The sequence below is a fragment of the Ovis aries genome, chromosome 25, assembly GCF_016772045.2.
Source record: "Ovis aries strain OAR_USU_Benz2616 breed Rambouillet chromosome 25, ARS-UI_Ramb_v3.0, whole genome shotgun sequence".
NCBI classification, from domain to species: domain Eukaryota; kingdom Metazoa; phylum Chordata; class Mammalia; order Artiodactyla; family Bovidae; genus Ovis; species Ovis aries.
Genome location: NC_056078.1, coordinates 33,146,719 through 33,290,897, shown reverse-complemented (window position 1 = coordinate 33,290,897; position 144,179 = coordinate 33,146,719). Strand labels below are relative to the sequence as shown.

At 49.1% G+C, this 144,179-nt stretch overlaps 2 long non-coding RNA genes across 2 annotated transcripts; one reads left to right on the top strand and one right to left on the bottom strand.

The window, feature by feature from the left end:
- Positions 1 to 27,037: 27,037 nt before the first annotated feature.
- LOC121817961 (uncharacterized) lies at positions 27,038 to 79,937 on the bottom strand. Its single transcript, XR_006058049.2, has 3 exons — positions 79,825 to 79,937; positions 79,422 to 79,641; positions 27,038 to 29,344 (listed from the first exon to the last, which is right to left on the bottom strand). It is a non-coding gene; the product is annotated as an uncharacterized LOC121817961 (long non-coding RNA).
- LOC121817962 (uncharacterized) lies at positions 50,479 to 58,961 on the top strand. Its single transcript, XR_006058050.2, has 3 exons — positions 50,479 to 50,588; positions 53,112 to 53,361; positions 54,281 to 58,961. It is a non-coding gene; the product is annotated as an uncharacterized LOC121817962 (long non-coding RNA).
- Positions 79,938 to 144,179: the final 64,242 nt, after the last annotated feature.

The following is a 144,179-nucleotide window of genomic DNA, read 5'->3' as shown; positions in this document are numbered from 1 at the left end:
GCCCAGGTCATGTGAAAAGCTAGAACCCCCTCTTCTCCATTCTCTGTTCATTTTCCCTGGGCCCTGGAGACACCAGAAGCAGAGAGATAGGAGTATTCATTTCTCAGAGCTGCTATGACAAAATACCACAAACTAGGTGGCTCAAAAAGCCAGAAATCTATTGTCTCACAGCTCTGGAGGCTAGAAGGCCAAAATCAAGGCAAGGCTATGCTCCCTCTGATGGCTCAGGGTATTGGGGCGGGGACGGGGGGCTCCTTCCTTCCCTCTTCCAGCTTCTGGTGGTGACTGGCAGTCCTTGGCGTTTCTTGTCTTGCAAATACATCACTCCAGTCACAGAGTCATAGCCTCCCTGTGTACCCTCAGGTCCTCATCCCTCTTTGTATATGCGTCTGTGTCCAAATTGTCCTGTTTTATAAGGAAACCAGTCACACTGGATTAAGGCCCATCCTAATGACCTCATTTTAACTTGGTTATCTCTGTAAAGACTCCATCTTCATATAAGGTCACACTCTGAGGAAGTGGGTGTTAGGGCTTCAACTTATTCTTCGGTGGCGGGTCGGGGGGCTGGGGAGGAGGCCACAGCAAATGAGGAAGAGGAGAGAAAGAACCCAAAACCCATCCCCGGGCCACCGCAGGGCTCTGTCTGTCCACGTGGTCATGCCTGAGCTGCAGGAGGGAGAAACTAAGAGCTGGGTGGAGAGGGAGGCTGTGCACGGGCTGGGCTAGACCTTTTTAAATATGTGAGAGTAAAATGTGTTCTGTGCCTGAAAATGATTGGGATTCTCTCGCATATGCCTGCCATATTGTCAAGGGGATGGAAAAGAGATCCAGCCTGGCATGCTGGAAAGCGCTGAAGGGGGAAAAATAACGCCATTTCCTGTTCGCACCCCATCGAGTTCAGCCCATTCAATATATGGTTATATATACAAGAGGCAACTAGGGACCAAGGCAGCACAATATCGCATCAAGTGAATTAAATCAAGTGTGGATTTAAAAAAAAATGCACAGAAAGTACTAAGATATGGAGGAGAGACTCAGCGTGGGTCTCTGCAAGAGACGAGTCTGGATGGTCCTTCAATGATGGGACAGAGAGACAGGTGAGGGCAGGACCTGCATGAGCAGAAGCCCAGGAGCCAGCCCCTGTGCCAGAGATGGAGATGGTCTGGCCATCCCAGGAGGTCCACGGCCCTCTTAAAGAACTTTTATGTCCCCCATCCTGGGTGGCGGATGCAGATTTTATGTGTCTGCAGGAGGCTAAAACTGTCTTCAAACACAAAATTATAATGATCAGATGTCTGTCTCGAGGATGGGAGCATTTCCTTGAGCTGAAAGAGGGCGCAGACACTGCCAGAAGCAGATTATAAATAACCCGCTACCACCCCGTTCCTTCCTATTGCCGAGGCTCCCGGCCCTGAGTCCCATTCTCCCACTTGGCGAGAGCCCAGATTGGTTTTAATTAACAGTTTTGCTTTCTCAGCTGCATCCAGGTTTTTTCGGATCGAAAAGATGTGTTTCTGCTTCCTCTTGTCTCCTGGCTTTCGAGCAAAAGCAGAGGCTCTTTGGAGTCTGAGGATGTCAGAGAGAATAGAAGGAGTATTTAGAGGCAGCTGCCCTACAAAGCGGAGGTCCAGAGCCTGAGGTTTTGCAGAGAGGTTCTTGGTCAGGCGCTCACCTTCATATCTGAACCCAGTGAGTCAAAGGAAATCAGTAGCAAGGTGCCTCTAAATGGATGCCCCACACTTAAGTCCCCAAATTCTGTTGTGATCAGACCCAAGCTGGAAGAACTGATCTAGCCCCTTTTCCAACCCAATGCATCTGTCTCCATTTTAGGCCTGCTAGGCAGCTTCAGCCAGATGGGCTGTGTCTTTTTCACACCCACTGCCCCCGAAGGCCCCGCTCTCCCCAGTTGGTACAGGCTTTTTGCAAGACCTTCTCCCACTCAGGTCCCCACTTCCAAGAATAAGCCTCCCTCAAGCCCAGGATTCACACAGCCAAGGAGCTGCCTCCCTGGATCCAAGACCCCATCTCCCATGCAAACCCAGCATCTTTATCTGTTGTCCTTTGGAGGGGTTCTTTTCTATCAGCCATCAGAGCCTTGTTTCTCTAAAGGGGTACTGCTGCAGACCCGAAATGCCCTTTGCACTGCAGAGGGGAGGAGGTCAGGAGGAAATCATATGGAGAACCCAGATTCTACAGCCCCCTGGGGATAGTAACCAAACACAAAGCATATTGAAGACTCTGAAGGTCCTTGCATAAGAAACACACTGAACCCCATTTGAGTCAGTATTTCCCAGGCTCTTCGACCATAGAAACCTCTGTTCCCATAACATCTACTAACAGCCCCCAGGCATGGCATGTAGTACGTCAGAGACTCAACTTTTGGAACAGCCCCATGAGGGTCTGTGGGGCAGCATAGCCCACCCTTCCTTAGCGGGACTGTGAGGAGGGGACAAGGGTGAATCACACCTGTGTTTGACTGGCCTCTCCCCTGACACTGTGCCCTGCACCCATGAGGCAGGCAGATGCAGGGAGATGTTAGCTTGGGGGCAAGGTGCAAAGCAGGCCTGGGCTCCCCGGCCTTCTAAGCCCACTCCCCAGTACCTCGCCACGGGTCCCCATCCCGTCTCCACAATCAAAAGGACACTGAACTTCACCAGAAGGTAGTCAGTTTTAGTAACCACACAAAACTTCCCGGATGATGAGGCTGCAGATGGTGACCGCAGCCTTGAAATTAAAAGATGCTTGGTCCTTGGAAGAAAAGCTGACAGCTGACAAACCTAGACAGTGTATTAAAAAGTAGAGACATCACTTTGCCAACAAAGATCCAGTAGTACAGTCAAAGCTATGGTTTTTCCATTAGTCATGTATGGCTGTGAGAACTGGACAATAAAAAAGGCTGAGCACCGAAGAATTGATGCCTTTGAACTATAGTGCTGGATAAGACTCTTGAGAGTCCCTTGGACAGCAAGGAGATCAAACCAGTCAGTCCTAAACGAAATCAACCCTGAATATTCACTGGAAGGACTGATGGTGGAGCTGAAGCACCAATACTTTGGCCACCATCTCACTGGAAAAGACCCTGATGCTGGGTTGAAAGCAGGAGGAGAAGGGGGTGACAGAGGATGAGATGCTTGGATGGCATCACTGACCAATGGACATGAGTTTGAACAAAGTCTGGGAGATGGTGAAGGACAGAGGAGCCTGGAGTGCTGTAGCCCATGGGGTCGCAGAGTCAGACATGACTTAGCAACTGAACAACAATAGTGGGGAAACCGTGGGCACTGGGGCCAAACAGACCAGGTCCTGCTCTTTGTACCTGGGCAGATTACTTCCCCCCTCTGGGCCGCAGTTTCCTGATCTGTGAAAGAACCGTGTGACACCAGCCGCACAAGGTCGGCGTGAGGTCTACTAAGATGCTCTGAGGCGGGCACACGCCCCAGCTCTGACACAGGCTGGAGGTGGGGCCCACAACATGCTGTGAGTCTGGATCCTGTCTGGGCCAGGTTTCCATGTGCTGACACCCAGGGGGTACACGTGGGGCTTCAATGCTCCCCTTAGAGTCTCACTTAAATCAGTAACAGATTTGGTGACTTGGGGCCCTGTAGCAGGGCCTGGTGACTTTCTGTGGCACTCCTTCCATTTGCCAGGCCTGCTAGAAAGGAACGGATCAGCGTTGCCATGGGAGCACGTTGGCGCACTGGCTGAGCAGGACGCGGCCCGGGATGGAGATCTGGAGATTCTGGTTCTGCAGCTCCGTCTCCATGGGCCTGCCATGGTTCCTTCCTCAGACCTCTGCCTCTGTCTATATACGCAGTGGTCTCCAGCTAGAAGTTTTTTGCCTAAGTCCTGGAGGTCTGTCTAACTGCCTCTGGGAGAGGAGGGAGCTGGAGGAAACAGAGAGACTGGACAGCTCTTTCTAGTGCGGAACCCAGAGAGCCATCCCGCTGGGAAGCCAGAAGGGCTGATGGTCTCTGATAAAGGCTTTGGGGAAGGATACACAGTGAGTTTCCAGCTCCTCTGCCTGGGTCTCCCTGGACACAGAGGGGAAGGGGGACTGAAGAATGACATCGTCACTGGGTCCCAGACAGATGAGCCCGGCACACTCCCATCCCCCACCAGGAAGGCCGCAAAATTCCCACAGAGATTCATGGGATCCAGAAGACGAAAGCCTGGGCTCCAGGGCCCAGGAAGAACTGGGGAGGAGGAAAGGTCTGGAAAATGTGGCTGTAGGGCATGAATAGGCAGATGGGGCCTCAAGCAGCTTCACAGGTTTTCACGCCCCAGTGGATATCAGAAGCAGCACACTGGTAATGTGAGTGCCCGAGCTTAGTGGGGAAGTGGCTGAGGACACTGCCAGGCTGCAGGCAGCTTACAGGTTGTCCCGCCACATCTCAGTGCCACCCATGGGGAACACACCTGAGGCCCTGTGGCCTGAAGGACATATCCAGGAAGCCAGATGTCCCACCCAGCCCGTCACCCGTGTAACAACTCAAATATCCGAGGAAGGGAAGGACCACAAATGCACAGAGCCCTATGTGTATCCCCTCAATGGAATGAGAATCAGAAAATAGAAACTCACTTGTTACAGGAAATTCCATCTCTGGCACACCTGAGCATCTGACTGAGGTTCCCAGCCCACTGAACCTCACTCCAGTTTCAGAACCATCCCCCACGACTGCCAGAGACACGCAGATCCAGAAGGGCACATGCTGGGGATGAGATGGGAACCCGGAGCATTCCCTCCATCACCATCTCCCTCCTGGGGACCTAGAGGAGAGCAGCACCTAGTGTCTTCAGGGCACTGCAATCTCACTCCACCTCCCAACTCCCTGAGCCTGGGACTTTGTCCCCATTGGGTCCCACGTGCTGTGGATGAAGCGAGATGCAGTGTGATGCCAAGTCCTTAGTGCCGTGCCTGGTGCAGGTGAAGCGACCCTTGGCGAGTGGTGCCTACTGTCCTTACGGTCACAGAAAGCACCCCTGTGCCTCTCCCTCTCCTGGGCATTTTGCCCCCCTCCCCACCTCACCCCATCGTCCCAGAATGGGCCACCACTAGTCAGTTCAACTTGTGCTTGGCAGGCGATTGCTAGCACTTCTCTCCTGGTGACATTTTCTACTGAGGACAAGTCATGGCCACCGCAGCCCCCATCCACAGCAAGGAGGGAGAGGGGACCCGAGTGGATGTGGAAGTGAGCCCCAGTTGGCCCATTTTGGGGCAGAACCAGCTGTCTCTGGTCCCAGTGTCACCTGTTGGAGGGCAGGACCTAGAAGGACGCTGGAGGGATGGGACTCACACTGGTTCTACTGATATGAAGGCTGTGGAAGGAGGCAGGGCATGCCCCTGGCCACACTGGGAGCAAAAGCAGAGGCCAGGCTAGAAGCTAGAGCTGCCAGCCCAGTCCCCCGCCTCTCACCCAGGCTCACGGAGGTGGGGGAGGGAAAGACTGCCGACACCTCACATCTAATGACGGTATCGCTCACTTCCTTGGATCCAGTCCCAAAGGGGTGGTCTTGGGAAGTCAGGAGGCTGCAAAGCAGCCAGATAATCCCCCTGCCTGCTCTCCAGAGATCAGCACAGAACTAATGGGCTCAATGCTGCTTCCTTCTGCACACCCTGCGGAGCTACAGCCCAGACCCTGCAGCAGCCTGGCAGCCAGTAGGACCTGGCGGTCCCAGGAGGCCCCACCAGGTGGGCAAGTGGGAGGGACACGGTCCCTTCCTGGTCTGCAGGTCATGAAATTCCCCCTGGGAGGGATGTCACGTGTTTTCATGGACACCGTCCACCAGCCTGCCAGGCATGGAAGGGCTAAAAGGGAAGGAGAGGGGGGCCTGCTTGCGTGACCCCCACCAGGAGCCCCCGTTTCTGGAGCTGACGCACCTCGGCCACCCCATTTCCAGTTCTTCTCTTTGCTTTCCCATCATCTGTCCAGGCACAGGTTCTAACCATCTGACTTCTTCAGTGTCCTGCAGCCATCTACACTCCGGGCCACAGTACCTTGTGCCTGTGGGCGAGAGCCCACCTCGTCCTCCACCCTACTCATCCTGTCCCGCATACACCTGTCTTTACTAGGTGGCCGGAAGTCTGACATCCAAGTGATGTCTTCCCCTGCACAATCGCGGAGCCCTAGCCACCCACCTCTATGGCGGTGCTGGAGCCCAGACCAGCTTATTCCAGACCTAAGGGCAGCCATGTTCTTCTCCAACCCTCTGCTCCACTCTCCACCCACCATGGGTGTTGTTAATCTGGTTTTAGTGTATCAGGCTCATGCTTCTGGCCTTTGTCTCCTCCCTCTAACAGTTTTGCTGCCCGTGATAGATCATGCTCAGGCCTCCTGTAAGCCTGAGGATGTAGTCAGAGGTAAGAGGCAGAAGAATACATCTACAGACCAGCAAGGCATTGCCGTACAGGTGACAGGTAGACCGTGGGCCACTGACATCAGCCTAAGCCCTAAATGACAGTGACATACAAGGGGGCACCAACAACAGTGGGAAGGAGCCGAGTACAACCAGACCCAACAACTGAGTTACAGCCCCCAGTTTCACACTGAGACAGAAGCCAGAAATGAAGGAGCACCGAGGTCCTGGGAGGCTGGACGCACTCTGTTTCTGGATCCCAGAACTGGCTACATGGATGCATTCACTCCGAGATCCCATCGAGGGGGACACTGGCTATTCATGACCTTTTCTGGAAGTATTTTGTACTCGAGTAGTGAGTCTGTAGAAAAGGCAGTGAGCCTGCAGCTCTGGGCTCCTCAGGCCTGGCAGATTCCCCCAGGACGTGCTGAGTTGTGTGTTTCAGGCACACTTCCAAAGTGAGGACGCACAGGGACCCATGCTCACCCCTGCTTCCTGCTCTGGGTCCAGCCTCAGCACTGCTCACTTCCTGTCCAGCAGCAAACCCAGGTGAGAGCATCCACAGACAGGATCCAAGTGATTCTCACCAATCCTTTCGACTAGAGCCGGCAGTTGGGCTTAATCCACCAAGAGACCAAGCTCAAAATCTCCGAGGCAGGGCTACTTCCTGTGTAGGAGGACAAAAGTCATGCCACACAGCTCCCCTGTAGCCATCAAACCAATTAACCATATTAACCTTCCAGTATCTCGTGCCCAGGTGGCTCAGAGGTAAAGAAGCCGCCTGCCAATGCAGGAGATGCAGGTTCAATCCCTGGGTTGGGAAGATGCCCTGGAGAAGGAAATGGCAACCCACTCCAGTATTCCTGCCTGGGAAATCCCATGGACAGAGATGCTGTTGCGCTACAGTCCATGGGGTCACAAACAGTTGGTCGTAACTGAGTGACTAGACACCACTGCCGCCACCAACAACTCTTGTCCACTCTTGAATAAAATACGATTTGTCCAAATTCCTTCCCTTTTACTGGTGGCGAAACGGAGGTCCAAAGAAGGAGGAAGGAGCTTGCCCAAGGTCATCCTGTAACTCCCCTGCAGCCATGCCCAGGTTCCTCCTCAAGGGCTCAGACTGGGTCTTTCCCCAGCGGCCCACACATGCCCCACACATGATTGCCCTGCAGTGGCTGGGAGCAGGATTATTTACAGGCTTCCTTCTTTTAAAAGAAGACTTCTTAGAGGACAAGTCTTAAGCCACATGGCAATCCTCCCCAGTGGATTCTGAGCATCCCAGAGATAGTGGTGGGGAAAGGGTATTTCTGGGGCACACAAGGGGGCCCACAGCAAGGAAGCAGCCTTCATCCCTCTCTGCAGGGTGCAGGCACAGATGTCATCAGCCTCAGACTATGATTTGCAAGGTTGTTCAACGCTGTGTGCTGGCATCAGAGAGAAGGAAGGGCAATCCGTCTCTGCCCTGTGCTCCAGCCCTGGAAAGGATGCTTTTGCAACGGCCACCCAAGGGGCCAGTCAGTGAGATTTTCAGGATAAATGCAGCCGGACTGGAAGTGGTTAAGGGGAAGAAAAGGGGAGAAACTTTGCTTGCTGCCCTTCCAAAGCAAATGAGACCCAATGCCCTCCCTCCTCTGCTTCTCCATTCTCACTTCTGCCCATCCACTCACCTCTCACCCACTCTGGGCTCCATCTTTCAGGCCACACATCCATATTCATTCATTCAGTCAGTCACTGGCTCACACACTCCTTCATTTCTCCTTTCACTCGATTGCCTCTCTCCTCATTCTCCCGTCCCTCCCTTCAGTCACTCCACTGACCCATCTCTTCTTTCCATCCCTCTTCTTCATATCCTATGACGGGCATTGCCACGTTCAGATACACCCAGCTCTCCCCTTTCCAGAGTGTAGTTCCCTGCCTGGCTCCCTCCTAGACATTGATGTTTGAGAAAGAGCTGTGGACTCGCTATCAACCTGGCCAGCTGGTGCATCACAGTTCTATGACCTTGAGAAAGTGACCCCACTTCTTTGAATCTCTATTTCTCCATCTCTAAGGTGAAAATAAAGACACTAACCAACTCACAGAGTGGTTGTGAGCAAGATAAACAGTATATAGGATCCTGTGTTGGTCTGCATTTAAGTATGCATGTCCATAGTCACAGGAAATGGTCTGGAAGAATATATACCACAGCACGAACATTGGCTGTCTCTGGGCAGGTGAGATTTATGGGGATCATTTCTGCCTTTGTTTTCCTTCGCTGAGGTTTCGGTATATATCTTTTAAATAATAAGCATGAACTGCTTTCATAATGAGAAAAATATAAAAGAAATATATTTCAGGAGGGAAAATGAGTAAGTGAACGTGCCTGGTTTGCAGCAGGTTACCTGCCTGCAGGAAGGCTGTGGGCTCATCTTCCTGTCTGTGCATCCTCAGCTCCTCCCCCCGTGGATGGTACCTAGAGGGCACCAATGGACACATCAGACCTGGCTCCCTCATTTAGAAGATGGGGAGTCTGAGATCCATTGAGGGAAGAGATCTCCCCAAGCCCCATATGAAGTGATTCTCAGTGGAGGAGCTGAACCTTAGACCTTAAGTCCCCCAGCCATGCTCTTCGCCCACTGACAGAGACCAGGCAGAGTGGGGTGCCCGATAGAAGGCACCAGCTCCTCTCCTCCTAGGCCACCTGCTCTCCAGCTGGGTCCTGGCCCAGATTGGTACTGGTTCTAGAATGACTGCAGCCCATGTCCTGAATCTGACATTAGATCATAAGACCCACCAGCGTGTCGGAGCACATCCAGGGGGGCAAAACCACTGAGACACACTGGGGCTCCTGTCAGGACTGAAGATCCCAGAGGAGACAAAGCCACCACATCGCAGGGCAGAACAAAAGGGAATCCAGCCCAGAGACCCAGCACGGCCTGGTCCTGCCTCCATGGCTTCCTCCCCTTCCCCTCCTCCTCCTCGTCCTTCTCTTTCTCTTCTTCCTCATTGTTAGATTAACATCAGGAAGACCCATTTAAAAATAAAGGCCAGTTTCACAAAGTTCACATAAACACCCATACTTGAAAGTGTTAGTTGCTCAGCCATGTCCTATTCTTTGTGATTCCCTGGACTGTAGCCCACCAGGCTCCACTGTCCATGGAATTCTCCAGGCAAGAACACTGCAATGAGTTGCTACTCCCTTCTAGGGGATCTTCCCAACCTAGGAACAGAACCCAGGTCTCCTGCATTATAGGCGGATTCTTTACCATCTGAGCCACCAGGGAAGCCCTTGAAAGTAACACTAACTTTTCAAGGGCAGCAGAGCAGCTCTCTCCCGTGACCCTGAAACAGGCGTGGCTAGGGGTCCTCGCCCTGTGTTTCCATTTCCCCTTTCATGATAAAATCCTAGTTAAAACATCAAGGATTCCCAGCATTCAGGGGACTAAGACTTGTTTGGATCCTCTTCTTTTCAACCCTAAGGAAACAGAGTCACTTTAATATCAAGACCCCTCCAACCATCTACCCCAATGGCTAGGATGGGGTGGACACTGGAGCGGCTGAGGAGGGCTTCTATAATATCAGGGTCTTGTTGAGGGAGAGAAAGCCCATGTAAGTGGACACTGAGCATTCATGACCATCTCCCAGTAATCCAGCATTCCAACACTGCACACCATGAGTGGAGTTGGACCAAATCCTGGCATCCAATGGTAGAGGAAGAACCAGAGTCCACCCTATGGCACCTATGTGCCCTCTGTACCCCTTCAAGCAGCTTCAACCCACCCAGAGTCCAGCGCTGGAGAGCCCCGGGACCCACAGCCTGCAGAGAGAACCGGCGACAAGGAAGGGCTCCACGTGACAGCAGATGTCTCTTAAGCAGGGCGTGTTTTACCGAGAGCCCTTCTCTTTTCTGACAAAGACCAAATATATATTTATTTTAAACTATAATATCACATAGATCAAATGTATAAAAATAAAATATAACGAAAATGTTAAAGGTGATCCAACATGTAGGGAAAAAACAGTACAAAAGCCAACGCCACACTCACATCAAAGGAAACCACCCCGTTGGTCACTTGTGGGTGGTTTGCATCTCTCCCTCTAAATTCTGAGAACCCTTCTGTTTATGAAAGAGAGTAAGAGCAAGGAAAGGAGGGACAGAGGGAGAGAGGTGGCAGGGAAGGAAGGAAGGCAGGCCGTAGCAAGGAAGAGAGCATGAGCGCAAGTGAGAAGACTGTTGAGGACTGACTGGGTTCCCCCTTACATTTGGTTTTCTTGCCTGGAGAATCCCCATAGACAGAGGAGCCTGGAGGGCCACAGTCCTTGGGGTCACAAAGAGTCGGGCACAGCTGAGCACATTTAGAGTTGAAGTCCTAATCCCCAGTACTTCATAAGGGACCATGTTTGCAGATGGATCTTTAAAGAGGTAAATTAGCTAAAATGTGGTCATCACGGTGGGCCCCAGTCCTAACCAGAATAACTGATGTCCTTATAAGAAGAGATGACAAGGACAGAGAGGCCACAGGGAAGGCCACGTGAGGACGCAGGGAGGAGAAGGCGGCCATCTGCAGGCCAGGGAGAGAGGCTTTGTAAGGAACCCACTGTGCCGACACCTTGAGGTCAGACTCCCAGCTTCCCAAAGTGGGAGGAAAGAGATTCCTGTCACTTAAGCCACCCAGTCCGCGGTATCTGCACTGCGTGTTTTGGCCACTTTAGCAACTAGTGCAGGATCTGAAGGCCACTCTCACTCACCCAGGGACATACCGTGATTTCATGATAACTTATTTCTCCTTGTAGGCCCCTTCCTATGGAAATATATATCTCTATATTTATATACACAATAAATGTATTAATCTTAATTATATTTGTTATTGTTGTTTAGTTGCTAAGTCATGTCTGACTCTCTTGCAACCCCATGGAGCCATTCCCTTCTCCAGGGGATCTTACCAACCCAGGGATTGAAATTGTGTTGCCTGCAATGGCAGGCAGATTCTTTACCACTGAGCCACAAGGGAAGCTCATTAATTACATATGCTTGTATGTAATTAGTATTAATATATTAATAATAGATGTTTATATTAGACTATTTTACAATGCATTGATACAAATATATCATATATCAATACGATATACTAAAAGATTTTCTTCAACCTTAAAGTTTTTCTTTTCTTCTGATTTTAAAAGAAACTTGAGCATTTTTATGAGTGCATGAGAGTACCGAGGGTCCCGAGCACTGTGCCCACCACACCTGTTGGAGCAGTGGTCCTGCACAGCCCTCTCTGAAGTGCCCAGTGCTAAACCCATACCAACGGCCAGGCAGAGACCCAGCTTGGGCAGCTAGGAGGAGCGAGAGCCGAGCTCTTGTGCAAAGGTGCCTTGCCCAGGGTGGGTGGCTGAAGCGGCTCTGCACTTGGCAGAGCAGACAGAGCACACTGCCCATGCCAGGCAGGCTGCCTGCCTCCTGGTTCCTCAACAATGACCCAACCCAGAGTTGGAGAAGCACGCTTTGTATGGCTCCTGGCCGCATCGCTGACTATTTCGAGGACGTTTTCTCCTGGGTCACAGCAGGCAAAGCCAACAGGGAGAATGAACCACAGCCCCTGGGCAGGCTGTTCCGCACTCCCCCTGCGTGACTCAGCCCCTTCCACTCTGGTCTGGTTCTCTCTCCAGGGATCCCAGAGCAGTGCTGGGAGGAGAGGCCCCAGTCCCCTCCTCTGCAGAATGTAGGGCTGGAAAACATCAGCACTTTCAGACTTTTTTTTTCCTGCCACAAAGCCTTTCTCCCAGTGAACTCCTACATGGGAACCCAGTGGACCAAAAAGCTAAATAGAGAGCTGTTCTGCTTGAATCAGGGGCACACTCCCTAGGGGGTTCCCTCTGAACCCCAAAGGTCCCAGGGGATGCTTTTTAAAAACCACTGCACTGGATCATCTCTGGGCCCCAGAGTGGGGAGGGAATGGCCTGAGCCCCACACCTAGTGGTCAGCAGAGTCCTCCTACTGCTGGGCCAGGGGCCCCAGAGGGCTGAGCAGGGGGAATGAGAGCAAGAGTGGGACCTTGTTGTTGGGGGGAGGGCCAGAGGATCTGACTATGTACACAGCAATCATGGGCACAGAAGACGTAGAGCAGTCACAGCCCCTGTGATTATGGGCAAGGGTACAGGGGTCATGGGACAGCAGTCACGGCCCCAGTGGTCACGCACACAGTGCCAACAGACACCGTGGTCACAGACACCGTCCTCATGCACACAGCAGTCACAGACACAGACGGCACGCCTACAGAGGTCGGGGGCACAGCGGTCCGGCGAACGGCAGTCACAGACACGGCACTCATACACCAGCAGTCATGCACAGTCCACGGGGGCATTTCTGCTGAATACATTAGACTGGCGGCGAGTCCCCACCCCTCCTTGGGAGCTTCCTGGCAAACTAATCCCCGCATAGCTAGGACGTGAAGTCACTGCTGCTTCGGCCTGTGGGCTGCCCAGGTACATCTGGCTTCATTTAGCCTCCCTCATTGAACAGAAAACACATGTGGGTCCTGGCTGCCTCTCAGGTGGGAGTCTGTGTGTAAGGGCTTCCGGGATGGGCGGGGCTGTGAGGCTATAAGGAGGGGTCTGAGGCATTCCTTTGAAAAGTGTGTTTCTTGGCACACAAGTGTCCTACAAACGGAAATTAGGTATATGGGGGGGAAGTGTCCTCGGTCAAGTAAAGCTGGCAAACTCTATGCTGAACAAAAGTAAGCAGAGAATCGTGGGATTTATCAGACACTGATAAGTGACCCCAAGCAGAGGGGAGAAAGGACAGTGTTTTCCAAGCATCTTCCACTGGGTATCAGGAAGGAAGCTTTCTGGCTGCAGGTGATAGGATATCCAATTGTAAACAGGTTAAACTCTCTGGGAAGGTAATCGCTCATGCACTAGGCTACCCAGAAGTGGGCGCCAAGCAATGTCCCAAAGCCAGAGCCCCTCCATCTTCCCCCTCCACCATCCTCAGAGTGTTCTCTTTGGGGTAGCTCCCCTCACAGGACCAAGAGGACAGGTGCAAGTCCAGAACTCCCAGGCGGCAGACACTACAGCCGCCAGCAGCGGAGGGAGATGTTTCCTTCCAAGTGTGTTTATGAGAAAGGTAAGCTTTTCCCTGGAGAAGGCAATGGCACCCCACTCCAGTACTCTTGCCTGGAAAATCCCATAGACAGAGGAGCCTGGTAGGCTGCAGTCCATGGGGTCGCTAAGAGTCAGACATGACTGAGTGTTTTCACTTTCACTTTTTACTTTCATGCATTGGAGAAGGCAATGGCACCCCACTCCAGTACTCTTGCCTAGAGAATCCCAGGGACGGGGGAGCCTGGTGGGCTGCCGTCTATGGGGTCGGACAGAGTTGGACACGACTGAAGCAACTAAGTAGCAGGAGCAGCAGCAGCAGCAGTAAACCTTTCCCACAAACCTGCCAAGACCTTCCTTCTCCTTTCGTTGGCCAGAGTCGTGACACGTGCTCCTGCCCAAACCAATGGCTGGTTGCTTTAGAGCCACTGTTCCCAAACTGCGGGCTGCGGCACCGCAGAACACTTTAAAAAAAAAATTCCGGGGTGCTGCAGGATATTTTAAATTTTTAAGGGAAACACAGTGATACTGGCCACCACATGAGCCACCAGTTCAAATACTTCATAGTTTCCACATGAACACACACTGCATTCCACTGGTGAAGGTACAGCCTTGAGAAGCAGTTTTTGGTGGTTGCTATGATAACATTCAAGCCCTGAATGAAAACAACATGGCATGGAAAAGGAGGATGGTGATATCCAAGCCAGATTCAAAGTTAGAGACGTTGTACAGTGCCCAACAGGTGCACCTATCCCCCCAGCACCTAACTTTGGTCATTTAAAAATAAATTTACGTGATTAATTTTTCTTTTCTTGCATGTATATTGGTTTTGGTGCCTCCCAGATGGTGTATTGGTTTAAAAAAAAAAAATTCCACCTGCCAGTGGAGGAGACGCGGGTTTGCTCTCTGGATCAGGAAGATCTCCTGGAGAAGGGTATGGCAACCCACTGCAATATTCTTGCCTGGAAAATCCCATGGACAGAGGAGCCTGGTGGGCTATAGTCCATGGGGGTCACAAAGAGTCGGACACAACTGAGCGACTAAGCACACACAGACTGTTTGTGCGTTTGGCTAATCTGTTCCAGCATAAATATAATATTGAGTTGTTTGAGCCAAGCTAAGCAGGGACACTGTGAAAAAGAAAATCACCGAGACAAAGGGCATGTGAACAAAGTTTGCGAACTTGTAGCTTAGACTTCGGAGAAGGCAATGGCACCCCACTCCAGTACTCTTGCCTGGAAAATCCTATGGATGGAGGAGCCCGGTAGGCTGCAGTCCATGGGGTCACTAAGAGTCGGATACGACTGAGCGACTTCCCTTTCAGTTTTCACTTTCATGCATTGGAGAAGTAAATGGCAACCCACTCCAGTTCTCTTGCCTGGAGAATCCCAGGGACGGGGGAGCCTGGTGGGCTGCCATATATGGGGTCGCACAGAGTTGGACATGACTGAAATGACTTAGCAGCAGCAGCTTAGACTTATTATGGCTTACTCCTTGTGACAGAGGCTGAGGCTTGAACCTGCCCCATCCGAAACCCATAAAAGGTTTATATTTGTGCAAACCCTGATAAGGCCCTCCCAAGTGGGTCAGTGGTAAAGAATCCACCTGCCAAGCAGGAGATACAGGTTCAATCCCTGGGTCGGGAAGATCCCCTAGGGAAGAAAATGGCAACCTGCTCCTGTATTCTTGCCTGGGAAATCCCACAGAGGAACCTGGCAGACTACAATCCACAGGGTTACAAAGAGTTGGGCACAACTTAGGGACTACCCAGCAGCAGCAGCAAACCCTGATAAAGAAAGGGGGGGGATGTGTTAGGAAGGCTATATCAGTGGTTGCTCAGCTAGGTCATGGCTGTTGCCCCATGTAGGCAATGGGTGCTCAGCGGAGCAGACTTTCAGAACTGCTGATTCAAACAAGCAGCTCTGTTCTGTAGGTTTCTCTCTTCCCTTTGCAATGTCACCTCCTGGGACATGGTGGTCCCCCTACCCCCAGAACGCCTGTTGTGTCCAAGGAGCTCCAAGAAAAGCTGACTGCAACAATTCTCCTCCCCTATAGTTGAGCCCCACCAGCTCTGCTCTATCCTCCCTAATCCCTCCCTCCATCCACCAGAAGCAGACTGAGACCTTTCAGGCCCCCAGAAACGCTCAACCAGAAGCTCCCATCTTCCCTCCAGGCCTAGACTGGACCTCTGTGCTCTGAGAGAGGCCACATGCCAGCCTGTGCAGTCAGACTCCTACCTGGGCTTGCCAGGTGTGAGTCACACGTGAAGGCCCCCCCTTAGTGTCCTTGGTGTCAGATCCGGCCTGAGCACCTTTGAGCACACACTGCTGGCCGGGCCAGCTCAGCCCTCACACCCCGCTACTTCTCCACCCCATCCCTCTCTCCTCCCACAGGACACCAGCTGCTGGCCTCACTCCTGCCTCAGGACCTTGGTGCCTGCAGATTCCAAGGATGCACTGTATACCCCTGCTTCCCACATCCCCAAAGGGCTCCTACCCCACCCCATGCAATCCACCGGTGCTGACACTGCTCTGTTGTACCATGCTCTCGACGCGAGCAGGTCCTGTTTATTCCTCTTTTGCTTGTATTTTGGCTGCCTACTCCATGAGAGAGGGGGCTTCCTGAGGACAGAGGAAGCAGATCCTCAGCCGATCACACCCGCTCCCCTTTCTGGAGCAGCATTTGGCACTAGACGACACCTCTCCAACCTATTCAATGAATGATCGATTCACACAACAGACCTAGGAGGTCGAAGCCATGCCCCCATTTCACAGATGAGGCAGGTAAAGCCCAGGAAGTAATGACACCTGAGCCATGCCACAAACTAGATAGACAGAGCTGGGTTTCTGCCTCCTCTCCCAGGTGTCCAGGAGACCCCTGGGAGCCCCCTCTCTGATGTCCGGCTGACCCCAGCGCTCTGGTCAGTATTATAGGGAAATGCAGAGGGCAGACCAAGGAGGCAAAGCATTCTGGACCCCTATGGCCATCCCCAGGCCTAGCACTCTCACAGGCAGAGTCCAGGAAATGCACTGGTCAGGCCCGACTCGGCCACTTCCCCTTCTGTAGCCTTGGGCGTAGACATATACCACCCCTCCCCAACACTGAGGGCCTCGGCTTTCCCAGCTTAGATGACTTAGCACATACTGGCTTTCCCTCCTAATACAAGACCCCCAAGTTCAAGAGAACACATGGATTGGCAACAGGAGGAAATAAGAGGAATCTGCTCCCAGAAGCCCCCCAGGGCTGATCCTTCACTCTGCCTGGGATCCAAGAACCAGCCATGCTATGTCCCTACTAGACCTCCTTGAGGACAAATTCACACGTGACCAGCCCCATTTACCAGCAAGGCCCTCAAGGTCCAGGGGGGGTGCCAAGCTCTCCTAAGGTCACTCGGCAGTAGGTGGTCAGCACCCAGGAGCTACCAAGCCCTAGGTACCCTGCATCCTACACACCACACTGCCCTCTGAGCTGCTCCGGATGCCAAACTGCTTGACGTATGGACCATTTTCTCTGTAGGTGGTAAGTATCAGACGGAAATGTTTCCCAGCAAGTTATTTCTAGAGCTTCTCGCAAAGGCAGAGCTCTGAAGGGTTTCCTTAAAAAAAAAAAAGAAAGAAAGAAAGAAATAGTACTTCCACGAGGGGCTGCGATGATGAAAGAGGACGTGGATCTCACAGGACCACGTGCCTCACTTGAACCCAGGGGAGACAGCCGGCCCCTCCCGCAGGTGCCTCTGCCAGTCCCCAGGCCACCAGGCCAGATTGATACAACTTTGGAAACACTTCTGACAATTCAGACGGTTCCCACATCTGCTGCACTGAGTGATCCAGGCTTCCTCTGGGCGGGGGGATTGCGGAGCTGTATCTGCTTTTTCTCTCCTTCTCAGACAAGCTCTGTTTGGCTGCGGGGCCTTCAGGGGCTGCCGTAAGCAGATTTCCATATTCACTTTAGGCCCCTGCCAGGTGGACAAAGGCCCAGAGAAGGCCCAGTGGTCAAGGGGCGACTTCTGTGTTTTCAACCAGGACAGCCCACAATGGACACAGCGCTAAGTCATCAATCACATCCGCCATGGGCCCTTTCCCGGCCTGATGAGCCAGCTGGTCACCACTGAGGTTCTTGGGGAAGGAAATCCAGGGTCAGAGGTCAGAGTCTGGGTTTCTAAGGCTGGCTTGATCACCAAGTGCTGTGTGACAAGTTACTTGAACACTCTGTGTCTCCAAGATCACTTCCTGGTTTTCCTGGAAAGGAAATAAATGTGTCTTCCTACTCTAAAAAATAGAGTCACTCCCGTAGTCTGGGAATGGGGAAGTGGGGTCAGGGAAATGACACTGACTGTGAGTTTCCTCCTGGGCTGGGCAATCCTGGGGCATGGCTGGACTTCAGCACAGGTCTGCCACCAAGGAATGGGGCCCTTTGTCATGTACCAAGTCCTGGAAGAGAAGCTAGAGACAGGTAAGGAGATGGGGAGAGGCATGTACGACCCTTTTAAAGGGCCATCAGGGAGCAGGGCAGCAGGACTGGGGCAGGAAGAATGCTGGGCCTGATTTCAAACCCCTAGTGGCCCTTCCCCAAGCAGAGGGGCCCATGAGCCAAAGGCAAGATAAAAGTGCCAAAGCTAAAAGGAGACAGATGCTCTGCTCGACGGAAGGCAGACCTTCTCCGCCTGCACAGTGAGGAGCTGGGGGAGTGAACTCGGGGTTTGTGCCCCCGCACCACCCCATCCCTCGTGTGTGCAGGCAGCAGCTGGACGTGCTAGCACATACGAGGTCCACAGCAAATCGTCCAACACGTGGCAGCTGCCGTGGCAGAGGCTGTGGCTGAGGCTGACGTCACCGCAGGACACTGCAGAGCAGAACAAGTCACGCTGAAGTTTCTCCCTGAGACCAGAGGCTTCATGTGTGCCTGGTCCGGGTTGACAGGGCTGCACCTCCTGCCCCAGCTGCTAAGCGAGCACTGAGGCCCAGGCAAGCGAGCCACAGATGCTCGGAACTAAACACCCCCACCCCCACGGCTCAGGAGCCCTTGCCGGGCCACAGGCCCCACCCAGAGCCTCAGAAGACATTCAGCAACACCAGCCTGTGCTGCCGCTTGGGTTCTAGATTCCGGGCTTTGTCAGGAGTGAGAGGGACCCTATGCCTGTCCGGAGAAGCTTCCCTGGCTTGGGGGCATGGACAGTCACAGGTGGGGTGGGGACTCCATCCCACAGGGGCAAAGAAGCAAAGTAGGTGAAGTCAGAGTCAGCAGTGCCTACACCCAGCCTAGTGAACCCTTTGATGCTGTGTGGCGAGGGTGGGCACTGAGGCTAGTGGGCTCCTCACTCCATGTCCCCAGCTGATACATACAGAAACCACCCCCAAGCCCCAGGCTGTCAGATTCCAAAGCCTTCCACTGGCCAGGCCACCTCGTGTCAGGGACAAAGCCCCACTGACTGTGGGCTGAACAAGGAGAGGAGAGGGGGTAGATGGACATACGTTTCACCCATCACCTGGGGACAGGTAACTCCCAGACTTTCTCTACAGGGGACCTCTGAGTCTCCCCTCTGGGGCTGGAAAGGGATTCCTTGCCCCATCTCCTACATGTTCAACACCCTCCCCCCAAACATACACACACATACCATCTCCATGGAGCAGGCTTTTCCTGGGCAGCAGCTTGTCCCACAGGAAGCAAGGATTTGCCTCCTGGCTCTGTCGGTCATTCAAGGCTTACCCAGCCTGACCTCCACCTCGGCCTCCCATTCAAGATACAAAAGCGCAAAAACCCACATGGACAACTAAAGGCCTTCAGGAGGGTCCAGCCATACCAAGGATCCTCCCAGAACCCAGTACACGTTACATGCACAACAAACACACACTCACATGCTCCCAGTCACCTGTCCAGTGACAGGGATCTCACCCCATTTACAGGGCTGCCCTTCCAACTTTTCACCTGATTCTGAAGATAGTGACATCATCTGAGCGTAGAAAGAGGCCCCTCTTTACCATCTTTGGCACGGCATACACTCCTTAAGGACAGTCTTTCCCCTTTGCCCCAAGATGGCCCTGCAAAGGTGCCAAGATGAAACGGGGCTTGGCTCCCCCTGTAGCCACTCCCCCACCATTGCCTTAGGCTAAATGCCTCTGGATCCCACCATCCACCTTCAGAGCATGTGGTTCTAGGACCCACACCAGCCTGAACACCTTCTTTTGGACTTACTATCACACGCTCCCTGCTCCACCTTGCACCCCAATGTCAGTGAGGCTCTCATCCTTAATCCCCTCCCACCCCATTCTACTCACAGGGCAGGGTTACCCCAAGCAAGACTAGGGAGACCATCCCGGGGGAGCTGGAGGACCCCGCTGCAGCCCTAGCTTGCCGTAAAGAGGGACTCTGCGTCTGTCCTGACAACCTGCACACGCTCCCCAATCTGGAGCCAGGGCCCCCCATCTTCCTGAGAAGTCAGATATCTGCTGCCTGCGCTTCATCAGAATTCAGCAAAAGGGACATAAATAAATAAAGGAAGCTCTGCTAGGCTCCTTCCGCCTAACGATCACCAACAGGCAGACGCTTAAAGAGACATTTTTCCAAGGGAACAATGGGTGAAAACCATCCAGACTGGGGAAGAATTTGCTGTCAGATATTATTGTTGGTTGCATTAAAAAATAAATAAATAAAGCCAAAGCAGGAGCCTGGGATGGGGCAGACATCGCTGAGCTTTCCGTCAGACCCAGGAGGCTTCCTGCATTTCAACTTTTGTTTATTTGTTTGTTTTTGTCAATAACACACGCACTAGCAGCTAGAAAAATTCCCCAATCGGAAGGCAGTGTTTGAAAATAGTCTTTTTAATTTCTTTCAGCTGGGCCTCTATCGCTGGATCTTTGGTTAATGTGGACTCTTTATTCATGATCTTTCCGCCTCCTCATCTCTGTGCAGCTAATCAGCCGTTGGACATATGGAATTGTTCATGCTCAAAGCGGTTAGCAACGCTCCAGGCCAGACGGGCTTCAGACAAATGTGTCACTCACCTTTTGGGCAGAGCCCCCCAGACCCTGTTAGGCCTTCTTGGGCAGAAGCCCTGCAGCCACAAAGATAACATGCTCAGGCTGTGCCAGGCCAGGAGCGTGTTTTCCCAGGCTGCTTAGGGCAGTGTGTCAGGCGGCGGGAGGGCTTCCTCTGGCTCCCCAATGCATGCTGTGTGGCCACGGCGGTCCTCTTTCCCTCTCTGGCCTCCTTCTGCAGCAGTTAAGTGCAGAGTTGGACTAGAATCAGGAAAAACACTGAGCGAGGCACACAGTCCAGGACCTCTCTGTAGCAGAACCTCTGAGGATCGGGGACTCTCCCTATGTGGGCTGTCTCATGTAATGACAGCCCATGGTTTGCTCAGCTCGCCTAGTGCATCAGGGTGAGATGAAAACGGGGGTTCCGCTAGAGCAGGTCTGACTCATCAAACATCTAGACTTTTGTCCATAGACTCTGAAGGCATCCATCCTGCCCGTTAGGCAGCATTGGACCAAGGGCAGAGCCTGCCCTCCTTGGAGGTGGGGCGTCCTCGGCTCTCACTGCTCCACCCCCTTTACCTTCATGGTGCTGAAGAAGCAACATATGCCTGGAGAGGATCTACCACTCCCTTGCCCAGACCACAGGATTGCCAGACGAAACACAGGGTGCCCAGTTAAGTCTTAATTTCAGACAAGGAACAAGTAATAATTTAGTACATGTCTGCCCCAAATATTGCAAGGAACAAACTCATCCTAAATAATTTTTGCTGCTTGTCTGACAGATACATTTACTTGGCAGTCCCATTTTTGTTTTCCATTTTTCTTTATGTTAAATCTGACAACCATGCCAGGACACAGTGTATAAGGCACCGGATCCAAGCCCAGAACTCTGGCCCCACCCCAAGCTCTTACCTCCTTCCTAGCACTTCTTACCTGCCTCCCTTCCTGTATCCTCTGACCTCAAACCTCTGCAGGTCACTATAATGATGCCTGAGAGTAAGCATCCCCATCCTCCCCAGTAGTCAGTTCTTAAAACTCTAGAACCATACGTTGGTTCTAAACAAATCCAACGGCTTTTTATCCATCTTGAATTAGTGATAGGGGTCCTGCCAGGGCCTAGAACAGGTTCTAGCATGCTGTAAACATCAGAAAAGGCTTATGGAATAAATGAGGTAATGGATGGATGGATGGGCTGAATTGCAGTCCCCCTGACTGGCTCTTGGCAGTGGTATTTATGGAACCATGCCGGATGCTCACAGGAGTAAGTTTTCCCACTAGGAACAGCATCACAGCATACCCCCATCCTGTGACCCTGCTGCCTCCCAGGCCTCAGGACTGGGGCAGCACAGACACGGGTTCTCTTCAAAGAGAGTCTAATCATGGTGAGGGTGGAGAGCTCCGCTATGGGTCAATCCTGTACGTAAGCCCTCTGCTCGTCACCCCACTGCCTCTCCATCCTTGTCCAGCACTCCTTTCAGAGTCCATGGAGCCAGTGAAGCAGAGAAGGAAGGGAGGAGACGGTTGGGAGTGAGCACTGGGCCGTGTCCTAAAGTGCCAGCCAGATGGCCATCTGTGCAGCGTGGCCTCCCTAGGCCTGCAGGGGAAGGAAGTATGAAAGCAGAGCCAGGCAAGGGTGGGGATCCAGCCAAGCGCTGCTCCGCAGGCTCCTCCAAGCACATGCCACTTCCTCACCCAGCAGACACGCGCATGCACGCTTGCGCACACTCCACCTAGTCATCTACCCGGTTGATCCTGACGGGTCTCGAGGGGGAAGGGCGGCTGCTCTTTCCAACCCACCTGAGATCACAGTCCACCTGCAGAAGCACAGGGGATGCTCAGAGGACTTTCCTAAGCATCTCCTGAGCCTTAGGCACTGCTCACCACGGATGCAGTCAGATGTGGGAGAACAGGCCTCAAAGACAGGATGGTACCATGAGATAGGCTGAGAATGGGAAAGCCTGATTCCTCCTGGAATCATCTGAGCTCCCCAGATAAACCGCAACCCTCTTCTGAGGCCTCAGTTGCAGCATCTGTATAATGGAGATCCCCCACCCCCTGTGCTGTTCACCTCGTTAAAAAAGAAACTCCTCGTAGATGAGAAAGGACCAGCAGAGCCCACAACCTCTGCTTTCTGCATGTGCTTCCAGGACTGAAAGGAGGCTCATCTGTTTTCGCTGGATGTGCTTTGTCTCCATACAGCCCAGGGTCTGGCGCTTGTGCAGATACTAAGGGCCAGAAGAGCTCAGATAGCAAAGTTGCTAGAGGCTGGTCTCGTGCGGCACACGGGCCTGTCACCTCCCTCCTTCTGCCCACTGGACCTCTGTTAATGCAGCCCTTGACTCACAGAATGTACTGTCAGCCCCAGGCCTATGCCTGTTTCCCACGCTCTGTGGCCAGCCCTCCAGCCCTGCCCTGGCTGGGCCTGGGGCTGCAAGTTGCCCTGTTCCCAAGCCTGCACAAATCCTCTCTGAGGGCACCTCCAGCGAGTGAGCAGGCCTGGCTGAACCATGTTCCTGAGCCAGGAGGGGATTAGAGGCCCCCACTGAGCCCGGAGCTGGGGATTTGGCACCAAAACTCCTCCCTTTCAGCTGGGCAGAAAGAAGAGGGAGCAGAGCCAACAGCCCCAGGGCTTCCTGGAGAGACTGTGCACCAGAAGCCTCCTGTTTCCTGAGCTTCTGCTGATGAAGCCCACTCCCCCCCGCCCCCCGCCAGCCCGTGGTTGCCCAGTTCCTGAAACAGGCTGCCCTGCACCTGGCACTGCATGCGGGCCTGAGGGCCAGGCTGGGATGCCAGGGACATGGGGCTCAGGCCACCCCTCCCACCCCACCCACCCGGCTTGCACGCCACTCAGCAGCCTCTTCCCTTCCCGAAGCCTTCATTTGCTCAGCTCTAGAATGAAGCAGGGATATAGCGCTGCCCACTGAATTTCCAGAATTGAATGGGTCTTAGGAAAGCAGATTCTGTGTGGGGAAGGGGTGTCAAGCACCACCATCTCCTCCTTCACTTCTACTCCCCTTCAAGGTGCTCCTTCCCAGAGCCCGGCTTTCGCTGCCTCAAGGGGAACTCTGGGCTTTCATAAACCCTGCCCACAGATCCAAAGGACAGAAGAAACGACTTGCAAGGGCCAAGGCGGGGACACTGTGAGCAATCAAAGTAAAAAATGAGAATATCAAATTAAAACTCACTTATCAAGTAAATATCCACAAGGTTATAAATAAATTACTAAATAAATAAGGAAATGGAGGCAGCTGTTTCTGATGGAAGAATTTCAATTAATAAATGTAGACTGGATGAGGGAAATTTACATTTTCACCTTTACAACACCACAGTAGTAATTATTATAGATAAGATGCTAAAATTCACAGATAAAAATTTGAGGAGAAATAGAATGTTTGAATTGCCTCAAAGTACCCCCTTCCAAGATGTTTATCAATACAAAGGGCAAAACACACGCAGTAATCTGCAGTGGGGAAACCCAGCCAATCCCACCATCACCGTGTGATAATAAAGGGACATATTGACACTGTGTGGTCCCTGATATGATGCATTAAGAAAGGTGCATCACATATGTGGTATTCTTGCCCAGAAAATGTATAACCTCAACCTAATCTTGAGGGGGAAAATCAGACAAATACAAATTGAGGCCCATCCTACAAAATAACTGCTCATTACCCTTCTGGAAGGTCAAGATCATGAACAGCAAGGCAAACTAAAGCACAGCCACAGATTGGAAGGGACTAAGGAGATGTGACAACTAACACGACACGAGATCCTGGATGGAATCCTGGAACAGAGGAAGCACATGAACGAAGGAACAGTGACATCCGAGGGAAGTCTACGGTCCAGTACTGCTGCTGCTGCTGCTGCTGCTGAGTCGCATCAGTCGTGTCCGACTCTGTGCGACCCCATAGACGGCCTCCTACCAGGCTCCTCTGTCCCTGGGATTCTCCAGGCAAGAACACCGGAGTGGGTTGCCATTTCCTTCTCCATGCATGAAAGTGAAAACTGAAAGGGAAGCCGCTCAGCCGTGTCCGACTCTTAGCGACCCCACTGACTGCAGCCCACCAGGCTCCTCCATCCATGGGATTTTCCAGGCAAGAGTACTGGAGTGGGGTGCCATTGCCTTCTCTGATGCTAGCATTAGGAAAAGCTAGAAGGGTACACAGAAACTCTCTGTACCATATGTAAAAATTTGTATTTCAAGTAAAAACTTAAAATACTGCCTATATTCCATTCTCTGAAGCTTTTCACTGATGCCAACCAGCAGATCACAGTGTTTCCTCCTATGAATCCATCCCTTAAAAAGTGGTGGGTTCTCTGTGCCAGGTGTTTCACAAGTAAAATTTCACTGAATCTGCATAATGACTCTCTGAAGAAGGTATTAGTAGCCCCATTTTACAGATAACAAAGCTGAGGTCCAAGGCCACAAACTGGAAAGTACAGGCACCGAGATTCAACCTGAATGCATTCATTCTGAGTCCATCTGAATGCAGAAACTGTAAGTGATGCCTTTACCCCAATGCAGGAGCTCACAGAGGAGGTTATGGGCATATGAGCGAGCACCAAGGGCAATGCCATGTGGTCCTTCAAAGCATGGCATTTAGATGCCACCTACCTAATCCAAACACAGGGCTGTCCTGTGACAGCCAGATAGTGGTTAAGAACAAGCATGTAAGTTTAGGAACTATATCCGTACAAACTCCAGGTCTGTTACTTATCTATTGTATTCTTTCCTAAGTTACTTAGTCCCTCTGAGATGAAGTCTCCTCCTATATAAAATGAGGGTAGTGTTTAGCGCCTGTCTGTAGTCTGGCTGTGAGCATCAAGCACTTAAAACAGTTCTACACACTTCATAAGTGTTAACCATCACTTTTTATTCTCACTTTCTGCATCTGTCTTCAACCACCTGCAAAGTGCCAGCTTGATGAGTGGGTTCGTCTAAGCTAAACAGCAGGTCAAGGCCCAAGCAAAAGCTAACGGGGCGCTATAGAGAGTGGAGCAGAGAAGGGAATCATCTGGCTCTGTCATTATCAGCCTAGAATCTGAACCTGAGTAATGGCCAAGAGTCATCTAGGGGCGTTATGGAATTAGAAAGATGTCAAAGCAGGAAAAGATCCCCAGGGTAATCCGATTCCCTGCTATCTTGCGATGTAGTCCCCAGGCAGAGGGGTCCTACCTCTGCAGGTGTGATCAACCTGGCGTTAATTTTTAAAAGAGAGAGAATAAAAAGAGGGAAGGAGAGGGGGAGAGAGAGAAAGAGGAGGGCGAGGGGAAGGGAGAGAAAGGATATAGAAGACGGGGAGAAAGTTCTCACCTAAGGATCTCACCAAGGAATCCTAGAATCTCTGAAATTTGGAACACGAATCAATAAATCTAAGAATGCTACTCAATACCAAAATCTAGGTAACATTTGCCTCCTGCTGGTTCAGTAAAAGTACTATTTTTTTAATGCGTAGAATGACTGAAACCAAGCTGAAAACACCCTTGCTGACGTAAACCTGGAGATGGAATTTATAGGAGCATCGACAGAATAAGCCCTGGGGTTCTCCAGAGTGTTGAAGTCTGTTAAACAGCCGAATTCTCATCAACTTGATCAAACCCATCAATGACTCACATCATGTCTATATGTTGGCACTATTGTAGTAATAGGCTGATTTAAATGATTTTAGGACTGCAGAAATCCATAGTTTTGTATAGCTAATACGTTGGCCTTAGATACTACGTTTTGAGGATGTATATCTTGCATTCAAATGCACTGCAGACCTCTAGCCACAGCTGCAAATACGTCGATGCCAAGAGACAGTCTCTGAGAGAATATAAGGTACATATCCTATATTTTGTTTTAGGTAGGAGGAAATGGCAACCCACTCCAATATTCTTGCCTGGAGAATCCCATGGATGGAGGAGCTTGGTGGGCTACAGTCCACAGGTCGCAAAGAGTCGGACACGACTGAGCAACTTCACTTTCACTTTGCAACAAACTGTGATCCCACCTACACTGACTTCTCTTTTTCCCTTAATAAATGTTAACATTTTTTTACATTTTATCTATTGATTTATTTATGGCTATGCTGGGTCTTTGCTGCTGCACAAGCTTTCCCTAGTTGCAGAGAGCAGGGGCTACACTGTGGTTGCAGTGCGTGGGCCTCTCATTGCAGTGGCTTTTCCTGTTGTGGGGCACAGGCTCTAGGGCATGGGTTTCAGTAGCTGCTGCACACGGGCTTAATAGTTGTGGTTCAAAGTCTCTAGAGCACAGGCTCCGTAGCTGTGGCGCACGAGCTTAGCTGCCCCTCAGCATGTGGGATATTCCCAGACCAGGGGTTGAACCCACGTCTCCTGCATTGGCTGATGGATTCTATACACTGAGCCACCAGGGAAGGCCTCCCCTACATTTACTTCTAACCATCCTTTGCTTCAGTGGCCTCTGCTCTAACTTGGGAAGGTTGGATGAGGTCCATGGCTTTCAACTGTGGGTGCACATTAGCACTAACTAGGAAAGTGTTTTTAAATACTAATGCCTCTACTCTGACCATTTAAGTCAGAATATTTGGAGTGGGTATCACTCTAGTATTAAGTGGTCTGCTGAATGTAAAATTTAGAGTCCCCAAAGAAAAAGAACACAAAACTTATTTGAAGGAGTAACAGCTGAAAGGTTTTTATAATTTTATTAAAAATATAAGTTGACATATCCAAAAAATTCAACGAACCCCAAGGTAGGATAAATACAAAGAAAATCACATCAAGGCACATCACAATCAAGTTAACGAAAACCAACGTTAAAGAGAAAATCTTTAGTCAGAGAAAAATGTTTCCCTATATTGCTTATAGGGAAACTTGACTAAAAATTACAAAGACTACTCAAGAGAAACTATGCAAGCCAGAAGACAATGGAACAATATCTGATGGATAAAGAGGAAGGGGAAATGACTATCAACCTAGAATTCTATATCAAGTGATAATATCCTTCAAAAGTAAAGACAAAATAGAGAACTTTCAGATAAATAAAAACTTAGAGAAATGATTATCACTAGCAAACATGAATTTTAAGAATTATTAACTAAAATTCTTCCAGCTAAAATATCAGACAGAAATCAGGTCTACACAAGCAAATGAAGCATATTGGCAATGCTAAATATGTGGGTAGATTAAAATGTACAGCTTTTCATTCACTATTTTTAAATGTAGCTGACTACCTAATATAAAAATAGCAGTATACTATGGAGTTTGTAATGTATGTGTAAATAGAATATATAACAACACTAGCACAAAGGACAGGAAGGGAAAAGGAATTGCATTGTTGGAAGGTTTTTACATCATACATAAAGTGGAATTATATTAATAGAAAGTAGACTTTGATACAACTGAGCGACTTCACTTTCACTTTTCACTTTCATGCATTGGAGAAGGCAATGGCAACCCACTCCAGGGTTCTTGCCTGGAGAATCCCAGGGACGGGGGAGCCTGGTGGGCTGCCATCTATGGGGTCGCACAGAGTCACACATGACTGAAGCGACTTAGCAGCAGCAGCAACAGACTTTGATAAGTTAAACATGTATATTATGAATTCTAAAGCAATCACTAAAAACGTAAAACAGAGCTATAGCAAATAAGCTTACAGAGAAGGTAGAATGTAGCACTGACTACAAAACAGAACACGGAAAAAAGTGAAACAAGGAACAAATGGAAAAAATAGAAAATAAATAGCAAGATGATATATTTGAACCCAATCTACCAATGACCATTCCAATTCAAAGGCCCAAGACTGACAAACTAGATTCTAAAACGCAAGACCAAAATACACACTGTCTGTAAGATACACACATAAATACACAGATATAGACAGTTTAAAAATAAAGGATAAAATAAAATATACCACCCAAACACCAATTTTAAGAAGGTTCCATTCAGCTATAAAGTCAATGATACTGCGATAACTTTGCATGATGACAGGTGGTAACTGGGTTTATTGTGATGATCATTATATATCGTAATGTGTATAAGTACCAAGTCACTATGCTGTACACCTGGAACTAACGTGGGTAGATTATATTTCAGTTTTGTAAAAGTAGCAGTAAAAGAAGTGTTCTATTGTCAATATAGCTCAATAAAAAGTAACAAAATCATTGTTTTAATTTTGGAAAAGAAAGTTCTATTGACTACACTGATATCAAGTAAAGTAGATTCCATAAAAAGGAATATCACTTAAAGACAAAGGGGTATGGTAAAAATATACAGTAAAACAATTTTACACCATAAATTCAAGGGCTTAGAGAAAATACATAAATTCCTTGAAGGGTATAAGCTACCAAAACTCATTCAAGAAGAAATGGAAAGACTGAATAATCCTATATCTCCTAAGCAAACTGAATTTACAGTCATAATTTTCCTACAAAGAAAGTATCCATTCCAAAAGTTTTCCTGGTAAATTCTATTTTTAAAAATTAGAAATTTTTAAGCTATTAAAAAAAAATACCAAATCTATCAAACTCCTTCAGAAAACAGAACGAGAAAACCCTTCACGACTCATGAAGCCAACTTATCTTGAAGTCAAAACCAGAAAAAAAATAGTAAAATAGAAACCTACAGATTAATACTCTTCATGGAGCAAAAACACTTAAAATATGAGCAAACTGCATTCAGTGACATACAAAAAGAACAATACACTATGACTCAGGGATTTATCTAGGAATAAAAAGTTAGTTTGATATCCCAACATCTGTGAAATCATATGATTATCTCAAAAAATACATTAACTCATTTGACACAATTCAATATCATTTATGGTAAAAACTTAACCATCTCGCAAGAATATATATGTGCATGTGCTTCTGGGGACACTTTTCTTTGCATGAGGTCCAGGACCTTGCTTTCCTCCTTGTACTGGCCCTTCTCCCCAGGTTTCAATCATGCTGAGGCCCAGAAGTCCAGTGTCAGGCCTGGAAAAAAAAGAGGCGGTAGCTGAACACTTAGTGGATTCATTTTCCAAGTCAAAGGCTGAGTCTTTGAGTAGCTCAGAAGTGGCCCAACATCCCCCAACCCAAGGTTCAGTGGGGAGGGTGGTAGGGGTGAGCAGGCTAGGAGTTCTAAAGCTCTTTCTATTGATACGCTAGAATTTTCACTGCACTTCAGAAACTGTTCACTGACCCATAGATCCTCTGAGCATGGCAGGAATCTGGAACAAACCTGTCCTTCCCTTACATGCAGAGAAACTGAGGCCCTGACAGTTCCGCAAGTGAAAAAGTGGAAGTGTTAGTCACTTAGTCGTGTCCGACTCTTTGCAACCCAATGGACTCTAGCCCGCCAGGCTCCTCTGTCCATGGAATTCTCCAGGCAAGAATACTGGAGTGGATAGCCATTCCCTTCTCCAGGGGATCTTCCCAACCTAGGGACTGAACCCAGGTCTCCCGCATTGCAGGCAGAGTCTTTACCATCTGAGCCACTGCACACGGGTTAGAGGAAAGGCAAGAACTCTAGCCAGGGACAGGGAGAAGCAGCCACCACCCAACCACCAAACACAGACTTCCTAATGTCACCCTGGGTCTTATATTCGATTATGAACATTTATAAACTTATCAAAAGGTAGAGATGGTATCATTAATACCCGCAGATATATAACTGTCATCTAGACTGAACAACTGCTAACATCTTGTACTATTTGCTTATTTTTTTTTGCTAAAATATTTTAAATTACAAATGTCACTATCTTTCACACTTAAATTCTTCACATTTCTTTCAAAAATAAGAGCATATTCCTATGTTCATTACAATGTCATTAAGATGCCTAGCAAAATTTTTAAAAATTTCTTCATAATGCCCAGTCTCGCTTTGTAGCAGATGCTGCCGGCATCCGTCCCATCTCTCCTGGCCCTCCTCCCTAGAAGTCAGTTGCAGCTACAGCAGGGCACACCCTTAGTTACACACCCACACTCCAGCTCCAGCACCTGCATGTCCATCTGAGGGCAGGCTAGTGCTGCACAACTGTTTTTCCCATAAGGCGGCAAGCTCAAGTGCCAGGCAGTTAAGCCCCAGGAGCAATCCTCAACCACTGAGGGACGGGACTCGGTCACTAGGCGCCCAAGCCTCCTTGCCCTTTAAAGGGACCCTGCTGAGTGTGCTGTGTGCAGTCACTAAGGGGGGCCCAATGCAGCTGAGCCCTCACGGCCCATAGCAGGAGCCTGCCTCCTAACTCAGCCTGCACTGACATTCCTCCCCGGCATCTCACACCCCAATTCCAGTCTCAGCATCCACTTGGGGGGACTCCAAACTAAGACAATGTTCAAATTTTTCCAACTGTCTTAATCATCATGTGGGGTTTGTTTCTGTTTTATTTATTTTTTTTTTTTTTTTACTTTACAATATTGCATTGGTTTTGCCATACATCAACATGAATCTGCCACGGGTGTACACGTGTTCCCAATCCTGAACCCCCTCCCACCTCCCTCCCCATACCATCCCTCTGGGTCATCCCAGCGCACCAGCCCCAAGCATCCTGCACCCTGCATCGAACCTAGACTGGCAATTCATTTCTTATATGATATTATACGTGTTTCAATGCCATTCTCCCAAATCATCCCACCCTCTCCCACAGAGTCCAAAAGACTGTTCTATACATCTGTGTCTCTTTTGCTATCTTGCATACAGGGCTATCATTACCATCTTTCTAAATTCCATATATATGCATTAGTATACTGTATTGGTGTTTTTCTTTCTGGCTTACTTCACTCTGTATAATCGGCTCCAGTTTCATCCACTTCATTAGAACTGATTCAAATGTATTCCTTTTAATGGCTGAGTAATACTCCATGGTGTATATATACCACAGTTTTCTTATCCATTCATCTGCTGATGGACATCTAGGTTGCTTCCATATCCTGGCTATTATATGCATTTTCAATAGGTCAAAACCAAGAGCCTAAACAATGTGAGGGGGTGGGGGTTGTGGAAGAGGTAGGCAGTTGGGAACAGTAAGAGGACATCCTCAGTTCTGTCACTGGGCCTGGGCTGCTTGACCAGAGGGACTGGACAGCTCTTGGCTTTGCCCACTCAGCTTCTGAGCTCCCGTCCGACAGAAACTGCTCCTTCCTGACTCTCCGCTGCTGGCCCTGAGGTGGGCACGTGAGCCAGGGTCCCCCACTCCTCTGGCCACAGGCACTGGTTCATGGAGGGGCAAGGGCCCTGGTGAGCCAAGGAGAGTGGTGCCAGGATCGGGCTGAAGCCACTGGGGAGAGAGGTTTACTGTCTACCCCAGGGACGGGGGAGCCTGGAAGGCTGCAGTCCATGGGGTCGCTGAGGGTTGGACACGACTGAGTGACTTCACTTTCCCTTTTCCATTTCATGCATTGGAGAAGGCAATGGCACCCCACTCCAGTGTTCTTGCCTGGAGAATCCCAGGGACAGGGGAGCCTGGAAGGCTGCAGTCCATGGGGTCGCTGAGGGTTGGACATGACTGAGCGACTTCACTTTCCCTTTTCCCTTTCATGCATTGGAGAAGACAATGGCACCCCACTCCAGTACTCTTGCCTGGAGAATCCCAGGGATGGGGGAGCCGGGTGGGCTGCAGTCTATGGGGTCGCACAGAGTCGGACACGACTGAAGCGACTTAGCAGCAGCAGCAGCAGCCAGGATGTGAGCCTGGAGCTGCTGGGGGCGTTTCTGCTACCTGGGGACAGCCAGCCTGAGGCCGAAGTCAACACCAAGAAACAGACTGAGAGACGGAGTTGACAAGTCCGCACAGAACCTGGGTCCAGTCGTGCCTGACTCCTGGCAGCTGAGTCAGTCACCTGCCTTTCCACTTGAGCCCAGCAGAGCTGAATTTTTCTCCCTCCCGACAAAAAAGTGAGGGCTGACTGCTACAGAGTCAGAGTTCTTTGTTCTCAGGGAACCCCTGATTTCCCACCTCAGTGGCAGCACCTGGGTCGTACACAGATGTTCACCAAGGCGGTCAAGAAAAGTGTCTTGAATGGACCAGAACTCACCAGCAAACCAGGTCAAGTTCCCTCCATCATCATCCCTTGCCTCCTTCCAGCCTGTTGTCTGCACTGCCTATAAAAATAGCCTGTGTGTGCCCATCACTGCTTTACGAGAATTCCCCGAAGACCCATAATACATAGTAGTTTATACCAGGCTGCGTCCCAAATTTATTTTAAATACAATAATAGCTGGCAAAAGGAGCAAGTCACTTCCCTCGGGAGTGAGCCTAGCCTACCGCCTACCAGCCACCTCCCTTGAAAGGGAAATTACACGCTCTGGGAATGGCCGGCCACTTGGGGACTCACAGAAGCCTAGGAACAGTCCCCTTAGGGCCGCCGTGGGTATCCTCTGGCAGGAATAGGCTCCTGCTGGTCAAGCACCTCCTTCTGTGCCAGACATTGCACCGAGTGTTCCACACACACTGTGTGCGTCTCCTGAAAACCATCTGGACAGAAGGACCACTGACCTTATGGGACAACTAGGAAAACACCAGGCCAGAGAGGTGAGTGACCCCCCAAGGGCACAGAACATTTGTGATGGAGCTGGTACTGGAGTCAATTCTAGATCTAGAAAACATGCTTTTCCCGCAATGCCTTTATCTTTTCCCACTAACTTTAGTAGAGGTTCAGTAAGTACGCAATATGGCTGTGAACAGAAATCCAGTTGTCTGCACACTGACCCTCTAGACAGTGAATTGGGCCATGGGACCACACAGATGTTGTCCACATACAGAGAACATGTTTAGAGAAAAAGGGCTTCCTGAACTGGCTGGGCTTCTTTTCAGGAAGTCTGGAGCAGGTACTGAGCACCCCTGCTTTTTTTTTAACAAGGGTCCTAGGCGATTCTTGTGATTAAGCACCGTTGACCGCTGTGCCATGGGGAGCTGTGGAAGGAAGTGCCTGCGACACTGCCCTTACTCAGACTGAAGTGGAGGGAAGAGCAACGCCTAGTTACTGGACATGGTGGGGGCGAGTGGGAGCGAGGGAGGGAGAGACAAAAAATGAAAGACGTTTACTCTGCCCATGTCAGCAAACAGAGGTGGGTTTTTCTTTTTCCCCTTGAACCAAATGATGACTTTAGAGAGTTTTCTTCTCTACCAAGACTGTGGGTATGGGGCTGTTGAGCAGCTCTCACTATTTGAGACAATAAGATATTTATTTGCATCTTCTATCTCACTTCTCTCAGCATCATCTCTGCTGCAAAGTTGATGGACAGAGCCTTCAGCTCAAAACTCAGAGAAGAGAGAGCCCAGGAATGCCTCAAATGTCTGCTGCCAATCCCCAGTGTCCAGGCCCCCCTGTCGGTCCAGGGAGCCACGCGCATGCGTGCGACTCTCCGGGAGAGCCCAGGTCTGAGCAGATCAGGACAGCCTTTATCTGGAGCTATGCACCTGGACATGGGAGGAGGTCTTGGACTGGGAATCATGGAAGGGTGTAAGCTTCCATTTCTACATCTGAAAATGGGGATGACAGTTGTGTTTTTTCAGTCTTCTTGTGATAATTCATCACAAGATGTAAGTAATGCATATAAAGTGCCTAGATTTAGCTAAAAATTTTGGCTATTATGCTACCTGTCGTTAGTATTCTCACTTCATCTAAATGCAGATTCTACCTGCAAAGATCCATTTGCTTTTTCACCTGACTCTGAACACAGAATTATATAGTGTCAGGGGTGGAAGTACCTTCTAGAGATCCCTCATCTAGTCAAACCTTTTGATTCCAGAGATGGGAAAAAAAAAAAAAGAAAGAAACAGAGAGGTTCAAACACTTAAGAAAGTCACACAGAAGTTGGTCTAGAGCCAAGACAAGCCCCAGCCCACCCAGCTCCCCGTTCCCCACTACCCCACCAGCAGGCTTGACAATTTCTCATACTGCAGACATGGTGAGTCTAACAAAAATTTTGATGTATTTAAAAAAAAAAAAAGATTGATTTTGATGTTTTGAGGCTTCGTGAAACCAGCAATTTTAATCAATTTTTCAAAATTGCTAATTTCATCCATCCAAGGAACTCACACACAAACAGAAGGGCTGATTGAAATTTAAATGGCGGCTGGCTTGTTAGCTGCAGGCACCAGGCTGGGTATTTTCATATGCAAGTCTGCAACTGTGTCCCGGCCTGGCAGCAAGAGGAAGCAATCTCCGGGAGACACTCGAAGGCATTAAGAATTCAGGCAGCCAAAATGAGAAGCAACAACATGAAATGATAAAACAAAGACAGATCATTATTAGCGCCAACATAATGTGCTCCCGTGTCCTCCGATCTCATTTAGAGCCCTGCCCGTTGTCTATTGAAACTATAATTAGGATGATAGGAACCAGAGGATTAAAGTAACTTTCTCCCCCGAATTGCCAGGATTTCAAACGAGCGAGATGGGGAGGAGATAAACCTGAGAGAGATTTTAATATTCTGGGCTGCAGCTCCCAGGACAGCACAGGCTGACAAACAATGGCTGGTTCCTGCCCGAGGCAGCCTGGGGACGCAGCGATGTTACATCGCTGTCTGCCCCACCTCTGGGATGGCAGGACCACCTCCCTCCCCAGCCAAACCCGCACCTTTGTTCTTGATACCTTGCGCTCCATGACCCCTTCTGAGGTCTGACTTAGAAACCCTTTGCCAAGCCTCTCATTTCCCATAGGCTCTGCTGGCACGGCCTCTTCCCAACATACCTGCCCCACCTATTGCCTAACCTCCTGTCTGGCCTGGAAGGTCCAGAAGGCAGGGACCACTCCCCACCCTCCCCACCATCTCTCACTTGAGACTCTGGTGCCTTTAGTTAGATGCTACTTTCCCGCCTTAGTCGGGCTCCTCGTGGCCACCAAGGTGACCCTTCTCATCCCTTCTATCTAGAAACCCAATATGGGACCCACTCCCCCACCCATAGAATAGCACTAACCCCAGCAAACACTGAATCTCTTTTCCATCAGTCCCCACGCTGCCTCTCTGGCCCCTCCTGTCCCCCTCTGATGGCATGGGACCACTTGCCCACCTGAATAGGCTGCATATTTTGAAACTCAGTCTGGCGCACAAGGCTCCAGCTCACTGCTCCTTTATCTGGCAAAATTCTAGATGTCCTTTGCTGTTCCCTCCTCTTCACAGAGCCCCGAGGGAGTCCATCGTTCCATCCTCGGAGCACCCATAGGGCTGTCCTAATCCTCCTCAAGCTGTGCCCTCAGTGTTGGGAACCACATGGCAAGCCCCCAGCGGAATTTAGTTCTGCAAGGGGAAGGACCAGACTGTGCTCAGGCTCATGTTGGTGGAATCCAGTGCTTGGCCAGAATCATGAAATCAAAGTTCAGTTTATACTGGTCAGCCTGGACATGTTGGTCGGGACCGCAGAGGCACTCAGCCTGGAGAACTTGTCCCTCCCTGTTTCTGCTTTTCCCTGCAGGTCTCATCCACCTGAGAGGGTTCCCTGTGTGAGTGTGAATGGGGGTGTGAGAGAGAGTATGTGGGAATGTGTGCCTGGGGTGGGGGCACACACACGCACAAGGAGAATCCGGACCAGCTGGGCCGTAAGGAACTCTCGCTTCCTGGGTGAGGCATCTATACAAGGGAGGAAGAGGATTGTCACCACCTGGGGTCAGAGGGGCAGTCAGCATCCAAGTTTCAACAACCATGTGCACGAAGTGTAATGTTGCCTCTTCCAGGCCTCCAGGTTCCAAGTTCTCAGATGCCTCAAGAGCTGATCTGGAAGCAGCAAAAGAGCAGCATCTGACAGTCCTTCGTCAAGTGTCCACTGAGCAACCAGGAAATGCCAGCAATGGTGCTAAGGGCTGGGCCCTTCCTGGTCTCAGGTTCCCCACCTGTGAAATAAAGGGGAATCCAAATGGCTAAGGGCCCATGCAGCGCTGACACTCTGACCTTTAGTTACTGCCCATTCAGGGTGTGGCTGCTTCATTCCTTCACCTGGGCCGGCAGGGGACAAGCTTTGTGGTCCATCAGGGAGAACTCAGCCTTTCTGAATGGCCTCCACACGCCTGCACTTAGAGGGGCGGAGAGATGGGGAATGGAAGCGCTTCATTCCCGCTCGAGTGACATGGAAACTGAAATCCAGGGAGGTCAAGGGAGGACCAGCTCGTCCCTGGAGAGGTCCCACCAGGACCCCAGGATCCTCCCACCTGCCCTCTTTCTTTTGTTTTCCTACATAAAACTACTCATTGTCTCTGAGAGTTGCGGGGAGGGCAGAAAGCAGCTGAGAACCCCTGTCACTTTCCTCATCCCCTCCTTTAAAAGATAGGATTCCTCCGCTCAGAGAAAAAGCATGTGCAAATGTGAGTTTTCTGTCTCTGCTTGGTGTGTATGTGGGTGAGCAGGTTCACACGAGGGGGAACGTGTGTGTATGAAGGCAATTAGATGTGAACTGTGTGAGTGAAATCAAGTGAAAGTATATGGGGACATGTGTGTGCATGTGAGTACACCAGCAGGTGTCTGTGGGCGTGTCACTGTGTGAGCAGCATCATGACTGTGTATCCAGATGTGCAAGTAGGGATATGTATACCCATGTAGGTATTTTTGTACGCTGTGTTTGGGATTGAGGAAAATAAAAGGCCATAAGAGGCACATCCTTCTTAAGGTGAAAACCACATAGCCTGATTCCAATGACAAATGTCGATGGCTTTTCCCAAGACCTCTGTCAAATAAAATCATCCTCATTGGCTGACTCACACTTCCCACATGACCTCACAGATCAGACAAGGAGCATCAGCTAATGTCACACGCAGGCTCCCCCTTCCTGGATGCATTCACTGGATCCCAGGCACTGAGGAAAGCATGATGCAGTCTCCTTAGAGTTCCACAAAAGGTAGATTTCCTTAGAGTCAGGCTGATCCAGAGGCAGCTTCCTCACCTGCAAACTGCATGGATGGTGCCCACCTGGTGGGGTTGCTGTGAGGGTGAAGTGGGGCAGCAGGCATGTGAGGCCCAAGGCCAGCACCTGGCACACAGTAGGTGCTCAGCCACGTCACCTGGGCTTCACTCTGACCACTGAGGGACCTGGGCTTTGGCTGCCAGGCATCATGAACGCCCACTTCTTTGGTGCTGGCCCAAACAGGCTTTGGCAGGGTCACCCCGACCCAGCAGCCCCTCATTGTACATGCCCCATTAGCTGCACAGTGCCCCAAAGTACAACGGGAATGCTTCCTACACTGCTTCCTCTGCTAAGTACCTCTGTGACAGCTTCTTGGCAGGAGCAGAGCACCAAGGTTAACATATGTTAGGAATACGTGCTGCAGGCATTCCACCTCAAGGTGGAAGCAAGAGGGAACCGCACCTCCTCAGGGCCTCCCCTGAGCCCGCAGCCCGGAAACCTGGTTGCCCCAGTGTCTCACGCAGCCTCAGCCCGGCGAATCTCAGCCTGGGATGAATCTACCCAGTCATCTCGTCTGTCTTTCCCAGAGTTCAGGACATCCTCCGCTGCATCTCTGCCCAGTTACCATCCAGCCTCAGCTTATATATACAACCACCCACAGGACACTCACCACCCCAAGGGGAAGCCAAATACCCTTCTAGCACTTTCTCTGGGCCAGGCTCCAAACAGGATACTAGGATGAGGTTGAGAGAAAGTCACAGCCTTCAAAGGGCTTGCATTCAATAGGTGAATTTCTAACTAACATCGTGCTGAGGGCAGGGACTGCCTGTACACTCTCCCTTCAGGAGTCCTGCCCCACCTTTCCAGCATGTTCTCTACCATGTTCCCCAGCATGTTCTTCTCTCAGAAATGGCAATGACCAGATATATGGCAGACCACAGTCTAAAGCTTTGCGACCCCATTAAGGTCCTCTCCCTGCCACATCACAATTTTACCTTCTTTACATCAAATATCCAGGGCCTAGGGGAAGCCGAGAGTCACCCCCACACAGCCACAGTAGTGTTTGGCCCCAGAGGCCCCCATCTTCTGGGAAGCACACTGGTCTTCCTAGAAGGGCAGAGTTGGAGTATTCCAGGTTCTGAGAACAGACATCATTTGGCCAACTTGTGGATGACGAACTCGAGGCTCTGAAAGGACATGTGATTACTCCAGAGTCACACAGCTGAGGAACCCCAGCTCTGGTTGTACACTAGGTCAGCATGCTACAGGGTGCCAGGGTTTGGTCAGTGAGGCCAGTGGACAGTGGCCTATGCAGGAGGCTAAGTTCATGGGTGGTTTCTACTGGCCACGATGCTGCCGAGAATGTCCTCTTAAGTTGTTCTACTTATGAGTTCCACGTCTCAGTTACCATCCCATGATATCCGTCATTCAGACTAAAAAGCCTCATTGACTGAATCTATTTACACTAAGTGACATCTGTGCTCAGGGCTTCCAGGAAGAGTGAAGTGAAGATGGTTGTGGGGGTGGGGGGACAACAAAGAAAATGTAGTATTTATGTTAAACAATGCTAGCTGCTGCATTAGGAAAAAAAAAAAATCTCAGAGACTTAATAGGACAAAGTTCTGTCTCTTGATCATATTACATGTCTAATGCAGGGCAGTAGGAAGCTCTGATCCACACAGTGATGCAGGGAACGAGGCTGACAGAGGATCTGGCATCATGGAACTCTGCCACCTGGGTCACACAGCATCTGTGGTTGCTGCAGAGGGGACAGAAAGGGATGGAGGACTCCTGCCAGCTCTTAATCGCCTCAGCCAAGCAGTGACACATGTCACTTCTACTCAGTCTAGAACTAGTCACCTAGCCCCACCTTCCAGCCAGGAGGGCTGGAAATGTGAGGGATGAGCATGGCATCTTTGATGAGACGTCTCGACATGGACTCTGGACGCACGGATGTGACTCTGGACCCTCACAGATTCACTGTCTCTGACACAGACATTTTGGCCCCACTCCTCCAGGGACTTACAAATTGGCCAGGGAGAGAAGAAACTGGTCCATGGCTTTGCGTGACACTGGAGGCCAGAGAAGGGAGAAGTCCATGAAGAGGATAAAGATAATTAGGGAAGGCTTCCTGTAAGAAGTTGACCTAGAAAGAGGTACTCATTCAACAGCAAGGTAGGAACAGCTAAGATCTGCTGGACAAGTCTCAGAAGAAGGAGAGTAGACGCTATGGAAGAAGGGAGTTTGGTCAGGTCTATGGGGATAAAGAATGAAGCCCTTGAAAGATAGTCTAGGGAACTAGGTTGGGAAGGGGTGGGCAATTAGTATAAAATTGACATTTAGGGGAAGCAGAGGCTCCCTAGGGAAGATTAGAAGCAAAGGACATTTAAAAGGCTCTTCTGGGAATCCTGGAGAGAGGAGATGAAGACAGAGAAGATGGCACTGGGCAGGGACCAGACAGGAGAGACATCTTAAATGGAGCCGGCGAGTCCCCAGGCCAATCAACCAGCTGGTGACGGAAATACCTCTGAGCCTGCAAAATCCTGACCTCCATCCCACGCAAGAGCTTCCAGAAAAACTGCAGCATTAACTCCACAAGACTGTCTGTTCAACAACTGTGCTGAAAATGAGATGATTTGATTTGGGGAGGTAAAGTACATCTTGAAGATAAATTCTTGGCTCTACTTTTAAAACCTCTCAACTGGGTTAGAATAGCTGGCTCATCCTTAATGGATGGAGCTGGGCACTCCCTTCCCCTACCAGCCACTTGAAAGGATGTGAGGACACACGAGGTCTCCCTTTGGATGGTACATTTCTCCCCTGCATGGGGGTCAGATTGCACTGGGGCTCGGAGTCAGGGAAGGGACATGCCTGAGAACCTGGATTCTAGAAGGCAAGAGGGAGCAGGCCCAGCCCCTCTACAGAGGAATCTCTCACACCTCAAGCCCATCTTCTGTTCAAGAGCCACTGACACAGTCTAGCACCTGGACTGTGTCCCGAGGTCACAGGTGGGAAAGAAGGGTGAGAAGGCGTGAAGTCATGAGCAGCAAAGACCTGGGGGGTGGGGGTTGCTTGGAGGGTGGGTGGTCAGGTTTTAGTGATCAATATCATCTGCTTGGCTCCTGAGGGTAAAATTCCAACAGACAAGTGGACTCATTGGATTTACAAGGAGGCTCAACTTTCTAACAAACTGACCAATGAAATGGGCCACCTCAAGGAAAAGACTGCAGTCTCCAACGCTGGGAAGCCCAAACGCCAACTTCTCAGCTGTTATAAAAAGGGGTCAAACAGGAGTGAGGCTAATGCCCTGGCTATTCTGAAGTACTTAGGGGCTTATTCACAATCCCAGGTGCCTGACAAGTCTGCTCATTGCCGTAGGTTGTGGCATGCCATGTATCACCACATCTGCTATGATTGCTAAGGCTGAAAAAAGGATCAAAGTTTGGAAGGATTTTTTTTCAGTGAGTGGATTCAGGGTTACAGCACCGTTCTAAACTACATGTTATCTTAACGTGCTTTCTCACGTGGGATGAAAAGAAACAAAGCTGTGGATGGTTAGCACACCAGAGCACTGCTTTATCAGCAGCTCAAGTGAACAACCCATTCCTGATATGAGCTGACTGGGAATCAACACAGAGCTTTACGGCCTTGAAAATAAGAAGGCAAGCACCACCTGTGTTCTCAGCAAAAGAAATGAACCTGAATTTGGAGAAGCCTTTAGATCAATCCTTCAGTGTAAGAGATACATCAAGGAGAGATGAACTACTTCAACACCACCACCAGAAAGAAAGCAAGCAAGTCCTGAATGTGGGACATTCGAGTCTTCATTGAGCCAAAAGCAGGCAAAATAAGGGAAGGGGAGAAGAGGGCAGAGAAGCTGTTCTGTCTAGAGCCATGAAAACCAAATACACGGAGAGGATCGCGTTTGGACCAAAGTCAAAGTGCCTGAAAACAAGGACGTTCTTCTGAACTAGCAGAAATATTTGAATACAGGTTGGGGGCATTAGAGTAGTAAACACAGTGCCCTCTGAGTTGTGAGTTTTCCAGGCTGGCTGGTGGGAACAGAAACTATAGTCATTCCCATGTAAGCTCCATGCTCTATTTCTGAAAATCCTTTCAGTGGTTTTTCCCGGGCCTCAGGCAGCCTCCTCACATGCATACGCTGATGAAAACCCCACCAGTACTGGAGGGGAACTCTGTGCAGCTTCCTGGGGTCCTCTCTGTCCCTCCCCATCCAGCACTCCATCAGCTGCAGTTTCCCTGCACCCTCGGCTCCATCCCCTCCAATCAGGGAGTCCACCAGCTCCTTAGGCCTCCCCTCCCTGTGCGGCAGCAGCCAGGGACTGCTCCAGGCAGGTAACCAGGGGCCGCCATAGAGCTCACCTTACTTGTTTCCCTTCCCTCGGGGATCACAGCACTTCACTTACTGATGCCCAATGTCTTGAAAATTGTGGTTTCGTGTGTTCTATTTTTTGTTCAGACAGGAGGCTAGATCCAGTGCCTGTTATTCCAAGTGGGCCAGAAGCGAAGTCCCCCCAACAGCTTCCACAAGTGGACAGAACAAGAAGGACCAGGTACATTTCACAGTCCAGGACTCCAGGGCTCTGAGAAGCGGATCAGCCTGCCAGCCCTGACTTACTATGGACTTTAGCCCTGGGCTGTATTTCAGGGCACTTTCTGCTGCAATAGGCTCCTCAGGTAGGCTCTCCTGGTAAGCCTTATGCTCAGCTGGGGTCTGCACCCAAGATGGGGCCTGGCCTTCTGGGGAAAGGCACTCTTCACTGGGTTCTGGAGAGCTGGCGCTAGCCTTCGCTAGTTGTTGAGTTTCCGTCAGCAATTTTTTTCCCCCGTTATCAACACGAAATAAAATAAACATTTGTCAGACTGGAGGTTTTTGGCTTTCATGGACTGTTTCCCATCTGTCTCTTTCTTTCCTTCCCTCTGCCCCACTCCCTACCTCTCATTCTCACCTCCTGCCTCCCCAGGCTCGACAGTTCCACTGCCATTCACCCCTAGTGCACGCAGGCGCACGCGGGCACACACACATACACACACACACACACACACACACAGGCTGTGTTCTTTGTTCCGGGAATCACTTGTAGTCTCTTTCTTTTCTTCTGATTGCTTTGCTTTCTTTCTCCCTTTCTCCCTCATCGCAGCTCTTTTCTGAGCATCTTTCTATACTTTGGCATGAAGCACCAGAATTCTCCTTCCAACCCTGCCTCTTGCTGGGTGACCTTGAGCAAATCACAAAAGCCTCTAAGCTTTTATTTTCTCTGAGCCATAAATCCCCACCAGGTACTGAGAGAGTGGGACCAGAGCCCCTTCTGCTGACCACCAGCCACTGTGTTGCATGAGGCACACCCAAGGTGAAGGTGCAAGGACCTGGGCAGGAGCCCAGGTTCTGCTGCTCCTGACTGTGTGGCCCTGCACAAGTGTCCAGGCTCCCCAAGGGTCTGGTTTCTAACCTGCAAAGTGGATGGAAGGATCCTGCATGACCGACATTGTGGGCCAGGTGTTAGGACTCACTGCTCCCCTGGGGTGACTTTCACATTTGACACAAATGCTTCATGGGGTTCTGGTGGCACGGGGACACATGTGGTAATGAGACGACCCCAATCAAGCATGCTCAGGGAAAGGGGATGTGCTCTGGGGACAGAGACCCTGGCCTAAAGCCTTGCTATCACTTCACACATCCCCCTGCTGCTGCTGCTGCTAAGTTGCTTCAGTCGTGTCCGACTCTGTGCGACCCCAGAGAAGGCAGTCCACCAGGTTCCCCCGTCCCTGGGATTCTCCAGGCAAGAACACTGGAGTGGGTTGCCATTTCTTTCTCCAGTGCATGAAAGTGAAAAGTGAAAGTGAAGTCGCTCAGTCGTGTCCAACTCCTAGCGACCCCATGGACTGCAGCCCACCAGGCTCCTCTGTCCATGGGATTTTCCAGGCAAGAGTACTGGAGTGGGTTGCCATTCCCCTACTTAGCCCAATTTGCCTGATACAAAGAACAATGCTCATAGCTAAGAATACATATATAAAAATTATTTTATCTTTTGGGTCATCTTGAGAAAATTAGAAAGATATAGTAGAGTGTATTAACAAAAATTAAGGAAAATTTTTAAAACAACTTATACTCCCTTCACTCAAAGATAACCAACAACCTGATTTTTCTTTATATATATATATATATATATATAAAGTGTTGTCTTATATGCATTTTTATCATATATATATAAACACAAGTACACATATTTTGATATTTTAGACAGGAAGGAAAACACATAGATGCATGCTGTGGTAAGAATTTCATAAGTCACATTGGTATCTTTGCAAAAATTATCACTTTCATTATTTTTCTATATGTGAAGTTAGTTTCTTTCCTGAGTGCCATTCTCCCTGATGGCAGAAGTCCCAAGCAAACTCAGTCACTTCAAGCTTTCTCCTCAGTAGACGGAGATTTCAGTGCAGTCTGCTGAGAACTTTTCTCTCTCTACCTCACTGTTCCTGAAAGGCTGGTCTAAGATGCCCATGAGGCTGGGACAGGAGCTATGAATAGGGGTCCAGAGAAGGCACCTGGTCAGCTGTCCTGCACTGGCGCTCGGCCGTGGACACCCACGATATCATCCACGTGTCCCCGCTGAGCCGGGCCACTTGGTCCCTCAGCTCATTCATGAGGCCCTTCATGGTGCTGCCGCCTCCTTGTGTTACCTCTCAACAAATACACACCTTGCTCAAAGGAGCAGGGAAATGCAGCTGCCCGTGGTCTGAAGGGCAGCTCCCACAGGTCACAGCAGCCTGTGGGAGAGGCCAAGGAGCCAAGGCGCCCAGAAAGAAGGAAGTGAACTGCTTCCTGCTTTACAAGGCCAGTTTGCCATGTGCCATTAACATCATGCCTGTCCACATACCCAGCTCACCCTGTCCCTGTCTACTAATTACAACAATACCAACCCAGTGCTCACTAGGGCAGGCACTGTACTAAGTAACTCTATGTATAATAACTCACTGCATCCCCACAACCACCCTGTCAGACAGATTGTTATCATCCCTGCTTTTATAGTAAAGGAAACTGAGCCCTCAGGAATTTAGGCATCTCATCCCAAACCACACGGCAGGAAAAATGCAGAACTGAGATTCCCCGCTAAAATAGCAGGACCCTGAGCTCACACTCATGACCAACATGCCATGTGTCCATGACTCCCCTGCATAAGCACAGATGCACAGAGACATGTTAGGTCCTACTTTTTCCACTTTGAGATTATAGCACTGGAACAACTGTCCTCAAATTAGGCCATTGGGAAGGGTCAGAGTCCCAGAGATGCCTTCATCCTCCCTTGTTTGGCTGGCCAGCATGGAGCATCCACCAGGGGCATGCCAGGCGCCACAGTACAGAGCAGAACCAGGCATGGTCTGCCTTCCCAGGCAAATCCAGCCCCTGGGGAGGAAGACAAATGAGATTTCCCCTGGTGAGACAGGGAGGGTGACCACCATGCCTCTCTCACAGAGCTACTGTGCAGACAAGATTAGATAATTCGCCTAAGTGTGCAACACACTGCCTGCATATGCCACTGGGTAAATATCACCTATCAACAGGATTTTAAAATGTCACCACCCCATGATACAGGGCAAAGGAGAAGGGCATGCTTTCCTAAATGGGCCCAGTTGAGCAGTGACCTAGGGAGGAATTCATTGGAACCAGCCACCAGACAGCAGATGCTTCCACCTGCCTGGGAGCTGCCCAGGGCTCGTCCCAGCCTCTACGATAGGATGGGAGGGAGGCAGTTTAGACAGTGCTCCAGCCTCGGGTCTGCCGCACCACCAGGAATCCCCAGTCATTTGAGGGTTCCTCCTCAAGGCTTGTAGGCTCCTGGGTGTTCCCTCCCATCTCTGCATAGCATGAACAGAGAGAAAGTTAAAGGGTCCATGGGGCAGCTAGCTGGGCATTGGTGGAGAGGAGTTCCAGCCCTCCCACAGGACCTGGAGCAGCTAGTCCTATGTGTGGGTCTGGAAGCAACCAGCATGCCTTTCTTTACAGCGGGAGTGAAGGAGACATAGGCCAGTTGTCTTCCAGCCCCCATGAAGTCTGCCTTCCTGCTGCTGCTGAGAAGGGCCCTACACAGAACTCCTGGAGACCCGCCAGAGGCGGAGGCGGAGCCTGCTTGGCACCAGCTCCTGGGAAAAAAAGCTGCAGAGAGCAGCCAATTCCCAGAAACTGGAGCCCGGGGTCTTGGGCAGCAGGGACCAGACTGCTCTCCCCTGAGCTGCAGGCCTGGGAGGAGCGCGTGGGCAGAGAGATGGGGCGCTGTGAGTGGCACATCCAGGTCTGAGAAAGGCCATCCCGAAGTCCCCAAGAGCTAAGCACTTCTGCTTCCTGGCTCCCTGCCCAACCCCCAAGTCTCAGGAGCTGGCAGCCACACAGAGCTCTGGCCCTGGGGCGCCAGCCAAGGCTGACCCAGGCACAGGGATTTCACAGCAGGAAAGAAAAGCTGCCCCTGTCCACTTGCAGGGCTGGTCCCACACCATGCCTTTGTCCTCAAGGAGAGCTGGTCACAGACCCCTGTCCCCAGCTGACCTCAAGCAAGTGGAGGCTCAAAGGGTGGAGGTGAACTGTCCAAGATCACAGCAACAGGCCAGGACTCGCAGCCCGCCCTCCTGCCTCTCTTCCTTCTCTCTCAGTCTGTCCACACTAGTTCTCCAGGCCAGGCGGTAAGTCACACTGAGAGCTTCATGCAATTAGCTCTAAGTGGCACAGGGCGGAATGGGAGCCTGAAAGGGACAGACAACCTGGCTTTCGATCCAGGTCCTACCGCCCAGCTGCTGCATGGCCCCGGGCAAGTTTATTTCCCTCTCTGATCTGCCTCCTCATCCAATATAGGAGATCGATACCTGGGATCAGTCACACAGATGAGGCCGTGGTGGACAGTGAAGGAGCTCAGGCATAGAACAGTCCTGGCTGCAGTCACTCTTTCATGCTTTGTGAGGCTAAACAGAGGCAGGACCTGGGTCCAGCCTAGGCCGGCTGGGGCCGAAGCCATGAGAACAAAGACAAGCTCTCCATTTTCTCAGCAGGAGATCATGAGCCCAGCCACTCACCTTTCTGGGCATCAGTTTTGTAAACGGATACAATAACACTCAGAAGGTTGCTGTTATGATCAAAGCGCAAGTATAAAACACCCTCAAGAAGGGTAACTATTAGCATAAATATTACCCTATTGGAGATAGCCACGTAGCCTCACTTGACTTCTTCAGGCTGTGAAAATAACAAACATCTTTTGACACTGAGTTTAATATATAAAAGGTTGTCTTAGGCCAAGGCCACCCCATTCCCACCCCGTGAGGCAGGGAGATGAACTCAACCACCTTCAGTTTTCTCTGTTTGCAAAACTGAAGATTGAGGCCCAAACTTTGAGGGACTAGGATTCCCATGTCTAAGCTGAGAGGATAAACCCGGGGATGCACCGACTTCAGACAGACAGGGAGGGAGACATGGGGTGCCCTGGCCCCATGCACACAAGAAAGGGGACCCCGGGGCACACTGGCTTCACACAGACTGGTTACAGAGCAGAGGAGCTTTTCAGAGCAGCTTCACAAAGAGCTAAGTTGGAGACCAAGAACCACCAAATCCCCCACGTGGCACAGGCAGGCCCAACTGAAGCCCCCTCCCCCCACCGCCTGTGGCTCAGGCCCATCTGGCAACCCTTTAAATAGGGCAGGAGTGTTTACAGGCTGCAGGCCTTGGCCCGGAAGCCTGAAACTCCCCTGCTTCCTCAAGGCATCCGGTGGCCAGGTGGGGTGGATCCAAGGCTGCAGAACGCAGTGAGAAGACCCAGCTGGGCCCGAGACTTCCCTCTTCTCCCGAGGTGGAGATCAGGCCTGCTATTGCCCCGGGTCGGCTCTGGTATTTTGATCCTAGGAGAGATCTTAGGGGGAGGGTAGCCGCCGAGAACTGAGTAGGAATGTGGAGACCCCAGGGTGCAGGTGGAGCTGTGCGTGTGTGCTCAATCGCTTTACCCATGTCTGACTCTTGGTGACCCCATGGACTATAGCCTGCCAGGCTCTTCTGTCCATGGGATCCTCCAGGTAAGAATACTAGAGTGTGTTGCCATACCCTCTTCCAGGGGATTCTCCCTACCCAGGGATCGAACCCTCATCTCCTGTGTTTCCTGCATTGGCAGGAGGGTTCTCTACCCTTAGGGCCACCTGGGAAGCCCGGAGATAGAGCTAGGCTGTGCAATGGCCTGTGGGTATGCCAGTCACCACTGCTCTGCTAGGAGGTGAGAGGAGCCACAGGAAGGAGGGCCAACACCTGGGGGGCTTTGCAGGAAAAAGGGAGCTGTCAGGAGGAGCAGAAGACCAGTTCCAAAGGTCTGCAAGGAATGAAACATGGGTGCAGAAGTCTTCGCTCAAGTATGGGGGCAGGTGTGCCAGCCGGGGACCCCCAGAGCCAGCCCTGCTGTGAGGCGCCCTGTGACTGGCACCCTTGCCTAGTGCTAGAATCAGTCACCTGGAGTCCACCTTTGTGGGAGAGGGAGTCCTCTTTCTCACTTACTTGCCATAGTCAACCCTCCATCAAACCCCGCTAGTCTTGCCTACTCCCTGTGCTCTGGATCTGCCCACTTCTCTTGACCCCACTTTCATCTCCCCTGCCTACCTCACATCGTCTCCTACCTGGACGCTGCCCCAGCTTCCCTACTGGTCTCCCCGCATTTCCTCTCCACCTACTGCAATCCATCCATCCCTCCCCTTTTCCACGTGACAGGGCCTCCCCACTGCATCTCTTCTGCTGACTTCTGGGTCCTCCAAGACTTAGCACATTGCCCAGCACGGTAGGCGCTCAATAAACATTTGTTAACTGAATGAAAGGAAGGAGGGACGGGAGGGAGGGAAGAGCAGCAAGGCCTCTAGCCCAAAAGAAGTCAGACACCAAAGAGGGAATCCAGGAGGTTGGCTTAAACGCCAGGTCAGCCAGAACATTTCACTCCCCTCACTTTAACCCAGGTGGCAAGCCTGCTGGGCACCAAGCTGGGCTTGTTCTTTCCTAGAGTCTGTGAACGAGCTTTATAAGGGGCCCCTGCAGCTTCCTGGTCCCTTCTCCTTCTGTGACAAGCCACTCTGCAGAGCCCGCACAGGGAGTCAAGTCTTCACTCAGACACCTCCAGGGACAGCTCAAACCCATCAGCACCACCCATGTTGAGTATCCTCTGCCTCCCAGGACTTGGACAATCCCAAAGAGGGCTATTCAGTGACACGCTCAAGCTGACCAGCACCCTCACGGTAGAAGTCAGCTGTCCAGGTCCCCAGGTTTCCTTGCTCCACAGACCTCGGCCACTGCTCTGCCAAATCAGCGCCCCTCCCCACCCACCCTGGCTGCCTGCTCTAGCCTCATGCCAGTTGGTTAATGCCACTCCTTTAGTTTGGAGCCCAGAACTAAACATAGCTTTCCTAGGGGCCCTGGAGGGAAGCTGGCCAAATGTGGGGAAGCTGATGAGAAGAATGAACACCTCACATTTGTGCCAGCGGTGGACGCCATCACCTGGTGGTTTAGACATTCTCAAGAGCTGCCACTGGGTGAGGGGAAGCTTGACCTCAGGCAGGGGATGGGGCTGGTCTTATGCTAGTGCTAAGGACGTATTTTGTCTGTTTCCAAATTCACCACTGGCTCCATCTGAAAAGAATGGAGAGGGAGCCAAGTTGCAATCCTCCTCCGGCACCACCTCGTCTCTTCGCCACCTGCAGACAGCCCCATCACCCCACACTGCCTCTGAAACAGTCTCCTAGGGGAGCTACGGGACCTCACTGCAACCAGGGTGAGCTTAATAACATCTTAATGCATCATCCTCCCAGACGAATTACCATCAGCAGGATCCAGGATTTAAGCCAAAGCAGCAAAGCTATGGTGAGGGGATTTCCGGCGCTGGCCAGCAGATCAGGGCTGAAGAGAGAACCCGGGAACCCTCCCAGGAAGGTCGAGACCATTCCAGCACCGTCAACATGACAGACGCAGGCCCGGGCCTGGTCAGGTTCACCGTTCGCTGGCTGTGTGGATGGACCCACTGCTGAACATTTCTGGCCTGGTTTCCTCATCTGTACACTAGGAGTAATGCTGCCACTTTTACCAAATGGATGAAGGGCAAGGACATCATGAGGTCAACTGCCTAGCTCAGAGTGGGTGCTCTGTCACCATTGTCCTTCCCCCTGCCACATCCCAAGCACCTAGGCCATTTTCCTGGAGGAGTGGACAGAGAAAGGGCTGGAGCAGAATGCATTATACTCTGGTTATTTCTTACAGCCTAAGGTCATCCCAACCCTCCCTGTACTTTTGCCTCAGGGCAGTCTGCAGAGGCTTAAGGGGGCTCTGAGGATCAAATGGGTCCCACCCCTAGTCCCTTCACATCCTGAGGACTCTAGGCCAGAGGCCCCCAGAGTTGTCCCCGGAGGCAGGCCTCAGCATCATGTCTTCGCCCTCCTCCAGCTGGCACTGAGTCCAGTGTTCTGCTCATCTAACTGCCACCCCAAAGCTTGGTGACCGAAAACAAGCCTGTGTATATCATCACGTCTCATGTTCCTGTGGATGGCACTGGGCTCAGCTGGGCAGTACCCACTCTGGTCCCAGATGGGACTTCAGTCAGATGTCCTCCGGGGCTGAAGTCATCTGAAGGTCTGACTGCTTGGACAGCCCAGATGGCTCCCTCACGTGGCTGGGCTGTCATCCATGAGAGCACCCACACAGGGCCTCTCCACGTGGTCTGGCCATCTCATAGCCTGGCCACAGGCTTCCCAGAGGGCACACCACATCCGAGGAAGCCAGGCAGAAGCTACAAGGTTTCTTCCAGCCTCCTCTTGGAAGTCTAGGTACATCACTTTCATTGCATTCTGTTGGTCAAGCAGGCCCAAGCTCAGCCCAGATCCGAAGCAAGCAGGATAGGAGTCCACCTCCAGATGGGAAGTGGGCAAAGTAGCAGAAGAACAGGCCGCATGGAGATACTATGGCAGGCATCTTTGGAAAAGACAGCATTTGCGCCCATCAATCTATTCTTCCCAGGCAAAGGAACTTGTGCTAAAGGGGTAGGGGGAATGAGCCCTGTCCCAGGGGTCAGACAGATCTGGGCCTTACTGGCAGCCCATCCAGGGGCCAGCCAGTAGTCACCGAGAGTGCCAAGGCAGCAGGTCTCTCCCAACTAGCTCTGAGTGTTTCCCCACTCGCATCAGGGGTAACTGTAAAGATGAAATGAGGTCACCTGATTCTTCATTCTAGTCTAACAGCTGTTCATCAAGCACCTGGTTTATTCATTCACTCAACAACTATTTGCTAAGACCACCCAGAGAGGAAGTCAGTACGGCCAGGGTTTGATGGAAGACATGTGCTTGCTCAGATGACTACAAAACACTGTCCAACGCGGCAGACCCAGGTAGGCAGTCGATGGGGCGCAGGCAAGAGGGAGGTTGGCTTCGGTTAAACACTGCCCAACGCGGCAGACCCAGGTAGGCAGTCGATGGGGCGCAGGCAAGAGACAGGTTGGCTTCGGTTAGGGAAGGAAAAATGGGGGAAGGCTTCTACCAACAAACACATGGGGGAAATGATGGAAGGCTTCTACCTTCAAACACAAACCTTTACTTGAATCTCTTCTTGAAGGACCCACGCAGGTCTCCCGGGAGGTAAAGAGGGAAGAGGAAAGGTCCCCAAGTGAAGCAGGGTATGAGAAAGTACGGCAGGCTTAGCAAATGGCGTGAGTCTGAGTGAACTCCGGGAGTTGGTGATGGACAGGGAGGCCTGGCGTGCTGCGATTCACAGGGTCGCAAAGAGTCGGACACGACTGAGCGACTGAACTGAACCGAACTGAGACCACCTGGATGGCTGTAAGGCAGAGAGGGATGAAGAGTGGGCATGGGGATACGGTGAGGAAATGTAACGGGGAGGGGGATAGAAGAGTAGGGATCTGAAGGTCATGCAAAAGTCTGGACTTCAAACAAAGGAGAAGTTCTTGAACGATTTTATCATGATCAAACCGATCCTCTAGATGGTTCAAAAGGGTCTGTTGCATAGAATGGCTTAGAAGAGAGCGACACAAAAAGTGGCAGGACAATGTTATTTATTATTCGATCACTGTATTTAATTACCAGGTTCCAGGCCCTGCTCCAAGCTCTTTTACAATCACTGATCTAATAAACTTTATGACAATTGTCTAATCTAGGTAATATGGTTATCCCCATCTTACAGATGAGAACACTGATGCACAGAGAGGGAAAGTTATTTGTCCAAAGTTACCAGGCAGAGATGAGGCAGAGCGGAGAGCCAACCCAGGTATCTGGCTCTGTAGTCTGCCTGTTTCGCCACGGACTTGCTCTGCTTTGCCATAATCCAGCCGAGAGACATGCCAGTGCCTCAGCAAAGGGAACGGGAGGGCAGGGCAGGTGTTTCCTGTCCACCACTCAGTCCCCAAGGGCTGACCCAGAGCCTGGCAGGAAACAGGTGCTCAGCGGCCACATGCGGGCAGAGCACGAGCGAAAGGAAGGAGCCCCAGAGCCCATGCTGAATCTCCACATCGCAAGGGCAATCTCCTTTCACAAGGCATCATGACGATCATATCCCCCACCAGCCCAGCCCACCAGGCACCGGAGATGCTGATCGAGAAATAAGGTGCTGAGCTGGCCCGCAGACTGACAGGCAAGACCCCTCAGAGACCTGGGCGGACAGATGCAGACTCGTTTTGCACTGTCTGCCGCAGTGTCCAGGGACTCCAGGGGCCCCAGAACCAAGTGGCACCTCCTCCACAGGGAGCCCCAGCCCCCTCCTCCATCGCTGCATCCACCTCTGTCCCCTCCCATCCCCTGCAGAGAGTGCTAACAAAAGCATTGAAATGAAGCCCGTTTTAGGGCTTAGAAAGAGTCCCCTGCTGGAAGGCTGTCTGCAGTCGAGCTGAGCAGGCATCACTCTGCAGCACACGCTGAGGGTCTGTGGGAATTTCCTGAGGGGCTGGTGCCGAGAGAAGCAAAACGGATGCTCAGGAGGGACAAGATGCACTTCATAAATAGTGCCATCCAGGTATAGAGACAGGCTCTCCCTGGAGCCAGGAATTAGAGGCACCTGACTTGTCTCATGAAATCCTCAGTAACCGTGCCGAACATCACAGCTCCAGCAAGAGCCCAGCTCTCTAGCACCAGCTCTCCTGTCTTCCTTCTTGCAAGACATGCCAGTGGGGAAAGACCCAAAAGGGGAAGGGGGCAGAGACATGGGGCTTGGTGAGCAGTGAATGGCTGGGCAGGTCAGAGCATCCTTTCATTCTGAGGTCAACAGAATGGAGGAGTGATGGAAGGAGGGAGAGGGAGGACTTTTTCATTCTTGACCAGTTACCTGAACCAGGGATCAGAACCCCACAAAGCACAGCCCGGCAGAGGGTCTATTAAGAAGCCAGTGGTTAATTCCATCAGCCCTGGGGGAAATTTACTGCATGGACCATTCATATATTTTTCCTTGAAGCAAGCTCTGTATCTACAACAAAGGAGGTCTAGGAGAGAAGACAGATCTCAGTTTTTATAGCTGAGCTCATGATGCGGAGTGTAAATATTCAAAAATGGAAGAAACAAGTTCCAGAATCTCCTGAAAAGATGCATGTCACCAAATACAACCCTTTTTCTTTTTAATTGGATAAGATGCCACGGAGCATATCCATCAGACCTATGGATGCCTCCATCATATAGGTCTCACTCTGGGATGCCATTTGGCTCCTGGGACACTGATGGACCAGCAAGAAGCAGTGTGGTCACTAAGAGCAGCAGCGGAAGCTCCTGAGCATGAATTTCTTGAGTTTTGCTATGGCCAGGACACAGCACCTGCGGCTGTGAGAGCACGGCCAAGTGTCTTCATCTCACACACTCCTCTGGGTCTCAGAGATTCCTCGAGACACTAACATTCAATGATTCTTATCTTTCAGCCCCAGTCAACCCTAAATCCCCTGAGAGATGTCCAAAAAGAGAATCCACTGGCTGGACCTCAGGGCATCAGTTCAACCCAGAGAACAAGATGGGGTATTTTGACCCTGACCAAGAAAGGGGTTCAAGTGCTGGAGGCTGGTCCAGGAGTCAGCCACAGATGAGACCCATCTCATCCAGCTGGCTATTCAGGCTTAGATGTTGCCTGACCACCACCCATCCCCCCACCTCACAAAAACCTGAAGGAACCAAGTGAGTATGGCCTTGGTTTTCTAATCTGTAAAACAGAGTTTTATTTCTTTGTTTTATCATAAAACAGAGTCACTGTGTATATCAAGCCCTACCGGTTACATATTCCTATCCTTCCTGTCCTTTCTATGTTACTTTCCCACAAGATGGGTATAAAAGCTACCAGACAGGAGTTAGAGTTGAGGGGAGCCTTCTCAAAGGTTTGCCCTGGCAGACTGTGGACCACAGCAGGTCACTGGATTCTCCCAACTCAGGAGGAGGCCAAGCAAGGATGATCAGCCCCATTGCTTAGTCAGAACCCCTACAACTGCTCCAAAAACTCAAGCGAACCAACCTTCTCAGAAAGAGGAGAGGTCTGGCCTCAGGAACAGTGGGATCCAGGCATTCAAAGCCCCAGGACACTCTCTTTCCCCATCCTCCATCTGTGCTCCTCTGAGCATCCACTTTATTCTCCCATTTTCAGGTTTTCAGGAGGATGAAATACTGGTCACAGGGATCTCTGGCTTATATCTAAGCAAACTGGTACGAAACGATGATCAAACACTTTTCTGGGCCATCTCAAAAAGCAGAAACCCTGAGGAAGGGCTCTGACTGGTCCAGCTTGGAGCATGCAGCCACCACAGAGCCTAGGAGGGGTAGACAGGCAGTGGCCAGGAGAAGGCAGGTTTATGGGTAAGAGTAAAGGCAGTAGCCATCATACCCCACTCGGCAAAGGAGGCTAAACAGGGTAAGGAAGGAGGAAATACTCTGAAAATTGGGAAGTGCTGTTCAGATGCCATAATTGGCCTGGAGGAAGCCACTGTCTTTTGGGTGCTAGGCCAGTCCATTATAGGGTACAATCTGCCTCCTCACTCAAATGCCCCCAATATCCTATTCCCAAAGAGGTGACCAAGCTGAGAGTAACTTATTTTCCCAATTTCAGCATCCACTGGGTTGCCCAGGTTCTGAATAGAGCCGCCCAGGAGAGAGGCTGTCTTCAGCCCTGCAAAGGAGCAGAAGAAAGGTTTCTGGCAGACAAGGACACAGTGAGGATCGCACAGGCAGTGGGAAGGCAAGTGCAGAGGCAGGACACGGCAAGCACGCTCAGGAGGCTCCCAGGACTCTTCAGCATCCTCTGTTGCCGGACCCCGGCAGGCAGAGCTGGGTCCCAGCCCCACCACGGGTCTGCACCTCTGTGCTGATGGTCCTCATCAGGTAGACATGTGATGCCACTAGTATTCTCAAATCTTGTTTCTCCTGCCACCCACTCGACATTCAGACAAACTCCTCTCCGCTTCACATTCTTTCTCCTGGTCCCCACTGGTCCCAACTCATCAGAGGCAGCAGGGTATGGTGGGAAGACTATAGGTGTAGGAGCCAGGAGCCTTGTTTCCATTCTGCCTCCCATTTACTGTGTAACCTAAGGCAGGAGTCACACCCTTCTGGGCCCTGCCTACCTCCTCTGCAAACCAATGGAGGTCAACCACTCAGGGTCAGAGGCCCTTCTAGCTCTTTTTGGAAGAACGTGGCAAAATGGGTGTGGCACTGCCATTTTTAACCCCTCTGCATCTCACTTCATCCCTACATGTCAACTCAGCCACACTTGCTGCTGCTACTACTGCTGCTAAGTCGCTTCAGTCATGTCCGACTCTGTGCGACCCCATAGACGGCAGCCCACCAGGCTCCGCCATCCCTGGGATTCTCCAGGCAGGAACACTGGAGTGGGTTGCCATTTCCTTCTCCAATGTATGAAAGTGAAAAGTGAGAGTGAAGTCGCTCAGCCGACTCTTAGCGACCCCATGGACTGCAGCTCACCAGGTTCCTCTGTCCTTGGGATTTTCCAGGAAAGAGTACTGGAGTGGGTTGCCATTGCCAGCCAATTAACCCCTTACAAGCTGGGCCACTGATAGGACAGCAATGGGCAATGAAATAAGCAAGGCTGGTGGAAAGGGAAAGATATAGCAACATTCTAATTCATCCATACCAAACTTCTGGACAGGAAGCATCTCAGTTCAGGGTAGCTGTACACCAGGCTGGCTACCAGAAAGGGGTACCTCTCATCCATCAGGGGTCCTCTCTTAGGGTTTGGTACTTCAATTCGCATCACAATGTGTACACACTTGGAGCTATTTTTACTCTAAGATATCCATTGAACAAGGACAACATTGAGCCTCAAGGAAAGTGACATGCCCAAAATCACACAGCACATCAATGCTCAATCCAGGGTTTCAAGCCTTGATTTCCATTCTATTTTAAAACCAAGGCTGCCTTTTAGATGGACTGTGATACAACCAGAAGGAAAGTTATGACCAACCTAGATAGCATATTAAAAAGCAGAGACATTACTTTGCCAACAAAGGTCCATCTAGTCAAGGTTATGGTTTTTCCAGTGGTCATGTATGGATGTGAGAGTTGGACTATAAAGAAAGCTGAGTGCCGAAGAATTGGTGCTTTTGAACTGTGATATTGGAGAAGACTTTTGAGAGTCCCTTGGACTGCAAGGAGATCCAACCAGTCCATCCTAAAGGAGATCAGTCCTGAGTGTTCATTGGAAGGACTGATGTTAAAGCTGAAACTCCAATACTTTTTGGCAACCTGATGCGAAGAACTGACTCATTTGAAAAGACCCTGATGCTGGGAAAGATTGAAGGCAGGAGGAGAAGGAGATGACAGAAGATGAGATGGTTGGATGGCATCACCGACTCAATGGACATGAGTTTGGGTAAACTCCAGGAGTTGGTGATGGACAGGGAGGCCTTGCATGCTGCAGTCCATGGAGTCACAAAGAGTCAGACATGACTGAGCGACTGAACTGAACTGAAGCCAGCCATCCCTGGAGTCATCTCCCTCTCCTCTCTGTCTTGCTCCACAACACGCCCATTTGCTCCGGAGAGCCACCCCAGACACTGATGCCTTTTTTCTTGCTGCTTCTCCCACCTGGCTTGCTTTCCTCTGAAGCCTCTGTTTATGCAGATTCTCCCTGCAGGATTCTACTCCTGGACTTTCAAGACATCTTCCTTTGACTCTCCCAGCTCTCAATAACCATTTTATTGACTTGCATCATGCTCAGAATAAAAGTCCATGGCCACTGAACCCCATGGTTATCCTCTTCCCAGCTCTGCAGCTTCCCCAACCCTCTCCGCATCCTTCTCCTGCTCCAGACACACTGGGCTCCCTGCAGTTCCCCAAACCGTGGTGCCACTTCCCACCCAGGGCCTTACACCTGTGGTCCTCCTCCTCTGGCCAAGGTACTCAGCTGATGCACACGTCATTCTGTCCCCAAGCCGCCTCCTTAGAGAGGCCTTCTCCACCACCCATTTACTCTGCTTTTGTGCCCCTCAACTCTCTATCCTAAGGCTCATTCATTTTCTTTCAAAGCACTTATGATTGCCTGAGATTATACTAAGTATTTAGTTAGCTAGTTGCTTATTATCTGTCTTCTCCATTAGATTGCAAGCTCCTTAAGGGCAGACACTTATCCACTGCTTTACCTCATACTCCTAGCACAATGTCTGGCCCATGGGGCTCTCAACTAATAAATCAATGAACAAATAAATGAACTGTTGAAATAAAATTACAATTCAGAATTAGAATGAGCTAGGATGCCCCTGGTGTGCCCAAGGTAAATCTTGTTCCTTGTCCACATAAATAAGTGGAATCATTCAAAACCAGTGTGTCAGCACCATGCCAATGACCCAATCACATGTAACCCCACAAAAGAAATAGCATATAATGAACAATCTTTAAAAGAAAACAATTCCATTTTACAACAGTGTCAAAATGAGTACTTAGGAATACATTTAACAAAAGAACTACAAAACTTACACTCTCAAAACTACACAACATTGTTGGAGGACGTTAAAGCTCTAAAAAAAAAGGAAAGGCATCCCATGTTCAAAGATCAGAACACTTAATCCTGGTAACATGGAAACACTCCTCAAATTGATCTATAGATTCAATGAGCTACCTATCAAAATCCAAACTGGTTTCCTTGCAGAAATGGATAAGTGAAAGTCACTCAGTTGTGACCAACTCTTTGCAACTGCATGAACTATACAGTCCATGGAATTCTCCAAGCCAGAATACTGGGGTGGGTAGCCATTCCCTTCTCCAGGGGATCTTCCCAATCCAGGATCGAATCCAGGTCTCCCGCATTGCAGGTGGATTCTTTACCAGCTGAGCCACAAGGGAAGACCAAGAATACTGGAGTGGGTAGCCTAGCCCTTCTCCAGAGGATCTTCCCGACCCAGGAATCAAACCAGGGTCTCCTGTATTGCAGGCAGATTCTTTACCAACTGAGCTATGATGGTAAGAAGTGAAGTTGGTCAGTCGTGCGCAACTCTTTGTGATCCCATAGACTGTAGCCTAGCAGTCTCCTCCATCTGTGGCAATTTTCAGGCAAGAGAGTACTGGAGTGGGTAGCCTTTCCCTTCTCCAGGGGATCTTCCAACTCAGGGATGAGGGTTAGCTAATCCTCAGATTCATATGGAAATTCAAGGGACCCAGCATAGCCAAAACATTCTTGAAAAAGAAGAAGAAAGTTGAAGGAATCATTCTTCCCAATTTAAAAACTTACTTCAAAATTACAACAACCAAGACAGTGTGGCACTGGTATCAGATAATTACATAAATTAATTGATTAGAATTGAGAATCCAGAAATAAAGTCTCACATTTATAGTTAACTTATTCTAACAAGCATGCCAAAATAACTCACAGGCAAAAGAACAGTCTTTTCAACCATATGGTGATAGGACAACGTACAGAAGAATAAAACTGGATCCCCACCTCACACCATAAACAAAAATTAACTAAAGTGAACCAAAAACCCACATGAAAGAGCTAATACTATAAAACTCTTAGAAGAAAACATAGGGATAAATTTTTGTGATCTTGGATTGGACAATGGTTTCTTCAACGTGACCCCAAAAGCACAAGCAACAATAGAGAAAAATAAAAATCAGACTTCAACAAAATAGAAAACTTTTCTGCTTTAAATGACACCATTAAGAAAAGAAAATGACAACCCATACAATAGAAAATATTTGCAAATCACATATCTGATAATGTCTGACCTGTATGTGGAAAACATAAGAACTCGTATAACTCAATAATAAGTGAGGTGAAGTGAAGTCGCTCAGTCGTGTCTGACTCTTTGCGACCCCGTGGACTGTAGCCCGCCATGCTTCTCTGTCCATGGGATTCTCCAGGCAAGAATACTGGAGTGGGTTGCCTTTTCCTTCTCCAGGGGATCTTCCCGACCTAGGGATCAAACCCATGTCTCCTGCATTGCAGACAGACGCTTTAACCTCCGAGCCACCAGGGAAGCCAATAATAAATGAAAAATAATTAAAAATGGGCAAAGGATCTGAAAAGACATTCCTCCAAAGACAACATAAACTGGCCAACAAACATATGAAGAGATAGTCAGTAACATTAGCCATTAGAGACATGCAGATCAGAACCACAATGAGACAGATCTTCACACTCTTCTTGGTGAGTATGCAGAAAATCACATTACATTACCATATGTAAAATAGATAGCCAACGGGAATTTGCTGTTCGGCTCAGGAAACTCAAACAGGGGCTCTGCTTCAATCTTGAGGGGTGGGATGAGGTGGGAGATGGAAGGGAGGTTCTTAAGGGAGGGGATATATGTATACCTATGGCTGATTCATGTTGAGGTTTGACAGAAAACAACAAAATTCTGTAAAGCAATTATCCTTCAATTAAAAAAAAATTAAAAAAAAAAAAGAAAATTAGAACCCTAATACACTACAGGCAGGAAAGGAAAATGCGACAATTTCCAAATAGTCACTTAAGAAAAGAGTCTGACAGTTTCTCAAACAATTAAACAGAGTTATCATATGACCCAACAATTCCACTCCTAGGTATGTACAGAAGAGAAATAAAAATATATGTACAAAAACGTGTACACCAATGTTCACAGAAAGGTGAAAACAATCCAAAGGGCCATCTATGGAAGAATGGATAAACAAAAACTGTGACGCTTACCCCCAATGGAATATTATTTAGTCATCAAAAAAATAAAGTACTGATATATGCTGTCACATGGGTGAACCTTGAAAACACTACGCTGAGTGATAAGTCAGTTACAAAAGACCCCGTGTTACGTGGTTCATTCCTATGAAATGTCCAGAACAGGGAACATACAGACACGGAATGTAGGTTAGTGGTTGCTTAGGGCTGGGGGAGGTAGAGGAGATTGAAGAGTGATAGCTGGAGGGTACAGGAGTTCATTTGGGATGATGAATGTGTCCCAAAATTTATTCTAGTGATGGCTGGACAACTCTGAAACTCATACTGAAAACCACTGAATTAAATATTTTAAATGGGTGGCTGAACTATATTTTAATAACATTACTATTAAAAATTAAAATAGAAAAGAATTACCATGCTGGTCAATGAAAATAAATGCACTTGACAGATGGCCCTCCCTGAACTGGGCCCTGGTCAGCCTCAGAGGCCTGAGTCCTGCAGCTGACCTGACCTACCTGATATATGAGGAGAGTCCTGAGCAGAGCACTTGGAACCAGGGTCACTGTACATTTTCTGAAAACTGTAAGGAAGGCCCTGTAGAGCAGGGGGCCTGGGCAGCAGCCAGGCCTGTCCAGGTCTAAGGACAGGAGTGTCGCAGGGTATTCTGAGCATTTTCAATATGTTATTATTTATTTCCTACAATAACCCCAGGATGGCATACCAGGGCTAACTCAACCTAACAGCCAACTGTTACATGTCCAGGGATTCTACAGGAAGAATATTAAGTATAGCTATTACTTTAAAAGTAAGTTACATAAATTCAAAACCCATCACTTCCCAATTATCTTACTAAATTCTATTGTTATCTATGCTCTTTGAGATTATTCACATCTATTACATCTATGGGTTGGAGATAGTATATGATGGTAGCTATCAGGTCTATCTTCCTAATTCTGCTTTTAGTGATGTCACACAGAAATCTCATCGAAGGCTGCAAATCAGGACTTGATTATTTTTTTTGTTCTTGTTGCTTTCCTAGACTTAAGAAAGTGATAGAGAAAATATTAATCGTGCAAATGAAACTTAGAGGTGTGCCTGAATCTGCAGCTGTTGCAGCACCCAGCAAAAAGAGAAAATACTTTTGTATATTCGAAAAGGGTCATCTGATTCAGCAAAGAGGTCTCTCAGGGTCTCTGAGGAATGAGCGAAGCTTGTATATACCTTTCACTGTTTCACAGATATTTGTAAGGCCACCTCAGACAACCATTTTGCCTTTTTGCATTTCTTTTTCTTGGGGATGGTCGTGATCCCTGCCTCCTGTAGAATGTCACGAACCTCTGTCCATAGTTCTTCAGGCTATCAGATCTATCAGTCAGGTCTGCCACTGTCTGTCAATCCCTTGAATCTATTTCTCACTTCCACTGTATAATCATAAGGGATTTGATTTAGGTCACACCTGAATGGTCTAGTGGTTTTCCCTACTTTCTTCAATTTTAGTCTGAATTTGGCAATAAGGAGTTCATGATCTGAGCCACAGTCAGCTCCTGGTCTTGTTTTTGTTGACTGTATAGAGCTTCTCCATCTTTGGCTGCAAAGAATATAATCAATCTGATTTCGGTGTCAACCATCTGCTGATGTCCATGTGTAGAGTCTTCTCTTGTGTTGTTGGAAAAGGGTTTGCCATGACCAATGTGTTCTCTTGGCAAAACTCTATTAGTCTTTGCCCTGCTTCATTCTGTACTCCAAGGCCAAATTTGCCTGTTACTCCAGGTATTTCTTGACTTCCTAATTTTGCATTCCAGTACCCTCTAACGAAAAGGACATCTTTGGGGGGGTGTTAGTTCTAGAAGGTCTTGTAGGTCTTCATAGGATTGTTCAACTTCAGCTTCTTCAGCATTACTGGTTGGGGCATAGACTTAGATTACTGTGATATTGAATGACTTGCCTTGGAAACAAATAGACATCATTCTGTCATTTTTGAGATTGCACCCAAGTACTGCATTTCAGACTCTTTTGTTGACTATAATGGCTACTCCATTTCTTCTAAGGGATTCTTGCTCACAGTAGTAGACATAATGGTCATCTGAGTTAAATTCACCCATTCCAGTCCATTTTAGTTTGCTGATTCCTAAAATGTCGACATTCACTCTTGCCATCTCCTGTGTGACCACTTCCAATTTGCCTTGATTCATGGACCTAATGGAGAAGGCAATGGCACCCCACTCCAGTACTCTTGCCTGGAAAATCTCATGGACAGAGGAGCCTGGTAGGCTGCAGTCCATGGGGTCGCGAAGAGTCGGACATGACTGAGCGACTTCACTTTCACTTTTCAGTTTCATGCATTGGAGAAGGAAATGGCAACCCACTCCAGTGTTCTTGCCTGGAGAATCCCAGGGACTGTGGAGCCTGGTGGGCTGCCGTCTATAGGGTCGCACAGACTCAGACACGACTGAAGTGACTTAGCAGCAGTAGCAGCAGCAGCATGGACCTAACATGCCAGGTTCCTATGCAATATTGCTCTTTACAGATTTGACTTTACTTCCATCACCAGTCACATCCACAACTGGGTGTTGTTTTTGCTTTGGCTCCATCTCTTCATTCTTTCTGGCGTTATTTCTCCACTGATCTCCAGTAGCATATTGGATACCTACCAATCTGGGGAGTTCATCTTTCAGTGTCCTATCTTTTTGCCTTTTCATACTGTTCATGGGGTTCTCAAGGCAAGAATACTGACGTGGTTTGCCATTCCCTTCTCTCAGTGGACCACATTTTATCAGAAATCTCTACCATGACCCGTCCGTCTTGGGTGGCCCTACACAGCATGGCTCATGGTTTCACTGAGTTAGACAAGGCTGAAGACCATGTGATCAGTTGGTTAGTTTTCTGTGACTGTGGTTTTCAGTCTGTCTGCCTTTTTATGGAGAAGGATAAGAGGCTTATGGAAGCTTCCTGATGGGAGAGACTGACTGAGGGGGAAACTAGGTCTTCTTCTGATGGGGCGGGGGCGGAGGGCATGCTCAGTAAATCTTTAATCCAATTTTCTGTTGATGGGTGGAGCTGTGTTCCCTCCCTGTTATTTACCTGGGACCAAACTATGGTGGAGGTAATGAAGATAATGGTGACCTCCTTTAAAAGGTCCCATGTGTGCACTGCTACACTCAGTGGCCCCAATCCTGCAGCGAGCCACCACCAACCCACAAATCTGCCAGAGACTCCTGGGCACTCCTGGGCAAGTCTGGGTCAGTCTCTTGTGGGGTCACTGCTCCTTTCTCCTGGGTCCTGGTGCACACAAGGTTCTGTTTGTGCCCTCCGAGAGTCTGTTTCCCCAGGCCTGTAAGTACTGGAAGCTCTATGGTGGGGTTAATGGAAACCTACTCCAAGAGGGCTTATGCTATACCCAGGTATGCTGTACCCAAAGCCCCTACCCCTGCAGCAGTCCACTGCTGACCTGTACCTCCACAGGAGACACTCAAACACAGTTCTCTCCCAGTCTCTGTGGGATCTCTGGGTCCTGGTGTGCAGAAGGTTTGTTTGAGCCCTCTGAGCATCTCTGGAGGGTATGGGGTTTGATTCTAAACGTGATTTCACCCCTCCTACTGTCTTGCTGAGGCTTCTTCTTTGCCCTTAGATCACTTCAGGAAAATCAGAGATACCAAGGGTTAGGGTTAGGGTTAGGGGACATTTCATGCAAAGATGGGCACAATAAAGGACAGAAATGGTATGGACCTAAAGAGAAGCAGAAGATATTAAGAAGTGGCAAGAATACACAGAAGAACTGTACAAAAAAGATTTTCATGACCCAGATAATCACGATGGCGTAATCACTCACCTAGAGCCAGACATCCTGGATTGTGAAGTCAAGTGGGCCTTAGGAAGCATCACTACGAACAAAGCTAGTGGAGTTGATGGAATTCCAGTTGAGCTATTTCAAATCCTCAAAGATGATGCTGTGAACGTGCCGTACTTAATATGCCAGCAAATTCAGAAAACCCAGCAGTGGCCACAGCCTGGAAAACGTCAGTTTTCATTCCAATCCCAAAGAAAGGCAATGCCAAAGAATGCTCAAACCACTGCACAACTGCACAATTGCACTCACCTCACATGCTAATAAAGTAATGCTCAAAATTCTCCAAGCCAGGCTTCCAACAGTACATGAACTGAGAACTTCCAGATGTTCAAGCTGGATTTAGAAAAGGCAGAGGAACCAGAGATCAAATTGCCAACATCCGCTGTATCATCAATAAAGCAAGAGAGTTCCAGAAAAACATCTATTTCTGCTCTATTGACTACTCTAAAGCCTTGACTGAGTGGATCACAACAAACTGTGGAAAATTCTGAAAGAGATGGGAATACTAGACCACCTGACCTGCCTCCTGAGAAATCTGTATGCAGGTCAGGAAGCAACAGTTAGAACCGGTTCCAAATCAGGAAAGGAGTACAGCAAGGCTGTATATTGTCACCCTGCTTATTTAACTTCTATGCAGAGTACATCATGAGAAATGCTGGGCTGGAAGAAGCACAAGCTGGAATCAAGATTGCCGGGAGAAATATCAATAACCTCAGATATGCAGATGATACCATAATTATGGCAGAAAGGAAAGAAGAACTAAAGAGCCTCTTGATGAAAGTGAAAGAGGAGAGTGAAAAAGTTGGCTTAAAACTCAACATTCAGAAAACTAAGATCATGGCATCTGGTCCCATCACTTCATGGCAAATAGATGGGGAAAGAATGGAAACAGTGAGAGACTTTATTTTGAGGGGCTCCAAAATCACTGTGGATGCTGACTGCAGCCATGAAATTAAAAGACACTTGTTGCTCCTTGGAAGAAAAGGTATGACCAACCTAGACAGCATATTCTAAAGCAGAGACATTACTTGGCCAACAAAGGTCCATCTAATCAAAGCTATGGTTTTCCCAGTAGTCATGTATGGATGTGAGAGTTGGACTATAAAGAAGGCTGAGTGCCGAAGAATTGATGCTTTTGAATTGTGGTGTTGGAGAAGACTCTTGAGAGTCCTTTGGACTGCAAGGAGAGCCAACCAGTCCATCCTAAAGGAAATTAGTCCTGAATATTCAATGGAAGGACTGATGCTAAAGCTGAAACTCCAATACTTTGGTCACCTGATGCGAAGAACTGACTCATTTGAAAAGACCCTGATGCTGGGAAAAATCGAAGGCGGGAGGAGAAGGGGACCACAGAGGATGAGATGGTTGGATGGCATCACCGACTCAATGGCATGAGTTTGGGTAAACTCCAGGAGTTGGTGATGGACAGAGAGACCTGGCGTGCTACAGTCCATGGGGTCACAAAGAGTCAGACACGACTGAGCGACTGAACATCACTGTTTCACTTTCACCTTATTCATCACTGTAAACAAAAGTGCCAACCAAATTGACTGGAACTATGTTTGGGGAGCCAGCTGTTAAATGTTTACAAACACACACTGCCTCTGACGCAGGTGCTCTCTGTAAGCCCACCTTATGGAAGGGAAAGTGGTCAGGGTGGGGTGCAGAGCAGGATTCCTACCAGGCACCCTACTCTTGGAGGCTGAGCTCTCAAACACACAGGGGAGGAAGGGGAATCCCAGACAGTGGTAGGCAAGTCCCCAGGGAGAACCCACTTCTGATCCATGCTGTCTGATTCTCCCACCGCAGACAAGGAGCACAGGATAGACACAGGACTGAGCAGTACATGCCAAGGGCAGCAAGGGTGTCCTGAAAGGGCCACAGGGAAAAGGGCAACTGAATCAGGTCAGGGCTGAGATAGCACCTGATGGGACAAAACTGTGGGTGCAGGGTCAGGAAAGCAGAGTGAGTCTGGGCTCCTGAGACTCCCACAGCAGAGGCCTAGGGCCTCAGTAACTCTTCCAGGACCTGTGGACATGGGCAGGAAGTACCTGCCATGACGCCAACCAGGCTCAGAAACTCTCCCATCTCCTGGGCCATTTCAGGCTCCTGTGATGTGCCCTCTGCAAGCAGCAGGCTACCCTCAAGCCCATGAGGAGATGAGGATAAAGAGAGAAGATTCAGGGCCATTTCAGGGGTAAGCTGAGCTGGCCCTGGCACCTCATCCTCACCACTCGGCCTCACCTCTGAGGCCCATCTCCCACCGCTCAGCTCCTTCTCCAGCCTGTCCCATAGTGCAGTCTATACTCCAGCCACGCAAAACTCCCACTGTCTCTGGATAAGCAGGGCCCTTTCCTGCCTCTGCACCCTTACACAGATGAATTCCTCCGGTGGGGAAGTCAGGGAGGGCTTCATGGAGGAGGCAGGTATCTGAGCTGGACACTAAAGGAGTGAACTAAGGTTTGGGGGAAAAGGTTAAAAATAGCCCATGGCTCCCTCTTCCAAGGCACACAGCATGTATAACACGAACAGCCCCACCGTGATGCTGTAAAATGCTGTGACAGAGGTTCCGTCTCTCCGGAACACAGTAGGCACTCAGTAAGTGTGCAGGCCACACAGCTCAGGCGGTTGCCCAGCTGTGAGGCCCGCAGTTGTACTAGCTGGGAGCCACATGCATTTGCTGACACAGAACAATGTTTGACCTACAAAAGCAGCAATTTCATGTGTTCCAACCTAATAGCCTCTTTGTGACTCTGTAAGTGGGGTTAATTGCAATACCACTCTCACAGGATTGATGGAGGGATGGAATGAATTAACACCTGTGCAGACACCTGGCTGGTGCCTGGACCAGGGCAAGTAGGTGCTCCCAGCAACCGCCCACACTTTGTGGCTCTTGCTCTGCGCCGGGCGGGGTCCTCAGAGCACTGCCTCGTTAACACACCTGCTCCTCTAACACTCAGCCACAAGTCCTATTTTTAGCCCCATTCACAGAGGAGCTTACCCAGTCATGGATGGGACTGGACAGCTAGAAATTCAGGAGAAGAACTGAGGGAGGCTCCTGTAGCCCAAAGCACTGGCACAGGTGGGTACCAGGGAGAAAGCCCAGCGCATCTCACCACCGATTGCGGAGTTCACAAAGAGGCTGCCCCCTCTGGGAGATCTTCTGTCCAGTACTTGGTAGGGACTTGGGGCCACCTAGTCCCACTGGTGAGGCTGGGAGTCAGACAAATAAACTGAACGCTGGCACCTATTAGCCACACCTGGGTCTGTCTGTCATTGTGTCTGATCACCACAACCTGCTGAGGATGAATTCTTCTTCGCTTCCATCTTCACATCTCACATGATTCTACTTTTGGCCAACCCTAACTCAGAACCCCACAGACAAGGGGATTCTGGGAAATGCAGGTCCCCTCCCTGGCCAAGCTGGCAGAACCCAACCCCGCACAGATGGTGGTTCCAGGAATAGCATCATGGAGTGAATGGGGACGGGGATGGTGTGGGCTTGCCCTGCACGCTTCCCATTTCTCCTTCTCCTGCTAACAGGAGCCCACTCTCCTGGAGAGAGCCCACTGTTCCTGGGGCCAGGGAGGTCAGACTCTGCTATCCTCTATCCTCGAGCAGCCACCACTCAGCCCCCTCTCCAGCTGCCCCTGCCCACCCGACTCCTGGCACCCCTCCCCCACCTCGCTTCTGGGCTTCCTTCTTTGCCTACCCATCCCCCATTCCTCCTAGCCTCAATTCCGTCCTGGTATGCTGTCCTTTTTACAAAGCACAATGGCTCAAGGGAGGTAGAGCTCATTTTCCCCAGGCGTGGGTCCTAGTAATCTAAGCCAATCAGCACAGGGGATTGCCATGGTGCCTCACTGGTCCAGGGCAGTGTCACCTCGGAAGCTACCCCCAATTAAATTATAATCCATGCCTGGGAGAGTGATTTCACCCTCTCCCACTAGACCAGAACAAGAACACACACAGCCTCCAATGTTGCTCACAACCATCTCTGGACTATGAACTGAAACCAAGGCAGCGGATGACCAAGTGGAGAGAGAAATAACCTGAGTCCCCGGTGACACCGCGGAGATGCTGAAACAACCAGCCCTGAAGCCTGAACTGCCTCTGTTTCGCATAATAAATCTTTTTCTGTCACTTGTAATTCTAAAACCATTATGACAGAGACACCCAGTTCTGGACCAGAAGCACTCCTATTCTCCCCTGCAAGCCCAGGACAAACGTACTTTTCCTTCTGGGAAATCTCTCCCCACCTCTGAGTAGAATCCCTCCCTGGAGTGCCCACAGCGCCCTGATTCTCCGTCTATTTCAGCACTTTGATCCATCTTTCATTCCAGTTCCTGAGCTACCGGCTCCCCTATGAGCTGCTGAGCTCTTTAAAAGCGAATCATCTCACTGAGACTAGAGCAAGATAAGTGCATCCGTTTAATCTCATTCACTCCACATTCACTCAGCAAACATTTGCCGAGAGCCTGGAAGACAGTACCGGTTTTGCATATATGTGCAGGGTTCGGAGGTGGATGGAGTACATTCACTACTGGGGAGAGAAAGAGACAGACGAACTAAAGGACAGAATTAAGATACCAACAGAGACTTCACTTGAACCATGAACTTGCTCAGTAGCGGGGAGAAGTTGCCCTTGGAACCTGGGGTCTTGCTCTTCCTCCTGTGTGCCTCCTCCTGAGTATGTGTCTGTGTGTGTGTGCGCATGTGCAGAGGAGGGGTTTGGGAAAAGGGAACTGAGAAAGCTTTGGGAAGAAACAAAGTGCTGAAGCCAAGAGTGCTAGGACCCTGTGAGAAGCGGCGTCCTTCCCCACGCTCTGAGCCAAGGGCAAGCTTGGAGGACTCGAGTGTTCATGCATCCAGCACACGTCACAGTGTCTCCTGTGTGCCAGGCACTGTACTTGGCACTTGGGATTATCCATGAACACAGAGTCAGTTGACCCTGCTCTGGCTCAGGGGGTGAGGAAGTCCCTTCCCTGAGATCTGGAGATATTCATCTTCTCCCTCCAAGGTAAAGACAGAGATGTTAGGATCAGAATCAGCTTTTAGGGTCATGGGCCTAACCCCAGACATAGAGCTAGGTGACATCTGGGGTCCCGTTACACCTCTGAGAGTCTATGATAAGTTCATGCTAACTGATCCTCTGTAGAGGGCTCATGCCTGAACCCCAAACCTCTGAACAGAGCCTCACTGCCCCTGGCCCCATGCCCTTTCAGCTGTGAGGAATGCCCCAGGGTGAGCCCTGTAAATATGTCATGCCTCTGTGATGGCAAATACTCACTCATAAGCTGTCTGTCACTCAAGATTCATGCTGCAAGTGACAGAGACCAACCTGACAGCTGAGGCCAGAATTGGAACTGACTCTCATAGAATTCAGAAGAAGACCAGATGACTCAATTGAGGCCAGGCAGGACCCAGCTGGACCTCAGAACAACAGGAACCCAAGCTGGACCAGAACCTTCTCTCTCCATCTCTCACCTCGACCTCTCTCTGCACAAGGCTTCATTCTCTCTCCTAAACATGACTCGAAACCACAAGGCTGAGTGTTTCTGGCTGTTACCATCCAAGTGCCTGCGCTGGATACTTCTTTCCAGTTCCATCCTAAAAAATTTCATGCAGGGACTCTGACAGGCCCAGCGAGGGTGCAATGCCAACACCAGAGAAATTGAGTCCCCTAAAAACATAGCAGCATCTACAGGAGCCTAGCGGTGGGAGCAAAGAGAATAGAAACTTCCAGAAGATGGAGAATGTTCACAAGAAGAGAAGGGTCCCTAAATAAAGGGAGCAGATGCTGATGGATAACTCAGCCCACTGTAGTCCAGAAGCTGAATCAGAGGAAAGATTTCTAGGCAGTCACTTGCAAAAGCCATTTCCTTCCCTTGCCGTCTCCCAGTCTCCCAGTATCTGATAACAGAATTAGCTGATTACAGGGGAAAAAAAGTATGTGGAACCTAGAGTCAAAGAACTAAGTTTCAAACAGAACTCTGCCACTTACTAGCTAGGGCAGGTCACTTCTCTCCACCCTGATGTCCTCATCTGTTAGACAAGAACAGGTTCTCATGGGTCACATGCAAGAATGTTACCAGCAGCTGCCTCCCTCATTAACTGCAACAGAAGGCCCGAAGTGGAACATAAATCCTGGGTCAGCCGCATGGACTGCAAAGCTCCTAGTGCAGTTTAGATCCATGGAGTCACATGTGGGAGCCCCAACAAGGAAATCCAGAAAGCCTCTTCTCACCGTCTCTGGGACATCTATTCCCCTTCTCCCAAGCATCCTCCAGCCTCTAGAAGTCTCTGTTCTCCTTGCTCCCACCACTAGACTCCTGCAGATGCTACAGGCTTTTTCAAGTAGGCCATTTCTCTGGCCTTGAATGACTACTTGGTAAGTGGCAGTGGGAAATTAAGTGATCGGCTTCTCTACTCCCTGCGGCCAGGGTGTGCCCTTGGAGAGAGTCCCCTTTCCTGCAGTAAACAGCTGCCACAAACAGCAACACTGCCTTTTTGTCCTGCTCAACTTGGCTGCCTAAATTTCCCCATGTCCCGTCACTCTCCTGCTCAGGGATAACCATGGCTCCCACTGCCCCCAGCTCTACCCAGATCCCCAGGCGCTCCAGGGTCAGGTACCAGACTCAGCACTCAGCCCCACCTCCTGACACTCCACTCGACACTGCTTCCCCTCTCTGCCGTCACCTGGCCGGTCCTGCCTAGCCCTCAGGCACCTGATGGGTCCTCCCCACCTGAGGAAGCTGCTCACCACATGTCCACCCTGACCTCTGATTCCTCACCTTCTTTCTTCCTGGACCCTGTACATAAGGAAAGGCTAAACTGGGCCATGCTCTTGACAGGCCTTGACTTTGAGTTCCTGAAATATGGTGACCAGAATACCTGCTCTCCTGAAACTTAAAATCTGGCCAGGAAAATAAACAAATTTCTACTGGATCCTTCTCTCCTACCTTCTCCTCCAGCAATTAGTACAAGCTGAAATTATAAGTTTTATTGGAATACAGCCAAGCCCATTCCCTCCCCTGTTGTCTACAGCAGCTTTTGAGTTACAATAGCAGAGCTGAGCAGTTACAACAAAGACTACACAGTCTTCTGAGCCTAAAATAGTTACCTCCTCCTTTAGAGAAAAAGTTTGATGACCCCTGACCTAGAACACCAGGGGATGTTATCCAAGTCAACATTATAACCCCCAAATTAAAAGGGTTCAGATCTCATCTTTTATTGTGAAGACTCTGGTTAATGCTACATTTTCTGTTTTATATGCCTATGTGTACACATTTCACATGAAAGTAATTTTCCAATTACCCCCAGGCATATAAACATGCCAAGAAGATGCTCCACATTTTAAAGATGCTCCAAACGTGGGCCAAACCACAGCTTAGGAGGCACCGCCCAGAGCAACAAGCTCAGTTTGGTTGGTCAGTCCGTCTCCAACTTCCAAAAAGTGTGTGATTTCGGGATGGGAGCTAGAAGGTTGGAGTAAGGCTGGGCTCAGGGTGCTAGAGCTGTGGACACACATCTGAAGCTTCAGGTTTTGGGCTCTTCTAGGAAAAAAAAAAAAAATGTAGGCGTGATGAGAAGATGCAAACCGCAGGCTTAAGCACTGCCTCAGATACTGACTTTCCATGTGCCCATGCTCAAAGTCAGCTGGCCCCTCTAGGCTTCCTCTGTAGCCTCTAAAGCCTTCTCAAACTCGGCTGGTTTTGACCTTCAAGGTGTGGGTTCCAGGCAGGGCATCTTCTGTTGAATTTCTTGGATCCATAGGATGTTGCCACTAATTTGTTCTTTATGAAAACCATTTGCAAACCATTTCTCCATGGAAACACCCATTTACGGGGTCTCCACAAATCCTAAGGGACAACTGGGATGGGAGGTAGAGCCCAAGAGAGTGGAATTTGAGGTCCACACCAACCTTAACTCTGAGATTTCCTATTTCCTGCTTTATAGTCGGAAAGAGAGGATCTGCTGATAAAATAAAGTTTGAAAACCACAAATCTAAGTGACTCACTCAAACGCGAACATTTATGGTGACAGACAGATAATGTAAGTTAGCATATTAGGCAAATCCTGGGGCAATACAGAGGGGTAAGGCCTGTGGCAGATTGTCTGAGAAAAGCAGGTGTCCCTGAGAACGAGCCAGGATGACAAATTTGTTGTGTCCAGGTTCTTCAATTTATCAGCAAATCTGGAACTGTATATGGGTATTTCATAATTATTAAGGGTCAAACCAGATTTCTAGCTGTGAACCACATGAGGCCAATGGACAGTAAGACTGCAACTCTTGGCTTGGGCATTGTCTTTGAGAAAAGCCACCCAGGAAGAGTTGCTATTTCCTTGAATTCATTCACAGGGCAGTATGGGGCAGCAGGAAGACCCACCAAAAAGACAGAAATTCCAGTCCTGGCACTGGCCCTTACTGGCTGTATGAATTTGGATAAGGTCCTGGAACTTTAGCAGGTGTCTGCACAAATGTGATGATGATAGCACTTCCCAGGCGAGTGGGAGGGAGGGAAGAACAGAGAACCCCGCAGGTAAAGGCAGCTCCTGGCACACATGGCACGGGGAGGGCGCCCAGCAAAGGGTGTGCTCACTGTTTCCCTCTGCTGGGCGGAGCAGGAGTGCTGGGTACGAATGGATCAAGAGCATGGGTGGGGGTTCTCCAGATCAGCCCCTGGGGTGCTGCCAGCCCAGGAAGCCCCCATCCCCCTAGTAAGAGGGAAGAAAAACGGCCACGTCCCATCTCAGCTCTTCAGTAGACAGATGAGATGCAAGAGCCCCACTGGAGAGGAGCCGGGTGCCTGGGCCTGCGGCTGTCTGGAGGGATCATTAATAAGATAGATGTTCCTAATGGCTCCAAGAAGGATCATGGAGCTACTCATTATCAGGGCTTGAAATCGCTAATTATTCGTTTCTCCGCAGCTGTCACTGGCCGCGCCCACCCAAACCATGGTGCCCCAGTGAAGGTCCTTTCTCTCGTGGCCGACAGGGGGCTGTGAGCACACACAGCAGCCTCGGGGCTGGGGGCAAAGTCTTCTTCCTGCATTAAATACTTATTAAAGTTGATTAGAACTCAATGCACCATAAAATCTCTTTCAAGTCAGTAAAATGCCTTTGGCTACAGATTTCCCCTCTCCTCCTCCCCTGCCCCAGCCCCGAATTCTATCCAAAAGGAACTCCCAAGCACTCAGAGAGTACTGGAAAAATTAGATGAGGGTTGAGGAGGGGGAGTGTGGCATTCCAGATGCGGGGGAGGGGAGGTGATTTAGAAGAGTTATGGGAAAAGATAGCGATGCCTGGAATGAAGGGCATCCATGACCAAAAGGAAGTGTGGATTCAGGTGGGCTGGGAAGGCTGCCGGACACATGTATTTTAGGAATGACACTACCTTCGACCTAAAAATAGGAGACATGGCTTTCTTTAAAAGTGATCGAGGCCCTATTTACATTTCAGAGCAAACAGCATATTGTTTTCATCAGGGGGAAATAAGCACTCATGTTTACCTTATGCTTCCTTCAAAATATTTGCATTTCAAAGCCTTCTGAGCTTTAAGTTTCAGAGCTGTTCAAAACATGGCACCTGGGCTTCTCCCAGATGGGCCATGTTTACAGCAGAAATCCATCCCACCCAGCCAGAATGGCACCCCGGAAAAGGGCAGCTCCCCCGTTAAGGCCCACGGCACTGCCCCAGGGGCACCGCAGCTGTGACCAAAGGTGGTGGTCAGATGAGGGGTGGGAGGACCAGGCATCCCTGGCACAAAGCTGCTGTATGGGCTCCGCAACTTCCTTTATGGGCTGCGGGGAGAGAGGAGCCTTAGGGGCCTAAGTAAGAGAAGGAGGAAAGGGGATGCCCTGGACCCTCAGGAGACGTTACAAGTGAGGCCGGACCACATGAACAGACTAAACATCACAGTGCCAGAGGGCTGGACCGAACGACCTGAACCACCTCTTGCCCCCAAACTTTCATTCATTCACTTAACAGACAATTAGTGAGGGCCCGCTCTGTTCTGGGCCTCAGACTAGGGACTAGGGTCACAATGATAAACAAAGCAATCAGAGGTAACATCTATTAGAAGTTACCCTGTGTCAGTGGCTTCCCAGGTGGCGCTAGTGGTAAAGAAACTGCCTGTCAATGCAGGAGACAGAAGATGCAGGTTCAGTCCCTGGGTCAGGAAGATTCCCCTGGAGAAGGGCATGGCAACCCACTTCAGTATTCTTGCCTGGAGAATCCCCATGGACAGAGGAGCCTGGCGGGCTACAGTCCATGGGGTTGCAAAGAGTCAGACACCACTGAAGCGACTTAGCACTGAAGCGACTTGACAGCCTGTGTCAGGCACTGTTCTTGGCTGTACATTAAAATCAACTAGAGGGGGCTTCTCTGGTGGCTCAGAGGTAAAGAATCCACCTGCCAAAGCACGGTTCAGTCCCTGTGCAGAAGAGTTTGGGAAGATTCCACATGCCTCAGAGCAGCTAAGCCCGTGTGTCGCAACTACTGAGCCTGTGCTCTTGAACCTGGGGGGCCGAAACTACTGAAGCTCCGGCACCCTGCAGCTCATGCTCTGAAACAGGACAAGCCACTGCAATGAGAAGCCACGCGTGGCGACTAGAGAGTAACCCCTGCTTGTCGCAACTAGAGAAAAGCGCAAGCAGCGACAAAGACCCAGCACAGCCAGGCATTAAATAAATAAATAATTTGTACAAATCAACTAGAGGGCTTTTAAAAATCCCAGTGCCCAAGCCACACCCCAGACCAGTTAGAGCTGAGTGTCTGCAGGTGCCCAGCAATCATTAACTTTTTCAAACTGACGGCATGATTCCCGTGCACAGCCGCGTTTGAGAACTAGCATTCTAAGCATTCCACACACAGGAACTCATTCAATCCACAAACAACCTTCGGAGGCAGGTAAGAATTCTTATCCCCTTTCTAACAATGGAGCACAGAGATGCTAATTAAGCCACAGCAGAAGCGAAGAGACAAAACTTGAACCCAGGGGTTGGGTTCCGGGCACTGCCATCCTAACAGCTCTTGCTGCACTGTCTCCCGGAACCATTCACTGTCTTCACAAAGCTCCTGCTTCAGAGAGAAGCCAACAGATAATGGAGCCCAGTATTGGAAGAGCAGTACCTAGAGGGGCAATGCGGAAGACACTGTGGCTTGTCCAGCCACCAGCCATTTCCAACTCACCTTCACCTGCCTCTCACTACAGAGGCAGAAAATCCAGGCTCCTCATCCCAGCATCCCTTACAGCTAGGGTCTAGCCAATGAGATACCAAGGGAAATCAGTCTGGCTGCTTCTGGGAAGGGTTTTTTCCAAGGTATCAGGACAGCTGTGTGAGGAGCATTCCTATCGCCTATTAACCCATCTTCATCCTTCTGCCTGGAATATTGCTGCTGTGTGAGGACATGTTTGGAGCTGCTGAGCCCGCCCTGTGATCAGGAGAATCCCAGAGACAGTGATCCAGGCTGCAGAAGCAACCATCAACCATGGAGGAAGCTGTGGAACGTTCTCTTTTCAGATTGGTTAAAGGAGATAATTAAAACATCTTTCTTGCTTTCAGATATTCAGTCACTTGCACCTGGATCACTTAGAATGAGCTCTGACTGTGAGTAACAGAAAGCCCCACAATAACAGTGACTTATGCAAGACAGAAGCTTACTTCTCTTTCATATAAAAGAAATCTGAAGGTAAGCAGTCCAGAGTGACAGGGAAGCATGTAAGTCATTAAAGAGCCTAGCATCTTTTCTCTTGTTCCCCCTGACATTCTTAGCTTGTGACTACCACTCATGTGGATCAAAGATAACTGCCCGAGCTCTGGGCATCACATTTGCATTCCAGCTAGCAGTAAAATAGAGGAGAGGTGGAAGGAGGATGCACCTATCCTTTAAAAACACCTTCCAGAAGCTCTGCTGTTTATAGCCCGTGAGCTGGAATTTAGCAACATGCTTGCATCTGAGGTTGAGGACCATGTTTATTCTGCTTACTATCAGCTTAACCTAAATGAGAGATTCCACTGATGAAGAAGAAAAGAAGGATAGCTGAGAACAATAAGCAGTCCCTTCCATCCATCTGATGCCAACTAATTAATCCAGGTGATTGGCTGACACGGATGAGAAGGAACTCAGAGATCCTTCTCTGATGAAGAAGGAAGAGGACTTGGCCAAAGTAAGGGAGAAGAAGGTTCCAGACAGGAGCAACAGCTGGGACAAGGGCCAAGAAGCAAGAGAAACTTGGTACATTTGGAGAGCTTTGCAATCCCATCACTCGATGATAAAAGCAAGGTGGAGAGGCTGCCATAGGCCAAACTTTCCTATGTGGAGGAACTTGGGCTTGACTCTAAGGATAACAGAGACCCACTGGGAAGTATTTGGCAGGAAAGTGACATGACCAAGATTGCATTTTGGAAAACTCTTTCTAGTTCCAGGGTGGAGAATGCACTGGGTTGGAGGAGGGTAAATCTGGAGGCAGGAGACCCACTGGGAGGCTCCTGGAGGCCAAGAATCAGGTGATATTGGCTTGAAGCAGCCCAGGGGCAGGTCCCATCTCAGGCTGGGAGGCAGCTGAGGGATGCTGTCAGCAGTGCTACTCAGAGGGCTTGTCTGCAGCAAGATTCCCACCTTGTACTAGACCCTAAGTCAATGCACTGCTTCCCTCATTGAGAAAGTCTTACCACAAGTATTTTACACACATGCGCTTTCTGTTGTATTTGTTTTACATACTGGCGCAAGCTCCTTCCTCTGTGAACCATCAACACTGTGCAGAGCAGCACAGATCTCTGCAACCGGACCATACTTCAAACATCGCTGGTTTAAAGGCAAGAGGACCCTAAATGCCTCATGTAAGGTTGCTCTCCTCGACCAGGGAAAAGACTGGTTTCTCTGTGTCAGACGCAAACCCGGCTGCTGCTGCTAAGCCATTTCAGTCATGTCCGACTCAGTGCGACCCCACAGACGGCAGCCCACCAGGGATTCTCCAGGCAAGAACACTGGAGTGGGTTGCCATTTCCTTCTCCAAAGCATGCAAGTGAAAATTGAAAGTGAAGTCGCTCAGTCGTGTCTGACTCTTAGTGACCCCATGGACTGCAACCTACCAGGCTCCTCCGCCCATGGGATTTTCCAGGCAAGAGTACTGGAGTGGGGTGCCATTGCCTTCTCCGGATGCAAACCCTACTAATTCTTAATTGCTCTGGTGTCCATTGCCAACCCACAGCAGGTCCTTGTGTAGAGGTTCATCCTCATGTCAGCACAGACTTACCAGCAATATCCAGGCCACCACTGTATCAGTCAAGGTATCTGGGAGAGGGGCTCCGGAACCTCTAAGAGTGACTCCAAGGAGATGTGGTGTCTGGAAACCCCCACCAGGGTGTAAGGGACAGACTCTCAGAGCAGGATCTTCCAAGACAACCCAGCCTGACCTGCTCAGTGGGACAGATGGCAAATCTGACCCAAAGAGAGGCAAGTAGCCCACGGTGACAAGTAGGACCCAAGGTGACTCCAAGGATGCCAGGGCTGAGGCCAGGTATGGTCTCCAACGAACTGCCCATCTTCATGCACCGGCTCCCCCGCAATACCCAGAGCAGTGCTACCCAGGAAGAAGCCGGCACAGCTCTGCTGAACACATGGGATGCGTGTCAGACCCAAAGGGGACACCAACCCCTCACTGAGGCCCTTTGGTAGCACTAACCAAGGAGGAGGGCTGGAACATCCATGAGCCTTACTTCTAACTCCACCCTGAGAAATCAGGTCAGTGACTGGGCAACAAGCCAAGGGACATCAGAGGACAGACCAGCCACCCTCCCAGCTGGCTGACTCCTCAGTCAGAGGCCAAGGTACCCACCCCTGACCTCCCTCCCAGCCCCTCTGCTGTAGAGAAAAGCCAGTTCTGTGCACTTCCACCCTGGCCAGCTGAGCCCTCCTCTCCACACAGCTCCTGGTCTCCAGCTTCACATTTTATGTAAAGGAGATTGGGACTTGGGAGGGGTGGGTAGCCAGTGGCAGACTAGAGAGGCAGGAGAGAGGCAATGAATGAAAGTCTTTGTTTAAGAAAGGCGTGAGCTGCACGTCTGCAAGCCCAGGAGAAGCATGTCATTTTGCTGGAAATGCGATTTTCCCTAACAAGTACAGAATTCTACATGACATGTTGAAAAGTGTATCTCTTTGAGAAGCTGCTCTGTATCTCAGAGGCATCGCCAGTACAGAACAGTGTAATGTGGCAGTTGCCATGGCAACACCTCGTTTCCCATAGACAGGAAAATCAGAGTGGCTAAGTCGATTGAGAGGCCACAGATAATGCCTTGAGAACAGGCTGAGATGTAGTGAAGGCTTTCACAGCACTTGGGGTGCTATTTGGAGGTCTCAGGGCCACCTTCTATATGCTTCATGGAGAATCCCCAGGACAATGTTGAGTGCTGCCTCTTTTGTCGGGGTCTTGAGATTATAGACGATTTGCCTAAGGCCACCAGGCAAGACGATGACAGGGCCAGAATGACCAGGCCCCAACCTCCTTGGGCAAGCAATGCTCACAGCAAGGTGACACTGGTCCCCATCCTCCTTCCCACCAGCGTCCCCTTATTCCACGGCTCAGCAAAACTCTCCTCTATTGTCCTGAAGACAGTCGGTGCCCCCGGGTACCAGCTGAGTTCAGTGAAAACATTCCCCTAGCATTTCATTCCTGCATGCCCCAGGACACGTGTTCCCAGTGGGAGCTCACCCAACGCAGGGGTGGAGCCACAGTGCAGGTCATATATGCCCAAATACACCCTGGGGAGATCTTAAGCTCTGAGGCCATGGCTCCATCACCCTGGGGCTGGTGCAGTATCTTAGAAGGGGTGGATGTGCATGGGTGTGAAACCTTGAACTTACACACACACACACACGTGCGGCTGCCCATGCCCACCACTGTCATGCCTATTCTGCAACAGGTATCAGCATAAAGCAGTGTAGCCCTTGTCCCTCCCTGTGTATGCTTCTCTGAGGCTCACAGAGGGTGAGGAGGGATGCGCAGAGGGAAGCAGCCCAATCTGGAACCCATGGATGAAGCACCTGGACCCCTGCAGATTCCTGAGCGTCCAGGGTCTGACCCCGTGGCTCTCTCCACTCTCCAGCATTCCGGGCTTCCTCACTGTCTGTAGACTGTGTACACCACCCTCCTCCCTGCCCAGCTGGCAGCTCACATTGTGGGGCAGGAACAAGAAAAGCTTCCTTCCTGTTCTTTCATCTCCAAATACAAGTTAGCATGGGGGATCGGGGAGTTGAAGGTGGGGGGAGGCACAAACCCCCCTCAACTTCCCAGAGGAAAAATTTTATAAAACTGTCAGAGATGTAATAGAACTGTCAGAAGCACGGTGAAATCAGCTACACAGATTACAAAAACATATGTCAGGGACCTATTGGTTTCATGACAGTGTGAAAATCACAATTTTTCTGTCAAGATAGAAAATAGAAACAGAGAAAAACCAAGAACACTTTAGCATACACCAACTGACAGCAGCAAGTACGACCCATCCTTCGTGGGCAGAGACCCCCAGGCGCAGAAAGGAGTAACCCCAGCTCCCCCACCCCCGCCCCCACCCTGGAAAAAGCCACTCAGCCTTCTTTCTGTTCCCCGTCCCCTCCTTCTGAGAAAGTAGAACCGGTTCCTCCTGCGATCCTGACAGCCCTTCTCCGCGGCCTCACCTCCAGCTAGGGGCCTTCCTCCAATGACAGGTCTCTCAGATTCGGAGAATCCCAGTGTCCGGCTCACACGTCAGCCTGGCTGCCGGCAGTGGTAAAGCATGCCATGAACTCGGGCCTCCTTACTTTTCCCTTTGGGGGTCCAGAGAAAGCCGGTGGATCCCTGAGAGCGGGGAGGACAGTGAGGCAGGGTCTAGAGGGAAACCATGGTGCTATGAAACGCCCTCAGGTCCCTCAGCCTCCTAGCTGTGTCCTCATGCGGAGTCTTTGGGATCCTCTTTTCTCTAGATACCTTCACATCCCAGGCCGGTGTCTACTGGGGTTGCAACCAGAGTCTGGGTGGAAGCATCCTCCCCAGAGACCGCAGGAGGCGAGAGAGGTTGGCGGCCCATCAGCACGTGGACTCGGTAGACATAGCTCAGAGGACACTCTGAGATACCCTTTGTGGTCAGAGACACCAGGGTTCGAATCTCGGGCCCTGAGCCCAAGTGCCCTCGGCCAAAACGCTTAATGTCTCCTAGCCGGATCTCCTGGAACGTTCACGGAGAGGAGAGCACTTACCGTTTGATCCACGCAGAGCGTTTCGAGGAAACCAATGCGCTCTCGGATTCCCAGCAAGGGCTTGCTCCCCACCTGACCCCTTCAACAGCAGTCGATGCGCTCCGTGTCCGCAGGCCAACTTGCAGTTGGGAAAGCGTTGTACATCTAGAACTTCTCTGAGCACTTGTCCCTCTTCTGTGAAATGGAGATGGCAGCTCCACGCTCACACTTTCCCCTGAAACTGAAAAGAAGCCTCCATTTAGAACCATTTCCGGCTTACTTCCTGCTTGTATTCACCCGGACTTTGCAGAATGGAACGCGAATGGCAGTGGGCTGTGGGGTTCAACATGCTGGGGATTTATTAGGGAGACCCCCCTCCTCGTGAGAGAAAAACGCAGAAGGAGCCAGGAAAGCTGAGCCAGACCTCAGATCACAGAGCAGGTCCGACTGTGAGCCAAGACTAGAAGGAGGGCACCACGCTGGCGGAGAAGGTTGCCTCCTGGGGCGTCCCTGCTCTACTCAGCCACAGACACAGCTGTGGAGGTCAGAAAGGGAAGCACTTTCTGCTGTCCTTTCCTCATGGGCTGACCAATCTCAGCTTGCCAAGTGAGTCTCACAGCAGAGGTCCCTTCTTCCAGGCAGCCTCCTTGGATCTCTGCCCCTTCCCCCTGGGCCAAAACTTGTGAATATTGCTGAATGGTGAGGACACATAAGTGACTCAGGAGCTGGCAAGGGTATTTGAATTTGTAAGTGCCGATTCTGGAACTCCTACTTGTCCCAGTGTGAAGCCCCTTGCTCAGGGGGATAAGCAAATTCCTAGTACCAGCAAGAATGAAAGTGCCAACAGCCAGCATGTCAATAGACATCGTAGACACCCACCCTCCCTGTGCCTGAACCCAGATCCAGGATGCTGGGGTCCGTGCACTAATGTGCCAGGTCATAGGCAGGTACTGAGGACCTTTCTTAATGCCGGCTCAGGAGACAGCATCCAGGGAGTTGGCATGCCGGTCCATGAGCTGGGAGGCAGAGAAGCCAGGCATCACACCAACAGGAACACCTGGCTTATCTGCTTGACAGTCCCTGCTGGTGCCAAGGGTGAGCAGGTTACCAGCTGGCTAAGAACGCCTATCTCCTTACCCTCTTGATGGCCAGAGCCTCCCTGGGGCATCCTCAGCCCCCACACTGACCTTTCCCAGCTGTAAACAGCCTTGCCTATTTACCCTGGTGTGCTGTCCAAGGTTTGTTCTTCTCTATGTGCACAATGACATTAATTACCAGAAGGTCAGGAGGCATCAATTCTAGTCGAACCCCAATATACAGATGAGAAAACTAAGGCCCAAGAAGAGAAATGGCATTTCCTCAGAGGCATCAAAAGTTAGGAAGTCTTGGGTTCTTATCCCAGGGCCACCACAGGAGCCACTCTCCCAGAGCACCTCAACTCCACTCCTGCCAATCCCAGCTCCTTGTCTGATCCGGATCCATCCAGCCTTCATTGGCAAAGCAGCTCCTCTTCTTTCACCAAAGCCTGGAGATCCCTGAGTCCCTCCTGACAGCCTTCCCAAAGCAGAATCTCACCTCTTGGCAACTGCCTCCACCTCCTCTGGTCTCCTTCTTGCTGGGGAAGGCATCACCCAGGGAGTAGGATGTTCAGCTAATAAATATGTATGCAGGATTTTTATTACTTAATAGTTGTAAGGTTAATCGTCGTGGTGAACGCCTATATTTAATGTGTCAATGGAGCTGCAAAATGCCAAACTGAATAGCTTTAACACACATTAGTTCTACTTGTGAATCTACAAATAGGAACCTTGTCAGAAAAGTATTCAAACCAAGATCAGTATTGATTTTGGTCCTCGGGAAAGGCACTGGACTGTGACAGTTTAAAATGATAAATGTCTAGAGAATTATTTGCCCGTATTGATAAAAAGAAGCAGATATAAAGCTGACAGTCTCAGAGGCGTCACCACTGAGCAAGGGCAGCACGTGTAACATTGTCAGGGCTCTGAGCTAATCTCCCCTTTGATATGGAGAAGATCCTCTTCTGATCTGGCCCTGCCCTGAGACTGGGCTTGTCATTGCAGAGGAGGGGGCCTCTGAGTGTATTCAGTCGCTCCAGGCTCCCACCCTGACCACCCCCACCATTGTTTTGAAAGGTAGCATTCTGCAGGGACCCAAGGACCTTTCATTCCATCGCTTTCCTCCTGCTCAGCAACCTCTGTGGCTCAGAATGCAAAACTGAAGTCCCCAGCCTGGCCTCTAACTATTTTGTCCCAAATGACGCCACCTCCCTCCCAGCCTCAGTACTCAAAACTCACCCCACAGACCCACAGTGGCAGCCAGACTGGCAGATTGCAGCTCTTGTGAACCACCCCCACCCCTGCCCCAGAAGCTTGGATCAAACCATTTCTCCAACCTGGAATGAGCCTCTTATCCATTTTAGCTGTCTGAAGCCCATGCTTTCTTCCGCATAACACAACCCCACATTCTCTTCATTCTTTATTCCAGGACCACCATACTTGAGCAAGAGGGGCAACAGACCAAGATTCTCTGTTTAACCAGATTCTACTCAGGCTTTTCTGAATTATCCTCCCCATTAGACCTCAACTGCTGGATTTCTGTGTTCATCTCTGCATTATCCAGTTTTAGCAAGAATCTTGCCAAGTCAGTTTAACCAGAAACCCCCATGCTCGATATCTGATCACCCTTCACTTCTGATCAGATTCCTCATCTTCCATCATCCCCCCCCCCCACAGTGATGTCTGACCACCCTGGCCTGCCTGCAACAAGAATCCCCCAATAGATTAGTTTAGCCAGATCCCTCTCACCCCTGACGTTTCCTCTCAGCAATTTTCCATCCACTGACCCTCACCCTCCTCATAAATCCCCACTTTTCCTTGTTGCATTTGGCATTGAGCCCGATCTCTCTCCTCTACTACAAAACCTCTTTGTAGCCGCCACATCTCTGAATAAAGTCACCTTCTTTAACTGGTATCATGAATAAATGTTTCTTTAACGCTAGACCCCCAAACAGAAAGAGCATCTCTCCCTCTCAGTCTCCTTACTCTGCTGAATTTTTCTTCTGAGCCTCTTGGTGAGCCTGGTAGATATGCTTATATGTTGGTTAATTTTTATGCTCTCCCCCAGCACCTGTGAAGACACTTTCTTCATCACTGTGCAGTAGTGTCTGGCTCATGAAAGGTTTGAGATAAGTATTTATTGAGTGAATGAATGAATGAATGAATGAATGAGTCCTTTAAGAAGCCTTCCAGATAACCTTCCAGCTCAGTGATTATCTATTCCTCTCTATTCTTCAAGAGGACTCAGGATCTTTCCAGTTCTCTCAGCACCCACTCCCTGCTCAGAAACCTTTCATGGCTCCTTATGGCCTCAGACCAGGTGTGAACTCCTCCATCTGTACTGCAAAGCCATGTCCTACCATGGGACCACTTCCCGAGCCCCACCTCCTCCCTTCTTTTCTGAATCTCAGACTACTGCCCAGGACTTTGCTGCTCCCTCTCTGCAGGGCACCTTGAGACTGAGGCTTGTGGTGGCTTCATGTTGCTTTGCGGTCATAGACGGCTCCCAGTTATGCAAGCAAGGACTCGTGCTGTCCTGTCCCCACTCCAGGGTCTGGGCCAGTGCAGCAGAATCCAGCCCATGTCTGAGCGCCTCTTGTTTCACAGGGACCTTAGTCACGAGCCCAGTCACAGGCACTCATGTTCACATATGTTTCCACCAAATGGTGTGCCTGGCTGCTATTTTGAAACACCAGCTCATGGAGTCCTTTCCTTCCTGAATTTTCTGCCTTCCCTGCCCTGCCCCTTGTCTCTGTACATCCTTGCTTCACAAGAGGGTTGCTGCACAGCAGAAAGCAGAAGCTGCCTCCAGGACACCCAGGCCTTTGCTTCCTAAAGCATAAATCCATGAGAACAATGTGGGGAGTTTGCAGAGAAAGAGGAAGAACCACATTCTCAGCAAGAAGCAAGAGATCTCAGAAGATTCATGACTGGGGAAGGATTTCTTCTCAAACCCAAGGGTTTTCCCAATCTCTTGGAGGGAGGAGGGCAATGAGAATTGCTGCTCCAGCAGAGGGGCCCTGTCTGTTGCTTCCTGGCACTGCCCCCAGGGAACCAGAAAGAGCCCAGAGCACTGGCTCCATGGGGCTCAGGACCGCTGGCAGCCCCAGAAAAAAGGCCTTGACACGACTTCTGCTGGAAGGTGGCAGAAAGCAGTTTGAAGGGACCATGTAAACAGGGAAGTTCCTGGAGGGCTGGGGGGTGATCACCAGAGGGTCTTCCCCCTGATGTCTGGGCACACTGGACTGTGCCCCCACGTGGGAGGCAGAAGGAAATCAGGAAGAGCCAAGGTGAAGCATTTCTGCCAGGCCCACAGGATGAGCCATGGAGGCAGCTGTGAGCTGTAGGGAACAGGGACAGATTATCTGCTAAGCCAGCCAGGTGGTGGACAAAGATCCAAACCATGGTGTCCTCAGAGAGTGCCTAGTTTGGTGAGAGTGCCAGCTCTCTCTCAGTCTCCTTACTCTGCTGAATTTTTCTTCTGAGCCTGTTTCACTACCTGGTAAATATATTTATATGTTGGTTAATTTTTATCTTCTCCCCCAACTACCTGTGAAGACACTTTGTTGATTTCGTTCATCATTGTGCAGTAGTATCTGGCTCATGGAAGTTTCTGGGCACTCTCTGAGAACAGGAGCTGAGCTCCTCCTTCTCTGTCACTTCATACCTGTGGCAGCCAGGTGGCCAACAAGAATAGGTGTGACTCTGCCTCATCCTCAGAGCTGGCTCCCTTGCCAGCAGTTTAGGTGGAAGAGATGGTGAGTCTTATCATGAGCGCCTGAGTCCCAACTCCACTCCAGAGGAAGGCAAGGAGACAGCAGCAGTATCAGAGAAAGACAAACGGCCAAGAGTGTTCAAGTGCCAAGAGCAAGAGGTCAGCAGTGGAGAGGCTGCAGCCAGGCTCCCCTGTCGGTCCAGGCAGTTGAGAGACCCCAGGAGCAGCCCTAAACAGTTCCCAGACGCGGGCGGGTGCCCTCACCCCTTGCTTGTAATTACCCTGTGATAGATGTCGGTGTTGCTGCTAAAGGTATCTGCATGCAGGCTTTATGGTCATTTTCCAACAGCCCAGCCCTTTTAAACTCTCTTGTGGGAGCAGGTTAAGATGATTATGCAGATAGATGGACCCTGCTGCAATATTACGCCAGCGGTGGAGATGTAGGCGCTGCAAATGGGGCGCAATTACCGCTGAGAGGAGGCTGCCACCACTGGTGTGAGACAGCAGGAACCTGCGTGGGGACCTTGGGCTCTTGAGCATCACACACTCACACTTACACACACTCACTTTCACTCCAACCTCTCTAGTTAGTCTGGCTACAGTCAGACTCTGTTCCCATGGATACATGAAATGTCAGCAACGTCTGTTGGGACACCAGGAAGGCACAGGTCTGCAGGGAGGAGAGGCAGCCGGGGCCCAAGGAAGACCTATTCACAAGCTTGCTTGGCAGGGATGGGGAGAATGAAGCCAGATGCAGCAGCAGGTCCCCAAAGAGTCACCTGAAGGAACCAGCACGCTTAAGTCAAGCCCTGGGTAAGGGTGAGGTCGACACACAAGAGGGTTGATGCTGTAGTCCTGGTCACCTCCTAGAGACAGCTGCAAGGCTCTGCTTCCCTGCAGACAAAGCAAGGAGGAAGAAACACTGAAGTCCAGGCTTAATTCCACTAGATGAAAAGAAACTCCTTTTCCAGGCTCTAAGAGTGAGAGAAATGCCTCCCAATGAAGCACAATAACTAGCTTCTTAGGGATGATTCTCCTAACACCTTGCCTTCAGTATAAGCCAATGGCTGAACACCAAGGTGGAACTCAACCAGGCCATTCCACTGGGGATGAAATGGGCAGCAGGGTAGGGAACAGGCTGCAACTCAGGCGGAACACACAGCACAACCCTCCACAACCCTTCAGAAACAGCATCTTCTCCAGACTGCAGATGGTTGATAACTGTCATCGCTGAGAGGAGACAATATGCGAATACCCTATGCGCCAGTGAAGGATGGAGCCAGACCCTCTGACATCTCCAAGCAGAGAGTGTGAATCACCCGTGCAAAGCACCTGCCTCATGAGAGAGGGGCAGAACAGTGATCCTCATTAACAGTAGAGGCATCCACAAGCCTGGCTGCCCACGGCTCACCCGGAACTAAGACCACCGTGGGACGGAGGCTCTGCTGTGCTGTGAGCCCGCGTTTGGGCCAGCCCAGGATTGAGCTGAGCTGAACCCCAGGAGGAAAGGCCATGGGAAGCTGGGGTACGAGGCAGGGAAACGAGGACCAGGCTGGTGCTGTGTTTCCCATGTGGATTCCATCCCTGGGTCTGAGTACCAAAGCATAAGCCACAACCTGTGCCTTCTAAAGCTAGTCACTAGAAGCAGGTAAAAGAGATGGATTGTTTGTATGTACAGGAAGCAGAAACCTAGCACCAACTCACATCACCACCTACTACGATCAGAAGCTCTTACCGATCAAGTGCCCACTAGTGCCAGGCCTGAGAAATCTACGTTCATCCTCTCCACTCCTCACTATAAGCCCGCAAGGGATATGTAATTACCCACGTTTTACAGACAGAGATACTGAGGCTCGGACAACCAGTGTGACTTTTCCAGGGTCACCCAAGGAGGAAGGGTTCAGGCCTGGCACATCATTAGCAGAGCTGCTCAATAGACCCAAAGAATCAGCATTGGATGGCCCAGTCTTTGGAGCCAAACACATGTGGGCTCGAATCCAGTATGACTGCTTTCTTAACTGTGTGACCTTAGCGGAGTGACTTAACTGCTCTGAGCCTCCAATTCTTCATCCATAAATTGGTGTTCATTGTGCCCGTCTCCAAGAGTCATTATCAAGACTAATGAGACTGTGTACAAAGTGCAGCCAGACAGCAAACGTGCCCACTAACAGGGAGACAGTATCACCCTCCAGGGGGTAAAGGCCAATTTGTCACATGTACCTCTGGATCCACTGCATCTGGAAAGACCTGGCTCTGAATAAGTAGCTGTGGAATGAATGTGGGCTTTCTCCCCCTGCCTTGAAAAGCAGCATACGCTCATAGAACACGTGAGAAGTGGAAACGCATTTTTAAAATGTCATGCCTAAGTCCCACCTCCGAACAAAATAATTGCTGTTCTGCTTCTCCTTTTAGGTAAATCGTTTGAGTCTTATGAATTCCTCACCTCCCAGTCAAGTTTTCTGCCGCTCAGATTTCAGCCAAAGACTCCCCAAACTGAGCCAGGGGCCATCCTGATGCTCAGGTGCAGTCCCACATGAGCCCGTGTGAATTAGGACGGAAAGAAGGCTGCTTCTTCCTCAGCCCTGCCTGGTCTCCACTGACGACCATCCCTCAGCCCTGCTGCAGTCAAGACAAAAGGCTCCTCCCCTCAGGAATGGTGGCCATTCAAGGTGGCCCAAACTTTCAGGATTGGGGCTTTAGAGCTGCCACTGTGTGAAGAAAGTGGCCAATCAGATCCTTCAAAACAGAAGTGCTGGGGTAGAGGGAGGGGTTGCTTAACCAGCTCCCCTGAAGATGCTTCTTAGAAGTGGTCCTGGTGCCCAGCGTGGTCAACATACACGGCCCTTCGTGACCTGGTCCCTGCCTGTCCCTCACTGCTTCCTGTCATCTCCTTGGTGCTCCAGTCACACCAGACATCTGAACAAGGTCCCAGACAGTCAGCCTCCTTTTCATGTTTATTCCCTCAACATAAACGGTTCTTCTCCTGTTCATCTTCTAAGATCCCATTCAGGCATCATCTCTTCCAAGCCAGGAAGCTTCCCATAAGCCTCAAAGTTGGAGAGGTGGCCCTGTCCTGGGTCCCCTCACTCTCCCGCTTGCCTGCATCTCACGGTCACAGACTGGTCACTTGTCAGAGCAGGAGCACCTGGAGGGCATGGAATGGTGTTGGTGACGCTTAGACGGTTCTGCCACCTCTCAGTGGGCACAGGAAGCTCTCCAGCCCCAGTTCCTTAAAGACAGTTCTATACCTCCCAGTATCCAGGATTGAGACTGGGAGAGTCAGGCTCCCTGAATGCGCAGGGCAGGAAGGGAGAGAGGACATTAAGTAGAGAATAATAGGTGAGTTAATAATAGGATGCTGACCGGGACTTGCCCATGGGTCTGGGGTTGACTGCTCGGGCCCATGAAGGGAATAAAGGAGGACCAGTAACACCATACAGAGAAAGCTTATTGACAAGCAGAGCTAGCCAGCTCCCCACAGGACCACCACCAGTCACCCTCCCCTTCTTCCCACTCTGCCCGACATCCAGGAGCCTCAGAGAGGGGGATGGGAACTGCTGAGGCCCTTGGTGTGTGAAGAAACAGAATCTTCTCCTCCCAGCCCAGGGGGAGAAAGACCTCCAGGATTTCATTCTTGGGGACAGGAATGCCTGCCAGAAAAGGAGACTGCCATCCTGCCCTCTGCCAGATGCTGGCGGAATGCAGAAATCTGAATCATGGGATTGGGGGCAGTCCTTGAAGGGCTTCAAATATGCCCCGTGGAATCCAAGGCCAGCGTGAACATGGAAAGTGATGACATTTGTCCAGCATTGGCGGCAGAGGCCTGTGCTTGCCAAGGGACCAGGGCTTAGAGGGCTAGGAAGATGGGGGATCGCTGACCTCATCCTGGGTTTCCCAAATACCGAAGAACACAGAAGAGGGCCTCCGGGTACCACACACATGAGCACAGAGGTTCAAAGACAGGGTCATGGGCTGCTTGGATGGCTGCCACCCAGATGAGGCCCCTCCTGCCCAGGCAAGGAGAGATAGAAGAGTGGACCTCTTGTGGCTGGAGAGGGAGGCTCCAATGGCCCTTCCGGGAAGCATATCAGGGATGGAGGGGGCTAGGGTAATCTGGACGGCCCCTGAGGAATTCAGACCACCTACCCTGAGACCACCTCTGGAACAGGAGACCACCACGGGAGATGCTGACATACAGCAAGGAGGCGGAGTTTATGGATCTGAAGCAGACCTGTCCATCTCACTGATAGGAGATGAACGAAGCAGGGAGGTCTCATACCTCCCCTCCGAGAGATGGGAGACACGGGAGCAGGAAGGGTTGCAGATGAAAAGATGGTTCCTCCCTTCCACTCAAGGAGAGAGCTTTGACACAGCTCTGAGACTGATGTTTCAGACCAGGCCAGAGGAGGTTCTAACAACTGGAAGTGACCAGAGGTCGTGTTACTCCCCATGACACCATAAGGCACAGAAAGAGATACAGCAAAGGAGGGGGCGGGAGCAAAAGAAAGCCATGGAATGACTCCACTCCACGGAGCTGGGGTCCTTCACTGAACTGGTGGTAGGAGGCAGAAAGGGAGGAGGGGCGAGGGGAGTCACAGAAAAGGAAAGGAAGAAGGAAAGGCGGACTTGACGTCGGAAGCCAAGACCAGGAAGCTGGTACCTGGGCATCTCCATCCTGCCAGCCTTCTTGCCACTGCTGAAACTAAACTTCTCGGAGCCTGGACAAGGGCTCTTCTGATCCCTAGAAAGTAGGTCCTTATGTGCCAGGAAAGGGCCAGGCTGGTGTCCTCACCCCCTAGCTCCACATGAGAATCATCAGGAGAGTCTTTTTTAAATACCTACCCCTGAAACCCTCTCCAGACCAGCCGCCCCTGGCTTGGGGAGTGGACTGAAAACTGATGGTTTTTAAAGCTCCCCAGGTGATTTTCATGTGCAGCCAGGAATGCCAACCAGTGATCAAGGCAGTAAAAAGTGATCTTTGGACCTTTAGTAACATCACCTGGGAATTGATAGGAATGCAGATTTTCAGGCCCTACCCCTTTCCCATGGAATCAGACACCCCAGAAAGGGGACCCAGTGATGTGCTGACGAGCGCTCCAAGTGATTCTGAGCAAGTCGATCTTGAGACCCACTGTAATAGAAAATATGTGGAGAGAGAGGCAGGGAGGGAGGAGGAGGCGGTGGAGGGGCTAAGGGGCAAGGAGAACATGGGGACGGAGCAGTAAGACCCTCTCCAGCCAGCACCCAGGACCCTGACATCCCCTCTAGGCCATGGCCCTCCTCCCAGGCCTTCAGCTCCCACGAGGCGCTGTGCATCCCCGAGGGACTCACTGTAGCACAAAATGGTGCGCTCCCCAGAGCGCAATCTATTCACTCACTCTTGGTTCCCCAGGCGTGTGGGGAGTGAGGGGAGCTGCTTGTGCTCCCATTAACCAGCCCTGATTAAATCAGCTGGGCTCCTCAAAGGGCAGTGGCACGCAAATGGAAACTAATAATCATAATTTACTAATTGTCTCCAAGCTGGAGTCACTCTAATCACCCATGGACAAAAGAGAGTGGTTAAAAGTCTCCCCAGCTCCAGGAACTGAGGCTGTGCCCCTCCCCAGCTAGACGGGCTGCAGGAGGAAGGTGCAGGTGGCAGAGGCTTTGGGCAAAGGACCCAGGACGCAGAGCAGAGGCAAGTGTACAGGGAAGGGTGCACCCTGGGAGGTGAGAGGGGCAGTGACAAGAGAACCCAGGGAACCCAGGCTGGGAATGGACTCACCCACACTCCCCACACCTTCCCCTACGTCACCCGGCTTCACCCCGCCTTGCTGCTGCTGCTGGGAGTCACACAGAAGCTCTGGCTGTAGCGGTTGAAGTCCCAGCTTCATCTTTTATCAAGCAACCCCCTTCTGTACCACCCCCTCCAAGAAGCCTTCCAGGTTTCTGTGTGAGGAGATGGGTTGAGCACGCAGGTGTGGAGCTACACATCGGGAATAATCCGTTCCCACAGCCAGTGAGCCTCAACTCTGTTTTACAAATGAGGAATCTAGGGCTCAGAGAGGTGCAGTGACTCGGTCAAGGTCGCACAGTAAACCTATTAAAGCCGGGTTTGCAAACACAAGGCTCTTCCCAGATGCAGAGAAAGTGACGGTCATTCAGTTGTGTCCGACTCTTTGCGACCCTATGGACTGTAGCTGCCAGGCTATTCTGCGCATAAAATTCTCTAGGGAAGAGTACCGGAGTGGGTTGCCATCTTCTCCAACAGCAGAGCCAGAGAAGCAAGCACTTTCTTCCCAAATGTCATCTTTCCAACTATTTTTAAGGTAATAAGTTGACAGGAGAGCTGTTTTGACTGTGGTGAAAAGTCATTAAAGAAAACAGTGTAAAAACAGGCCTGTAAGTCATAGAGAACAGGCAGACTGAGGGGCTGGCTCTTTCCACAGGCTCTCTCCCGCCAGCAGTAAACAGGCCCAGCCCTCCCCATCTGGGCTGCCCCCAGCTCCCTCCTGCCCTGTCTCAAGCCCTTCTCCTCTCTAGGAGCCCCCTAATCTCCTATTACCAGCTCCCAGACCCACTTATGTGAGACTTGACAGCTCCCTGTCTAGACGGCAGACTCCAGAAGTCTTAATTGCTCTTTCATCAACGGAGAAGGACTGCTTCTTCGTCAAGCAGCCAACCACTCAGCGAGTCCTTGTCGAGCTCCTGCGGGGTACCAGGCCGTGCAGGGGATTCAGAGACCAGAGACGGCTGAGGATTTGATGGATCATCCGGGGTCAGAGGAGGACAGCTGCCTGGGCTGGGCCTCAGGCCAGATGTTCAGGCTCCAACAAAAGGGAGAGGCGAGTCATCCGTGAGCTCCACCAGCTCCCTGGAGAGGAAGGGCAGGGGGAGACACTCGGCTGCAAACAGCCTCCCCTCGCTGCTTTTCCACTGCCTGATCTCAGGACAGCAAGGCCTGGGAGTGCTCCAGACTGAAGCCTGGGCACCGCTCCCGTAGGCAAGGATTCTGAGAATTTATTGTGTGCTGGGTGCATGCTCTGCATGGGAAGAGTGGGCATGATACACATGGTCCTTGGCCAGGTAGACTTTATCCTCTAGTGGTGGCCAGAGAACCCATCCTGACTCTCATTCCTGCCCCGCCCCAGTGACAGGGTCTCTCTGACACCTCCCTGTGTAGGCTTCTGACCTATCCTCCCTGTGAGCCTACCCACGGGGCCCTCTGCCCACAGTTCTCTGCTCTGGGTGCCAGAGATGCCTTTTCTCCCACCACATTTGGTTGTCACCTTCTGGCTTCATGAGCTATAGCTACGGCTGAGTGATGTTCCCACATCTCCTGGGAACAACTAAAGCTGGGGGCCCGTAGGCACCTGTGATGCTAGTCCCCAAAGGACAGTTCTGAGGGGCTCAGTGGCATCACAACGTCTCTCTGGCATTCAGCACAGAAGAGAAGAGCCCTTCTTTGTCATCTTTCCGGAAAGAATGGCCCCCTGGGGGCAAGGATCTGGGTTGTCAGAAACAGGATTGTCAAACCGAGAGCCATTTATTCACCCCACAATCTCCTAAGTGCCTCTGTTGTTTTTTTTTTTCATCATCAGTTGTGAGCAACATGCCAACCTCTCACTTCTGCTTCAGATCCCCCACTGCTACTACCCTCTACAGGAAGGAAACTGGGCTCAGACAAGGGAAGGGACTTGTTCAGGGCACCCAGCAAGTTGGGACATGCTGGAATCCAGCCTCCTTGCTCCACGTCCAGGGTCCTGGGCACCCTGCCTGCCACAAGCTGCCTCTGCTGCTGGTCCCAGCTCCTTCAGGCAGGGAAAGGCATCAGCCCTGAAGGCTTCCCCCCCCCGGGGACCTCTAGGTGGATTAACTACCTGAGGCTGTGCCTCGCTCTCTACCAGCCGCCACTGCGGCAGCTGCAGTCAGGATGAAATAGAGCCACAGAAAAGCCAGCAGAGCTGCAGCCGTAAACCATGTCTCTCTGCCAGGAACGGCCCGGTGCCTCTCAAAGGAGGGGGGACAATGGTCTCTGGATATGGCAGCTAGAATGGAAGAGGGGAGGGTGAGGGGTCATTTCTAGGTCCACACAGCAGGCACCCTGGGAGGTTGGAGGCCTAGCCCGAAGGGGAAAAAGGACGTTCTGCTAGACAGAGGCCAGGTGCTGTTCTATTGGGGGCGGGGGGTGGGGTGCAGTCCCGCCGGCATGGGGATTGTATTTTCCCCATGACATTGGCCGTATTTCTGTAGGAGAGCCCCATGGTGGCCTCGTAATGGAAAAGTTAGGGCTCTGCTGTGCTGATATGTCCATCAAGTCTGCCCCTGGGGGAGACATCATGCCTTCCAGAGCAGAGAACAATGGACACCCAGCTGCGGGGGTGTGTGTGTGTGTGTATGTGAGCATTCTCCCAGACACTGTCAAAGGAAGAGATCAATTTAGAGAATTAGAGGCCAGCTCATTTTGCATGGCTTCTAGGAGGCATGTACAGTAAATAAGGATTCAAGAAAAGAAATGTTGCATCATTCAATTAATTTCAGCCTTGAATTGCAGTGGCTGGGTGGGGATGGGAGGGGGGTCGAAGGGGAGTGTAATCAATACCAAGCATTCAGCTTGCTAACATGAAGCACATTTCATACAAAGCTGGACATTTTTCTCCTTGTCATACAGAATTATCTTAATTATTGTTTCAAGGAACAGCCTTATATAGCATCATCTAGTAGTCCAGGAGGCGGCTCGGAAACTCGTCACTGGAATAATTTATGATTTTTCTTTCTAACATCTTGGTCTTGTTTGATATGCTTGCCATTTCTCCCTGACAGGGAGGTCGATTAAATCACATTTATATTGTAAACGTATGCATTGCTTTTTACCCAAGGCGCTGGATGAAGAGATACAGGGGCCCCGAGGGAGGGAGAAGCCAATCGACTTTCATATTGCAAATTTCTGCTGTTCGGAAGAAATGAATGGTTGCCAGGGAGAACTGGGAATTACTTGAGGATGCAAAATGTTATTTTAGAATCCTTTTGAAAGGGCTTTTTTTCCCTCCCCCACCTCCTCCAGAATTTTCACGTCTCTGGCTGCTAATGGAGGTCAGGACCAGTCCCTGTGCAAACGCCGGAGGAATGCACTTCACTGGCATTCTTCAGGGGATCCGTCAGAGCCAAATTTGGCGCTGGCCAACCTGAAGCAGACTGCTTCCTGGCCTCCAAGGAGGGTGAGGGACGTGTTTAGGAAAAAGGAGCTATTCACATTTTGCAAGAAGCCCTTCATCCTCCTATCTGGGGCTACAGGGGGCCCCTCTGGAAGCTGGTAGTTGGATTTGGTGGAGATTTTTTTGTAAATAACAGAAAGTGCTCAAAATCAAGAGGGGAAAGGTCATTAGCAGGGACCAGGAAGAAGGGACGCAGCACCATCATTAACCTAACCGAACTAATTAGGAAACATTCAGGTTTTATAAATTATGCAAGACGCTCAATTTATACTTTTTCAAATTCCTACCATAACATAGATAATGAGGGAACATTTACAGTAACAGCGTAACCTAATCAAGAAACCCTTTCATTAGCATGAAATCTTCCAACACGGTGTTTGCGAGCACAACAAACGGAATTACAGATGTTGGGGGAGGCGGGGCAGGGTGGTGGGGAGACCACATGCAGGGAAGGTGGAAGGGGGCTGCTGATTTCACTTTTGTCCAGGCCTGAGGCTCTATGAAACCTCACCACCCACTCCCAGCATGAAACAGACCTTCCCCAGGGCTCAGCCTTGCAAAAGATCTAGAGAGATCTATCTGGAAGGCCCTGTGACTCTTCAGCAGCCCATCCTAGGTGTGAGTTAGCCACTGGGTGATTATAACCACCTCTGTCTTGACCCTCTAATTCTGGAAAGATATAATCTGAGTGCATGGCAGACCAGCCCTTACTACAGGTGGAAACATCTGCCCATCCCCGAAGGTCATGAGACAGGCTGGTACTGTCCTCTGTAAATATTGGACAAACATTTTAAGTTCCTATCACAGTGGTGACTTTGCCTGATACTCCTGAGATCACTGCCAGTAGACAGATGGCAAGGAGCACAGTGCAGGCACCATCAGGGAAACCTCAGGACTCAAAGTATGGTGCCTGAGATCAACAGAGCCAGTTCAATCTTTGCACTAGGAACTCACTACCTCATAGGGAAGTATCTTCCATGATAATAGTGACAAAGCCTTTCAAAGGCTCTCCTAGGGAAATGGCAAAAGCAGAGGCTTCCAGTGACCTCTACAATTGCAAATCCTCCTAGTAATGGGTTGAATGGTGGCTCCTGTATTAATCAGCTCAGGCTGCAGTCACAAAATAACACAGACTAGGTGACTTAAACAACAGAAGTTGATCCCTCATAGATAGGAGGCTGGGAAGTCCAGGATCAAGGTGCCAAGAAGATAGGTTTCATTCTGATAGGTTTCATCCTATGACCTGTAGATATCAACTGTCTCACTGTCTGTGCACATGACCTCTTCTTTGTTTAGGTAAGAGAGGGAGGGAATGCTGGTGTGTCTTCTTATAAGGGCACGAATTCCCTTATAAGGACCCCACTCTCAGACCTCATTTGGCCCTAATTCCCCTCCAAAGGCTCCATCTCCAAATATCATCACTTTAGGGGTTAAGACTAACATCGGGATTTGCGGTAGACACAAATATCTGGTCCACAAGTCTGTGCATGCTAAGTCGATAAGGTCACGTCCGACTCTTTACAACCCCAGGGACTGTAGCCCACCAGGCTCCTCTGTCCATGGGATTCTCCAGGCAAGAATACTGGAGTGGGTTGCCATGCCCTCCTCCACGGGATCTTCCCCACCCAGGGAATGAACCCGAGCCTCTTATGTCTCCTACACTGGCAACTAGTGCCATTTGGTCCATAACACCCATCAAAAGGTATGTCCACCCGGAAAATGTGAATGTAACCTTATTTGGACTAAAAGTCTTCCTGGCTATAATTAAATTAAGAATCTTAAGATATCACTCTCATTCTAACCCTCCAGATCCAGGGAGAACAGCCTTTTCCCCTTCCTACTTTCGGAAACCTGAAACGGTATTTTACACCCACAGCTAGAGACCACGCGTTCCTTCTTTTCTTTCTTATGTAACAGAACTGTACATGACCTCACTGTTCTGGTAGCTGTCTTTTGGGCAAACCAAGGCACAAGCCATTAGATGAACAGGAGTGTACGAGAGTGGAGCTCTCACGACACTTATTCCAGAACCATTCATGTATTCACTCCCGTTCATTCATGCATGTGTACGTGCAGTCATAGACCCCAAAATTTTAAGGATCTCCTAAGCATGAGGGCCCATACTTGGAGCTAAGGATATGGTGGTGAAAAGACAGAGCCATACTCTCAAGGCGTTTTCAGACTTGCTTGCCCCTAACACCTACCCACCCAGCCAGTACTCCGCTGTGTGGGAAAGGACCCCCTGGGGAAAAGCCCTGACTTAGTTCTGAGTTCCTTGAGACCAAAGGGCCTTGTATGAGTTCAAGTCAAGGGGTCCCTGCAGTGTAACATCACAATGGGGACATTTCAAACACCAACATGGAGATTACTTCTGCTATAGCTATTCAGAGTATGAGCTTCAATTACCCAATCTCTGGTTTTCTGAAGCAGGGAAGCCCAAGTCAGTGCAGGAAATGTTCTCCCCCATTATTACCCACATTTCTATATTCCCTCCAGTCATTTGCAAGCGGCAGACTGTAAATTCTCCCAGGAGTAGGCTGGGGTCAATGGGGTTCTGGTTCACCCTCATAGCCATGTGGGAAGGATGGTTCTCAGGCTTCTCCCCTCTGGTTTTACCACTTGCAAAGCAAAGAGAAAGGAGTGGATGTTTCCAAAATTACTGCCAAATGTTCCTCTGAAAACCTTAGGCTGACCCTGGCTGATAGTGAACTGGTCTTTGGGTGACGATTTCATTAGATCTTGGTAGATGAGCAGAAATCTCTGGTTTGAGGGTGGGGTGATGGTGACTGCAAGTTTGGGCAAGCTCTCACAAAGATGTTCCCAAACCTCCAGGTGTTTGGCACCAGAACAGCATGTCTGGAAAAGTTAAATGTTTCATATCCAGAGGTCATGGCCAAGATGGTGCCACTGAGGGACCGAGATAACTTTGTAAAGGCACTTATTGGAAGAAGAGCCCAGGTAATCCACACCCATCCCCAGTCCCCAGAGCCCACAGACCCAGTGAGCAGAAAGAAACCTCTCTTTCAGAGGAGGGAACTGGGGGCCCCAGAGGCTGAAGAAGGAAAGAGCTTAGAATTAGCCGATTTGGGATTAGATGATTTTTGAGGCTAAATGGAATGATTCAAGCACAGCGCCTGCCCAGTGGAGTCAGCAGGACACAAGCACCATCTTATGTGAGAGCAAATAGAAGCCAGCAGAGGTGAAGCCCTGGACTCTGGGTCCTGATCAGTCAGTGTAGAACCAGATATTCAGACTCCAGTCCATCGCTCGTGCACACATCCCAGGAGCAGCCTCGTCCTCCACCAGGCTCCACTGAACTGGAATGTGCACCCAGCTCCGAAGGAGAGAAGTCACACGGCCACATCTGGAAGTCGTGTCTTAGAGATTTCATGACCATAAGTAAACATTCAAGGGGAAACATATGGTTTGATTACATCATTTTAGTACCTAAGATTTAGTAAAAGGAAGAGGTAAGGATATGGGTGAAAGAGAGTATCAGGAAAGAAAGAAAGAAGGGCAGAGCCATCATCTGGGGAGCAACGGAAACATCTTCACAGTAAGACGCTGCTCTCTGTGGCACCATATTAGATACAATTACCCTCTGGGCTCAGTTCCCATGAGGCTCCACTGGGACACACATCCTGCTTCTGGAGCCCCATGAAAGCTTGTGTCCTTCAATACACCCTTTTCAAGAGTTGCTCAAGGAGCCCTCTCTTCTTGGCAATTCAGTGGACCCATCTGATAGCATCGATCAATGACCATCTCCCCAGCCAGCCCTGGTCAAGGCACAGCTTCCATCCTGCCTTCTGCCCAGATGCACAGGAGCATCAGCCCTCCAGTGGACAGCCCTCTCCTCCAGGCCTATGTCCAGACCCAGTCCGAAAGTCCTTTGCTGCAAGGCTGTTTTGACAGTAACAATTAACTCGTCAAACTTCCCCAGTGGGACTTCCCTGGGGGTCCAGTTCACCCTCCAGTGCAAGGAGTGTGGGTTCAATCCTGGTTGGGGACCTAATATCGCACATGTCTCAGGGCCAAAAAAACCATAAAACAGAAGCAATATTGTAGTAAATTCAATAAAGACTTTAAGAATGGACAACATTTCTAGAAAAGAGAAAGAGAGAAAAAAAAAAAGGAACTCCTACCTAAAAAAAGAAAACAAAAAATTCCCCTGACGGTGAGATGCTACCTGTTGCGTGATGGTGGACATACTGTGTGCTATTGAATTTTTGTCACAGGCCAGGGATGTGAAGGCAAACAATGTTAACGGTGGAACAGAGGGGCAAGCAGAGTTCACTGGGGACCAGAAGAGGTGCCCAGGTAGGGGAGTCAAGGTGGCTTCCCAGAGGGGATGCCGCAGAGCTGGAATTTGATGGGACGTCCTCTTCCCTGGTGGCTCAGACGGTAAAGCATCTGTCTACAATGTGGGAGACCCGGGTTCAATCCGTGGGTTGGGAAGATCCCCTGGAGAAGGAAATGGCAATCCACTCCAGTACTCTTGCCTGGAAAATCCCATGGACAGAGGAGCCTGGTAGGCTACAGTCCATGGGGTCGCAAAGAGTCAGACACGACTGAGTGACTTCACTTCACTTCCGCTTGAAGGAAGGGTGAGGAGAAGATGGGAAGGTCAATCCAGGTGACAGAAATGGCAGAAGGTAAGGGCACAGGACCATGAATGTACCTCGCTCATTTGCAGGATGCTCATATTTCTTATTGACCTTAGCTGGTCTCATCAACTATCAGCGTGGCCACTAATACCTCTGGGGGAATTGGGTGGTAGGGGAGAGGGAGGAAACACAGACATTTCCTTTCAAATTTCCTGCTTTGTTCCTATCAGTTAAAGGCCAATGATGTCACCAGATGTTATTACTACATGATGAGTTTTCCTAAGGATGGGGCTTTCTCTGAATTTCACAGATGAGGCTCACATGGCCCAGAAAGGTGAAGCAATTTACCTGAGGTCACCCAGCAAGATAATGAAATAGCCATAAGAAGGATCCATTTTTTGCTGACCCCAGACCCCTGGCATCTTCCACTAGACCCTTCTCAAGGCAACCAGCTGTGAACATCTTTTGATTCTCTCCCCAGTGGACTCTATGGCAAGGCCTTCCAGGACCTGGCCTTTCATTATTTTTAATGCTGTTTGCATATGAGAGAGAGACAGATACACAGGCGGTCAGAAGGTAGGAAAGGGCACCCGGTCAAACTGAAAGCCCTGGGGGCCACAGTGCCCTTCTCTCCCCTCTCTACCTCTCCACCAAACTCCTCTGATTGTTAGGGAAATAATTGAGGCCACCATCTGACTCCCAGCTGAGGGGCTGAGGCTGGGTCAGGGAATCGATGGCCTCTCCTGGCAGTGATGGAAGGGCTGGAGGCAGCTGAGGTTAGAAATGCAGTTTCACAGAGGAGTTGAAGATGCGATGGGGGAGGGGACAAGGGGAAGAGAGAAGAGGACACTTCGTGGCTGCAGCAGGAGGGAGGGGTTTGTGTGGAGAGCTGTTGAGGGCTGCTGGCAGGCTTCCGCAGCCAAGCATGGGGACCCAGGGGCCCGAGGGGATGTGAGCACTCTCTATTGGTTTCTAGACAGAGTTCCTTCTTAGAAGAGCAGCATTTCCCCCTCTAAGTTTCCTTGCCTTTGAAGACCCACTCCACCTCCCCCAGGAAGCCTCCTTGACCTCCCTTATGTGTGTTAGTCCCTCAGCCATGTCCAACTCTGAAACCCCATGGACTATAGCCGGCCTGGCTCCTCTGTCCATGGGATTCTCCAGGCAAGCATACTGGAGTGTGTTGCCACTTCCTTCTCCAGGAGATCTTCTTACTGTCTGAGCTACCAGGAAAACCCTGACCTCCCTTGTGACTAAGCTATAAACCACTTCTATCTATCATCCCATATAATCGCTCTATCTCAGCACTTACAGTTTGGCACCAGGATTGTGCTGTGTGTGTATGTGTGTGTGTGGTATGTTTCTACGTGTGTGTGTGTGTGTCAATATCTGCATGTGTTTGCATGTGTGTATATGTTGTGTGTCCGTGTTATCGTGTATATGTTTGTGTGCATGTGTACAGTGAAAGTTAAAGTCACTCAGTCGTGTCTGAGTCTCTTTGACCCCATGGACTACACAGTCCATGGAATTCTCCAGGCCAGAATACCGGAATGGGTAGCCGTTCCCTTCTCCAGGGAATCTTCCCAACCCAGGGATCAAACCTGGGTCTCCCACATTGCAGGCAGATTCTTTACCAGCTGAGCCACAGGGGAAGCCCGTGTATGTGCATATGTATACCGTAAAATCTCAACACATGAATGCTGAATGAGTGAATGAATTAACTGAATAAATCAGCTAACAAATGAGCAGTCTTTCAGACACAACTTGGAGGATGGGACCTGCCTCACTGACTGTCTACCCCACTGGGATCCAGCCTCCTGGAGGGTCGGGACTTGGTCTGGTTTGTGCACCACTGGGAGCCCAGAGTCCAGAGCGAGGTTTCTCGACCTCAGCACTACTGCCGCTGGGGGCAGACAGTTCTTTGCTGCAGGGGCCATCCTATGCCCTGTAGAATAGGTAGCAGCATTTCTGGCCTCTACACACTAGATGCCAATAGCAGACCTTACCTCCCAGTTGTGACAATCAAAATGCCCCCTGGATGGCAAAGGAGCCCCCAGTTGAGAACCATGGGCCTAGAAGGATGCTCAGCACAGAGTCAGCACTAACTAGTATTGTTGACTGACTCGCTGGCCTTTCTCAGCCTTACAGCTACCTCTGGCTTGCCCCAGGTGACTGCCATCCCTGGGACACTGGCTCCAGGGTCAGGGCTGGAATGCGTGAAGAGTGTGAGGACAGGACTCCAGTCTCCGACCTGCAGGATCAGCACGCAGCACTGCCGCAGGATAGGCTGTGCACTCCGGGCTTACTGCTTTCTCCCTGCAGGGAGGAGCCGTCTTTGACATCCTCCCATCCCGGGCAATGACACCCAACTCCAGTTCTTTTGCCTGGAGAATCCCATGGATGGAGGAGCCTGGTAGGCTGCAGTCCATGGGGTCGCTGGAGTCGGACGTGGCTGAGCGACTTCACTTTCACTTTCCACTTTCATGCATTGGAGAAGGAAATGGCAACCCACTCCAGTGTTCTTGCCTGGAGAATCCCAGGAACAGGGAAGCCTGGTGGGCTGCCATCTATGGGGTCATACAGAGTCGGACACAACTGTAGCGACTTAGCAGCATCAACAGCAGCAGCAGCAGCAGCAGCAGCATCCCGGGCCTGGGATGTTACAGATGTTGCTTCCTGACCCAACTTCTCAGCACCAATGGGCCTAACAGGGTTCCAGCTCCTAAATAAAGAATGAACTATCCCTTGTGACCTCTCCATGGAGCCTGTTTACTCAACAGTGCTGGAGATAAATCCCAGTTCTTGGATGAGCTCAGTTAAACCAGGCCAAATTTCTTGGCCTTTTTCCACAATGGCATCCTTCTGAGACCAAAAAAAAAAAAAAGGTAAAACCTCCCGTATTGGTTTCTCCAATCCCTATGCCACAGCGGGCAGTAAGGACATGACCTGGAGATCTGTCTAGTGGGAGAATTGTGACTGTGTATGTGTGTCCCACGTAAATCCTTACAGGATTGAGACCAGTGGCTGGTGAGACAGCCAGGACAATGGCCCTCGAGTCTTAGCAGGAGGTGGGTGCAGGGAAACTATTATGACTTGGCTAAGACAGACATCTGCAGCTATACAGGTAGAATGAAGTGGGCACATTTTGGATTTGGGACCACCCACCGAGAAAAGTGGAAAATGAGAGACGTCTAGAAGGCTAAGGGGCTTTCATACACAGTCCCTGTACCAACTGGCATCAACATGTTGGGCAATTTTACTGGACCAAGATTATAAGCACAACAATGGTCATCATGGGGCTGAGGCAGAAAGGACAGGTGAGGACTCATTCAACTGAATCTGCTGGGTTTTTTCCACTGACTACACTGTTAGGGCTTCAAGGGCAGGAACAAGTGCCTTCGGTTCCATTATCCTCCACAATGCCTTGCATATGGTGCAGAGTGCAATAGAAATTGGTTAAGATACCTGATGTACATTGACTTAGAAAAGTGGGCTTTCAAATGAAACAGTTTGGCCATTTAGTTCTCTGGCTTCAGACCAGGTCTACATATGGGTTGCTGAGAGATAAGAACCAAGAGGCAGCTCTGACCATTCATCCATTCAACAAAGAATCCTGAGAACTTCCAGGCCACCTCAAACCTGGCCATAAATATCCATGCTCTACAGAGCACTGAGGATCAATGATAATAAGACAGAGGGATTTCTTTCTCTTATGGAAAACCCAGAGCCCTTGGGATACAGGCACTATTTGGGAGAGAGGATGGATAGAAGGAGGGCCAGAAAGGTATCAACCTGGCTATTTAGTAACAATCCTTATGCACAGAATTGTTATATATGCTCATCACTCTCACTTAGGTTCCCTAAAAGCCCCGAACTTATTCTAACCCTGCCGGTTATGCTCACCATGGAGACCCACCTGCTGTCTTCTCCAGCCTTTGGTGGACTGACCTGCTCCCATCACAGGCTGCCCTTAGCCTAACCATGTATATACCCAGCCAGAAGTCCCCTGCCATGGCACCAGGGACTCATCAGTTACTACAATGACCCATGGAGAAGTGGGTCCCTGAGATGCCTTTAGCTGCGGAAGGGCCCACACCCAAGCTATATTCCCTCTGTGGACAATCTGAATAGATCTATAACACATGAAAAGTTTGAATCAGTAATCTGAGACTATTTTACAAAGAAAACCTCAGGCTCTGATACTTTCACTGCTGTATTCTATCAAACATTCAAATAATTAATACCAACTCTTCATAAATTCTTCCCAAAATATAAAAGAGAAGAGACTACTTCACAACTCATTTTTTAAAGCTGGTATTACCCTGATACCAGACAAACATATTACAAGAAAAGAAAATTACAGGTTAACATCTCTTATGAATATAGACACAATAATCCTCAACCAAATACTAGCAAACTGAATCCAGAAGCGTATAAAAACATATATCCTGAAACATATAAAAAGTAAGTTTTGACCAAGTAAGTTTTATCCCAGAGAGGCAAGGTTGGCTTAACATTCAAAATCAATCAATCATCATATCAATAAAATAAAAATGAAAATCACGTGATTATCTCAGTAGATACAGAGAAAGCATTTGATAAAATCCAGCAGCTTTTCATGATTAAAACAGCCAACAAACTAGGAATAAAAGGAAACTTCCTCAACCTGATAAAAGGCTCAACCCATGAAAAACCTACAGCTAACATCATACTTAATAGTGAAAGACCGGATGCCTTCTGCATAATATCAGGAATACGACAAAGATTTCCATTCTCACCATCTGGATTGGAAAGAAAAGAGTAAAACTATTTATATTTGCAGATGAAATAGTCTTGTATCTTAAAAAATCCTAATGAATCTACGAAAAAGCTATTAAAACTAATAAACAAGTTCTGCAAGGTTGCAGGATACCCGATCAATACACAAAAATCAATTCTGCCTATCCTCACAATGAACAATCCAAAAATGAAATTAAGAAAATAATTCCACTTGTAGTAGTATCAAAAAGCATAAAATACTTTGAAATAAATTTAACAGAAGTACAAAACTTACACTGTAAAAGCTATAAAATATTGTTGAAAGACGTTAAGAGAAATGGTGGGAAAATTCTACTTTCTTAATTTTGTTAAGATGGCAATTTCCTTCAAACTGGTCTACAGATACTGTGTAATCCCAAGCAGAGTTGCAGCTGACTTCTTTGTAGAGGTTGACAAGTTGATTCTAAAATTCATGTAGTAGAATTGCAGGAGATTTTTCAGCTCCCCACATTGTGCAGTGGTAAAGAATTCACCTGCAGTGCAGGAGATGTAGGTGCGGTCTCAGCAGGGAAGATCCCGTAGAGCAGGAAATGGCAACCCACACCAGTATTCTTGCCTGAGGAAATCCTATGGACAGGAGAGCCTGGTGGGCTACAGTCCATAAAGTCCAAAGAGTTGGATGCAAGTGAGCGCACACACACAGAGAACAGTTAGAATAATCTTGAAAAAGAAAAACGAAGTTGGAGGACTCATATTTCTCAATTTCAAAGCTTACTACAAAATGAAAGTAATCAAGGTATTGTGGTATTGACGCAAGGACAGAGATAAAATAGGAAAAGGAGTACGTCAAGGTTATATACTGTCACCCTGCTTATTTAACTTATATGCAGAGTACATTATGAGAAACCCTGGGCTGGAAGAAGCACAAGCTGGAATCAAGATTGCTGGGAGAAATATCAATAACCTCAGATATGCAGATGACACCAACCTTATGGCAAAAAGTGAAGAAGAACTAAAGAGCCTCTCGATGAAAGTGAAGAGGAGAGTGAAAAAGTTGGCTTAAAGCTCAACATTCAGAAAACTAAGATCTGGTCCCATCACTTCATGGGAAATAGATGAGGAAACAGCGGAAACAGTAGCTTACTTTATTTTGGGGGGCTCCAAAATCACTACAGATAGTGATTGCAGCCATGAAATTAAAAGACGTTTACTCCTTGGAAGAAAAGTTATGACCAACCTAGACAGCATATTAAAGACATTACTTTGCCAACAAAGGTCCATCTAGTCAAAGCTATGGTTTTTCCAGCAGTCATGTATGGATGTGAGAGTTGGACTATAAAGAAAGCTGAGTGCCGAAGAATTGATGCTTTTGAACTATGATGTTAGAGAAGACTCTTGAGAGTCCCTTGGACTACAAGGAGATCCAACCAGTCCATCCTAAAGGAGATCAGTCCTGGGTGTTCATTGGAAGGACTGATGCTGAAGCTGAAGCTCCAATACTTTGGCCACCTGATGCGGAGAGCTGACTCATTTGAAAAGACCCTGATGCTGGGAAAGATTGAGGGCAGGAGGAGAAGGGGACAACAGAGGATGAGATGGCTGGATGGCATCACCAACTCAATGGACATGGGTTTGGGTAGTCTCCAGGAGTTGGTGATGGACAGGGAGGCCTGGCGTGCTGCGGTCCATGGCATCGCAAAGAGTCGGACATGACTGAGTGACTGAACTGAACTGATAGATCAATGAAATGGAGAATCCAGAAAGAAACTTGTATGTCTATGGTCACTGATTTTAAACAAAGATGCCAAAACCATCCAATGGGGAAAAGAATAGTCTTTTTCAAAAATTGTGTGCAGACAAATGGTTAACTATATGCAAGAGAATGCAAATAATATACAAAAACTAACTCAAAATTAACCAAATACCTAAATGTAAGAGCAAAAACTGGAAAACTCTTAGAAGAAAACTTCAGGGTAAATCTTCATAACATTGGATTTTGCAAAGAATTCTTAGATATGACATCAAAAGCACAGCAACAAAAGAAATATAGAAAAATTAGACTTTATCAAAATTAAAAACTTTTGCTTCAAAGGACACCATTAAGAAGTGAAAGCACAATACACACAATGGGAGGGAATATTTGCAAATCATACCTATGACAATGGTTTTTATCTGGAACATTCAAGGAAGTCTTGCAACTCAACAATAAATAATAATTTTAAAAAACCAAATAGCTCAGTTGAAAAATGGGTGAAGGACCTGAATAGACATATCTCCAAAGAGATATACAAATGGCCTATTGGCCTACTGGCACATGAAAAGATGCACTGTATTATTAGCTATCAGGGAAATGAAAACCAAAACCACAATGAGATATAACTTCATATGCACTGCTGCTGCTGCTGCTGCTGCTAAGTCGCTTTAGTTGTGTCCGACTCTGTGCGACCCCATAGACAGCAGCCCACCAGGCTCCGCCGTCCCTGGGATTCTCCAAGCAAGAATACTTGAGTGGGTTGCCATTTCCTTCTCCAGTGCCTGAAAGTGAAAAGTGAAAGTGAAGTCACTCAGTCGTGTCCGACTCTTACGACCCCATGGACTGCAGCCTACCAGGCTCCTCATACCCACTAGGAGGGCTGAAATCAAAGTCAGATAACAAATTTGACAAGGATGTAGCATAATAGAAGGCTTTGTACTCTGCTCGTAGGAGTAAAAAATGGTACAGCCACTTTGGGAAACAGACTGGCCCTTCCTCAAAAGCTTAAACATAGAGTTATTATATGACCCAGAAGTTCCACTTCTAGGTATATATGCAAAAGAAATGAAAACACACATCCACACAGAACCTGAAGAGATATGTATAGAACAACATTATTCATAACAGCCAAAAGGTGGAAACAATTCAAATGTCCATCAACAGCTAAATAACTAAACAAAATGTGGTATAGATACACAGTGGAATGCTGTTGAGCCATAAAATGGAATGAAGATTACTGACATGAGCTATAGCATGGTTGAACCTTGGAATCATTATGCTAAGTGGAAGAAGATGGTCACAGAAGACCACATCCTGTGTGACTTCATTCATACGCCAGTCCAGAATAGGCAAGTCTATAGAGCGAGGAAGTAGATGCGTGGTTTCTTAGGGCTGGAGGCGAAGGATGGGTGGCTAGCGGGATGATGGCTAAAGAGTAGGGGGTTTCTTTTTGATGTGATGAAGATTTTCTAAAATTGACCATGATGATTGTATATGGGGCTTCCCTGGTAGTTCAGCTGCTAAAGAATCCGCCTGCAATGCAAGAGACCCGGGTTCAATCCCTGGGTTGGGAAGATTCCCTGGAGGAAGGCATAGCAATCCATTACGGTATTCTTGCCTGGAGAATCCCCATGCACCAACAAGCCTGGGAGGATGCAGTCCATGGGGTCGCAAAGAGTCGGACACATCTGAGCAGCTAAGCACAAGCACAGGCATACATGGTTGAATACACCAAACCCATTGAAGTCTGCTCTCTAAGTGGATAAACTGTTTCGTATGTGAATTATATCCCAAAGCAGGTTCTTAGGAAATCTTACCAAGGACGTCCATGGTGGCTCAGTGGTAAAGAATCTGTCTGCCAGTTCAGGAGATACGGGTTCCATCCCTGATCCAGGAAGATGCCGCATGCTGTGGAGCAACTAAACCAGAGCACCACAACGCAGCTGCGATTACGGAAGCCTGCGCACCCTAGAGCCTGTACCCTGCTACGAGAAAAGCCACTGCAAAGAGAAGCCTCTGCTCTGCACCCAGAGAGCAGCCCCTGCCCACCACAGCTAGAGAAAGGGCTGCCCAGCAACGAAGACCAGCACAGCCAAAAACAAGCACTAATAAATAAAAGCAAATCTTTTTAAAAAAAAATCTTAAAAACAGCCCTGTACATCCTCTTAAACATTGGATTGGTTAGAATTTTAGAAAGAATATCCTCTAGGACCTGGAGGATAAGTGAAATAAGCCAGACAGAGAAAGACAAATATCATATGATAGTGCTTATATATGGAGTCTAAAAAAAAAAAATTATGCAAATGACCTTATTCACAAAACAGAAACAGACTCACACAGAAAACAAGCTTATGGTTACCAAAGGGGAAAGCGGGGAGAAATAAACTGGGAGTTTGGGATTGACGTGTACACACTGCTGTATTTAAAATAGATAACCAACAAGGACCTACTGTATGCCACAGGGAATTCTGCTCAATAACCTGTAATAACCTAAACAGGAAAAGAATTTGAAAAAGTGTACATGTATGTATGTGTGTAATGAATCACTCTGCCATACACCAGAAACTAACCCAGCAGTGTAAATCAGCTACAGTGCAAACACTTTGTTTTAAACAAAGTAAAACAAAAAAAAGAAAGAAAAAACATTCTCTATCCTAACTCTCTCATTTTACAAATGCAGACACTCTGGCCCAGAAAGGGGTGTTAACCGTACCCAGGTCACACAGCACATAAGCAAGAGAGCCAGAACTAGAACAGTACTCCAGCTGCCACAGAGTTGAGGCTGCTTTGAGCCTCTGACTCAGTTTTCCCATTCTCAACCTGATGGCTCCTCTTCAGCCCTTATTCCCCAAACCCCAGCTCTACTGCTTAAAGGGGAGAGATGCAATGTTCAGTTGCTTTGCTGTGTCTGACTCTCTGCGACCCTATGGGCTATTGCCCGCCAGGCTCCTCTGTTCATAGGATTCTCTAGGTGAGAATACTGGAGTGGGTTGCCATTTCCTTCTCCATAAAGCAGAGAAGATGTGTATAAAGATTCAGGAGTTCCAGGGGATGAGGAACATTGTTCTCTGTAGCATGCTTTGGGATGTCATTCTTTTCTCTGATGAGTCTGATGGCCCCCATCAGCCTGGGCCTCTGTCCCAGCTCTGCTGCCCCCTGGGATGAAAGCCTAGATCTAGCTAGTAGGGAGCCTGGCTCTTCTCATCAGCATCTCACAGGCTCTCTATGTTGCTGCCTCTGGTGAATGGCTGTGATGAATTGATGATGACCGGAAGCATTTTACAACCAGCGACAAATCCCGCTTAATTCCTCTAGCATTCATTAGCGTGACATTAATCCTGATGGACTTGTTTGGGATATGAGGCGACAGCACCATGCATGCCCAGCTCGCCTGAACACCTCAGGCTGTTCAGTTTCTTTCCGGACTACCTGAGATACCCTGTTCTAAAAGTCTCCCAGAACCCTTCGTCAGGGGGTGGGGGCGTGAGTGCAAAGATGCTAGTGACTTAATGTCCCACTAGCGACAGAGGGCAGGAGAGAGGCTTAGGAGCCCTAGATGCAGGTAGGGGGCCGATGTTGGCTACAGTGAGCCCGTCACAGCCTGGGAAGCCTGTGCCTATGGTGCTGCGGGGCTCTGGTGACCTGACACCAGCCAGCAGTTTAGCCACAGTGCCAGCTGCATGGCCCACAACTTCCTGCTGTATGATGCCTAGGCCCCCAAGACCTCCTTGCCTTGCTTTGAGGTTTGCAGGGGCTCCCCATGATCCACACGGCCCTGTCCAAGCTGCTCCAAGAGCCCCAGGATAGAATCACGCTGCTTCTCTAACCTTGTGTGCGGTTGGAGCAAATGATTTCCACTCTCGGGACCTCAGTTCCCTTATTCTTAAAATTGAAATAGAGGTTTGATTAAGAGCAAGGACCAGATAAGCAATGTTAATGAGCAAAGTAGAAAGGACTGGGAAAACTGGGAAAATGCAGGCTGTATCCAAGATTTTGAAAATTCAGTTCAGTTCAGTCACTCAGTCGTATCCGACTCTTTGTAACCCCATGGACTGCAGCATGCCAGGCCTCCCTGTCCATTACCAACTGCTGGAGTTTACTCAAACTCATGTCCATTGAGTCGGTGATGTCGTCCAGCCATCTCATCCTCTGTCGTCCTCTTCTCCTCCTGCCTTCAATCTTTCCCAGCATTGGGGTCTTTTCAAATGAGTCAGTTCTTCTTATCAGGTGGCCAATTAACAAAATAATAATGATTTGTACATAGACTGGCGATTTGATTCTCACATGATAGTATACATGTTACAATGCCATTCTCCCAAATCATCCCACCCTCTCCCTCTCCCTCTGAGTCCAAAAGTCCGTTATACACATCTGTGTCTTTTTTGCTGTCTTGCATACAGGGTCGTCATTGCCATCTTTCTAAATTCCATATATATGTGTTAGTATACTGTATTGGTGTTTTTCTTTCTGGCTTACTTCACTCTGTATAATCAGCTCCAGTTTCATCCATCTCATCAGAACTGATTCAAATGAATTCTTTTTAACGGCTGAGTAATACTCCATTGTGTATATGTACCACAGCTTTCTTATCCATTCATCTGCTGATGGACATCTACAGCATGCTTGGGGCTGGTGCACGGTGATGACCCAGAGAGATGTTATGGGGAGGGGAGGTGGGAGGGGGGTTCATGTTTGGGAACGCATGTACACCCGTGGTGGATTCATGTCAATGTATGGCAAAACCAATACAGTATTGTAAAGTAAAATAAAGTAAAAAAATAAAAAATAAAAAGATAAAAGTGTTACTATAAAAAAAATAATAATAATGATTAACACTCAATGGATCAAACAAGATATCTGCAGTGTACATTACCTGGCCTGGGACCACCAGCTAGTTGTTGACCCCATACTCTAGACTTTTCCCAAAGTCCCTGAGAACTCTGATGCTGCCACATCCCTCGCTCACTCCCTTGCCACAGGCTGACTTGTTCACAGTACCCCTCGGTGCCATGCATGCTGCCAACTTTGTGCTTTGCACACTTTGTCCACACCCCTTCTCTCTAGTATCTCGCTTCAAATCCTCCCATCCCTCCAGTTCCTGGTCAAGGCAGACCTCGTCCCACTGACCTCCCAAGGCCACACTGTCCTTCCCTTCATCTGTTCTGCATAGCTGTGCCCTTGCAGGTATGCCCTCCAGGAGCAAGTGCATCACTGAAGCCTTCTGAGGCACTTGTGTGAACTTCCAGAGACATGCCAGCAGGGACTATATGCTGGGGCATGCACCAAGACGGCATTGCTGCCCATCACTGGAAAGCAAAGGGGCACCAGACTGCCATCAGGCAGCTTCTCCAAGGGAGACTCAGGTCTGTGTGATCATCAACATGAGCCCCCTTTTCGTTCACCACAATCCAACAACATCCGTCCCATGACTCACATTTTACTCATGAGAAGACTGAGATCCTAAGAAGACCTAAAGAAAAGCAAAGGGGATTGTGGTTTGGATCAAAATCTGCCTCTACTTTTTTTTTTTTTTTTTTGGAAAAACAAAGTGGTCAGAATCTCCTCTTCTCCACTTGTGTGGGGAAAGGGGTGGAAATGGAAGAATGGAATTCTCACTGGGGCAGCCAAAGTCATCAATATCCTGTTTAAGAGGGAAACACAGTTAACAAATTATGACATGTGAGAAAGGGAATGGAAACAACAGCATCCAACTCTCCTTAGCAATCCCTTCTCCCCACAACATCAAAACATTTTGGCATATTTAAGATTAAGGCAGGAGACAGCCCCTGGCCTCTAATTGCTCTCAGTCAAAGACTGTAGCTAACATGTTATTAAATATGTAAATAATATGAAAGCCAGAAGAGAATTAATATTTTATATATAATGAAGTTAAGATGAATTCTCCTGTGTCTAATTTTCTGTTTTTAAATACATAATGCACTGCGGAGTCCAAAGTGATTCATGGTATTTTATATTGGTTAAAGACGTTCAAGGTTTCTCTAAAGCAGCTTCCTAAATGATTAACCTGAATATTATTATTACAAATAGGATTTGTTTTTTAAAAAATTAATTCTGTAGTTAATCAGGATGAAAAGCATGGAGTTCTTTGCGGGTGGGCCTGTTTTAATGGGGAAAAGGGACTGAGATAAAGGTTGCAAATCCTGGTGCCTATGGGGGCCTGGCAGGTAGGTGAATGAGGCCAGCTAGGCAGCAGTAGGGAGAGGTGGGGATTGCAGCAGACTGTGAGAGCCCAGACCCCAGGGAAGAGCCACAATTGCCCTCCAGAATCAGAAGCTGCAAGTTCAGATTTTTATGTGAAACATTCTGCTTTATACAGTTGGTTCCCAATTCAAATATTTTTAAACATCATAGATTCAAAAGAAGATGACCTAAGGGCTGCCTCCAGACTGAGACAGGTGGCTTGAGGGAAAGTTGCCGCCAGACCCAACTCCTTCGATTGCGGTGGGAACAGTCGGCTCTCCCCCTGTCTAGATGATGAGGAGCTCTGCTGTGTGTATAGCCCACCAGGCTCCCCTGTCCATGGGATTTCCCAGGCAAGAAGACTGGAGTGGGTTGCCATTTCCTCCTCCAACAGATCTTCCCAACCCAAGGATCACACCTCGGTCTCCTGCATCTCCTGCATTGCAGGCCGATTCTTTACTGCTGAATCACCAGGGATTCCCAGATGGTGAACTGTGAATAGAGAATATTAGACTTTGGGGAGGGCAATTTGGCAAGATGTGAAAAAGACTAAATCCTTCAACCTACCAGTTCGACTTCTAAGAATTCATCCTAAAGAAATAATTAAGAACTAGTCAGGACTTCTCTGGAGGTACAGCTGATAGGAATCTGACTGCCAGTGTAGGGGACGGGGGTTCTATCCCTGGTCCGGGAAGATCCCACATGCCCTGGGCACAACTACGGAGTCGGTGCTCTAGAGCCTTCAGTCACAACCACTGAAGCCTGCACATTCTAGGGCCCTCGAAACACAGCTAACGAGTCTGTGTGCTGCAACTACTGAAGCCTGGGCTCTGCAACAAGAGAAGCCACCACAACAAGAAGCTGTGTACCTGTAGTAAGGAGTAGTCCTTGCTCACCGGAACTAGAGAAACCCCACACATAGCAACAAAGCCTCAGTGCAACCAGAGGTAAATAAATAAATAATATTTATTTTTTTATTTTATTTTTACTTTATTTTACTTTACAATACTGTATTCGTTTTGCCATACATTGACGTGAATCCACCACGGGTGTATACAAGCTCCCAATCCTGAATCCCCCTCCCACCTCCCACCCCGTATCATCTCTCTGGATCATCCCCATGCACCAGCTCCAAGAAAAGAGAGTTGGTCAAACAACAAGATCCTACTAAATAGCACAGGGAATTCTATTCAATATCTTATAAGAAACTATAATAGAAAAAGTATGAAAAATAATATATATATATGTATAACTGAACCGCTTTCCTGTACACCAGAAACTAACACATTATAAATCAACTATACATCAGTTTAAGAAAAAAGAATTGGCCAGAAATTCAACTATACTCATGTTCTTCATAATACTTTTTATAATGGCAATGTTGTTGCTAAAAAAACAAAAGGAACCAAACTTAAGGTCCAACACTTATATATGATTATTGAATTACATTATGGTGTACCTAAGAACATCCCAAAAATACAGTCTTTGACAAATATGAATAGGCATTAAAAACAAACTTTAACAAGCATGGATGAAATATATTTATAATATAATCATAATGTTGTTTCTTAAAAAGGACATATCTGCTCAGGGTAAAGGTGGGAAGGTGATAGACCATATCATCAGCAATGGTTATCTCTGGGTGGGTGGTATAATTGCTAGTGAATTCCATCTTTTTCTATTTGCTTTTCTATAGCTTGAAAACTATTTTAAATGGACATTCCATGCTTCTCTACAAAATCAATAAAAGCAATAAACTCCATATGACATGGTATGATGTAAAAAACACTGACCTTTGGAAGTTCACCCATTTATATCCCCATCTTCACTCTTTTGATGACTCTGTGTGGACCAGTGAGGGCTTCCACTCCCTGAACCTTACAGTCCTTATCTATGTAATGAATGATCGAACTACATTTTCTAAGGTCCCTCTTCAATTTGAGGCCACAGTCAAGGGACTTTCGGGACATGGCAATTCTCCTATTTCTTCACAAGAATTGATGCCTGCGAGATGGATCCCAAGCCTTGTGGGGGGCTGTGGTCCTGCCACTGTTCTCTATGAACATCCAGATGAGAGGCAAACAAGTCTAGGTAAGTATCACTCACCTGTACCTTACTACACTGGCTTTATTCACAGGGTACTATACAACAACAAAGGAGGGACACCTACTTTAAAGCCTAGACAGAAGATTTCCCCAAAGAAATGATACTTGAGCTGAGTCACAAAAAATGAGTAGGAATTAAACATTCAGATAAGGAAACAGCAACAGCCCTTCTGACTCAAAGAAAAAGCGTGTACAAAATTAGAGATGAGCATGGGGCGCTGAGATAGGGAAGAAGAGATAGGGGCTGCTCATAAAGGTACTGCGCTTAGGAGCTTAGATTTTAAACTTGGGTGAAGGGAGCCCTAAAGGTTTTAAGAATGAAGGGATTCATATAGCCAGGTTTTTAGAAATCCCCATGACAGCGGGAAGATGGGTTGGAGGAAACAGGCACCAAAGAGCCTGGTATAATAATCCAGGTTGGAAACAGTAGCAGTGGCGATAGAGAGGTCGGACTTCAGGACCCACTGTGTTGGGGAGGCAGAGGAGGGATGATGCTAAGATGACTGCCAGGCTTCTGGCCTCGAAGGCTAGTGGATAGGCCATTCACCCCAACACAGGACTTCCTGGAGAAAATGCAAATTTGGGGAAAGGCCCCGTGTTCAGTTGTAAGAATTCATGAAACATACAAGTGGATGCGCCAGCTAGCCTAATGGATGAAAGTATCTGAAATTCAAGAAAAGTCTAGCTTTGGGATTCATCCAAAGATTGGTTGCTGTAAATGTGAGGGATGATACGGCCCAAGAAGAGAGACAAGTGAGCTGTGTTCAGAGCCCTGGAAATCACAGGCACAGAAGGGCTAGCTAGATAAAGAGGGAGATTCCAAGAAGGAGGATTCAGAGAGGCCAGCAGAGAAGGTGACAGCATGGAGGCCCCAGGGAAAGATCATTCTAGAAACAGGGCACAGGGTCGATGCTTCTGCAAGGTCGCATAAGAGGAAACCACTGGTGGCTTGGGGGAGGAAGTGGAGCCCATGGGAGCTAACTTCAGACAGCTCTGAAGAAAACGCTAACTGTGTGAGGAGGGGAGCTCAGGCAGGTGTGGGTAACAGGAGATCATGCAAGTGGAAGCAACCAGCAAGGGCTGTGCACCTCCTGGGCCAGGCACAGAACTGAGCTCCACGAAAAGGGACCAGCTTTCTCCCTCGGCTGAGTTCCCACCCAAGAACGCACTCTGCTGTTTCCTGAAATTGTGCCAATGAGTCAGGATGATGGGGCCGCAACTCCACTGGGATGCAATCAGGGGTCATGGAAGGAAAAGGGGCCACGTTGCCAGTTTCCAGCAATCTGAGTGACTCATCTGGCCCTCAGCACATGCTGCCCGGTCTGTCCAGGAGCCCTCACAGCTGGGAAGACAGCCTCGGAAAGATCCCTCCTTCAAAACAGTGGAGGGTTTTCCACGCGTGGGAAGCGGGCAGGGGAACGTAAAGGACAGAAACCCAGGGTTCCAAAGGCCAGTGGGGCACAAACCCCTCTTTCCTGCCCTCAGCACTCTCTGCCTCAACTTTCTAAACTGGCTCCCACCACCCAGGGGCATTTCTAGAGAACCACTGGCTTTCCTGGCATCCTGCTTAGGTGGTCTCTGAAGACCTTCAGGAAATCGGAGACAGCTGCTGCTCCAGGCTCCTCCCACTCTGCCATGGTGCTCCTCTGGCCTCCGCAGGAACAGAGTGCCTGGGAACAGCGGGAAAAACTCTACACCTGGAGTTTCCTAGACCTGAAATAAACCCATAGTTCATGTAGTAGCCAGATGCTATTCATCAAACACTTCCAGCTCTCCACCTTCCAGACACACCCTGTGCTTGGCTGGGGTCATGAGACGAATCAAGCCGATGAGTTGTGAGCAGAAATGAGATGTGCAATTTCCAGACCAAGCACTTCTTCTCCGATATGAGCCCCCTTGGAAGGTCTCCCTCCCTTCTGCCGTGGGAACCAGTGATGTGTCAAATGGTGGCTGCTTTGACAGTCTGGGTCCCAGAGCGAGGATGACGAGAAGCAGAGCCCCAGTCAGCACTGATGGCTTTGTAACATGAGCATGAACTAAACCTTTGTTGTCTGGAGCCACTGGGGGTGTTACAGCAGCGAAACCTAGCCTATCCTGGCTAGATTTTGGCTCCAAGCAACCCTGGACAAGTGGCCTCCCGGCTCTGAGGCCAGCATCCTCGCCTGCAAAAGTGGGGAGTAACCACCAATCGCCCTGGGCCACTGGGGAGGATTAGAGGAGAGGGAGCACGGAGAGGCAGGTAGCAGGCCCACACGCACGATGGGTGTGCGTTAAAGGAGCCCAACGTCTCCCATGACAGGACTCAGTGCCTCTGAAGCATGCCGACTCCAGGATCTGCGGAACTCTGACAGCTACACAATTTGTCCTCAGGCTTCCCCTCGGCCCTCTCAAAACCTGCTGGCTGTCTCCTTATGACAGCCATTCAGTGAACTGAGAAATGTGGGGTGTATTTGTGTGTGTGAGAGAGAGAGAGACAGACCGAGACACAGAGAGAGTGACTCAGAGTTGACACTACCGTCTGTCAGCCTATCCCATGCCAAGGCCTGTGCTGGGACTCTCACGCTCCTCGTCAATGACCCTCCTTCCGAGCACGTGCTTGTCCTACTGCAGGACAAGCAGAGACGTGCCCCATCCACTCGCCATCCCCGCTGCCCTGCTCTGGCCTGAGAGGTAGCCCCTGCTGACTGCACCACCGTCCCTTGCCCACTGGCAGGAGTCTGGAGGGTTAGGGCACTTCCTCTTGTTCAGGTCGCCTCCTGGCAGGGACTCCAAGGCCCCCTCCTCTGGGATCCCAGCCTTCACAGGGGCTCTGGGGGCACTGTCCCCCAGCCCCTGGTCCCTTCAGCCTTGGGAACAGTCAGGACACCCACTGTCACTATCTCTGAGACCATCATCTCTACTGGGTTCCCCTAACACTGCCCCAGGGCAGTTGTCTCATCCCTGGAACCATCTGGGGTGAATTCTGCTTCTTCCCAGAGTCCTGAATTCACACCAAGGCCTCTTACGGCAGGCCCTGACTCTCCTCTGACCACATCTCACCTCTTAGAGCCCCTGTGCCTCCGCTTCTCACTGACACCTCTCTGCACCCCCCTTCTGCATGTGACAGCCTGGAGGCCCCCCAGCTCCACCCTGCAGCCCAGGCATGTCAGCTGGGGAAGGGGGAGGCCCCGCAGCAGCCTCAGCTCCATGAACCCCTGCACATGTTCCTTCTGGCTCCTTCCCTGGCCCACACCTGCTCTGGTGAGGGGCTGCGGGGTGCTCCCTCCACCCGGGCTGACCTGGGTGCTCCTCCAGGGTGCTAGGATCCCTGTCCAGTGGTAGCAGGCTGAATAGGACCCATGGCAGTTTTTTGGGAACCCTCAGAGACAAGAGAGCCCCCAGCCCGGGGCCCAGCCCGGGGCCCAGCCCTTCTCCAGCTTGGGCTTCCTTTGTTTCACTCCGGTTTCTGCTGTGGCGAGTGTGTTAGGTCTTTGTCATTCTTAAACCAACAATCTTCATGGAGCAGTGGCCCCCAGTGACCATCAGTTACCACAGGCCTGTCACCTTTGAAAACCACCAGGCCAGCAGAATGCGCCCCTTCCACCTGCACCCTGCAGCTGAGCAAACATAGAGTGACCAGAACTGGCCAGGGTCAGCCAGGGGTGGCTTCATCTTCCTCCGCCCCCACGACTGATCCCTAAACCAAGGCCTCCTTGTGAGAAAGGCCAAGAAACACTGCCAGGAGAGCAGGTCTCTGAGCAACTCTGAGAGTGGAAGAAACAGTTACTTTGGGAAGAGATTTCTGGGTCAGGCAGGTCTCTGTCACCGTCAGTTATGGGGCCCAGAGCAAAGTCCTCCACTTTCAAGCCTTGTCCTCGTCTGTATCAATGATAAGGAAGGAATTCTTGACTCTGAAGCTGGTGTATAAACATAACAATGCAGACATTTCCAGGGCACCTCCCATGTGCCCAGCCCCAGACTGAGCACTCTGCTTCTCCCATGTAAACCTTCTGCTATCCTATGAGATTTGACACAGTGATACCTCCATTGGGCAGAGGAAACCAAGGCTCAGTGTGATTAAGTAACTTCTCCAAAGTCACACAGCTAAAAAAAATAAAGTTGAGATTCAAACCCTGGACTCTCTGGTCCTAGAACTCTCATGATTTATTTTTTTATTTATTTTTTTTTTAATTTTGGATCTCCATGGCTTTACTTTTTAATTTTTAACTATGGAAATGTTCAAAGACACACAAAAGTGAAGAAAGAAATACAATGAAGCCCCATCACCCATGATACAGTTTCAACAATTACCAACATCCTGCTATTTTTGTTTTGTCTATCCCTACCTCTACAACATTTTTTTCCTTTGGAGAATTTTAAAACAAATACCAGGCGTGGGATTTCATCAATAAATTGTTGAATGAACATCTGTAGAGCCCTCATTCCTCATCATCACTTGACCAGTTTAATGACACTTCATCAAGGCCCATGAACAATCCAAAAGGCTGGGCTCTTTGTTAAAAGGCAGAGTGGACAGGCAGGGGCAAATCTGACCTGGGTTTGAACCCCAAGCCTTGTCACTGTGTCTCTGTGGACTCTCTGACCATCCAACTCTCCTTCTGTAAAAAGGAGATTGCAATTGGAACCTCACTAACTTGCTAAGTGATATAATGACTGCTGATGGCCCAGTACAGGGGATGGGTTCAATACACTGGGTTCCCCTTCCTTAGCCCAATGTATTGGTTTCCTAAGAGTGCCATAACAAAGTACCACAAGCTGGATGCCTTTAAACGAGGGAAATTAATTTTGTTGCGATTTAGAGGCTAGAAGTCCAAAACTGAGATATTGTCAGGATCATTCTCTCACTGACGGCTATAGAGAAAAATTTATTACAAGCCTCTCCCTTATCCTCTGGTGGTTGCTGGCAGCTCTTGGCATTCCTTGACTTGTAGCAGCAACATTTTGGTCTCTGTGTCCCTCTTCACATGGCCCTCCCCTCTGTGTGTGTGTGTGTGTGTGTGTGTGTGTGTGTGTGTGTGTGTGTGTGTGTGTGCGCGCGCGCGCACTTGCGTGCCTGTATTCAGATATCTCTTTTTTTTTTGGCAAGGATACTGGTTATTGCATTAGGATCCACGCTACTCCGGTGTGAGCTCATCTTAACTTGAGCACATCAGCGAAGACTGCATGTGCAAATAAGGTCACATCCACAGTTTCTGGGTGGCCCTAAGAGAGGCTGGCAGGGACACAATTCAGCTCGAGACCATGGCGCTGCTGCCCGCTGCTCAGGGCTGGGTAAGGCTGCCCAGGGCAGGTCCGAGCACTTCCCCCGCTGCTCATCTGAGGCTGAAGAAGCCCACTTCTGGGGAAGGAAAGAAGATACCATTTGCCCGACACCTACCATCCTTCCTAGTTACTCAGAGAGCAAGCACTGAGCCCTGGCACTTTGAAGAAGGAAACCCATCCCGAAGTATGTCCACCTTCCGCCTGCTTCCTGCTACACCCAGAACAAAATGCTGTTTCTTGGCCCTGCCAGCCCACTCCCTAACCTGCCCTTTTGCTCCCTGCCACCTGCAACCTGCCTCAGTCAGTGACCAATACCTGAATGTACCAAGGCTGTCTGCCTCTGCAGCCTCACTCATGCTCTCTGTCTCTGCGACCCCTTGCCTGCATAATATCAATCACCCTTTGGTCTCAGTTTCACCGTCAGCCCCCATCCTGAAGCCTTCCTGACCCCCTGTGCTAGTTTTCTCTTGCAGCACCTTGCTCTTTCCCTCCAAAGTACTGAGAGCGATAGATACTCATGTCATTGTTTGGTTACTGTGTGCTGACTTGCTCCCCACTGCAAGACCCACTCGGACACTGAGCACATGTGTTTAACCTGCCTCTGCATCCCCAGAACTCGGCACAATGGTTACAAATAGCAGGCACTCGATAAACACGTGTTGACAATCAGTGATGAGTTTACCTCTTCAGAACCACCCTTGCACCAGTTGTGCAAGGACAGAGTTCACATCAAACACAGAGAGACAGACTTTCCTGATGGTCCATTGGCTAAGAGTCTGCCTGCCAATGCAGGGGGCACGGGTTCAATCCCCGGTCCAAGAAGATTCCATATGCCACCAGACATCTAGGCCTGCAAGCCACAACTGCTGAAGGCCGTGCACCTAGAGTCTATGGCCTGCAACAGGAGAAACCACTGCAATGAGAAGCCTGTGCACCACAGTGAAGAGCAGCCTGTCTGCCGCAGAGAAAGCCTGAAAGCGGCAAAGAAGACCCAGCGCAGCCAATAATCAAATAAGAAGAAACTTTAAAAAAAGAAAAAAGAGTGGGGCTTCTTCTCTTCTCAACAAGATAAATCCTCCATCCGAAGAACACTGATACTCCCTTGTAAGAAAGCTCCACCTCCCTGTGGCCTCCACACCACTCTGCATCACGTGAAGCCTGCCCATCTCCTCCTTTCCTTCCCATGCTGGTTCTCATCATCTTCCACTTGGGTCTCCTTTCCACAGCAGGATGGCCCCATGCATCAGGGTTCAGGCCTCTGCACTCTCTCCTCTGCTTCATCCCATCCAAGCCCCTTCTCAGATTCTACCTCCAGGTCCAAGACCTCAAGGGGAAGCATTCCAGCCCATCAAGGATGAGGGGGCGCCTCAACCTGAGCCATCACTCCTGGCTGTCCCAGCCCTTATCTGAAGTTGGCCTCCCACTGCTGACAGATTAGATTCATGACTAAAAGCCCTGGATCCAAAACGTGAAGTTAGCCACAGGGTTGGCCCTCAGCATAAGGATGAGTGAGAGGTCCCCTTGGCCCATGCAGCCACGTTGTGGGGGCTGCGTCACAATGGGACCCATGATGCCTGCACCCAGCATCAGACAGCCTCACCTCCCCCACACCCAGTGTCACACCTTATTGATGCAGCTGATTTGGCCACCATACAACATAAGGGCTCATGGGAACTGCCAGCTAGAACCCCGAAGAGAAAGACAGAGGGCAAGGAAGCACCTATCCCTGAGAACAGACTCTGTCCTTTATGATCCAGATTAGACCAGCAGGGCCTGGCCTGGGCTGAGATCTACATTCCTGGGGGTAAGGCCTGCACTCTGGTGACCAGGAAGAACCTAGGGGCGTGATCGCCCAGACTCAAGACATGAAAGGAAAATGCCGGCTAGGAACTATGAGCTGGAAAACAGTGACAGCAACATCAGATGGAGCCACCTCCCTGCAGGTAAGTGAGGGGCCCTCCTGAGACTCTTGACACCCCAACTGGAGAATCTTCTTGGCCAGGTTTCCCAGCAAGTCAGGCTGAGAACCAGGTCTCGGAAGCCCTGGACTGCTGGATTCCACCCCTCCTGCAGGAAAAGGCACAGTGATCCCAGAGCACCGAGGAGGTGGAGCAGTGGGTAAGACCTAGGTCACACCCATGCTGCCAGCTCTGGGAAGTGTCCCCACCTCCTCTAACCCAACAGCCCCACTTTCCCAGGCTCTGAAGGCTGGCCCAGGTACGTCTCTCTCCTAGCCAACAAAGGTGACCTCTGCATGTTAAGACTCTAAAGATCCAAGGAAACAACAAAGAGATCCAAACTTTGGCCAGTGTGTAAAGAAACAGAACCAGACCTTGCATCCTGGCCTGCACTAGCTTCCCTCCTCCATGGTGGCGGCCTCTCCAGCCCAGCTCACTCGCCCTGAGTGTGCCATGGGTGGCACTGGAAAACCCAGGCTGTTTTGGAAAAGACCCAGCCCTCCCCAGCTGCACCCTGCAGGGCAAATGTGAGCCAGTCATAGCAGGCGTCATGGAAACACCCCTCCCACCAGCTGTGCCCCTCCCGCTCACCCCCGCATGGCAGTTTCCTTCTTCCCAGTGCCGCCTGTCTGCAATGGGAGACCAGCCCTGGAACTTCTCAATCAGAGAGAATTCCCACTGCTTCAGTGTTGCTTAATTTTTTCTTTCTCTCTCTCCAGCATTAGTAATAACTGGATCAGATGCCTGCATGAGTCAGCCTAGCTAGAGGCCCAATTAGCTCGCCCACATGCACCCATTAACTCTCCCCTGGACCCCAGGTATCAGGCAGCAGGCACCTCTCCTTGTGAGCCTGGTACAGAGACTCCTCCCCCTGCGGCCACACACATCCACCCCATCCCGCCCCCACTACCTCCCACCACTGCCCAGATTCAGGCTTCATCACTTCTCTTGACTCGCTCCCACCTTCTGACAGGTGCCCCCACCTCTGAGACCGTCTCCTGCAGGTCTGGTTCCCCCCACCACCAGCTGGTTGCAGGGTGGCTCTCTAAAAGCAGACCTACTCAGGTCACAACGAGGCTCACATTTCAGGGTCCAGGCAGCAGCGGCAGCAAGTAAGGAGCCCACCAAGTCAATGGAGCATGCATGTGGGCCGCCTTCTGCACCATCAGGCTGGAGGACTGGTTACGTCTTCACTCAAGAGTCCACCAATGACCATCATGAGAGTATAGTCTTGGTCCATTGCAATGACCTACCTCTGCCCTCGGTTTCTGGCTGCATTAGTCATGGCCAGTCCAGGTTTGTTAGAACATCAGGTTGATTCTGCCACTGGCCCTTTCGGGGCTAGAGAAGCAAATCAAGAACCCCTGAGATGTTCTTTGTGAGAAACTATAAAGTAATTTGCTTTCCACTCTCCAGTCACTTCTTGGGACATAACACTGCTCCCCTCTGGCCCACAGCCCTGCTCTGCCTTCCTGGCTCATCTCTGAAAACCACAGCATAATAGTCACACACACACACACACACACACACACACACACACACTGTGTACCCAGCCACCGGGAGTCCATGTCCACCACCTAGACCCACTCTTGAAGCTTCATTTCTCACCATTTAATGTTATGCTCAAAAAAAGTTTCACAGCAACCAGGAGGCAAATGGGAGTCATGTGTCCCTGGAATACCCTACTATCATTCAGGATGATACTAGGTGGAGGGAGGAAACCATTCATTTGTCAGACTTTGACTGAGTACCTGATGGGTGCAAGACACTGGGAGCAGCCATTCTTGTCCTGTCTGGAAACAGCACTAGGAGGACGCCACACACCCCCTCCATCAGATCTGATACTTCTTGGAGCTAGCCTCAGTTATGAGAACAATGCCCGAAGGGGTGTGAATTGCCCCACAACAGTAATGATACCCACATTTTAAAATAAAAAGTGTGCTTTGAGAAGTAAGCTTCAGCATGCAGGACATAGGTAATTCATCTTACAATCTGATATACTCCACATCCTTGCATCTCTTTCTGAGCTCCCATGTTATCATCCTTTTCTGTTTCTCTCATGAAGACAGGAATGTCCTTTGAGGCAGGTAATTGCTGTTCACCCTACACTGAACAACCCCAGGGTGCTGAGTTTCCTGTCGCCCCTCACAGTCAAACTCTGCTGTTCTGACAGCTTTTCTGACACCTCATCAAGGAACCAAAGTACATAATCTCGGCCATCTTTGGGTCATTTGAGTCCTAGAGACATCATTCAGCCATTCACTTATGCATGCATGCACGCATTTGCTCATTCAACAAAGGCTCTGTGAGCACCTGCTCTGTGCCAGGCCCTAGGGCCTCTACCTAAGAGCTCAGATATACTCTACCATATGTAAAACAGATAACTGGTGGGAAGCTGCTGTGCAGCACAGAGAGCTCTGCTCGGTGCTCTGTGGTGACCTAGGGGGACGGGACGGGAGGTGGGGAGGGAGGCTCAAGAGGGAGGAGATATATGTGTATGTACGGCTGATTCACTTTGTTGTACAGCAGAAACTAATGCAACATTGTAAAGCAATTATATTCCAATAATAAAATCTTTTTAATTAAAAAAAAAAAACTTAAACTTTTTTTAAAAAAAGAAATGAGTTAAGTCTATCCCTACTCCCTTCCAGGCATATTTGCTGACCTGAATCCCACCTAACCTCTCAGACCTCTGGTCTTTTCTTCCATCAAGGTGAAGAATTAGGGCTGGAACAGTCTTTAGAGATGATCTAATTCGAGGGTCAGCAAAATATAGTCCTCTAGCTAAATCTAGCCCTCCATCTGTTTTTCGTACAGACTGGGAGCTAAGTATGGTTTTCACATTTTTAAATGGTTGAGGGAAAAGAGGAATGTTTCATGACACATGAAAATTCTATGAAATTCAAATTCCGGTGCCCATAAATAAAGCTTTATTGGCCCACAGCCACGCTCATTCATGTACCTATCGTCTGTGGCCGCCTGCCTCGCTGCCACAGCAGAACCGAGCACTTGCAGAAGAAACAGTATGGCCCACAAAGCCAAAATCATTTCCTTTATAGAAAAAGTCTGCTGACCCTCTGGTCTGGTGTTGTATGATTCATCCAACTCTGCCTCCTCCCAGAGCACCAGCTCATCCCGGAGGACCAAAGGTGCAAGCCTGGGGGAGGGGTTCACATGCACAGACAGGCCCTGGAACATGGGGGCCACGGTCCTCTCCCAACGAGCCAAGTTGGCTTAGTGACTCCTCCTCCCTAGAAACTCTCAGGTCTCAATGCTCCTCCTTGGAGAGGCCTAGCTGCCCATGTGCTGCATTCCCGGGGCCCCTGGAGACAAAGTCCAGCCCTAAAGCTGAGCCCCGGGTTATGCTGAGCATCGGCCAGTTTGGCCCACCACAACCTCCACTCCCACGCGCCAATCTCCTGCTCTGCCGTTTTTAACCCCCATTAAAGCTTCCACATTGAAGCATTATGGCATCGAGAAATGTTAATAAGATCTGCATCTTCAGAGGAAACACAGCTCCTTCTAAGTCCTCGATGGCCGCCTCCACGTGGTCTTCAGGCTTCCTCTGTGGATGTGGGGACCCGGTGGCACCATAGCCAGGGGACAAGGAGGCAGCGGGGGGCACCGTCTTACTCCAAACTGTGCCCCTGGAGCCCAGACGCCTGCCCTCCCGCTGCAGGTCCTTTGCCCTTCCTTCGTGCCTTAAATCATAAGGTCCGCCCGTACCTGATAACTCTGTCTCCCGTCACCCAAAAGCACACTCAGCCTCAGTCCCATGGGTCACACGTGTTCTCTCAGGGATAAAGCTGCAGCCGGAGAGACAAAGAGGTTAGCAAGGGCTTCCCAGCCCATTATATCAGGAATACCCCAGAGTGGGGTTACTTTATAACCTCATTCAGTAAAGAAACAGATCCCTACACCCCAAAACGCATCAGCCCAGAGCAGGAAGGGAGCTGGTGCATGAAACCATGAAAAGCACTGGCAGCACCCGCCGGACAAAGTCTTGTGCTTTAGAGTAGACAGAAATCAAAGAAACAGACTCATGAATGGGCAAGGCAGTACCCAGGGAGGGATGAATTCTGTGAAGGAATCGAGACAGGTGGGTGTGCTTGTGCGGCAGAGACAACATTCTATTTGATCATCAGAGACGGCCTTTGAGCAGGGAAGGAGCCAGCTTTCAGCCTATCTGGAGAAACTCCTGCAGACAGAGGGTGCAAAGGCCCTGAGACGATGTGATGAACACTCTTCACTCTATCTGGGACTCCCCTTGCAAGCCAGGGCCCACTTCTTTCCGCAGGACACAAAGTATCAGCAGTGTGCTCATCAGCCTCCCTTGTAGCCACCACATGGCTCATATAGGCTTCTCAGTCAGAGGTACTGACCCCAGAATTTTGAGTCAGACGTGACTGACACAAAGAAATGGAGGCTGGAAACTTCCCTGGTGACCCAGTGGCTAAGACTCCCTGCTCCCAGCGCAGGGGACATGGGTTCGATCCCTGGTCAGAGAGCTAGATCCCACGTGAGGCAGCTAAGAGTTCATATGCTGCAGCTAAGACCCGGCACAGCCAAATAAATAAACATTTTTTTAAAAGAAACAAAGAAGTGACGGCTGGGAAGACCGCAGGCAGGCAAGGGTGTCTCCGTGCAGTAGCCATACTGTCTCTAGGGAGGTGGCTGTGGCCGTGGTTCTAGCAGCAGAGTACGTATCTAGTGCCCTTGGTTGGATGGCCACGGTGTCCGCACCCAGGAGCAGCATCTAAGAGGTGTTCTGAAGCATGATTTGGGGTGTGATTTCTAGTTGCATAACCTCTGATTTTAGTTTTCTTGCCCTCCAGGAAATTCACTGAGCTCCAAAATATTGTCCTATTAAATTTCTTTTCTGCTTACAACACTGAAAGTCACTTTCTGGTGCTTGCTACCCAGAATGCTGACCAATACAGGCAAGTATGGCAGAAGACAGCAGCACCCACCAAATAACCATCAGCTCCTTCCCTCGCCCAGCCTCCCTTTTGCTTATGCTGGGACCATGTGACTCGTTCTAGCTGAGACTGTGAGCACAATGACAGGTGTCATTTTGGAGTCTAATGAACTGATAGTTACCGCCATGGTTTGGAAGCTAACCACTGAGACAGTGGTATCATGAAATGAAGGAAGCCTGGGATCCTGGGTCACCAGATGGAAAACAGCCCTGCCAGCCCACATCAATTCAGTTCAGTCTCTCAGTCGTGCCTGACTCCTTGCGACCCGATGAACTGCAGCACACCAAGCCTCCCTGTCCATCACCAACTCCCAGAGTTTACCCAGACTCATGTCCACTGGGTCGGTGCCATCCAGCCATCTCATCCTCTGTCATCCCCTTCTCCTCCTGCCTTCAATCTTTCCCAACATCAGGGACTTTTCAAATGAGTCAGCTCTTCACATCAGGTGGCCAAAATATTGGAGTTTCAGCTTCAGCATCAGTCCTTCCAATGAACACCCAGGACTGATCTCCTTTAGGATGGACTGGCTGGATCTGCTTGTAGTCCAAGGGACCCTCAAGAGTCTTCTCCAACACCACAGTTCAAAAGCATCAATTCTTCGGCACTCAGCTTTCTTCACAGTCCAACTCTCACATCCATACATGACCACTGGAAAAACCATAGCTTTGACTAGATGGACTTTTGTTGGCAAAGCAATGTCTCTGCTTTTGAATATGCTATCTAGGTTGGTCATAACTTTCCTTCCAAGGAGCAAGTGTCTTTTAATTTCATAGCCGCAATCACCATCTGCAGTGATTCTGGAGCCCCCAAAAATAAAGTCAGCCGCTGTTTCCACTGTTTCCCACTTATTTGGCATGAAGTGATGGGGCCGGATGCCATGATCTTAGTTTTCTGTTACTGCATAAGGAAGAGACCAGCACATAGTATGCCCACTGAGGCTGCGGGTTCATCTGTCACTGCGGCACTGCCTGGTCCATCCTAACTATTACAGAAAGTTTCAGGATCAGATTTTTTAGGCAGGTGGCATGAAGCATGATGAATACTTGAAAAGAGGAGAAAAGACGGGGAGAATGGTCTGAAATAACACTGAAGTTATTAATAACATGGTTTGTATTTTTTCACTCTGTGATTAAAAGGCCCCAGAAGGTTTTAGACAGAAACAGATATAGCCAAACCCTGAAGCAGAATGCCTTTCCCACAGCTTATAGGAAGGAGGAGCTTGAGACACGTGTGTGTTGGTGTAGGGGTGTGCGTGGTGGGGGTGGAGTCTCAAAAGACCTCTAGCCAACACTCCACGACTAACACATGCTTCCCACTTGGAAGCTGTTAAGGAGTTACCTGGCCTCTTCTTGTATGTTTTCATTGACAGGAAACGCACTTCTTTTTAGTACTCCTCATTTTACTGAGGGATTTCTCTGAGCTTTTTCATTTTCCTATAGCCTCTCTCTACTGGTAAACTCCAGCAACTCTGAACACACTTGCTGTTCCTCAGAGGCCCTGCACAGAACTTTCTGCCATGTTCATGCTCTACTGAACACACATCCTCTGAACAATGGCCTCCCAAAATCTGTCTCCAGCAGAACTGGATGCTGAAAGCAGAGTTAGGGTATAGGCTTAGGGATCCAGGATCTCTGCCCTGAGAGTATGAGCAGCCCAGCAGGAGAGAAGAATATGCCAGAAGGGGCTCACACAATCTGTTGTGTTCTCGTTGCACTCCTCCCACATCCCCTAGAGAGAGCAGAGGGGACATCTGAGTCTCTGGGCCAGGCTCCCTCTGCCTGCCCTTGTCCACATCCCCAGCCCAACCTTCAGCTTCATGAGCTGATGCAGCAGGAATTTATTTACAAATTCATTATCCCTGTGAATCATGTCCAGCTTGAGTTGGGGCTTAACACAGAGCTGAGGGGAGGTCCTTCAAACAGCTGTGCCCATGAAGCTTGGGGAGGGGATGGGCCAGGACAAGTAGGGCCTCACTGCGCCAAGAGCCAAGAGGGCAGATGGGAGCAGGGCATGGGAGATGGCTCATGCCAGCCCTGGGGTTTGGTCTGGCTCTAGCAATTGTAGAGCTTTTCCAAACTCTGGCTTAATTCCAACACAGGGGCCCCAGATGGAAGATCTGGCTTGCAGTCATCCTTAACTTCTAAGTCCCCAAAGGTACCAGGGCGCTTGAGAGAGCAGAGAAGCAGTAACCAACGTATTTCTGACTTCTGTCCCAGCAGGAACGCCGCTGTTCCACCAGCCACTAGAGTGGAAGATTTTATATCAATAAGCTAGTGTTATTCAAATGCAAGCGATGACCATTAACTTGTTCAAACTTCTCTTAGAACCAGTATTCTATTTCATCGCTGCACATAGATTTATCCATCTCCATTTGAAAGAAAGGAGTTCAAAGCTCTGAAGGGCAGAGAATCTGGCCCAAGACTGACTGTAATAAATGGTTTAGCCCAGGACTTAAAGTCAAATCCTTAACTCCACATCCACACTAACCCAAATCTCAATACCTGCCTCTTCATTCTGACTGCCTTCTGAAATGCAGAATGATGGTACAACTGTCAGGGTTTACTTGGGGAAATAGAAACTCTCCAGATCTTTCAAACAGAAGGAGATTTAATACAAGAAATAGATGTCATGGCAGATATAGATTATTTGCAAAATTGGCCATGATTATTCTCCTCCCTACATCCAAGTGATGTGACTTTGAATTTGGGCTGGTCTTGTAGCTTAGTTTGGTCAATAGAATCTGACCAAAGTGATGCTACTCCACTTTCAAGCCTAACCCTCAAGACACCTTGCATTGTTCTATGTGCCTTCTTAGAACCCTGCACAGTCAACATCCATACAAGAATGAGACTATGTGGAGTACAGGCTACTCACCCCAGTTAAGGCCACTCTGGACCAATCAGCCTGTAGACCACCTTGCACCTGAGTTCAGATGCATGAGTGATCCCAACTAAGAACAGAAGGATGGCCCCGCTGAGCCCAGCCTAAACCCTGATCCACTATCTTGTGAGCTAAATATATCATTTTTGCTTTAAATGAATAACTGTGAGCTACTTATTATTCAGCAAAAGCAAACTGGCACAGTACCTACAAAACTTTTAGAACAACTAAGAACTGAAGGTCACTGTATAAATTCAAGGAAGTTTCGGGACTTCCCCGGTGGCCCAGTGGCTAAGACTCTGCTCGCAATGTAGGGGCCCCAGGTTCAATCCCTGGTCAGGGAACTAGATCCCGCATGCCAAAACTAAGACCCAGCACAGCCAAATCAATCAGCCAATCAAGAGGTAATTTTTTAAAAAAGAAATTCATTTGTTAAAAGGAGGGGAGGGATAGTTAGGGAGTTTGGGATCGATATTTACATACTGCTATATTTAAAATGGATAACCAACAAGGTCCTACTGTGTAAAGCACAGGGAACTCTGCTCAGTGTTATAGGGCAGCCTGGATGGGAGGGAGTTTGAGGGAAAATGGATACATGTATGTGTATAGCTGAGTCCCTTTGCTGTCCACTTGAAACTATCACAATAGTGTTGTCTATCAGTCAATCAGTCAGTTCAGCCACTCAGTCGTGTCCGACTCTTTGCGACCCCATGAATCGCAGCACGCCAGGCCTCCCTGTCCATCACCAATTCCCGGAGTTCACTCTAACGCACGTCCATCGAGTCAGTGATGCCATCCAGCCATCTCATCCTCTGTCGTCCCCTTCTCCTCCTGCCCCCAATCCCTCCCAGCATCAGAGTCTTTTCCAATGAGTCAACTCTTTGCATGAGGTGGCCAAAGTATTAGAGTTTCAGCTTTAGCATCATTCCTTCCAAAGAAATCCCAGGGCTGATCTCCTTCAGAATGGACTGGTTGGATCTCCTTGCAGTCCAAGGGACTCTCAAGAGTCTTCTCCAACACCACAGTTCAAAAGTGTCAATTCTTCAGCACTCAGCTTTCTTCACAGTCCCGCTCTCACATCCATACATGACCACTGGAATTGACTATGCTCCAATGTAAAATAAAAAATTTTTAAATGAAATATTAAAAGCAAACAAAAAAAAAGAGTGAAGTTTCTCTGCAAACTTTCAGAAATAAAGAAATTGCAGGGTCTGCAGGAAGTACTACAGGGCTCACAGATGCTCCCAACATCGTTGATTCAAACAGGAAAATTTGACGTTGTTTTAAAACCTCACATCTGCCATTGCCCACCAGTCTACCCACCACAGTTAGAGGACAGTGAGATGGCTTTGGCTACTTTCCTTCTGAATCTCGTGTAATTACCACTCCGGGAAAGAATCTAACCTGGAACCTGGATGGCAAGTGTTCTCAGAAAAGTAGTTATCAGGCTTCCATCCCCTGGTACAGAAGCAGAAAAGTGAGGCTGGGCTGCCAAAGGCACTGGGGTCTACTCTGCCTCACACATACCTTCTGAAGATACTTAAAATATCAGAAAGGACTTCAGTTTCCACTGCTCCCCATCAGCACTAGCTCTCCTTTTGGATTCATATGGGCCTTATTAGCATATTTCATACATTTAAGATCTGCAATAAAGCAATGGCTGAATGTTCAGGTACCTGAAATGCCATAGGGAGAAGTCCCCAGAAATAAGGATGATCTATACAACTTCCCCAACTACCACTCTGATGACTCCATTCTTCTAGCGTCTACATCAAGTTTGGGAAGGAAGGAGGGAGCAAAATCCAGTTCTCTGCATTGTCGAGATGGGAACACTGGTCTGGGAGCACTGACAAAGCGTAGAGATGATGAGCTAAGAGCAAGGAGCTTGGGACCCTGAGTCTTCTCTCTCTACCACTAAATCGTTAAGTTCTGCTGGGATCTAATTATAATAGCCCATGTCTGAGACAGAAAGAGAGAGATTTGAGGGTTTTCTCCACAGAAACCAGTTCCTCTGAGAATCTGAATTCATGACAATTTGAAATTCTAAGTGCCTGCAGAATCTCTGCTCCAGCAGAAGGATTCTCTTCCATGTCTCCCCTCAGGTCAAGCTCCCCAAGCTGCCTTGGTCTTGACCCTCTTTGAACAAGCTCATTCACTCCTATGGTTTCAATTTCCATCAAAATACTGATGGCTCCCAGATATCCAAACCTGTACATCCAACTAACTGTTTAATATTGCTACTGGGATTGCCCACAGGGTCTTCCACCCCGTGGAGGTCCTTCCCTCTAAACCAGCACCAACCACCACCAGTTCACCTGGCGGCATCACCAAGTCATCCAAGCCAAGAATTTCCCCATCTCCCAGGTTTATTTCCATAACCAGCTCCCTGTCTGGTTTCTTGGCCTCCAGTCTTATGCCTCCAATCAATGAGTCCCACAGCTGCCAAAGGAAGCTACCCAATCACGCCTGCCATGACGCTTTCTAGATTGAAGCACTTTATCATCAATCTGTGACCTATAGGATAACATCTCAACTCCTTGGTCTGGCATTCAAGGCCTTCTCTGTGCTGGTTCCTGCCAACATCTTCAACACTATCCAATTTCACATTGTCCCTCAGCCACACTGAACTGCCTGGGATGCCCAAGGCTGTCAAAACCTTTATGCCTTTAGTCAGCATCACTCTACCTACATCTGGGGGCTTCCCAGGTGACACTCATGGTAAATAACCTGCCTGCCAATGCAGGAGACGTAAGAGACACAGGTTTGATCCCTGGGTTGAGAAGATCCCCTGGAGAAGGAAGTGGCAATGCACTCCAGTATTCTTGCCTGGAGAATCCCATGGACAGAGGAGCCTGATGGGCTACAGTGCATATGGTTGCAAACAGTCAGACACCACTGAATTCACTTAGCACACACATTAGCCCCTCTCGTCCAGCTCAGTGCTCTTCCTGTGGACTGTCACAGCACCATTGTAATTACCTTTAAACTCTATCTACCCCACAAGTTTGGAAGCTCCATGAAAGCTGAGGCCATGCCCGCAGGTTCCTCTTTATATCTCAGTGCCCATTGGGAGTGGAAAGCAGTAAATGATTGTTAAACCAAATCATGAGCTTCCCCAGACACTGTGAAGTTCATGGTAGAGAGTGTGTTCAATCCATCATAATATAATAACAGTAATAGCTAAATACTTTTAGTGCTAACTTTGGACCAGAAGGTTTACAGGCATTATTAGCTCATTTAATCCTCCTTGCAACCTCAAGAGATATTACTGTTATTATCCTGATTTGTAGATAAAAAACTGAGATTTAAAGAGGTTAAATAACTTGCCCAAGTCATTCAGCTAGAGTACAGTGAAATCAGACACTCGTCCTCCCTTTGAGATCACATAGGCATTACTAACTTATTTAATCCTCATTTACACCCATCTGTGGGCTCCAACCCTGGGTGATCCCTATAGAGATAAGAAGATTTCACCTATGTGCCTGCACTTCAGGCTTAAGAATAAAATGAAGGGACAGAGGACCTAGATGTGTTATCTTGATGCTAGGCAACACCTGCTCATTCCAGGCTAGTCTGCTCACAGCAGTGAAAGATGGAATGGCTGAAAGGATTGGAAGTCAGGTGGTCCACACTCATGACCACTAGACATACGGCCTCTCTAGTGTTCCCCCTTCAGAGTACAGTCAACTCCATCACTGCATGGTGAGGGATGGGGTGGTCTGGTGAGGGATGGGGTGGTCTGGTGAGGGATGGGGTGGTCTGGTGAGGGATGGGGTGGTATGGTGAGGGATGGGGTGGTATGGTGAGGGATGGGGTGGTATGGTGAGGGATGGGGCAACATGGAGTCCCATCTTCCTTGGTCAGATTGCTAACAAGTACAGTCAGCCTCCATATCCATGGGTTTCACATCTACCAATTCAACCAATGGCAGGCCAAACAACAGTCTGAGGAATATGTGGATATGGAGGGTCAATCTTATACCTTACTCCACAAATATCCGAAAGTGCTTAGATAATTAAATAAGCTTTCTTGCTGCAGCAATTATCAGAGCCTTTAATATGCCAGTGTTGTTTTGAACAAGAGATATGTAACATTCCCCGCACTCGTTGGACCACAATGAGCTTCATTTCCTCAGACATCTGCCAGGACTAGGGACCCATGGAACACAGTTTGGCAAACATTAATTCCTGGGGCACATCCCTCCAGAGGCCTGGCTGCACTTGGTCTTCATGAGATACACCAGATTCTTTCCAATAAATTTTCTTCCCTGCTGAAGGTAACTCAGGTCAGTTTCCGTTAGTCGCAACAACAGATCTTGACTGAGACACACCCTCACTTGCCCTCAGAAAGGCCATATCTTTGGCAACTTCTGCTATTTACACTCAGAGGTGGAACATGAGAGAAAGATCTGGAGAGACCCAAGCAGTCAGATGTGGTCGTGGCGGGCTGCAACTGATACCCACCACTGAGGGGTCATGCTCAGAAATGCATGCTAAAGGACTCCTGGATCTTTTTTTTCAGTTCCCCTTCCTGATGAGAAATTTACCATTTTTAGATAAAGAGGACTGTGACTTATGCTTTTGGATTCCTGTGGCTGAGTTTATGTCCTTTTGATATTTCTATCATGTTTCTGGCCATTACAGAAGTTTCCCTTCCTCCAGGATGTTGAAGGAGGGGGTCACAAGTCTCTTCCCATCTCCATTCATCTCAACTCTGACACATAGACACACAAGCACCCTATTTCTGCTCAATTTCTCCCAAGTCTACTCTCTGGGTTGAGGAAGGGTTTACGGGGAGATGTAATGCCCATCCTTGACAAGCACACGCTCCATATTGGTTTCTAGGAGAGACAGAAGCCTTGACTTGCAGAATATCCCCTTTCTCATCATGACCACACCCTGGGCGAGCTGAAGTTCTGTTCTCTTAGCTGACAGAGCCCGTTTACAATGAGAGTGGAGGTCGGTTGGTTGCCACCGAAATGGCAGCAAGGGTAGACAGAATTGAAGTAGGTTTCTCCTGCAATCCATCCACACTGCCTGAGCCATACTGCTTAGCCATGCTAAGGGACAAGAGAGTGGCTTGGAGATAGAACCAGACCTGGTCACTCCATGGAGAAGGATGCTGTTCCCCAGAACCGTGGGCAGCAAAGACCACTCATTCTCATGCTCTCCAAATTGCAGGCTGGAATTGGGTCCATCTTGCCTCTTACTCCATGCCATGACTCACCATCACATGTGAAAGACCCCTGCTCCTTGAGGCTCATGCCACCTGGCTACAGTACCACCCCCCACACATCCTGAGTCTTCCACCATTCTTCCAGTCCTGTCGCAATATCATTGACAACTTTGGCATTAAGAGGCAGCCCTCATCTCCACTCAGACCTTTCCCTGGTGACTTCAGTTTCCACATGAATGCCCCATCCAATACCCGGGGTGCTCAGTTCCTTAATCTCCTGCATGAAGACATTCTCCCTCTCTCCACTCCAGCCAGTCACCCACGGATTTGGCCATGCTCTAGGCTTTGTCATCACCTCGAACTGGCCTATATCTACTCCTCTGAAATCATAAATTCAGCCCAGATCATTCTTTCTGTTTTGCAACTTTTTTTGTCCTAAAATACACATAATGTAAAATATACCGCCTTAATGATTCTTAAATATATAGCTCAGCAGTATTATATATACATATTCTTATGGTGAATATATTATCAGTAACACTTGCTATTTTCTGGGGGGTTTTTTGGGTTCTTTTTCTAAGATAATAGTCATCATATGGGTATGGGTGGTATCTTATTGTGGTTTTGATTTGCCGTTCCCTAATGATTAATGATATTGCATATGATTTCATTTCTTTATTATGCATTTGCACATCTCCTCTGAAGAAATGTCTATTCAAGTCCTTTGCCCATTTGTGAATAAGCTTGCTTGGCTTTGGGTTGCTATTGGGTTTTAGGAGTTCTCTGTATATTCTGGATATTAATCCCTTACCAGATACATGATTTGCAAATATGTTCTCCCATTCTGTGTGTTGCCTTTTTACTCTATAAATCAGAACCATCAGACATTCCCTTTCAGGCCCTCTTCATCCTTACCTAAACCCACCCTTGCTTTCTTTCTTCTTCCAATATGAGAGTGTCCCTTCTTACCCAAAACTATTCCCACTCCCGTGAACTCCCTGGATTCCAACCTAGTTGGCCTTCACCAAAAAAAATCCCACTTTCTTGATAATCCCTGTAGGAGCTAGACTTCAAAGATGTCTCCCATTCTCAGTGAACTATTCCTGTTGGTATTCAGACCCTTATGCACTGTCACACTAAATTTGTCCTGTCCGCATAGAACTAGGAGAATGCAAAGAAAGTAACTCTGCATGACTTCCAAGGCTGGGTCATAAGAACCTTGTGACCTCAGCCCTGAGCTCTTGGAACACTTGATCTTGGGAACCCTGAGCTACTTTATAAGAATTCTATTACACTGAGACCACCATGCTGTTAGGCAGCCCAAGTTAGCTACTTGAAGAGGCCACACGGACAATGAATGATGCTGGCCAGATTCCCAGCTATTCCAGCCACCCTAGCCGAGATGCCAGCATGTGAGTGAAGGTGATATCTCACACATAGAGGACTGAGGTCCCACACAGTCCCACCCATCTCCAACTGTACACCTCCAAGCCTTCATCTAAGCCCTTCATCTATTTGTAGCATTTCCATGCTGTGAGGCACTCTTTCTTTCTTGAAATGCTCTCCTCGCTTGGCTCCTCCAGTGCCATTTCCTTCTAGCTTTCTAAGAATCTGGCTGCTTGTTCTTGTCTCCACCATGATCTCCTTATTTTCTGCCACTCTCTTTGTTATTTTTGTGGGGGAGTATATAAATGTAATATGTTTTGAACATTCAAAAGATGTAAAAATGTGTACAGTGAAATTTTTATTTCTCACTGCTCTCTCTTAACCACAAGATTCTTTTCCCGAGAGGCAATCAATGTTACCACTCATGTATTCATGTATTTCTCCACAGACATAATAGGTATAAACAGGCATATATCTATAGATTCTGCCTCTCCACACACATATACATTTTTTCCCACAAGATTGGCATTCTATATCAATAAGATGTACCTTACTGTCTTCACAACAGTGTATCTAAGAGGTCTTTCCAAATCAGAACATCACAAACGCCTTCCTCCTGTCCGTTATACCTACATAGTATACTCCTGTATGCGTGTACCTGATTTATCTAAGCATCTCTCTCTTGTGTCTGTTTGGGTTGCTTTCCATCTTTTGCTATGGCAAACAATGTCGTAATAAGTAATCTCATATGCATCAATGCATCATTTTTCAGATGTGGGAATCTTTCCATCGTTTAAATTCTTAGAAGTAGTTAGGTCAAAAGCACTTTTAATGTCAGAAGATATTGCCAAATTTCCCTCCTTTGAGTTGTACCATTTCAACTTGCATCAGCAATGCATGAGCGTCTGTTTCCCCATACAGTGTGTTATCAAACGTTTTGATCTTGGCCAAACTGAGAGATGAAATTGTGAAACTTTAATTATATTTCTCCTATTATGAATAATGGGGCATCTTTTCTTAGGTGTTGGTAACTGTACACCTTGTCCATCTTTCTTCTGTGTTGTTGATCTGCTTTATATTGATGTGTGGAAATTCTTTATATAATAGGGAAGTAAACTCTGTAAGTGGAGCTACAAATACTTTCCCAAGTTTTTCTTTTGACTTTATGTATGTTGGGTTTTGCTGTACAGAAGCTTTGCATTAATAGTCAAAATTGCCAGTCTTTTCTTCTATGGCTTCTGAGTTGTGTTGCCCTTAGAAAGTTTTAAAATGCTCTCATGTTTCTGGTACATTTAAGGTTCCATTTTGTTACATTTACATCTTTGTCTTATATGGAATTGATTCTACTATAAAGTATGAGGTATGGATCCAACTTTTTTTTCCAGATGGTCCTCCAGTTGCCTCAACTTCATTTATTAAATAATGCATTTTCCCACTCAATTTGGAATGCCATATATACCTTAGACAATATTCTCATGTATAATTTCTGGAACTATATTTTGTTCCACTGAGTTGTCTAGTACTATGGTTTATGCAATATAGCTTTATAATACGATTTAATTTCTGATGGGGCTAGATATCCATTTTTTTCCCCAGATATTTTGTGAGTATTAATGCCATCAAGAAATATGAACAGTCTAAGAGAGCTTTTACTCTGCTTGCAAGCCAGTCAGTTAGCCTGCCCTGTTTCCTGAATGCTGGCAGACGGCAAGAGACTTCTGGGTTAAAGACAAAGGACTTTACTACTCGCAACAATAGCAATGGCCAGAATACCAGCACCTGTGACAGTCCCATGAGCCCAGTTCTCACAGGTGACAAGACAAAGTCTAGGTGATGCCTGCACATGCACTGGGTTGTCTTACAGGAGAAGAATCTTGAGTTTCCTTGTAGATTTTCAGTTACTCAGTTCAGGTCAGTTCAGTTCAGTTCAGTTGCTCAGTCGTGTCCGACTCTTTGCGACCCCATGAATCGCAGCACGCCAGGCCTCCCTGTCCATCACCAACTCCCGGAGTTCACTCAGACTCATGTCCATTGAGTCGGTGATACCATCCAGCCATCTCATCCTCTGCCATCCTCTTCTTCTCCTGCCCCCAATCCCTTCCAGCATCAGAGACTTTTCCAGTGAGTCAACTCATTGTGGGCAAAGTTGCTCAGTCATGTCCAACTCTTTGTGGTCCCTTGGACTGTAGCACACCAGACTTTCCTGTCCTCAACTGTTCCCAGATCTTGCTCAAATTCATGTCCTTTGAGTTGGTGATGCCATCCAACCATCTCATCCTCTGTCACCCCCTTCTCCTCCTGCCCTCAGTCCTTCCCAGCATCAGGGTCTTTTCCAGTGAGTTGGCTCTTTACATCATGTGGGCAAAGTATTGAAGGGTCAGCATCAGTTCTTCCAATGAATATTCAGGGTTGATTTCCTTTAGGATTGACTGCTTTGATCTCTTTTCTGTCCAAGGGACTCTCAAGAATCTTCTTCAGCACCACAATTCAAAAGCACTCAGCTTTCTTTATGGTCCAACTCTCACATCTGTACATGACTACTGGAAAAAACCATAGCTTTGACTATATGGACCTTTGTCAGCAAAGTGATGCCTTTGTTTTTTAATACACTGTCTAGGTTTGTCATAGCTTTCCTTCAAAGGAGCAAGCATCTTTAATTTATGGCTGCAGTCACTGTCCACAATGATTCTGGAGCTTAAGAAAAGAAAATCTCTCTCTGCTTCCACTTTTTCCCCTTTTATTTGCCATGAAGTAATGGGAGTGAAAGTAGGAAGTCAATAAACACCTGGGGTAACAGGCAAATTTGGCCTTGGAGTACGGAATGAAGCAGGGCAAAGGCTAATAGAGTTTTGCCAAGAGAACGCACTGGTCATAGCAAACACTCTCTTCCAACAACACAAGAGAAGACTCTACACATGGACACCACCAGATGGTCAACACCGAAATCAGATTGATTATATTCTTTGCAGCCAAAGATGGAGAAGATCTATACAGTCAGCAAAAACAAGACCGGGAGTTGACTGTGGCTCAGATCATGAACTCCTTATTGCCAAATTCAGACTTAAATTGAAGTAAGTGGGGAAAGCCACTAGGCCATTCAGGTATGATCTAAATCAAATCCCTTATGATTATACAGTAGAAGTGAGAAATAGATTTAAGGGACTAGATCTGATAGACAGAGTGCCTGATGAACTATGGACGGAGGTTAGTGATATTGTACAGGAGACAGGGATCAAGACCATCCTCATTGGAAAGAAATACAAAAAAGCAAAATGGCTGTCTGAGGAGGCCTTACAAATAGCTGTGAAGAGAAGCAAAAAGCAAAGGAGAAAAGGAAAGACATAAGCATCTGAATGCAGAGTTCCAAAGAATAGCAAGGAGAGATAAGAAAGCCTTCCTCAGCAATCAATGCAAAGAAATAGAGGAAAACAACAGAATGGGAAAGACTAGAAATCTCTTCAAGAAAATTAGAGATACCAAGGGAACATTTCATGCAAAGATAGGCTCGATAAAGGACAGAAATGGTCTGGACCTAACAGAAGCAGAAGATATTAAGAAGAGGTGGCAAGAATACACAGAACTGTACAAAAAAGATCTTCACAACTCAGATAATCACAATGTGGTGATCACTCATCTATAGCAAGACATCCTGGAATGTGAAGTCAAGTGAGCCTTAGAAAGCATCACTACGAACAAAGCTAGTGGAGGTGATGGAATTCCAGTGGAGCTATTTCAAATTCTCAAAGATGATGCTGTGAAAGTGCTGCAATCAATACGCCAGCAAATCTGGAAAACTCAGCAGTGGCCACACAACTGGAAAAGGTGTTTTCATTCCAATTCCAAAGAAAGGCAATGCCAAAGAATGCTCAAACTACCGCACAATTGCACTCATCTCACACGCTAGTAAAGTAATGCTCAAAATTCTCCAGGCCAGGCTTCAGCAATACATGAATCACGACCTCCCAGATGTTCAAGCTGGTTTTAGAAAAGGCAGAGGAACCAGAGATCAAATTGCCAACATCCGCTGGATCATGGAAAAGCAAGAGTTCCAGAAAAACATCTATTTCTGCTTTATTGACTATGCCAAAGCCTTTGACTGTGTGGATCACAATAAACTGTGGAAAATTCTTCAAGACATGGGAATACCAGACCACCTGACCTGCCTCTTGAATATGCAGGTCAGGAAGCTGGACATGAAACAACAGACTGGTTCCAAATAGGAAATGAAGTACATCAAGGCTGTATATTGTCACCCTGCTTATTTAACTTATATGCAGAGTACATCAGAGAAACACTGGGCCGGGAGAAGCACAAGCTGGAATCAAGAGTCCTGGGAGAAATATCAATAGCCTCAGATATGCAGATGACACCACCCTTATGGCAGAAAGTGAAGAGGAACTAAAGAGCCTCTTGATGAAAGTGAAAAAGGAGAGTGAAAAAGTTGGCTTAAAGCTCAACATTCAGAAAATGAAGATCATGGCATCTGGTCCCATCACTTCATGGGAATAGATGGGAAACAGTGGAACAGTGTCAGATTTTATTTTGGGGGCTCCAAAATCACTGCAGATGGTGACTGCAGCCATGAAATTAAAAGACGCTTACTCCTTGGAAGAAAAGTTATAACCAACCTAGATAGCATATTCAAAAGCAGAGACATTGTTTTGCCAACTAAGGTCCGTCTAGCCAAGGCTATGGTTTTTCCAGTGGTCATGTATGGATGTGAGATTTGGACTGTGAAGAAAGCTGAGCGCCAAAGGATTGATGCTTTTGAACTGTGGTGTTGGAGAAGACTCTTGAGAGTCTCTTGGACTGCAAGGAGATCCAACCAGTCCATTCTGAAGGAGATCAGTCCTGGTGTTCACTGGAAGGACTGATGCTAAAGCTGAAACTCCAATACTTTGGCCACCTCATGCGAAGGGTTGACTCATTGGAAAAAACTATGATGCTGGGAGGGATTGGGGGCAGAAGGAGAAGGGGACGACAGAGAATGAGATGGCTGGATGGCATCACCGACTCAATGGACAGGAGTCTGAATGAACTCTGGGAGTTGGTGATGGACAGGGAGGCCTGATGTGCTGTGATTCATGGGGTCGCAAAGAGTCAGAGACAACTGAGCAACTGAACTGAATGGGAGTGAATGCCAAGATTCTAGTTTTTTTGAATATTGAGTTTTAAGCCAGCTTTTTCACTTTCCTCTTTCACTTTCATCAAGAGGCTCTTTAGTTCCTCTTCACTTTCTGCCATTAGAATGGTATCATGTGCATATCTGAGGTTGTTGATATTTTGCCCAACAATCTTGATTCCACCTTGTGATTCATCCAGACTGGCATTTTGCATGATGTACTCTGCATATAAGTTAAATAAGCAGGGTGACAATATACAGCCTTGGTGTACTTCTTTCCCAATTTTGAACCAATCTTTTGTTCCATATCTGGTTCTAACTATTGCTTCTTGACCCACATCCAGATCTCTCAGGAGACAGGCAAGGTGGTCTGGTATTCCCATCTCTTTAAGAATTTTCCACAGTTTGTTGTGATCCACACAGTCAAAGGTTTTAGGACAGTCAAGGAAGCAGAAGTAGATATTTTTCTGCAATGTACTTTTTCTCCATGATACAACACATGTTGACAATTTGATCTCTGGTTCCTCTGCCTTTTTGAAATCCAGCTTGTACACCTGGAAGGTCTCAGTTTGTGTATTGCTGAAGCCTAGCTTGAAGGATTTTGAGCATTACTTTGCTAGCATTTGAGATGAGCACAATTGTATAGTAATTTGAACATTCTCCAGCATTGCCCTTCTTTGGGATTGGGATGCAAATTGAATTTTTCCAGTCCTGAGGCCATTGCTGAGTTTTCAAAATTTGCTGACATATTGAGTGCAGCACTTTAACAGCATCATATTTGGGGATTTTTAATAACTCAGCTGGAATTACATCTTGAGTTTACGGAACCTAAATCTTTTATAATGGACAGTAAGCCTGCCTGGGTTTTGCTCCAGAAGAAGACTTCATATTTATTATACTGACCAATAAACAAAGTTCTCCAGAGGGAGCCATTACCTCTATTCTCCAACAGAGTTCACTACATGAACATCCCTAAAGAGACAGTCTGGGAAAAAGGTAGTTACTGCTTCTGCTCACCCAAAACATGAGAAGCCCATGGAGAACTGTCTTTTCAATATTTGTTTATTCTTCCATATGAACTTGAGAATCAGTCTAAAAAACAACAAAATCTTTGTTTTTACGGAGAGTCCTATTAAATTCTAAATTATCTCAGGGAGAATGGACAATTTTATGATGTGAATTTTCCTATCTAAAACTTTTATTCAAATGCTTTTCTGTCCCTTGGAAGCATTTTAATGCTTTCTCCACTTCGATTTTGCACATTTCTTGTTACATTTATTCCTAAGACTTCTAAACCTTTTTTTGTTGCTATTGTAAATGTTTTCAATTCTCATTTTATCTCTAACAGGTTGTCATTAATTCCTGCTCTTTAAATGAATGGTTTTCCTCCAGGGTCCCTCTCGAACTTCTTCTCTTCTTACTAGAAGATTTCCCCCGATATCTCATTCTCTCCCAAAACTTCAATGAGCATCTGTCAGCTGATGCCTCCCGTCGTGTCATCTCCAGCCCTGGTCGCTCTCAGGAGTTCCTGACACATATGCTGTGGACGCCCCTGGGTACTTCACACCCAGCCAACAGTGAAATTAAACTCCTCATCCTTCTCCCCAAACCACCTCCTCCTCCTTTACTCCAGCCTCAGTCAATGGCACCAGCGTTCACCCAGGTTCCTCCCAGCAAAGGGGGGAGGCTTTCCTGCACCCTCTTTTCCAATCAGTCGCCCAGTCTTTTCTCTTCTTCCTCTTCAATTCCACTTGAATCTGTGCCCCTATCTTCACCCTCACTGCCACGACCTGAGCTCTTGGCCAATGAATGGAGAGCCCTCTGAGGACTGTTGGTCTTGCATCTCCTTCTGTGTGCTTGTGCTCAGTCATGTCTGACTCTTTTACGACTCCCTAGACAGTAGCCCACCAGGCTCCTCCGTCCATGGGATTCCCCAGGCAAGAATACTGGAGTGAGTTGCCATTCCCTTCTCCAGAGGATCTTCTTGACCCAGGGATCAGACCGGAGTCTCCTGCATCTCCTACACTGGCAGGGGGATTCTTTACCACTGAGCCACCTGGGCTCCTCTCTGTTATCAATTCCTATCCTGCTGCAGGAGTGGCCCACAGTTTCAACCACACCATCTCCCAGAGGTTCCAGGATAATATAAAGACCACCATCCCTCCCTGCCAGCTTGGTATCCCCTGGCCATTAGTGACCTGGCCCCTCCCAACTTCTTGAACTTCAAGTCTTCCATTCCCATGTTATCCTGCACTCATGCCTTTCACATCTCTGCGCCCCTTTCATGGAAGATCTCAACCCACCATGGCCCTCTTTACCTGGATACCTCCTACCCCTCCCTAAGGATCCAATTCAGACATCAGCTCCTCCTGAAAACTTCCTGACACTCACGACTGTGTGAGATGCTTTCATTCATTCACTCACTCATTTCCTCATTTCATCAAGCATTTATTTGTTTCTGCACTTGCCAGCTTCATACCACAGATAACAAGATGAACTGAGAGCAAGTCACTGCCCTCTCAGGACTCACCCTCTCAGTTATTGTCATTCCAAATATGGTCTGGAACCAGCAACATCAGTGTACCAGGGAGCTTGTTAGAAACACAGAGACTCGGACTCCTTCCTGGATCTACTGAATGCAATCTGCATTTGGACAAGATCCCGAGTGATTCTTGTGCACAAAAAGTTGAGAAGCACTGAGCCAGGTGACATGTAAACAGAGAAATATAATAAACACAATAAATGAGTAAGTGTAACCTTAGAGCAATGCAGAGAGTGTTCTGAGAACTTGGGGAGAAATGCTAACTAAACAGGGAGGGAGGGAGGGACCAAGGGAGGGACTGTGAGGTGGGCTCAGGATGGAAAAGCAAGTTGGAGTTGAGGAGAGGGGTCTTCCAGGCAGAAGTCATAGCTTGAGCAAAAGCATGGAGTGGGGAAAGTGTGTCTGCTGGACTGGGGATGCGGGAACCACTGGCTGCTGAGGGCAAGGTCCTAACACAGACTCCTGAGCGAAAAAGCACATTCTAGCTTCAATTCCTAAGACTCCACCCTAGACCCATATCTCATGCCTCCAATCACCCATGGTGGGGCCAGGGGTGAGGTGGAGGGGGTTGCAGGGGCATGGGTAACCACTTACTCAACTGCCAGGCTAAGTCAAGGGGCTGATAGGTCCCTTCCAAGTAATGCAGTTTGCATTTCAAAGGCACAATTTGCTGGAATCACATGTGAGGTGCCTTCAGCAGCAGAACCTGATTAGGGATCACAGTTGTGCAGGCCAGGGGTAACATTAAACCAAACTAGTGCAGAGGCAACTTGGGTGGAGAGGAGAGCAGATTCCAGAAAAGTTTGGAGGTCGAGCGGTAGGGATGGATGTGGGAGCGATGCCAGGAAAGGAGCAGGTATAGTCCTCAGGAGGCAGGTTTGTGTGCCTCAGGTTTGTTCTGCGTGTGTGCTCAGCTGTGTCTGACTCTTTGTGACCCCATGGGCTGTAGCCCACCAGGCTCCTCTGTCTATGGAACTTTCCAGGCAAGAATACTGGAGCAGGTTGCCATTTCCTATTCCAGGGGATCTTCCTGACCCAGGGATTGAAGCCACCTCTCCTGAGTCTCCTCCGTCTCCTGCATTGGCAGGCAGATTCTTGCCACTGAGCCACCTGGGAAGACCAGGTTTGTGTCCGTGAAAGTAAAAACCTACCCAGGCAGGGGCGATAAGAGAAAGAGCCAGCATAGGAGCAGAGTTCATAAGTGCTGTGTTTACTCATTCTGTGTTGGGCACCAAAATCGATTTCCTCCATTAATCCGCATCTGGCAATCTTCTCAGAAGAAACTATTATGGTCTTCAGTTTACTAAGGAGGAAACCGGCACAGAGAAGTTAAATTACTCATCCAGAACCACACAGCAAGAAGCAGATGAACTGGGGTCCGAGCTCGGTCCATGACCACTTTGTCACCCTACTTGATGGACTGGGTGCTGACATGCTGGGAGTTAAGGGCCTGCAGACTTCCAGTGGGAGAAGGATGAGAGAAAATGGGGCTCACGTGAGCCATCAGGTGGGGTATTAACCCACAGAGGCTGCAAGCACCCTTGGGTGGATGGATGAGATGTTGCAGGAGGTGGATGGCATTTGCTAGGGTTGGTGGCAGTGCGTGAGGCTCCACAATCACATGGCTTCCCAGTGCCCCTTGGGCTGCATTTGCTGTTTTAACCAGAGCTCAATATTAGGCAGATAAGCCATGAAACAGGAACTGGCCTCTCCTTCCGGGACCCAGGGCAGAGGCTAGAGAAAAGGGGAGATCCTTATTGAAGGAGGGAGACAGACAAGCCAGACCCAGGCAGGAGATGGGCTTCGGGGTTCAGAAAGCAGACATCCTACTTCGCAGGCCCTCCCCCTCCAACCCCAGGGATTCCTCAACAGTGGCACCCCCACCCACCCCACTCGAGCTTCGTGGACAGCACACCCTTTCTGTCCTTTCTGACCAGGTAGTAGTACCACCTTCAGGTCACCATTTTTGACTATAAGACCAAGGCATCGAGCCCCTCCTCGCAGTAGGACCAAATAGTCCTTCCACAAAGACGCTACTACACATACTGCAGGGACTTTCCATAACACTAGCA